The sequence below is a fragment of the Sciurus vulgaris genome, assembly GCF_902686455.1.
Source record: "Sciurus vulgaris genome assembly, chromosome: 4".
NCBI lineage: Eukaryota > Metazoa > Chordata > Mammalia > Rodentia > Sciuridae > Sciurus > Sciurus vulgaris.
Genome location: NC_136464.1, coordinates 148607781 through 148751959, shown reverse-complemented (window position 1 = coordinate 148751959; position 144179 = coordinate 148607781). Strand labels below are relative to the sequence as shown.

The following is a 144179-nucleotide window of genomic DNA, read 5'->3' as shown; positions in this document are numbered from 1 at the left end:
AGAAGTTGGAATGATCTCCCATGTTCTTGGATAGGCGGAATTAATATTGTCAAAATGACCATACTACCAAAAGCACTATACACATTCAATGCAATGCCAATAAAATCCCAATGATATAACTCATAGAAATAGAGAAAGCAATCATAAAATTCATTTATAAGAATAAGAGACCCAGAATAGCCAAAGCAATCCTCAGCAGGAAGAACGAAGCAGGTGGTATCACAATACCAGAACTTCGACTATACCACAGAGCAATAGTAACAAAAATGGCATGATATTGGCACCAAAATAGATAGGTAGACCAATGGTACAGAACAGACAACACAGAGACAAACCCACGTAAATACAGTTATCTCATACTAGACAAAGGTGCCGAAAACATACAATGAAGAAAAGATAGCCTCTTTAACAAATGTGCTAAAAAAACTGGAAATCCATATGCTGCAAAATGAAACTAAACCCCTATCTCTCATCCTGTACAAAACTCAACTCAAAATGGATCAAGGACCTAGGAATTAGACCAAAGACCCTGCACCTAATAGAAGAAAATGTAGGTCCAAATCTTCATCATGTTGGCTTAGGACCAGACTTCCTTAACATGATTTCAAAAGCATAAGAAATAAAGGCAGGAATCAATAATTGGGATAGATTCAAACTAAAAGGCTTTTTCTCAGCAAAGGAAACAACAATGTGAAGAGAGAGCCTACAGAGTGGGAGAAAATCTTTGCCACAGGTAAATGGATGGAGTTGGAGAATATCATGCAAAATGAAATAAGCCAATCCGAAAAAACCAAAGGCCAAATGATTTTTCTGATAAGTGGATGATGATACATAATGGGAGGGGGGAGCAGGTGAGGGAATAATGGAAGAAGGATGGATTTTGTAGAGGGAAATGGATGGGGAATGGGTACGGGGATGGAAAGATAATAGAATGAGACAAACATCAATACCCTATGTACATGTATGATTATGCAAATGGTGTGACTCTACTTCATGTACAGCCAGAGAAACAATAGTTATACCCCATTTGTGTACAATGAATCAAAATTTTTAAAAAAGTGAAAAAAATATATATCTTGGTAATGAAGAAAAATCCTTAAACTCCTGGGGACCAATTTTGCCATAAAATATTTCAGACTTACCTATATTTGGATACATGCCTAGAATCGATTGGAATACCTGGTGGGGTTGGTATTTGTAGGTGTGAGTCACTTCTGATTGAGAGCTCTCCTCTTCTTCCTGGATGACCCTCCCCAACAGCTGGTCAGTCCTGGAAGGTGCTCAAGAAGCCCCTGCATGTTTGCAGACATTTATTGCTTGTTTGCTGAACTAGAGATATGCCAGCAAAAGGCAGGCCAATTCCTATCTTATAATCACATTTAGAAAGAGAAATATTTTCATGTTTCTCCTATCCACACACCCAGCCTGTGATCAAGCTCAGCCCGCAAGATGGAGCTTTAGAGGCAAAGATAAGTTTCTAGCAGTAATGAGAGTGGCAAATAGCATTTCAGAAGAAACAGACCTGGCCTATGAGCATGAACTCTTTTGAGTTTTCGAAGTCAAGATTTGGGGTGTTTCATGGGGGGAAACCCCAAAACAGCATGTAGCAAAAATGAAATTGTAGTATTTTAGAAGCTATGGATATTTTAGATGTCTATCAATAAAGCCAGCATGGCAGATTAGGGGAGAATAAGTCAAGAAGTGCTGTGATCAGGGAAGATGGATTGAATTCAGGGTCTTGTGACTGAAGAACAGTTTGTTTTTATCTGGGAGCAGGGATTGAAGCTCAACTTGTTCCTATTTGTGTGTGTGTGTGTGTGTGTGTGTGTGTGTGTGTGTGTGTGTGTGTTTGGTTAATTCCCTTTAATAAAAACATAGGTTGACCTGCCTGAAGAAATGAGAGAGACTGGCACCTCATGAAACATGTGATCAGTATTTTGAGGCTATTACAATATATCATCTCTCTCTAATTCGCTCTTCTTTCTGACTCTTCTTTTTCTTATCCCCTTCCCACCGCCATTTCCCTCTCCCTCTCCGTTCAAATTTCCTCTTCAGAAACATTTGCCAGCCCCTCTCACTGCTTCCTTCTGTTCTCTGATGGGGAAGAAAGCAATCTCTCAAAAAGGTGGGCGTGGGAACCTGGGGCAGGACTGTCCCAAGAGGACACCCCACACTCTTGTCAATCTCTCCATCTTTAGCTGCCTGAAAAGCCATATTTATACTATTGTAAAAAATCTAAAATCTCATTTCTAAACACAGACTTCAAAAATTTAATTTCCCCTCTAGTAACATCAAACCACTAGATTCATGTCCTTCCTCATCAAGGAAGAGAAAATGTATATTTTTCAAAAGTATAACTTACCAATGACCCAGGGTGGTTTTAAAATGTGCTACTGGGGGCTCTGTTGTGTGGATGGAACAGTCATGGCTCCTATCCTGGTCAGCCGTGGAACCTGTGATTGATTTCTGGAAAACCCGTACCCTCTCCCCCCTATAAAAGAACGAATGAAAGAAAGTAGAAAAAGGCAGAGGAGGAAAAAGGACAGGAAGACAAAGAAAGAAAAGAGAAAGAAATTTAAAAGACTATGAAATGAAAGAAAGCAATTGAACACACATGTGCAATCATTATTCATATGAGCATTCTCTGTATTACTTCATAACACAGCTGTATACACACAAAAAACCGTTCCCTGTGCTTCTTCCCATTGGAGTCTTATTAATTTCTGTTTAATGAAACACAAATGTTTGTGAGCTTGATTTTGAGGAGCACCATCTATTCGGGGGTTTGTTGAGCAGTAGCTGGCACACTATGCCCGCCAATACAAATGTCTATAGGTCTTTCAAAGGCCCTGACAGGGCATCTTTTGAGCATGCCAGTTGCCATGGTCACCAATGTGCCCATTTGCAAGGAAAATTGGAAGCCATGCTCATTACGTCAAAAACTACATTGGGGGATAAAGAGAGCATGTTTGCTTCGAGGGTTGGCAACTGGCTGTTTGTTAGGCTCCCCACCCACACACTTCCATCAGACAATGTCTCATTCAACCACAGAAGTCAAAGTTTACAACCCCCATCTTTCCAGCTGGAATAGCAGGGGAGCAGGGAGTGTGAATGCAAAATATCCCTCACAGCATCAGAACAGGTCTTGCAAAGGGCCTGTTCTGGTGACTTTGTAAGGATAATAGAGGCGGGACGGGTGGATGATGGATTGGGAAGCAATGACAATTTGGGTTCTGTGACTGTCTGGCACTGATTAGATATTTGCCCTGGGCCATGAAATGTTGGGTCTCTCCAGCTAAAGTGAGATGGGCAGGAGAGCTCATCTGTAGGGTCCCTCTCATCTTTCAGATTCAACGATTCTAAACTGTGCTCCCTGTGATGATTCATTCATGTTTTGTGACCACCTCCCCCCCACACAGCACTTTGCTTTTTAAAATATTAATTGGTTTAAGAATGTAAATGGCATACCCCACATTTTCACATGAAGTATGTATACAGAATCAACCTCTTCCCCCACAGCTGCAGATCACATAGCTGCTGAGCTTTGAGAATTGACCTCAGAAAGCATTAACTGAATCATCTCTGATTATATTTCTTCAAAACAACAATTGTAACCCATCCTGAAACTGTTGAAATGCTACCTGTTGTGCATTCCGAGTCTTATTAGCAGTCTCCTTTTGGTCATGTTCCATAAAAATGTGCATCTGTGGGTAATTTTAGAGTTCATTTTCCACAAATAGACTTACATTAATTATTATATATTATATATTAATTATTATATAGTTATTGTATATAACATATATATATTATGCATGTATCTCCTCTGTAGTGATGCTTTCACTACTCTATGAAGTAGGTATGGTCATTACTGTTTGTAATGAGACAAAAGTCATGGTTAGGAGCTTCTAGGTAACTTGCCCAAAGTCTCAAAGCTTAATAACAGTGCTTGGATTTGAATACAGATCTTTACATGTCAAAATGCACTCCTGTGAGATCTACTAGGTGGCCTTTCTTTATCTTTCTGTCATTTTCACTTAAAAGGTCCTGGAAATCAGTGCGGAAGCAGAAAGGTTTGTTGCAGAATTTCCCTGATGAAAGGAGTACATTTGTGTATGTGAAGAATACTAAAATGTGTCAGGGACGGTGGCACACACCTGTAATCCCAGTGGTTTGGGAGGCTGAGGCAGAAGGATCACAAGGTCAAAGCCTGCCTCAGCAACCTAACAAGGTCCTAAGCAATTTAGTGAGACTCTGTCTCTAAATAAAACATAAAAATGGCTGGGGAGTTTGCCCAATGGTTAAGCACCCCTCTGTTCAATCCCCGTTACAAAAAATAATAATAATAATTAAGAATACTGAAGTGACCAATGCCTAGAGGGGGCAGTATTAATCCCAAACTGCCAAAAACTTCGTAACTTCTTTTTTATTAAGCTAATTACATGAAAATTGCTGAATTTTAAAATTCTACATATTGTATGAGGAATAAAAAATTGTTTGTTGGCTTCTGTGATACAGAATAAGGCCACAGTACAGCTGACTTGGAGGTAAAAGAAAGTAAGGCTTCAACTGAATGGTATCCTTTTTCTTTTTCTTTCTTCCTTTTTTAGAAAGCACTGTTGAAGCTATTTCCCTTTCGCTGTTGGATTGTTTAATAATCAAGAAAGTTAATGGATATGAAATTGGATTGTAAAACACAGTACCAAAACTAGTGTGAATTACTACTGAAAAAATATTTATTTGTTTGAACAAACACTCACATGAAGCTTGTAGTGTGCCAGGGACTTCTCTAAGAATTTGACTCTTCTAGGACCTAAAGGGGTGTTTACTGCTATTCTCTCCATGGTTTGAAAGGGAAACAGAAGCCCACAGATGAGTAATAATTTGACGAAGAACAACTCTCTCTGACCTGGCTATAGGAGAGAGTTATTACACATTACCGGCCTCTAGATGTGAGTTGGAGTTGGTTTCATCAGGTTTTTCAAAACATTGATTAAATTGCTTCGGTTTTATTCTACCCATGGAATTTGCCTCGCCATAACCACAATTGAAGCTGTGATTTCCTTTCCTTCATTCAAATTCTAATTATCTTCAAATACGTATTCTCTTTCCTGTGTCTGGTAGAACCAGGAAATCCTCTCCCATTCAGAGATCACCCACCAGATGTATAAATGTCCATCCCGAAGAGAATTTTTAAAAGCAGCAGGAAGATAGAGGTGACTTCTCTGCTGTCACTGAGCTGCATTTAGGAACACATAGACTTCTTCGGGCATTCTTAATGTGAGGCCTGGATGTTTGACAAGATGATGAATCTATGTTAAGAAGGGCTTTATCAGAAGAACAACCACCAATGAGTATGTGTGTTTTTTTAAATTGTGGTAAGATACACATAATATAAAATTTCCATCTGAACCATTTTTAAGTGTATGGTTTGGTGGCACTAAGTACATTTACCGTTTTGTGAAACGATTGCCATTATTCATCTCCAGAACTTCTTTTCACCTTCAAAATTGAAACTCTGTACCATTTAAATATCAATTCCCATCCCCCACTGCTGGTTTCTGGCATTCTGCTTTCTGTTTCTATGAATTTGACTTCGCTAAGTGCCTCATGGAAATGGAATCATATAGTACTTTCTTTTTGTGATTTCTTTGTTTTCATTTGGCATAATGTCCACAAGTTTGTCCATGTTGTAGCAAGTGTCAGAATTTCTTTATTTTTAAGACTGAGTAATATTCCATTGAATGGCTATACCACAGTTTGTTTATCCATTTATCTGTTGATTGATATTTGCGTTGTTTCCCTTTTTGGCTGTTGCAAATAACACTGTTATGAACATTAGTATATAAATATTTGCATGAGAACTTGCTTTTAATTCTTTTGCATATAAACCCATAAGTGGAATTATTGTTTCATATGGCAATTCCATGTTCACCTTTTTTATGAGCCCCCATACTGTTTTACACTGGCTACACCATTTTACCTTCCCACTAGCAGTGGACAAGAGTTCCAGTTTCTCCAAATCCTCTCCAACACTCGTTATTTCCTATTTTTGCATAATAACCATCTTAGCAGGTATGAAATGGTTCAAGAATGTTCTGTATTTATTGAATGATTAATGATGTTGAGCATCTTTTCATGTTTTTCAGTCTTTTATGTATATTCTTTAGAGAAATGTCTATACAAATACTTCACCTGTTATTTAATTGGGCATTTGTTTTGGTTAATGTCACTCAGCTTAGAAGTTCTTTTTATATTCTGGATATTAATCTTTCTATCAGATAAATGATTTGCAAATACATTCTCTTACTCCATGGCTTGATTTTTTTTTTCATTCTGAGTTTGTCTTTAAAATGACTTTTTATTTTCACAGTGTCATATTTTAGATAGATTTCTTTCCTTGTCCGAGGCTTTTCACTCACAAAAATATGTTTACTGAGTCTATTTGCTGTGACATGGAATTTGTATAATTCCTAATAGACCTTCATGGGTTAATCTTTAATCACATCCAAAGTCAGCATCCCAACAGAAGACAGAAACTCTACACAAATAAGTTTAACAGAGTGGATTTAACATATGGAACCATTAAGCAGGTGTTGGAGAATGGACAAAAAAAATAAATGGGAAACTTACCTAACATAGATATGGCAACTGCAGAATGTAGCTGCCATCCTGGAGCTGTTGGATTCTTAAAATTTAGAATGTGGGAAGAGGAGGTTGTGAAGTTGATGCAGACCTTTGCTGGTATTTTAGCAGGCAGTGATGAGGCCGAGTCTAGGAATGTTTACTGCAAACAAATGGCTGCTGCCAGGATGAAGAAGTCTTTGTGGTGGAGAGGTCGGCGTCATACGAAGCAAACAGGAACAAAAGCATGTACCCCTTGTCCTGCCTCCAGCCTCCAACCTGTCTCCCACTGGCATACCCACTGGCAGATCTTAATAGGAAGCAGCTGGCAAAGGAGAATGGTAGTTTTCTGGGTATCACCCCCAGCATCACCAAGCAGAGTAAGAAAGGATGGGTTTGCAGCCCCAAGGCAATAGCTTAAGAGCAATGCAGCCGCCAGACCCTTCCAACTTCCCATCCTTGGAGGCACGGCAATGCTGCCACCTTTTATGACTCTAGCAACTAGTGCGGTGCTAGGAATACTGTTGGTGTTTGAAAATGATCAATGGAACTTGAAAACTGAATGCCAGAAAGGAAATACAACACCCAAGTTTGCATGAGTTTGCTGCTCTGTTTTTCACTCTCTGAAGGCATTAATCATATTTTAATTATTGGTTGTTCTTAATATGAATTTTCTGTTCAAAATTGCTTTTATGACAGTGGTTTCCATTTATTGGGTGCTTACTGTGTGTTAAAGATTCAACATACCTTTTATTCCTTTTAGACATAGTGCGAGGTAGAGAGTATCCTTATTCACATTTTACAGATAACAAAATTAAGGCTGGGAGGTTAAATAATAGAGCCAGTTAAATAACAGAAGTTAAATAAAGGAGCCAGTATTTGAATCTTCAGTCCGTTTGCTTCCAGAGCCTGCACTCTTCACCACGAACCTTGGGTGCTCACAGTCCTCCACATAATATTGATTGCCATTGGTAAAGACCCTCACTGGGCCACACTTTAATCATCTTCTTTGTCTTGGCTGATCTGACAGCAAACCCTCTCTGGTCCCACAGACCTGTGAAGACAGGACCTGTACACTAGAATCTATCTGTATCCTTAGATAATCTAGTGTACTTTCCTATCCTTTCCTTTCCTTCCTTTCCCTTTTCATCCCTTCCCTTCCCTCTTTTTCTCCTAGCTCTCTCAGATTGCATTAATGATTTTGCCTCAGCAATATTTACAAGGAAGAAAGAATCATTCACTACAAAAAGCTTCTGAATCGGTCACCCTGTAACTCTTGAGAAATTTATTTTGCTACCATTTACAGAGTGACTCTAAGCTGCAGAGATGCATCCTGGGTACCCTGTACCTCCCCGAACAGGTTTCCTCAGTGCAGGAATTCTTGCTCACCCAGAGGATGTCCTCATCTACACTGCAGGCGGGAAGCTTCAGACAGGAGCCACCTGTTGCTGTAAGTGTTGTAAACTGTTTTCTTGGGACACGGCCTTGCTGGTCCTTTCCTGTATTGTCTGTGGCTGCTTTCACAACTAGAGTTGACTAGTTGCACAGGAACTCTCCAGACCACAAAGCCCAACATGTTCCTGTCTGACCCTTTACAGATAACTTATTGGTACCCAATCTATACCCACTAAGGACCAAATTGATCTTCCAGCCACCTCTCAGCATTTGCAACTGCTTCATCTCTATGCTTTGGGTTGGATAGTTTCTCCTTAGTCATCACCTATGTAAAGAAAATAGGCTGCAAACCACACTAAACACAAACCAAAAACCTGAAGCCCGTGCGTGGCTTCCTGTGTGAGCCTTAGAATAGTGTTCCTCTCTCCAAGAAACGTACCCCTTGGGCAAGTGAAAGGTGCTGCCTGATCATGAAAGAGCCCAAGGTGATCACTCAAGTCATTTTAAAGTTTTTTTTTTGAGCAAACAAACAAAAAACAAAACAAAACAAAAAACAAAGAAAGAGGAAAAAAGCAAGGGCCAAGTCTGATTTTAAAGAGATTCATCACACAGGAGAATGATAAACTTTTGACCACATACTCTTAAAAACACACAAAAAGCAAGTAATTTCTATTACAACGCTCTTTTATCAGTTCATTTGATTACATTTTTTCCCCCAGAGGGGGGAAAAATGTAAAAACAAATGTATCTGTACACTACTACTCTTGTTCAAAAATCTTAAAAATCCCTTGTGTCTAAACTTCCCTGCCAATCCTACAAAGAGAAGCAATTTTAAATAATATTAAGGAAAATTCTTTAACTATCTTAGGATCAATATTGCTTAAATTCGCTTAACTAAGTAAATGTTCTCATGGAATTGTATGGAAAATAAACATTACAATGTGAGATCATGTTTTCCAATGTTAGAAAAAATAATTTTGGCTCCAGTGTATAATAAAGTCACAGTAATGCACCAAAGAGCACGCTGTGTTTGAAGGTTTGCATGTACTGTACACTTGGTCATCTCATGCAAGCACTAGAGGAAAAGTCAATAAGATAGACAAAGCCCAATGGGTTACTGTATTATTGCATTCTTGTTTAATTTATGCACAATTTAAATATCTGATTATACATAATATAAATATCTGATCAATACCCACTTAATTGATTTCTCAAATGAGATGATACTATGTCTTTTATGCTATTAATTAAGAAAGTATTACTCAAATATAAAATGAAAAACATAAGGTAAGAGTAGCGATGGGAAATAGCTCTTAGGCAACTTTTAATCTTGCTGGGAAATAGCAGTAAAACAGGAAAAGCATAAATATTGACATAGCAAGATTTGCTGGGTGTTTGCTTTGAAACAATTGTCCTTAAATTTATATGTGTATAAGAACTCCCCTGGTGTGTAGGATAACTTGATGACTTTCGCATTCCTGAAACCCATCTTAAGAGACTCTGACTTTTAGTTCTGGGTAGAGCTTAATTATCTACATATTTTCCAAATACCCATGGTTAGCTGATTTAGATGGGTTCACAAGCTCTATCTTTAGAATAAATGTTCCAAATGTTTTTTTTTAAAAAAACCTGTAGATGCAAGTAAAGCTGGCATTTGAGGAGGAGTATTAGTCATCCATCTACAGGGGATAGATTAGGGGAACTAAGAAGACCCTTTCCCCTTGTTGTTCTAAATAACTTTTTAATCCTACTAATAAGAAAACAAAGTAATTCTACAACAACAAATTCACTTCTTTGGTCTGAAGTATTGTCCATAATAAAGTACAAATATATTGATAGGAGATCATTTGGAATTTAGTCATCAGATCTACCCCAGTTTGACTGACTTATTCAGTCTTACCTGAGAGAGTTTGATGACTGATCAAGAAATTGTAAGGACACAATTGCTCAGAGTACATAGAGGGGAGAAACCCAAAATGGAGAAGGCTATTTCAAGATTTTCCATGACTTCAGGCAGAATTGAGGATGTAGGGAAGATAATAGAAAGAAAAAATATGGCATCCAGAAGAATTTCCACTTACATGTAAGTAAGGTTCAAAAAAATTAGAGATGTCTATTTACCCACAAATGAAAGTAGAGAAATTCTTTAAAAGTTCTCAATAGAATTGACATATTTTTGCTCCAGTTCATTTGTTTATACCTATGAAAACTTATAAATTGATGGGCTTCTGTATTGGAGGCTATTGCTTTGTATAGTTATGTTGTAGAACCATAGATTTCAGAGATTAGCTATAAGAAACATTAGGGATATCCTTGTTCTAGTACAGCAAACAGATTTGAACTTATGTGCAATCTCCAATTGATGGGTAGTGACTTCTTGGTACTTATGCTGCACAAGTTTCTATGAGTCATATAATGTCTGTTCTGTTTGTCATGGGAGTACACGGAACTCCCTTGATCTAATATCCTAATTTTACACACACCAGGAAATTGAAATTCATTTTTAGTCACAGAGAAACCCTAGAAAAGATTGAGAGAAATAAGTCTATGTCATGCAATTCTTTGTGTGGATGTGAATTTAAAAAAACTCAATTTCCTTTATTAGGAATATTGCCCTCAGGACTCCAGATGTTGAAGAAAATGTTTACTATTACGTTACTCCGGTTTGGGGTTGTAGTACATACTGTTTTAGCTTCCATGCTTTTCTTATTGCCTATCATTAAAATAGAATGTACCAAAGGATCAATAAATGGAAGCCTAAATAGTGCAGGAAAAATGTGTGAGCACCTTTTTTGGAATTCATACACTTTCTAACTTTTTGAGTTAAATGACTGAGAGGCCTTCTCTTTTCCCATCAGGACTAAGAAAATTAAATAGAAATCAGTGAGCTAATATGCGGTCTCAGTTACAAGAGTTCACCTCTTTACCCATCTCTGTCTCCACACCACCCCATCAACCAGTTGCTGGTTCTATAAAAGTTCTAGGCCTCTAGAGTAATTTCTTAGGGAGGCTTCACATGTCTTGAGCAGTAAGTCTAATGTCACTATATATCTAAGCCTCTGGCCAAAAGGTACTAGATGGGACTGGACTATGCTAATGAGAAAGTAAAAATTCCAGGTTTGGTTGCTTTGGGATTCTGAAACATAGTGGAAAGGGAACATTCCCTAGAAACTGTAATCGGAGACATGACTGTTGAGACTTTCTGCAGACTATTCTGAGTCTCTAAAATTATGCTTCTTAGAAAACATAATTCATGTCTGGTCTGTACCAGGACAATACAAGAGTCTCTTGAGAGTTGATTTTTAAAATTTCATTCAGGATATACTCAACACTATGTCTTTTCACTTCTTCTCATTCTTCTCCCACTGGGCTTTGGATCAAGGTTTGTCCTCTCTCTGCATGGTGTTCCCTTCCATCTCCATTCTGTAGCCTGGTGTCAAGTTCCTACCCTCCACTCATTCATGGATCCATCTTCAATTCAATTCTATTTGCTCAACAAATATTTACTGAATGCCTACTGGGTTATTGTCAGAAGCAAGTCAAAGGTAGTTCCAGATTGTATAGATTATATAATCTAAACCACATTCTGAGGTTATACAAGAAATGGCATAATAACAGTTGTGTCCTGCATTTCAAAGAAGGAATAAGGGGAGGAAACACAGCCTGAAAAGTCAGAGAAGAACTTACTGAGGAAGCCACCTTTTAACTGAGCTCCTATGAGCTGCATCACTGTGTTTCTTCCAAAACACATGTTGAAATTTAATTGCCATAGCAACAGTATTAAGAGGTGGGACCTTTCAAAGGTGGTTTCGTTCAGGAGGGCTCTGCCTTCATGAATGGATTAATGATTTCATCACGGGAGTGGGTTCTAACAAAAGGACCAGCCTGCCTCGGCTTTGTTTCCCTTGCGCGTGGGCCTCCCACTGTTTCACTTTCCAACATAGGACGTTGTATTAATAAGACCCTCACCAGATGAAGGTCCTCAATCTTGGATCTCCCAGCCACCAGAACTATAAGAAATAAGCCTGCTCTTTTACAAATGATAGTCTGTGGCATTCTGTTGGAGCAAAGGAAAACAGACTCAAACAATGCCCAAGACTGGGATAGAGAAGTAGCAAGGGATCAGATCATGTAGGATCTCATAGGCCATGTTAAGAATTTTGGAGTTGAGCTTAGGAAGAATGGGAAGCCACCAAAAGGGAGTAGGTAGGGAGCTCAAGGTGCCTCAGACACCACTTCTTCCAAGAAGCTTTCCCATATTTCTCCAGTACATTATTTTAACCATCTTGTCTCAAAAACATATTAGTATGGATCTGTCTCCACTCTACTATGATCTCCTTGTAGGGAAGAATTATGTCTTTTTCATCTTTGTATAGTTTCCAGCACAGCTAGCAGGATAGTGTGGAAAGAGTATTGGCAAAGACAGAGCTTTGGAATCATGCAGATCTGGCTTTGATTCTTGTCACTATGCTTTTCCAATTCCATGACACTAACCATGTACCAAGCAAGTGTAGTAGGAGGGCCCACCCTCGGCGCAGGCAATAAGGGTGTGCATTACTATTGAGAATTCAAAAACAATCATAAATTTGACTGAAAGTGGATCTGCTTTTTATTATCACCATGTGCTAGAAATTCTAAACAAAGTCAGTGATAAAATGCTCCTCCCCCAAAGAGTCTTTGTGGGTCTAGGTTCTAAACAATTGAGTGGTTGCTATTGAGATTTTTCCAACATTTTTTAATGAAAAATTTCAGACACATAGAAAAGTTGAAATAAACTTACATTGAAAACTCACCATCTAGATTCTACCATTAATGTGCTATATTGCTTCAGTTAAATCTCTATTCATCTATCAATCCTTTTGTCCATCTATCAATCAATTTCTGAGAAACTCTGAAGTAAGATGCACTCATGAATACAAGTGTAGTTATTACATATTTATAAGCATTTAATGCTTGTTAAGGCTAATTTATTCTTTTGCATAGTGTGAAATGCATAAATCGTAAGGGTACCATTTGAAGAGTGCAAACACCTGTGTGACCCAAACCACCACAAGTTACAAAAATGACTAATATCCCAACAAGTTCTCCATGCCCTTCCCTTCTTCTCTCCAAAGGAAACCACTGTTCTGATTTTAGTCACCATAGAATAGTTGCCTATTCCAGAACTTCATATAAAAGGACTCATATAATGTGAACTCTTTTGTGTAGGGCTTTTCTCTCTCAAATAAGGTATTTCAAATTCAACCACATTGTTGCTTTTGTGAGTAGTTTCTCTTTCCTAGATTTTTGGTAGTGTTCCTTTGTGTAAAGAGACAATAGTGTGCTTATTCGCACTCCTGTTGATGGATGCCTAGGTAGTTTGCTGTGTTTGACTGTTATGAATAAAGTTGTGATCAGGTTTCCTATACAAGGTATTTTGTGAATTTATATTTCATTTCTCTTGGGAAAATGTCTATAAGTAGAATTGCTGAGTTGCTGTACAGGTGTATGTTTTGGTTTGTCAAAACCCACAAGAGTAGTTCTTTTTTACTCTCTCAGCAACATATGAGAATACTGACCATCCCATTTTTCACCAACATTTGCTGTCTTCAGTCTTTTAAAAAATTTAGTCATTTTGATGAATTTGTAGCGCTATTGCTAATTTGAATTTTCTTAGTGACTAATGGGGTCACACACTTTTCACGTGCTTATTGGCCTGGCATTTACCTTCCTGTGTGTGATGTCTGTTTGGATCCTTTCTTTGTTAGGTTTGATTTGTTTGCCTTTTCATCACCATGTTGCTGGAAGTGGAGATACATCCTGGATATTAGTTTTTTGTCAAATACACAGGTGAAAATATTTTTAGACAGTTTGTGATTTGCCTAGTTATTTTTCAAATGGTGTCTTGATGAACATAAGTTTTACTTTTGATGAAATCTGATTAATCAATTAGTTTTCTTTAATGGTTCCTGCTTTGCTTACCGTATCTGAGAAAACTTTGTCTACCTTTCCATCACGAAGGTATTCTCTTGTGTTTGTTTTAAAAAGCTTGCATTTTAGCTTTGATGTTTAAGATTATGACTACCTCAAATTAACTTATGCATATAATGTGCGTTAGGAGTGGATCTCTCCTCATGAATTTCTACTCATTCTAGCACCATTAATCCCTCCATTGATTGCTTTGGCATCTTACTTGAAAAGAAAATGGCCACAAAATTTCTCCATTTTGTTCCAATGATGTATTTATTCTTCCTTATGCCAGTTCCACAGCAACTTTTGGTAATTTTGAAGTCTGGTGGTATAAGTCCTTTAACCTTGCCCTTCTTTTTAAAGATTATTTTGGACATTCTAGGTACTTTTTATTTCCATATAAATTTTAGAATAAGTTTGTTATTTTCTAAGACAAACACTGCTAAAATTATGATTGGGATTGCATTGAATCTGTAGATAAACTGGAAAGAATTAAAAGTTAATATTAATTCCCCCAATAAATTAACATATTTTTCCATTTATTTGGACCTTATTAATTTCTCTTAGAATTATTTATAGATTTAGTGTTTGGTCTTATATCTATTTTGTCAAATTTATTCCCAAATATTTTTAACACTATTGCAAATTAAATCATTTTAATTTCATTTTCCAAATATTTGTTGCTAGTTTTGAAAAGTACAATTGATGTTTCTGCTTCTTTTGTCTTGAAACCTTACTAAATTATTAGTTGTAGAAGTCATTTTAGATTCCTTAGGATTGTCTATATAAACAACCATGTCATCTGCAAATCTAGACAATTTTACTATTGCCTTTCCAATTTCCATGGTTTATTTTCATTTTTCTTGCCTTAATCAACTGGTTAGGACCTCTAGCACAATGTTGAATGGAAGTACAAGAGTGGGCTTTTTTCCTTATGCTTAAGGAGGGAAAAAAAAAAAAAAAACACTATTACATCATTAAGTATTATGTTAGCTATGGATTTTGCAGAGTGATACTTTATTAGATTGAGGAGGTTTTCCATTATTTCTAGTTTGATGAGAATTTTTTTTTTTATCATGGATGGGTGTTGAATTTTGTGAAATATTTTTCTGAATCTATTGAATTGATCAAATGTTTTTTTTTTTTTTCTCCTTCACAGCATAGTGAATTTCACTAATTAAATTGCAAATGTTAAACTAACTTTGAATTCCTAGGATGAGCTCCATTTGGAAAAAATTTATGACCTTTTTTAATGCTTCAATGATTTTAGCTTGCTAATATTTTGTTAAATATTTTTGCTTTTGTGTGCATAAGAGATGTTGGTCTAGCAGGGTTTTGTTGTTGTTGTTGTTTTGCTTTTTTTATGGTGCTTAGGGACTGAACCCAGGGCTTGGTGCATACTAGGCAAGTCCTATACCACTGAGCTATATCTGCATCCTTTTTTTCTTATGTCTGTGTTAGTCAGCCAAATACCAAATAACAAAGTCAAAAATTTGAAAATGTTACTTATAGCAAGGAAAGGTTTATTTTGGCTCATGGTTTTAGAGGTCAGTCTGTGGTCACTTGGTTCATTACTTTTGGGCCTATGTCGAGGCAGAGCACGATGGTAGGGAGCATGTTGTAAAAAAGCTGTTCACCTTTTGGTGACTGGAAAGGTAGGGAGGGGCTGGGGTTCCCATATCCCTTTAAGGGCAAACCCCCCAGTGACCTAATTTCCTAACTTCCTTCCACTAGACCCACTTTTTAAAGAATCTACTATCTTCTAGTAGTGCCACCATGGAATCAGGCCCTTAACACACGGGCTTTGGGAGGCATTTAAGATATAAACTATAGCAATGCCTTCGACAGATTTTTGTATGAAGGTTTTAATGGCTTCACAAAATAAATTGGGAAGTAATCTTTCTCTAATCTTTGAGGTTTTATGTAAGTTAGTTTAGCTCTCCCTCCTCCTTACACTTTGTATAAATTTTTCCTGTGAGACCATCTGGGCCTACAAAGTATTTTTATGAAAATATTTTAAATAACAGCTTCAAATCTTAAACACAATATTCATATTTATACGTCAGTCTACTCATTGTGTCAGATTTGGTGAGGTATATTTTTCAAGTAATTTGTCCAACTCACCTAAGTTGCTAAAGTTTTGGCATATATTTGTTCTTATCATCTATTTACTATCTGTAGCATGTAAGTATTTGTAGGATTTAGTATTTAAAGAGATAATCCCGGGCTGGGGATATAGCTCAGTTGGTAGAGTGCTTGCCTTACAAGCATAAGGCTCTGGGTTCAAATCCCCAGCACCGCAAAAAAAATAAATAAATAAATAAAATACATAAACAAATAAATAAATAAAGTGATAATCCCTACTTCATTTTTATATTAATAATTTGTGTTCTCTGTGTCTTCCTTTCTCCTTTTTTCCTTAATTACACAATTATCAGTTTTGCTGGTATTTTCCAAGTTTTGGCTCTGTTGAAATTTTCCATTGTTTTAAAATTTTGTTGTTGTTGTTTTTATCTTTATAATTTCCTTTCTTCTATTTATTTTGGAATTCTTTTTCTCATCCATCTTTTTGAAGTAGAATCATAGGTCATCAATTTTATATTATTCTTTGATAAAATATATATTTAAAGTTATAATTTTTTCTTTAAGGATTACTTTTGCTACTTTTCACTTTATGCCTTTATTTTTATTCTTTCATATATTTTATAATTTTTGTTACAATTTCTTTTCTGGTCCATAATTTATTTTAGATACATGTTATTTTATTTCCAAATATTTGGTATTTTTTCTCATTATCTTTTTCTTGTATTTTAATTTAATTTCATCATAATTGAATATATCCTGAATGACTTTATTATTGTTTTTTGTTGATACTTGCTCTTTTGGTCAAGCATATGGTTTTTCTTGATTAATATGTATTCTTGAAAATAATGTTTATTCTGCTGTTTGATGAAATGCTTTTTAAATACCAAGGTGGTTGGTAGCGTTATTCATGTCTTTTATGTCTTTACCGATTTTTTTTTTTTTTTTTTGTCTAATTGTTCTACCAGTGTTTGAGAAAGGAGTATGATGGTGGTATTGTATGTTGCATTAATTCTGTCAATATTTGCTCTAAGTATTTCGAAGTTTTTGCTTGTAGGCACATGCACATTAATAACTAAAAATATTCCTTACAAATTGAGTATTTTGTCATTGTGAAATTCTCCTCTTTACTTGGTAATACTCTTTGTTTTGAAGTCTATCTGATAATAAACCACTCCAGCTTTCTTAGAGTTGTGGTCCTATTTACTTAGTTCTAACTCCTCCCCATTTCTTTATATTTAAAGTTTATCTCTTATATAGGAGTATAAGGGGTATAATAGTTTATATTTGTCCCAGTTAGAATTTATTAAACTTCTTTAATTTATAAAAGTATATCTTCCACCAAATTTTAGGTATTGATCCACATTATGTCTTCAAAAAATTTTCTTTTACCCCATTTTCTTCTCTCCTTTTTAGGATTCTAGTAAAATGTGTGTTAGGCCTTTCAATATTGACCAAAGGTCCCTGAGACTGTTGTTATAGTCCTCCTCCCCCTCCCCCTCCTCCTCTTCCTCCCCCTCCCCCTTCTCTTCCTCTTCCTCCCCCTCCCCCTTCTCTTCCTCTTCACTCTTTTACTCTTTTTTTTTAAAACAACTTTTCTTCTCTGTTCTAAACATTGGGTCAACTTAATCTATTTTTAAGTTTAAAGATTTTTAAAGAAACTGTTAATACTCTTTTTTTCTACATGATCATAATTTGAGTAGATTTTGCTTCCCAAAGGAAATGCAATGATGATGTTTTTATTTGGGGGATGGTGATGGTGGGATGAAATTTGCTGCAAAGAGACATAATAAAAAACTAAATCAGAAAATTGTGAAAATAATTCATTTTGTGGGTCAACTTGAGTAGAATCTGATTAGTTAGAAGATGATAAAGAGCAAAGAAGCCTTAGTGAGGATTTTTAATATATTTGGGAACTTCAAAGGTGAGAAGTAATGGTTCTTTTTTTTTTTTTTAACTACCATGTTGATTTTATTTTATTTATTTATTTTTTTATTTTTTTATAAACAAATGGGATACATGTTGTTTCTCTGTTTGTACATGGCGTAGAGGCATTCCATTTGTGTAATCATAAATTTACATAGAGTAATGTTGTTTGATTCATTCTGTTATTTTTCCCTTCCCCCACCCCTCCCACCCCACTTTACCCTCTATACAGTACTTCCTTCCTCCATACTTGCCCCCCTCCCTAACCCTAACTCTAACCCTAACACTAACCCTTCCCTCCCCCCCATTATGTGTCATCTTCCACTTATTAGCGATATCATTCGTCCCTTGTCTTTTTGAGATTGGCTTATCTCACTTAGCATGATATTCTCCAATTTCATCCATTTGCCTGCAAATGCCATAATTTTATCATTCTTTATGGCTGAGTAATATTCCATTGTATATATATACCACAGTTTCTTTATCCACTCATCAATTGAAGGGCATCTAGGTTGGTTCCACAGTCTGGCTATTGTGAATTGAGCAGCTATGAACATTGACGTGGCTGTATCTCTGTAGTATGCTAATTTTAAGTCCTTTGGGTATAGGCCAAGGAGTGGGATAGCTGGGTCAAATGGAGGGTCCATTCCAAGTTTTCTAAGGAATCTCCACACTGCTTTCCAGAGTGGCTGCACTAATTTGCAGCCCAACCAGCAATGTATGAGTGTACCTTTCTCCCCACATCCTCGCCAACACCTGTTGTTGCTCGTATTCTTGATAATCGCCATTCTAATTGGGGTGAGATGGAATCTTAGGGTGGTTTTGATTTGCATTTCTCTTATTACTAGAGATGTTGAACATTTTTCCATATGTTTGTTGATTGCTTGTAGATCTTCTTCTGTGAAGTCTATTCATTTCCTTAGCCCATTTGTCGACTGGATTATTTGAATTCTTGGAGAAGAGTTTTTTGAGTTCTTTATAGATTCTGGAGATTAGTGCTCTATCTGAAGTATGATTGGCAAAGATATTCTCCCACTCTGTAGGCTCTTTCTTCGCATTCCTGGTAGTTTCCTTTGCTGAGAGAAAGCTTTTTAGTTTGAATCTATCCCAGTGGTTGATTCTTGCTTTTATTTCTTGTGCTATGGGAGTCCTGTTAAGGAAGTCTGATCCTAGACCAACAAGGTGAACATTTGGACCTACTTTTTCTTCTATAATCTGCAGGGTCTCTGGTCTGATTCCAAGGTCCTTGATCCATTTTGAGTTTAGTTTTGTGCAGGGTGAGAGATAGGGGTTTAGTTTCATTCTGCTGCATATGGATTTCCAGTTTTCCCAGCACCATTTGTTGAAGAGGCTATCTTTTCTCCATTGCATATTTTTGGCCCCTTTGTCTAGTATGAGAAAATTGTATTTATTTGGGTTTGTGTCCGTGTCCTCTATTCTGTACCATTGATCTACCTTTCTATTTTGGTACCAATACTATGCCGTTTTTGTTACTATTGCTTTGTAGTAGAGTTGAAGATCTGGTATTCCTATACCCCCTGTTTCACTCTTCCTGCTAAGGATTGCTTTAGCTATTCTGGGTTTCTTATTCTTCCAGATGAATTTCATAATTGCTTGCTCTATTTCTGTAAGGTACGTCATTGGGATTTTAATTGGAATTGCATTGAATTTGTATAGCACTTTAGGTAGTATGGCCATTTTGACAATATTAATTCTTCCTATCCAGGAACATGGAAGATCTTTCCATCTTCTAAGGTGTTCTTTAATTTCTTTCTTTAGTGTTGTATAGTTCTCATTGTAGAGGTCTTTCACCTCTTTTGTGAGATTGATTCCCAAGTATTTTATTTTTTTCGAGGCTATTGTGAATGGGGTAGTTTTCCTAATTTCTCTTTCTGAAGATTCATCACTTATGTATAGAAATGCGTTGGATTTATGGGCATTGATCTTCTAACCTGCTACTTTACTGAATTCACTTATGAGTTCTAAGAGTTTTCTGGTGGAATTTCCAGGTTCCTCTAAATATATAATCATGTCATCAGCGAACAGGGATAGTTTGAGTTCTTCTTTTCCAATTCGTATCCCTTTAATTTCTTTGGTTTGTCTAATTACTCTGGCTAGAGTTTTAAGGATGATGTTGAATAGAAGTGGTGAAAGAGGGCATCCCTGCCTTGTTCCAGTTTTTAGGGGGAATGTTTTCAGTTTTTCACCATTTAGAATGATATTAGCCATGGGCTTAGCATAAATGGCCTTTACAATGTTAAGGAATTTTCCCACTATCCCTATTTTTTCTAGTGTTTTGAGCATGAAGGGGTGCTGTATTTTATCAAATGCTTTTTCTGCATCTATTGAAATAATCATGTGATTCTTGACTTTAAGTCTATTAATATGGTGAATTACGTTTATTGATTTCCTGATGTTGAACCAACCTTGCATCCCTGGGATGAAACCCACTTGGTCATGGTGCACTACCTTTTTAATATGTTTTTGTATGCGATTTGCTAAAATTTTGTTGAGAATTTTTGCGTCCATGTTCATTAAGGATATTGGTCTGAAATTTTCTTTCCTTGATGAGTCTCTGTCTGGTTTAGGTATCAGTGTGATATTGGCTTCATAGAATGAGTTTGGGAGGGTTCCCTCCTCTTCTATTTTATGGAATACTTTGAGAAGTATTGGAATGAGCTCTTCTTTAAAGGTTTTGTAGAACTCGGCTGAGAACCCATCTGGTCCCGGACTTTTCTTTGTTGGTAGGCTTTTGATGACTTCTTCTATTTCAGTACTTGAAATTGGTCTATTTAAATTGTTTATGTCCTCCTCGTTCAGTTTAGGCAATTCATATGTCTCTAGAAATCTGTTGATGTCTTCGAAATTTTCTATTTTGTTGGAGTATAGATTTTCAAAATAGCTTCTAATTATGTTTTGTGTTTCAATCCTGTCTGTTGTGATATTTCCTTGTTCATTCCGAATTTTAGTGATTTGGGTTTTCTCTCGTCTGCTCTTTGTTAGTGTGGCTAAAGGTTTATCAATTTTGTTTATTTTTTCAAAGAACCAACTATTTATTTTGTCAATTTTTTGTATTGTTTCTTTTGTTTCAATTTCATTGATTTCAGCTCTGAGTTTAACTATTTCCTGTCTTCTACTACTTTTGGTGCTGTTCTGTTCTTCTTTTTCTAGGGCTTTGAGCTGTAGTGTTAGGTTGTTTATTTGTTGAGTTTTACTTCTTTTATTAAATGCGCTCCATGAAGTAAATTTCCCTCTAAGTACTGCTTTCATAGTGTCCCAGAGATTTTGATAAGATGTTTCTTTGTTCTCATTTACCTCTAAGAATTTTTTAATTTCCTTCCTAATATCTTCTGTTATCCATTCATCATATAATAGCATATTGTTTAATCTCCAGATGTTGGAATAGTTTCTGTGTTTTACTCTTTCATTTATTTCTAACTTCAATCCATTATGATCTGATAGAATACATGGTAGTGTCTCTATCTTCTTGTATTCGCTAAAATTAGCTTTGTGGCATAATATATGGTCTATTTTAGAGAAGGATCCATGTGCTGCTGAGAAGAAAGTGTATTCGCTCTTGGTTGGATGGTATATTCTATAAATGTCCGTTAAGTCTAAATTATTGATTGTGTTATTGAGATCTATGGTTTCTTTGTTCAATTTTTGTCTGGAAGATCTGTCCAGTGGTGAGAGAGGCGTGTTAAAATCACCTAGTATTATTGTGTTATGGTCTATTTGGTTTCTGAAATTGAGAAACATTTGTTTGACATACATGGATGAGCCACTGTTTGGGGCATAGATGTTTATGATTGTTATATCTTGCTGATTTACGCTTCCCTTAAGCAGTATGAAATGACCTTCTTTATCCCTTCTGACTAACTTTGGCTTGAAGTCCACATTATCGGAAATGAGGATGGATACTCCAGCTTTTTTGCTGAGTCCATGTGCATGGTATGTTTTTCCCCATCTTTTCACCTTTAGTCTATGGGTATCTTTTTCTATGAGGTGAGTCTCTTGCAGGCAACATATTGTTGGGTCTTTCTTTTTAATCCAATCTGCCAGTCTATGTCTTTTGATTGATGAATTCAGGCCATTAACATTCAGGGTTATTATAGAGATATGATTTGGTTTCCCGGTCATTTGGTTCATTTTTTCAATTTTATTTATTTATTTGTTTGACACAACTTGTTTCCTCCTTTATTTGACAATTCCTTTAGGATAATTCCTCCCTTTGCTGATTTGCTTCTTTGTTTTTCATCTTTTCCTCATGGAATGTTTTGCTGAGAATGTTCTGTAATGCTGGCTTTCTTTTTGTAAATTTTTTTAGCTTTTGTTTATCATGGAAGGATTTTATTTCATCGTCAAATTTGAAGGTAAGTTTTGCTGGGTATAAGATTCTTGGTTGGCATCCATTTTCTTTCAGGGCTTGAAAAATGTTGTTCCAGGCCCTTCTAGCTTTTAGGGTCTGGATTGAAAAATCTGCTGATATCTGTATTGGTTTCCCTCTGAATGAAATTTGGTTCTTTTCTCTCACAGCCTTTAAAATCCTGTCTTTATTTTGTATGTTAGGTATTTTCATTATAATGTGCCTTGGTGTGGGTCTGTTGTAATTTTGTGTATTTGGAGTCCTATAAGCCTCTTGAACTTGATTTTCCATTTCATTCTTCAGATTTGGGAAATTTTCTGATATTATTTCATTGAATAAATTGTTCATTCCTTTGGCTTGTTTCTCTAGGCCTTCCTCAATCCCAATAATTCTTAAATTTGGCCTTTTCATGATATCCCATAGTTTTTGTAGATTCTGTTCATGATTTCTTACCATCTTCTCTGTTTGTTCAACTTTGTTTTCAAGGTTAAATATTTTGTCTTCAATGTCTGAGGTTCTGTCTTCCAGGTGTTCTATCCTATTGGATATGCTTTCTATGGAGTTCTTAATTTGGTTTATTGTTTCCTTCATGTCAAGGATTTCTGTTTGGTTTTTTTTCAATATCTCTAACTCTTTATTGAAATGATCTTTTGCTTCCTGTATTTGCTCTTTTAGTTGTCGATTGGTGCGATTATTCAATGCTTGCATTTGCTCTTTCATCTCATCATTTGCTTCTCTGATCATTTTAATTATGTACAGTCTGAACTCCTTTTCTGTCATTTCTTCTGCCATGCTGTCATTGGGTTTTATTGATGTAACATCTAGATTTGTTTGCAGCATTTTCTTTCCTTGTTTTCTCATATTGTTCAGGTTTCAGTGGACCGCTGAGATATTGCAGATTTCCTCTATTGACTAACAATGTCCCTGAAGATTTCTATATATATCCCCCCTTAGCCTTCAGTAGGCTGAAGTCTTGGAGGAAGTTGATAATGCGGTGCTCCACAAGGAAGCTGCCTCTCTAGGAGTGGTGGCCTTCAGGTGGGGTATAATACCTGCTAGTGGGCAGAGGTGCCTCACTTGTTGACCAATGGTCATCCAAAGGGGACCTAGGCTGCGGGCTGAGGCAAGGCCTGTTTGGGCCTGTGTCTCTGGTTTTACCGTCCTTGTGGGGAAACCTCACCAGGCAGGGAAGACTCACCCGGTGGGGAGGTCTCGCTGGTCAGTTCCCTCCTAGAGGTTCCCTTCAATTTACAGCTACCACCTGGGTTGGGCTGCCTTCCTCTGCAAAGTTCCCAGGGGCCCGGCCCTACCTCCTGGGCCTGGGAGCCTCACCCTTCGCAGATGAATCTCCTTAGCTGCCCACTCCTCAGAGAATCTGCCCGCAGTCCTGGAACCTTCGCTCCGCCCCTAAGCCTGTCTCTGTGCGGCTCTTCCACCAAGAAGCCTCCTAGATCCTGGGACCCTGCTCTGCACCTAATCACCTGGCTATGTGGCCCCTCCTCTGAGCAGCCACCTGGGGCCCCGTACAATCGCTCTGAGTCCCAGAGACCTGCCACACGCCTCTTCCTCCAGACAGCCACCCAGTATTCCGGTGCGGTCACTAGGAGTTGAAGCAAATCACTGCGTGCCTCCTCCTCCCACCGACCACCCGTAGCCCAGGGCAATCAATCACTCCGAGTCGGAATGACCCTCCCTGTTCCTCCTCCTCCTCCAGGTAACCCCCTGGGTGTTCAGGAGCGGTCACTCTGAGTGGCTCTGAATCCACGTGACCCGCTGCACGGGTCCTCTGGGCAGCCGCCCGGAGCTCTGGTGCGGCCACTGGAAACCAAGCGACCCATCGCGCTTCTCCTCCAGGCAGCCCCTCTGTGTTCAGGAGCAGTCGCTTTAAGTCCAAACAACTCACCAATCGCCTTCTCCTCTGAGCAGCCGCCTGGAGCTCCAATGCAGTCACTGCGAGTCCAAACGCCCCGCCGCACTCCTCCTCCTCCTCCTCCTACTCCTCCGGGCAGGCCCCGGTGTTCAGAAGTGGTCTGAGTCCAAACAGCTCGCCGCGCAGCTTCTCCTCTGGCAACTGCCTATATCTCTGGTGCAATCACTCCGAATCCAAGCGGCCACGCTCCTCCTCCTCCTCCTCAGGGCAGGCCCCGGTGTTCTGAGTCCACACAGCTCTCCTTGCCGCTCCTCCCCGAGGCAGCCTCCGGAGCCCCAGTGGTTGCTCCGAGTCCCAGCGCTGTGCTCCTAATTTCACATTAATAAATACTTTTTTTCTTTTCCTTCGGACACTTCTTTTATTATAAATAGTCATGATTTGAGTATATATTTGGTTCTCAAAGGATATAAAGCGATTGATTTTATTTCTGGCAGGAGTGGAGGAGCAGGACAGGTTACTTGATTTACAGGGCTCCATGAGGGACTCCTGGTTCAGAAAGAGAAGATGACACCAAGCGCGGCAGGCACAGAACCTTGTGTGACTGAACAAAGTGCATGTCCTCCAAGCCAGAGTGGGTGGTAGGTTGACAGCTGCCAATCAGATATATCAGAATGTGAATCCTGAACCTCCTACTTGCCCCCTGGGTGATCTTGGGGAGGTTACTTTTCCTCTTCGAACTTTTATGCCCATCTCTGCAAAATCAGTCTCTCCTAGGTTTGTTGTGAGACCTAAAAAAAAAAAAAAAAAAAAAGTCAAGTGCTCAGTACAATACAGTATGATACATAACTTGGTCAAAAAAAGAAGTTATTATTATTTTGTTATGTGGGATTTATTAGGAAAAAATGAAAAAAAAGAATGACTGTATTGTTATTAACTAAAAACTGGGAGATGGGAGATAGAGAATGCGAGTGCAGGACATCAGGGGTGGAGGTGAGACGTGTGGGGGCGGTGTGCCCTTCAGCCAGTGGGAGGCAGGGGTCGGGGAGATAAGTTCCCTGCGGCCAGTCTCAGCGGAGCGCTATCCACCCGGAGAACTTGATGAGATTCTAAATACTTAGGTCAGATGGGCGTTTTAAAGGGTAGGTCAAAGGATGGAAGCACAGAGGGGCAGAACCACGTGCCCTCAGGTAGTCTTAGAAGTAGAACTTGGAAAACCTGCAGAATGCAGCTCAGTGGCGGAGTGCTGGCCTGGCACATGCAAGGCCCTCAGTTCAGTCCACTAGGGGGCTGGGCGCGGGGGATCTAAATACTGAAAGAGTATGTTTAGTATTTTCCAACTTCCTAGTTAGGGTGGGGAATATCAAAACATTTGGTTCGTTCAGACAGAGATATGAGGACTTTTGGTTTAGGAGAAAAAACTAAAACACTGCGTCTCAGTCTGGCTATAAATTAGAATCACCTGGGGCACTTTCAAAACTATTGATGCTCCAGCTCCAGCAGAAATAAATTCTGATTTATTTCTTCTGGGGCAAGACCCGGGTGTCATCAGAGTTTTTAAAAAGCTTCTCAGATGATTCCAATGTGCAGACAAAGGCTGAGAACAGCTAACCTAAAACAATGGCATGTTGTTAAGATCTTATTCCTCTCTGAGGAAAGATGTGCGGGTGGGGGGACGGGGGAGTATGCGTGTATGTGTTTGGGAACCAAGCCATTAAGCAGTAGTAATGTACATAGGAGTGGAAACAGTCTAGCGGCCTCAGCACACCAAGGTAAGTGATGCTGTCGTCTGGTCCACAGCAGCATCTGCTCAGGAAGCTTTGTTGTGCCTAGATCACGAATCCCCAAAGACCACCAAGGAGCCACCTCCAATGCAAAAGCAAAAGGGTCTTCATTGCAAGCTCAAGCTCGGACTCACAGTGTTCACTGAAGCAGCAGGTACTGGCTGAGAGTCCCCAGTCTCGCTTCAGCAGGATTTTTATGAGCACCACAATAGAGCGGGAAATTTAAACAAAGCAAAGTACACGATTGGCTGATCTTTCAGCATGTGTGGTTTGGCACATTTCTATTGGCTTAGGGTACCCAGGTCTTAACATATTGACATATATGGTTTGGAATGTTAGGCCTTGGCTCATTAGCTCCTGATAGAAACCCAGGCCTGGAATCTTTCATGCCCTAAACGCAGCCTGTCCTGGTCGCGGTTCAGCTCCCTTTTCATTTCCCCCTTTCTCTTGTACTTAGGGGAGCCAATCATGGATCCTGTGTTGAAAATTCAGTTTCTGTCTCTTGTATTGGCCTATATTGAGTTCTAACCACTATAAGTTGAATTGTGTTTAAGTGATCCTTCATGAATACTAAGGATACAGGGACCAAAGGTAAGCAACATTAGCAAAATAATCAAGGGGCCCAGAGACAGATGACTTTCATGGCCTCCATTTCCTTGATTTGACCTGATCCCCTATTTCTACACTAACTGCCTGTCCTCAATCCTGGCTTCATTCCCCTCTCTAGTTTTAGGAACTCCTTGCTGCTCTAAGGAAAGGGGGTGACAACCATTCTGGCTGCTTTGAACTGGAAGGGGGCAGCATGGGGCAAGCAATTTGGAGTTCCCTTCTTAAAATCAGGTCAATTAGGGGGTTGGGGATATAGCTCAGTTAGTACAGTGCCTGCCTCACAAGCACAAAGCCCTGAGTTCAATCCCCCGCATTGCCAAAAAAAAAAAAAAAGAAAGAAAGGTTAATTGAGGGGTCCATGGTAGAAGTCTGGTTGGAGAAGAGCAGGTTGTAAAGTCATCTGGGAATGGGTGTTTCTATGAGAGAAGAACAAAAAGACATGAGTACTGAAATGAGATTAATACAAAATAAATGTTGCATAATCTGGAACATGTCAATGAATATCATGAAGATGACAGAAGTCAGTAATCCCTCACCAGGAGGTGGAAGAGCTGAGAAGTTGTTCCCATAATTAAGGCCTAACAAAGGCTGGAAAGGACAAGGCCTTTATTTGGGAACTTTAACATTGTCCAGGTTATCAGGAATGTAAATACAACATTTAACTCTTAATGTCATTGATATCCCCAGAAAATATATTTAAGCTACTTAATGTCATCTGATTTTTGTAAAATATCCTTTTATTGGTATAACCTGTGTTTAGTAGAGATCTCTATATTTCTGTAACTAGCAAACATAGATTAAGCCTACCTGTGTCTGTAGGCCTTAAACTGACTAAATGCCCAAGAATGTCTATATTTTGGTTTTAACGGGCATTTTGCTAAGTGTCTAAGATCAAGCTGGTCAAATTGACCTGTTCCTGTCTTGTTAAAGAGTCAGCTGAGTTCCCACAGGGGTTACTCATGGGGCACTTGAGAGCAACTTCTTAGCTCCATCAGTGCCATCTGTTAGGCAGGGTCTCCTTGATGAAGTGGCTTCCCTTGGAAGCATCAGGGATGTTTCCCTTTTCCAATGACCCTCCTCTGCAGCAGGTGCACTGATTGGCTTCTCATTCTCTAGTGGTCTCATTAACCTCCCTGATCAGGAAGTCGTGTGACCCAGAGTTGCAAAGCTCCTTAGAGAAGTCCTCTTGTTCCCTGGGTTCAGGCTGACTTTGAGGGTAAGATACTGGTTTTTCTTGGCCTCTGTATTTAATTTCAACCTCTAAATTTGATCTTAACCATCCAGCAAACCAGTCTCACCAGTCATAAAGTAAGAGTGCTGGGCTTTATCCTAAATGTCTATAACTTTACAGTTATTTACGCTTTAATTTAACTGGAGCCTGTATTAGTACTGGAAGTTATCATTATATACTATCTGTTCTATAGGTGATCATTTATTATCACAAGTTACCTAGGTTGTGTGTTCTTGAAGCAGCTACTTCTGCAAACATTAACAGGTAACAGTTCTACAAAATGAAATTAGCAAGAGTAAAAATATATGCAGCTTGTATAATAGCTATCTTGAATTTTGGTTGAACACCACATTATATCCGTTGTTTGAGAACCAATCTTTTGACTATAACTTTAAATAAGCTGAAGTCTGACTTATTTTGGAGCCACTCTAACATGCAGCAAGGTGGGAGGCAGAGCCTTATCTCAGGTAAGGAGTGGCTCTTTACAAATCTTAAGTGAAGTGTTCTAATTTTGATGTTGATCTTTGCTTCTGTCTTAAATGTAATTTTAAGAAGTTTACATATATTGATTCCTGAGCCTATGTGAACATTAGTTAACACAATTTAACATTATATCTAAAACATGAATTAAAGAAAGGCTGAGAGAGCTTTTAACTTTCCTTTTGTGTGGCAAAGTGGCAAAATGCTTTTATGTTTGATGATATTAACATTTTGTTGTTAAACAAATCAGGCTCTCAACTTTTAGAAATACATTCACATCTAAAATATTTTATCTCAGTATAAAAAGTAACAAATTTTACATATACCCTATTGATAACAGGTCCTATAATAGAACATTAAATGATAGAAATAAATCTCCAATAAAATTTACTCTTTAAATGTTTAATTACAGACAAGTTTGTAAGAATAGCCACTTGATAAATTTCCTGCTTTAAAAACTTGTATACCTGGAAAATATGAACGCATTTAATATACAAAGAATTATCAGTCCACAATTACCTTGATACTTTTATATTAACCAAATTTAGTTTTTAAAGAAAAATTTAGACTCTGTAACATAGTACAATACTCTAATAGTTGTTGTTTAACCATAATTGTATAAACCCCAATTTTTAAGACTAATTGTTCTAAAGAACAAAACTTAACAGACATAATGTTAAGAGTTAATTAGTGTTTCTAAGAAATCCTTGTCATTTGAACATATAAACTTTGGTTTATATCAGTACATTAGTATTTGACCTTAGGAAAAACTTTAAATAGCTTTAACTGATTGTCTCACATACATAAACCAACTTAGTTACATGCAAACTTGTTGAAATTTGTCCTTTACTTACACACAGACTTTCTTAGCACTTACTTTGACCCTCATGTATTTCATCACACAAGCACTTTCTTACCCAGAAACATTTTCTTTTCCCTTCTACTAAATATATCTCCATACCCAGAACCTTTTATTTTCTCTTTCCTATCTGTTGACCCCTTTTTGTTCACATTCTGAAACAACTCTTATGAAATTTCTGAATTTAGATAAATTACTCCAGTTTAATAAGATTAAATATTTTGTTATTTATAGTACTCTAATTGCAACACAGTTGAAACTTTTGGAACTCTTTATATATAGAATTGTACCTGTTAGCACGTAACTCTTAGTAACCGTATTTTTAGTTTAGTGATGACACAAAGCAATTTTAAACCCTATTTATTTACCAACCTATGAAGACACCAATAAAGTTTAAGTATGTTACCCCATGGAATTTAAGGAGTTAAGAGTAGTTGATGTTATTTAACAATTAACATTTTAACTTTGTAAATTAATCAGATGTCTCTACAAACACATTTGAGTAATCCCATACATGTTAATTCTAATGCACTTATTTTTGTAAAAACCAAGATATCAGACAAGTGTCCTGAACAGTATTTGCCATCTCTTTCCTGTTGAAGAAAAGTCCTAGAAACAATTGATATTAGACATTTTATTAACATCAACATTTTATTAGTTTGATCACCTAGAGACTTGCAAGTTATTTTTAAAGACGTTTTACTTTTATTAGTTTACCCAATTTAAATGGAACCTTTTTAAATCATGTGAATTAAACTATCTGGATCCATTTTTTAAATTTTAATTTTTGGAGTGCTCAATTTTGATATGTACATACAGACAAAATATGATGTCAGACAACACAACATACAAATAACACAAAATCAAAGGCCTTGTAACTTTATAGGTGAATCTCCATTGCAATGTAACAGAAGTTTAAAAACTCTAGTTGAATAAAAAAATAGAACTGATCAAAACAAGTCAAAAAAATATAGAATTCAAGGAAGAAACGAGAGTCCTGGAAAAATGATATGGTCATTAATTACTTCAGTAAAGCACCATAAAATTTACTTTTACTGGAGTTCAGATAAAACTCTTTTTGCTTTTTGTTTTTTTTTTTTCCTTCAGTCTCCTGCTGAGCCTTCAGGCTTCCTCTGTTTACATTTCAATGTAAGCCTTGACTGAGATCTGAAAGGAGTTGAGATAACAGGTTTTAGCAGAAACTTTATGCCTAGGGTGTTTTAGCCATTTCTATCAGGACAGGCTTGAATGTCAAAGAAAATTATGAGACCTTATTTTCCATTACTTTCGAGAATGAAGCTACTATGCTAAGCTCCTCTCTGAGATATGCCATTGTTATTGAGCTGCCTATAGATGCCTATCCAGGATTTATTTTCCCCTCAGTGACCAACAGGTTAAATCTTGCTCCATAGGTAAGCTGAGGACAGGAGCTTGAAGTAAGTCCCCTTTTTGATATTCCTGGGGCAGAGGATATTGTCCTATGGTGGCTATTTTCCTGTAGTATTGAACCTGTTGATGGCATAATCAAATTTTATTTTTTGAAATCTTATAATCCCTATTAGCTAAGAAGTTTAGGAGTTCTGCAATGGACTTTTGATATTCCTCATAGGTGGAGGACACATAAAATATGTCATTTACATACTGGAGAACAGTTACAGATACTTTATCTCTGAATTTTGTTAAGACCTTAGCTAAGATTTGTCCAGAACAGGTGAGGGCCATCTCTAAATCCTGAGGCAACACTGTCTAGGTTAGTTGAGATACATTATCTGGTTCCTCAAAGGCAAACAAATTGCAATTAAGAGCCTAGTGTATACAGGAAAAGGCATCTTTTAAATCTAACTTAGTAAACCAAGCAAAGTTGGAATCCAAGATGAGAGTGTATGGATTAAGAACTATAGGGTGGGGAAATTACTGCTTCAGTATTCTAAGGTTTTGTACTAGGCAATTTGCTTTTTAACTCCTAAAATGGGTGAATTGCATGGGCTGTTGCAAGTCATTAAAAGTTTCTGTTATTTTGAATTATCTTTAAGGTTTTGAATGGTCTTTAATAAGTTCTTTTTCTTGTCTTTATGCTCCCTTTCTTTCCTTCTGATCTCTATTAAAAAATGGAAGATGCAAGGTGGAGAAGATCATCTAAGGATTGATCAGAACCATGTGCCAATTTTTGTAATTTCCTCTAAATGTTTGGGGTTGACTGAATGATAAATTTATACTTTAAAAGTAGGTGGTCCTCTATGGATTCAGTATTCAGAGAACACAGTGAGCACATTTAAGCACAGGAACAGTAATGGGGAGACTCTAGATAGAGGAGTGAAGGCTAACTATGCGAACAGGCAACCTGGGCATTTTCATACTAATCATCCTAGGTCTTAATCCTACAGTTTGAATTCCTAATGTCTCACCGGCAAGGGAAGGGGAGCATCCAGGAGGGAGTGGATGTCGGGGAGTGTTGTGCAGCCCATACGGAGACAAAGGTAATTGGCGCTTTCCCTCAGTGCCATTCGTCTACCAATCACCCTGGATACCCCTTAGGGTGATCGGGAGGGGGTGTCCGGAGAAGGAACTTTTGGAGTCTGCCCAAAAGTAGCCCAGGCCAGAGAACCCCACAGTTATTCCAAACTTTCTTCCTCCTCCACGCATCCTTGGTAGGTCAGGACTAGGGACACTGTGTACTGACGGCAATTGCGCTCCGGGCCTGGACAGAAAAGTAGGAAACGACTTTGGCAGATTCCAACATGCAGGTGATTGGAAACTGCTAGGTCGGGAACCTCTCACCCGAGTCTTGAAGGATGGCAGCTGCACTAACTGCATTTAAGTAACTGACAGGTGCCCATTTTACCCTCCAAAAATTAAGAGACAGAAAGGTGCACCTCAAACAGCTGTGGGGTGTGTGGAGAGAGAAGCTTACTTACCTCGGTGTAGATCTCAGTGGGACCTCCAGTTATAGAGATCACTGGTAGCAAAGGGCCAATAATGGTACTGCTGGTTTCCCTCCTCATCAGCGGGGCCCCATGACCCTGAGGGGAAGGACCGTTGAATCTGCTGGTCCTTGAGCAGGGGGGAACCTGCTCGGTGTCTCCTTGCTTGGGTATCCACTGCTGGTTCTGCAACTGGTTGGGTGGCCGTGGCTGCCAGAACCCTGGGTTGATACAGGGGAAGAAAGATGATCCCTGAAAAATAGAACGGGAAGAATGCGTGGGAGCAGAAGACTTAGGTTTGTGGCGATCTTCCTCTGTGGATTGTGCCTTTAGTGCCAGAATCTTTTCTGCTGGAATTAATGGTTTTAACCAGGGAGGGGGATTTTTGACAAGATCCTCCCAGACCAAAATGTAGGGGATTTGGTCCAGGCGCCCCTCGGGTCCTCTGAGAAAGACCCTTGCTTTTACACTTCTGATCTTCCAAACATCAAAGGGTCCCTCAGGCGGCCAACCTACTCCAAAAGCGGGCCATTCGGATCTGCAAAGAATTGTTAGTTTTCCTTTCTTTATGTCCACAATGAGGTTATGAGCGCGAGTGCACGCATCCTTAAAATGATCAGTCACCAGAGTCAAGGGAGTCGTCTGAGTTAGTCCCATGTCATCAGCCACAAAAATAGCCACAAACAAAAGACTTAAGAAAACAAACAGACAAAAGAAGAACAGAAAAATGCCAGAGGTCGACCTAAAACAGAACCAAAAGTAAACCAACGGCCTCACACCGTAATGCAGGAGCAACCCACGACCGGTTTCAAATCCTACAGGAGCTTGACCAATTTCAAGTTCTTCAGGGGGACTTACATTCCCTTCAGGAGGGCCTGGAACGTCTTCCAAGGCCCTCTGTTGGCGACCCTCTAGCGCGTTCACCTAGGTCCTCTGCCAACTCTAATACAAAAGGCCTCTACAGGAACCTGACCAGTTTCAAGTTCTTCAGGGATAAAGGTGCCAAACACACAAAGACACAGATACACTTACTGGCCGGTGATTGACCCTTCGGTTCAGGATTCCCGGGAGTCTTGGGGGATCCCAGACGAGCCCCCAACTGTTGTGCCCTGATCACAAATCCCCAAAGACCACCAGGGAGCCATCTTCAATGCAAAAGCAAAAGAGTCTTCATTGCAAGCTCAAGCTCGGACTCACAGTGTTCACTGAAGCAGCAGGTACTGGCTGAGAGTCCCCAGTCCCGATTCAGTGGGACTTTTATGAGCACCACGGTAGAGCGGGAAATTTAAATAAAGCAAAGTACACGATTGGCTGATCTTTCAGCATGTGTGGTTTGGCACGTTTCCATTGGCTTAGGGTACCCAGGTCTTAACATATTGACATATATGGTTTGGAATATTAGGCATTGGCTCGTTAGCTCCTGATAGAAACCTAGGCCTGAAATCTTTCATGCTCTAAACACAGCCTGTCATGGCCGCGGTTCAGCTCCCTTTTCAGCCTCCTCTGCCACCTCTAGAAACACTCCCAGAAGCAACCCTTGCATAAACTACTGTGCACAGTGTGTTTAAATGGTGTATATCACATGATAAGGAATCAAGAAGTGTTAGTTGTTGTTTAATTACTACTATTTTGTTACCTGATAGAATTAATTTTAAATTAACAGTGTGATCATCTTTCCTTTGGAGGTTTAGCCCATCCTTTCAAATCTTGTATGTCACTGTAAATAAACTTTTTTAAAAAAAAGTAATCCAGTGAGACTGACAGAGATCACTAAAACATCATTGAAGTTTGGAAAAAGGATACCACAAAGCATGGTACTTTGACATGTTGAGCTAAAGAAGCAGCCTCAAGGTCTCTCTGACCTTCCCTTGTCTTGCAATCCTTTCTCTCCTGAAGTACAGAGAAAGAGGCCTTTCTCCAAAGTTCCCTTGTCTAACTAAAGACTGGATCCATTGATGAGGGACACAATTGTGTTTCATTTTGCTGAAACAATTTAATCCTCATTAAGAAGATAAATTTATATCACAGAGGAAGAGACAAAAATCAAATGCCACATCTAGAGCCCAGAGGAATGTTGTCCCAGGTCACAGAATCTGTCTTTTCTTCAGATGCATTCCTTTCCTAAAAATCATTTACTCCTTCTCTAAAAGTGCCCGCACATCCCCTGCCTTCTCTACTGAAGAGGTTATTTAAGCCTCAACCATCTGGCCCCTTTTTGGGTTTCATATTTTGCACAACTCCTCTGCACATACACACATTCATAGATTTGTATGCCTTTTGTCCTTTTAATCTATTTTTGTTTGTTTATTTTAGCGAACTCAATAATCAAACCTTCAGGGGGAAATTTTGACCTTCCCTGCAATATAAATGAATTATAAAAAGAAGACAGTTCTAATAAGGTAGAAATGGATATTTGTAGTCTGGGATAAAATTTTCTTTAGTAACATTATCTGGATTTTAAAGTTGCTGTGTTGTAAAACTTGGGTGGAAAGAAGATAGTGTGTTTATTTGAAATTGCTTAAAAATCAAAAAGTGTTTGATTTGGTGATGACAAAGTTGTTGACAGCCAAGATATACATGTCACATGTGAATCAAATTGTTTTATGAAATGTCAAAGTAGAATAAAGCAATATTTCCAAATGAATTGTAAATTTTCTTTTCAGTTTTATGCAATTAATATGCATATATTTAAATTAAAAACAAGGATGCCTCAAAGTTTATATGTTTGAGTTGGCAAAAAAAAAAAGTTTTATTCTTAATTTTCTGCTTCAGAAAATGGGCATTGGCTTTGTAATTAGAAGAACTTGTATTCAGATGTGTAGAGAATTGGAGAAAATGTAAGGAGACAATAAGTAGGAGGAAAAGACACACACAAAAGTACAAATAGCCTCCCTTTCCTCTATTAACAATAATCCTCTTCTTAACAATGATCATTGCAATGTTTTAGAATAAGAAAGGGCTCATAAGCCACTGAATTGTTGGCTTGCCTGGGCTTGTTCTTGGGCCAGTGAGGTTTTTAGAAGGAAGCTCACTTACTGCAGCAGCCATAGCAACTTCAACATTGCAGGTCCTACCTTGCCAGTTCTGATCTCCAACAAATTTGGGGGTGGGCAAAGGGGTACACTATCACATAAAGGATGATTTCCCACTTTTACCATTTTTAAGTACAATATTTACTGTTAGTCAATTCATAAATCTATCCACTTCCAATTTCATGTACCACCTCAGAAACACACATGACAACCTTTCATCCGTTCCATCTTCAACTGAATCCTCCCTAAGACACCAATTTTGGTTAAGAAGAGGCAGCGTTGTGTTATGTGGACTGGAAGCTTCCAATCTGCCTGCTTTGAAGTGGTAATTGTGTGAAATGCTTCTCCCTGCCTGCTTGCAGCAGAACACAGAAATTTCAGTTGTATGCCTCACTCTGAATTGAAAAAGAGAAGACTCCCCAAAGGGTGTTTGGACTGTTAAGTGGAAGGGAACTCTCACCAGGATGTAGATCTTCAGCAGAAGCTGGAGGAAAAATTGTTGTCCGAGGCCACTTGTCCTGTCTTTTTCCTGTTACCTCTTCAAACATTTGAATCTCAAAGAGAAACGCTCAGGCTGACTCAGACATGTTTAACTAAATTGGTCTGCTGGGTTTTTTCTAATTATAGGTGATAGGCAGTGAGAGAAATATGTCCCTTTCATTATTTTAAATACTCTTTCTTTCTTCTGCTGCCATCCCAACCTTTCTGCTTACATAGTAAGGGGGTGGGGGCAATGGGGCAGGAATACCTGTCAGTCTTGGTATGATCTGGTGATTATTGGATGATATGATGTTTGCATAAGAATTAGCATTTGAGAGGAATGTGTGGCATTTACGAAAAACAAACAACAAAACCAAGTCAATTGCCAGGAGTATGTTTATCATGAACAAGAAAACAAATGCTCTTCCTTGTTAAAATCTTCAGGGCCAGTAAAGGAAGAGCTGAAAAGGTAGATGAAGTTGATTTGGCCTGAGCTTACATTATTCTTTCTCAGGGAGTGTTTCATGAAAATTTAGTCCTATTAACCTCCCTGGGGGTCGGGGGGAGGCAGGATTTCCTTGGAAAATTCTTTGGGGGAATGTTGCATGCTTTATGTCCTTCTCTGAGCTATACTGCACATTAGCTTATTAAAGCCTCTGAAAAGAAATCTATTAAACTTTGTTTAACCCGGTGTTTAGAGTATAGATTCTAGAACTCATTTGAGCATAGGAATCTGCTTTGCACACGACTTCTATTAACATCCCTAGGGACTAGTATTTCCTAGAATATACCTAGGGAACTGCAATTTTAGTTTATTACATTTCTTATTTGTCTTTAAAATAACTAGTTGTTTATCTGGAATTGGAAAAGCTGCAGTCCCCCCAGCCCTCCCTCAATAGAGCCCAACCTGATGTGACTCCTTCCACGCTGAAGACTAGCTTCTTGCATTTTTTGAGGGAACCCATGGCCAGGCTGGACCAAGAGATCAACAAGATGATCCTGCCAGGGGTGACTAGCTGCAGCCTTTGGTGCACTTTGTGGTCTTGCTCTCTAAATGTCCCAGTCCCAGCCACATTTTCTCTCCTGGGAGTATGTTGGAAATGCAGAATCCCAGGCCTCCCCGCTAAAGGAAAGCCATTATTTTAACAAGATTCCCAATGATTTGCATGCAGTGCGCCGGAGTCCAGGGGTCTCAGAGCAGGGAAGATCCCTGGTCCTACAAGAGGATGAGTGTGGGGCAGCCAGCTCCCCTGACATTGACATTGATACAGTAGTCACACAAAATAACTGAAATCCAGGCTAGTGTGTGGCACTGTGCACTTTGAAGGTGTGGTGGGGGTGAGGGTAGGGTCAGAGAAAAGCCAGGAGGATAACTTTGAATCTTCTTCAAGAAAGTGAGAGGGGACTGGCCCAGGAATTGAGATCAACAGACACAGTAGCCCAGGAGGTGTCAGGGAGATCAGTCCTGAGGATGTAGCTCTTTGTAAGCATCAGACAAAAGTGATAGACCAAGAGCAGCTGCCTGTCAATGACCACACCTCCCAAATGAACAACTCAAGGCAAAAGAAAATATTGCAAATCCATGCACATGTGAAATCAGGGCTCATCTCATTTACCTTCAAATTGACTAAACAAATTAGTCGAAGCATTTGTTAATTCTTTTTTTTTTTTTTTTTTTTTTTTTTTTCCTGCTTCTGGGGATGGAACCTAGGGTTGCTAGGCAAACGCATGACCACTGAGTTACTATCCCCATCCCAGAAGCTTTTGTTAATTCTTCAGCTTTCATACACAAACTTACTAAAAGAAAGAGAAAAAAAAAACAAACAAACAAACAAACAAAAAACCACCTAGGTCTTATGCTTGTGAATAGCAGAAAATTGTTTCTCAATATCTCCATCTTCAGACAGTCACAAAGCACTCTACACTCACACATGCACGCGCACACAAAACTGTTTATTCTCTTTTGGGCTACACTTAGCACATTAACATATTAAGGACAAAAAATGCAATGCACTACAGAACACCCAGGGTCATATAGGGTTATAGTCTACAGCACAACACTTATTCTAATCATCTACTCTTCGTTCTGCCTTGTGTGTGTGTGTGTGTGTGTGTGTGTGTGTGTGTTAGAATTGAACCCAGGACCTCATACATGCCAGGCAAACGCTCCACCACTGAGCTACACCTCTAAATCCCTCTACTCTTTATTCTACATAAATTTATTTTACTGCTCTTTATTTTACTGCCTACTGTGAATTTGCCCCCCTTTGCTGGGTGCACACAGCAAATTTACAGAGTAGACAGTGCTCAAAACACTGCTTTGTGAAACATAGTTCACTGTTAGAATTTGCCTACAAAATTAAGGCATATACAGTTCTGCCTCCAGGTGGAGGAAAATGATGTACTGATAGGAAAAAGATTAATCGAACTGATATGTGTCATGCAAGAATCTCAGGAAGTCTGAGACGTGTAGTCTCCAGGCTCTTTTACGGGCTAAGCTGGCACCATCCTTATCTACTGAGACCTTGGAAGTTAGGAGCTATGCTGAAGGTCATAGCCCTAATTAGGAACTGTCACCTAGACTCTCAGCTACTCAACCCACCAGCAGGGCACACTATGACCGCCTGGAGAAATCAAAGGTACAGACAGCGGCTCTTGGGCATGCTGACATCCACACATGAAAGGGGCTCACACGTGAAGCGTGCATCTAACTGCAAATGGGAAAACCTGACGCTTGCTCTCAGAGAGCCTCTTGACCTATTTTTTCAACAATTTTGAATTTTGGCAAAAACTTTTGTGATTTGAAAATGTAATTTCTATCCTTAATTTAAACCCTTGTGTATTTTCAAGAGAAATTTAAGTGAGAAAACATGTCTTTCTGGTTAAGTGGAAGCCTGCGCTACACTCAAAGAAGGGCGGGGGGAGTCCTGAGGTCACTGCTGGCTGGTTCCCAGAAAGATTCTGGTGCAAGCTCTTGCAAAGGTTAGGGAAGCTGGTTGTCAGCAGAGGAGGGTGGGTGGGGGTGTGAGAGGAGCAGAAAAAGGGTTTTGAGTGCTGGCCTGGGAAAAGTGAAAAGAGCAAATGAAAGGAACGCTGAGCAGTGGGGAGGTGGGCTGGGGACCTCACAGTACCCAGGTCACCTACTTTTATCCCAAGCCACGGGACAGGAGCAGGGAAAGTTGCTGGGTAGTTTGTTGATTCTTCTTTCACCACTTCTCTAAGATGGTGCTGGGTCCCTTGAGTTTGCAGTCACATCGTATTGATCTTCCTATCCTTAGAGCCTAACATAATGATTAGCGCAGAGAGGATGCTGGAAAAATGCATCAAACATCCATAAGTGAGAAAAAGAAGGTATTTTCAACCCAAACCACCAAAAGCTAGCAAAATTTAGACCAAGACTTCAATGATGATGGTTACTCATTAATATTCCTAAGCTACATCCCAAACTGGTAAAATAATCCATTGGTCAGCATAGTACAAGAAAAAAAAATACATATAAAATACAAACATTTGTCAAACCCTATTCCATTCAGCCGTCCAGTCAGATCACTGCAGCAGCTGAACCAGTAGCTCTGGGAGGAGGAAGCATCCTCCTTCCCCTTTCTTCTCTCACCTTCAGACAGCTGCTTGATACCCTGCCTTCGCTTTGCTTTTAAATCTACTGGTTTCTGACAAAACACTGAATTCTGCTACATGTGTTGACTTTTCACTCCGAACCTCATGGACAGCTAAATCTTTTGTACTCACAAGGCTTGGAGGTGGGGCAGTCACTGCCTGGGCATGGGCCGAAGCACAGTATGGGCAGGTGCTCTCTGCACACAGAACCTGTCTTGGCTAAAGGAGGGAAAAATGAACCTCTGATCTGAGGTAGAGTGTAGGCTCAAACCACGCCCTCTCAGATTCTGATAAACTAGGCACAAGTGCCTATCCGTAGAGACCAAAGCAGGTTAGAAGAGGAAGAGATAGGAGGGCTTTCCTCATTTGTCAGTGAGGAAATTCAGGCCATGACCACATAAACAGCTGACTGGCTGGGTGAGGGTGGAACTCAGACTGGCTCTCCACTGGATGAGTAGGCGTCCCTTTGCATGCATTTCATCCTTGTGGGCAGGGGAGGCAGGGCAGCCTAAGGCTGGGATGAGACACAGTTAAGGATGTTGCAAATGGAGAAAGTTGGGCATTATGCTCAATGGACTTGGGCTTCTATACGTGGAGCCAGCCCAGTTCATGCCCATTATAGACATTAGTGCTATTCCGAAAATATGGTGTTCTGCCTCCTTGTTTTTGAGTTGAATGTGTGGGATCATATGAAAAGCTCTAGGCAATAGGTGATGAGCATAAATAATGTTTGTCATCTCTATACCAGAGTGTTTAATCACTGGTGTGGAACCCTACAAAGTGTCTCTTTTTGTCCTTCTGAAATGGCAACTAGCAATATTTGAAATGGTGGCTGCTCCTGTAGTTTGGTATCTTGAGCAATTTTGATAAGCACAGCCCATCTGCCCCAGTGAGATGTGTAGATAGTATGAGTGAGTGAGGAATACGCTGCTAGGATTTGGAAGATTTTTGTTACTGCAGCAACACCTAACATATCCTGGTTGACAGTATCTTCAATATCATTCCAAGGCAATCAATCAATTCTTTCTCTGCATCTGCCTTTTTTTTTACACTATATTAAGTTTCTGTCCAATGTATGTTAATCCCATTAGAGTAGTCCCTGAAAAAAATCTGTTATTGCTTTTTTGCTTTTTCCTGCCAGATTTTACTAGCAGAATAGGGAGGGGATCCGTGGTGTTGTATGCCCTTATCTACTTCTCACTTGAGTTCTTAATAATAACTGAGACTAATGGAGGATCCCATTTTGACTTGACCTTGGAACTCCAGGAATAAAATATGAAAAAATATGTGTGCATTCAGAAAAAGCAAAACTAATTTTGCAATACAAATTAATAAATAGGACATTGGTGAAAAAAAATTAAAGTTTTTTTAAAATTTGTGTTTCAGTTACTAATGGACCTTTATTTTACTCATTTATTTATATGTGGTGCTGAGAATCAAACCCAGTGCCTCACACATGTGAGGCAAGTGCTCTTCCACTGAGCCAAAACCCCAGCCCAAGATTAAAGTTTTGATAATTATTTTGAGAAAGAATATGTGGAGAGTGGTAGCAACTATCATTGTGTACAGTAAAATTTTTTTATTAGTCTTATATTAGTCTGTTTGAATGTATGTATAGTTTAAAGCTGTTTTCTCAATTAGTGATGGGCTCTGTGCTATTCTAACCTTGCTATTAAACATATCAACCAGTTATATTTCATACATTAAAGCATTCTTCTCTTAAAAATTTAACAGTTTGTAAACACATGTATAGCATATGCTCAGTGAATAAAACTTGGGAAAAGAAACAAAAAGAAAATATTTTTTTATTTTTAATTATTTTTTTTTTTACAGACTGCATTTTGATTCATTGTACACAAATGGGGTATAACTTTTCATTTCTATGGTTGTGCACGATGTAGATTTATACCATTTGTGTAATTATACATGTACATAGGATAATGATGTCTGTCTCATTCCACCATCTTTCATACCCCCGCACTACTGTGGTCTTTAGCCTGGATTATTGGAATAGTCTTCAAATTTGTCTCTCTGTTCTTTTCTTGCACCCCAAAGGCCATGCCTCACATAGGAGTCAGTGACCTTTGTCAAATATATCAGATTCCATTATTTCCATCCTCAATACAAAGTGTTTCTGTCTCAGAGTAAAAGTCAAGGTCTCCATCATGGTCCGAAAACTGCCCATGACCTGGGTCTTGGTTGCCTCTGGTTTTATCTCCTACCCCATCTCTCATATGCTGGTGGCTCCAGGGACATGGGCATGCTTGCTGTTCTTAGGTAAACCAAGCCTTCTCCCTTCTGAGTCTTTGTACCTGACATTTCTTCTGTCTGGAGTGCTCTGGTCTCAGATTGCTGGAGGCTAAGCTCTTCCTTCCTTGGGTTTTTCCTGCTCAGTGGAAGAGACTTTCCATGATCCCAGCACAGGAAACAGGAATATCCTCTGTTGTTGTTCGTATCCTCCAAAGGCTCACGTGATGAAGGTTTGGTACTGAGTGCAGCATGTTCAGAGGTGGGGCTGTAGAAAAGTGATTGGATCACAAGCCTCCACCCACATCAGTGAATTGACTCACTGATGGATTATTAATTTGGTGTCCTTGATACTTTAGGAGGTGGACTCTACTTGGAAGAAATAGGTCTCTGGAGACATGCCCTAGAAAGGTATTTCTTGTCCCTAGTCCCTTTCTCTCTCCTCTCCTCTCCTCTCCTCTCCTCTCCTCTCCTCTCCTCTCCTCTCCTCTCCTCTCCTCTCCTCTCCTCTCCTCTCTCCCTCTCTCCCTCTCTCTCATTCTTTCTGCTTCCTACCTGTTATGGGGTAAGCTGCTTTCCTACTTGAGAGCCACACTGATAGCCCTCTGCAGGTTAATGGCGCCCTCACACACATGATTGAACCTTATCCCAATCAGGCATTATCACAGTCCCTGAGGTGTTGATCAGCTGGAGGCAAAGCACCGGACCTAACTGACTTAAAGAATCATTCCAGCCCAATCTTTCTGACTTAGTCATTAGGTTCACAAAAGTTCTATTTTAAATAATTTTACCAAGTTTGGCTGATGCATGAAGAAGGTACTATGGGTTGGATATGTTTTTTGTTTGCTTGTTTGTTTTCCCACAGGTTCATGTGCTGGAAGCTTGGTTCCCAGCATGGTAATTAATGGTGGTGGTAGAACATTTTAGAGTTAGGACCTAAGGGCAAAATGTTTAGGACATGGGGGCTCCTCCCTCATGAATGAATTAATACTATCTTGTGGGAGTAGATCAGGTCTCATAGGAGTGAATTAATTCCCTTTGGAACCAATTAGAAGTAATTCACTGATATAAAACAGTGAACCTCACCCCTCCCTAGTCCCTTACTTCCTGTGTTGTGGGGTGCAATTTTAAGAACAGACCGATCACCACTGAGAAGTCCAAATTTGAGAATCTTTATGAGCTAGCCGGATGACTGTCTCACACAGTGCCCCCAAAATGGCTATTGGGAGAACAGTCCAGATCATAGGGTTGTAGGGGTTTTTATGCCATAAATCAGTACATTAATCATAAGTGTCTGTTGCTATGATTCAGAATTACAAACTAACATCATGAGATCTAAAATCATCAGCAGAAGGGGGAAGTGGGTCAAAATGACCTTACTTAGGTACGAATTAAAGAATGGTTATTAATGGCTAATTAATGGTTATTACTATCTAGACAATCACTGTTGACATGGTACATTGTTTAGGAAAATAGGAATCAAAAAGAGAACAATTTTTCATTGTACAAGCATTGCCATTTTGTGTTGCCAAACGTCATGCTAAGTAACTGATGATGGGAACAGGGGTGGGGTGTTTCCCCAGGAGAAGCACTTTCTACATAACATGGAGTCTCAGGGTAAAATGGAGTCTGTTTAATCATTGCCCATATAGACTGCCCTATAACATTTCCATGGCGTCAAATTTGTGAACTCGTCACACCTGTCTTGTTATGTGACATCTTTCTCAATCTCTCTTAATCTTTCTCTCTCCCTCTCACCCCCATCTCATGTTCTGCCATGTAACACCTTCCAGTGTGTTGTGATGTAGCCAGAAGGTCTTCACCAGGGGTCAAACTGATGGGTTCGCCTGATCTTGAACTTTCAGACTCCATAACTGAGCTAAATAAATCTCTTTTCTTTATACATGGCTCAGCATCTAGTATTTTGTTATAGCAACAAAAAACAGACTAAGAAGGGAAGAAAGGCAAAAAAGAAAACTGAAAGATATTTGAGGCTAGTACTTTGAATTGTGCCTACTGTACAAAGTGAGAAATAGAAGAATGTAATTTTCCGGTCTACTTGTTCTAACATGCTTCTCTAGGTTTGTCATCAGCTCTGAGGGAACACAGAGAATATAAAAAGATATTTTAATTGAAGTGACTGTATTCAATTCATTCCATTCTCCTTATAAAACTGTCGGCTGTAAAGTCATTCTAATGTGAAACAGTTCTAACTTGCTCACTAAACCACATATTAATTCCTATTAACATTGAATCACAGTAGCATATTCACCCAGTTGTGGTAACACATGAAAATCTACAGGCATCACTCAAACCCAAGATGGCTACTCCTAGACCCTCATAGAGATTCAAAGAGTCATTCTCTGCCTATTCAAGCTGGGACCCAGATAATCATTCCCACCTAACAGCTGCCACACCAGTCTCCAGAGTTGCCACTCTTTTATGTAGTTTCTACACCTAAAAATGTTACTCTATTGAGTTTCTCACTTTTTCATTAGTTGAAAACGTTAGTAAATCATTGTAGTTAAAATGCCTGAGAAGAATTTCCACCCTCAACTGTAAATTACTGAAGGAGTTAAAACTTTGGTTCCACATAAGTAAATTTCCACTTGCAGAAATGTCATCTGTTGTAACAGAATTCCTTAAATCACCAAAAATGTAGCATAAAGCTGTCTGGAGTCCTGATAGTCTGACATATTATATAGGCACTTTCCAAGAGAAATTTTTTGTTGTAATGAATTTTAACCTGAACCCCCTACAATAAGAATGATGAGGACCTTCCACATTAGAAGTGATAGTTCAGATTTTTTTTCATTATTTTATTATTGCCAAGATTCAAAATAGTCACCAGCTGATTGCTGATGTCTCCTGTTTCTCTGGTTTGTTTCCTAGTGGGAGATGTCTGAGCATTCCCAGCTGTGGATACTCATTCCTCTTTTTCCTTAAACTGAATTGAGTTCTTCAATGGGAGGCACTCGGGAGAAACATTAACAAACTCTTCTTGATTTTTCCCTCTTTGTCTTCAGTTCTTCTTCTCATCTGGCAGCTCTGGGAATTTTCACCCACATTAGCACTGGATTCTTGTTCATGTTCACACTAAGGGTAAATCCCTGAGTTATTTTCTAACCAAAATCATATATGGGAAATGTTATGCATCAACTAAATGGTCAAGTTTCCTCACTTTTATCTGAGATTATAACAACCCCAGTGATTACACACATTATCTTATATCAATCACAAGCACTTTAATGCACAAAAATGAGAAAATAAAAGTATAATGCATGAAATGGACAGTGTTTGACAGATGAAGTCTTTTAAATCAGGGGACAACATGGGTGGGGTAGAAAGCAGAAAAAGCAACTCTTGGTGTCAAATGGAATCAGTGATTGAGAAATCACACAATCCCATGAAGAAACTTCTAGGACTTAAACGTCCTAGATTGTAAACAAGAGTCTCTATTTCATTGGCACCTCCTAATAAGAAGATGCCCTTCTTCAGCTTTTACCTTTGTTCTCCTAGTCACCAGAATGAGAAACCTTCAGGGTTCGCTGGATTCTACATTCAATTAGCTGCCAAGAGTTAGAGTCTCCATCTTTGAGCTGCTTCTTCTTCTAGGACCTTCTTTCAAGTCCTGAGGCCCTTAAATGGTTTTATTGCCTCGAAGTCTTTTTTTTTTATTATTATTATTTTCTTTTTGGCAGGGAAGAAAAAAGAATTTCCATGATATATTTTTGGCTGAAGTTATTTACTAATTATTCTCAAGAACAATCCGAAATTGACCGTTTCTTGTTATCTGGTAAAATGCATGCCTCCTTTTCATCAGTATCTTTCTGCCTTTACATTAAATCACCCCTTCTAAAAATTTGATGTTCATAGGAATCACCCAGGGGACTCACAAAAGTAAATTCTGATTCTGGAGGTCTAAAGGGAAGGCCTGAGATTCTGCACTGGGAACAAGTTCCAGGTGATACTGAGGATGCTGGTTGGGGAACCACACTTTGAGTAGCAAGATTCTAAATGGACCCACAACTGTCTCAGCAATGTCAGCAGTGTCTTAGTGTTGATGGTGATTTCTGCATGGGGTGGCTCTTTCCAGTTATGATTCTGTTTTCATTTTTCCCATTTTGTAAGCGTCTTCTAGGTGCTTACTTTATAACGGAATAGCCAAACTGATGAAACTACATTAAAACCAAAAGGGAGACATGGTGTCTGGCTGCCTTGGGCATTCCTGTTAGCATGAACTGCAGTCTTTCTGGGGTCTTAATTTTTAATAGCTATGCTATCAGATTCTCAGTCTTGGCATTAGGGCTAGGTGTTACAGCTTCCCATAAAGTGTTCTGATTTATGGACTCACTGCTCCTCACCATAAAATGAGGAGAAATCATAAATTTGAAAAAAAAAAAAAAAGTTCCACAGTCTAGCTAATGAGATTTCAAGTTATTTGTTATTTAATAAGCATTTAATAGCATGAAGATCAGAATAACTCCAACTCGCAAAATGCACTTAACATTCTGGAAACATCAGCAACTGAAAAGTGGATTACATGATATAATGAGTGTAGTTGCCTTTCTCCAGACCTGTTGTTTCCTTGCCCTCTCTGGCTTGTTTCTGGCTCCACTCACCTTTTCCACTAGCTTACCACATGATTCATCAACCTTCTGGCATATCCTACTTACCATCTGTGTTCAACATCCCATAAAACCCAATAAACTTTCTAATATCCAGCATCCCATTAGCTCTATCCTTGTATATAGCTCACTCAGTGGGAGTTGATAGTTATAATGATGACCTCAAAGCCAAGGGCACTACCACTTTCTGAACACCTACTGTGTGCCAAGTTATGTGCTAGTTGCATCAACCAAATCATCTCATTTAACCCTGAAGCAATAAAGATCCTAAAATGTCCCTTTACAGAAAGATTAGATTATGTTTAAATATGTTACTAAGAACAAATATATCTTCTTCAACTTCTCAAATGGTTATTAAATTTTATTGGTTTGAATGTATACACATGGTTTTAACTCGAAAGATACAAAAGGCTTCTAGTAAAAAATAAGTCTTTCTTTTGCTCATAACTCTCATCAAATCTCTGCCTCGAGGCACCTGTTGTCACCGTTTTGAATATATCACCTTCCAGAAGGAGTCCATTAGGCATGGTGTCCTAGATTTCTTTAAAAACGTATAAACTGTTTTAGCTATATATCAAAGCTCACTTACTAATTAAACCTTATTGTATATTCTGGTTATGATTTAGAAATACATTTTCATGACCATCATGCCATTTGATTCTCCCTACAATACTATGAAATAGGCAGGGCAGAAGTTCTGTTGTCATTTCACACAGGAAGAAACCGAGGCGCAAGGAGATGAATGACCTTCCCATGTGCATGGAGTTATGGGACACCCAGTTCTAGAACAGCTAGTCTGATGCTCTTTCCATGAGATCACAGAAAATGTAGTCCAAAGATCACACATCAAAAAATCGCGCTGTCCTTGGCCAGTCAAAATATTTTTTCTACACAGCACCAGTTATCCAAGAATTCACTGTGTTCAATATGGTAATGAGAGGGCATTATTTTACATAAATAGTATCTCACATAAAAACTTAATATTTTGGTTTTGCAAATGCAACTGTTGATCTGTAATCAATCCTTTTAACTTAACAAGGTCTGAGTTCTCTAATGGAGATGTGAGGCCCTTCCCTGAGACAGCCATTGGTAATCAGAGCTCAGGAGCTGCTAGAGAAGAGTGGGGTCATTTAGACATCTAATATAATAAACGAAAAAAAGCAAGCAGAAAACAACTTTATTCATTCTCACAACTGCCTGGTAAACTTGATTCCCCATTTGGAGATTAAATCCTAGTTAGATCCATAACCTTCATGCCACTTTCTGGTATTGACAAACACTTTGTGTTTTGAGATCTTGCAAGTCCAGTTCAGTCTACTATCAAAGCTTCAGTTGCTCACTCAACTCAAAGTTTCCTCCACCCACCCTCTCAGATGGCTCCAGCTGGAGAAAGGGACAGGGAAGAAGAGTCGAGTGGGCTCATCACTCCAACCCTGCTTTTCTACCACTCTTTTTGATTCATCTGCTGCCTTTGAATATTCTAGCATCAGATCAGCATTAGCCATGAAATGCACAGTTGCAATTTTCTGGGTGCAGAAGTTACCTGCAGGCTGATGCTTGTCATGGGGCATTTTTAGAGTTCCTCAGGAACAACCATGAAGGAACTCCTACTGCAGTTTCCTCAGAACAGATGTCTCCTCCAGCAGGCTGCTTATGATTTCCCCTCAGTTCCTAACTTCATATGTCCCACCTCTAACTTCTTTTTGGCTTTGCTTCCTGGTGGTCCTCTTGAGTGCACCCCCAATCCAGGCTGAGAACAGCTCCCTTCCCCAGAGTCCCCAGAGATATCAGCCTTTTTATCACAGGATTGGTAGAAGTGCAACTTCTCCAGCTACAGCCCCCCCTTCTTGCTCAGTGGCCTCCCTCTGACTTTTTCAGGTACCAATCTCAATGTGGTAGGCTAAAGAATGTCCCCTCAAAACTTTGCCCTAATCCCTGGAATTTGTGAAGTTTACATTCACAGCAAAAGGGACTTTGCAGATATGATTAAGGTAACAGATTTTGAGATGGAGGGATTATCCTGGATTATAGGTGGGTCCAATATAATTACCTTTAAACGTAGAAAACATTTCCCAACTGAAGTCAGAGAGAAATGGCAGTGTGAGAAGGCTTCACACACTCTTGCTGGCTCAGACGCTGAGGCCTTCGTGCAAGAATCAGAGAGAGGCTATAAGGAGCCAATGGCGGCCCTAGCTGACAACCCATATGGAAAGAGGGGCCTCAGTCCAACAGCGGAATGGAACTGAATTCTGCCAACAACATGCAGGAGCCTGGAAATGGATTCTCCCTTAGAGCCCCCAGAAGGGAAGGCAGCTCTGCCAACACCTTAACTTCAGCCCTGTAGGGCTCCAAGGAGAGAAACCAGCTGAGCCCACTGGACTTCCGGCCTACAAAACTGTGAGATAGTAATTTTGTTTTTTTTAACCTGCCAAATTTGAGCTCATTTATTTCAGCTGGAATAGAAATTAATACACCCCTATGTTCCCCAAAGTCCAGGAATCAGCTCTGTAGTAATTCTCTGAAGTTCCCCGCAACACCATGTTGCTTAAGATGAGGGGGAAACAGAGGAAGAGGAAGTATTGCAGCAACTTAAATGTTCTCTCTAATGAAATTCTTACCCTCCTCGTCAATCCACAAACCTCCTCTCATATCCCTAAGATTGTGAAGGGTTCAGGGCTTCTGGATCATTTTGGGGTCATCCTTTAGCGAGTATCATCTCTGTAGAAAAGATGGGCACTTAACCTTTGTTCTCAGCTCAGGCCTCCGTGAACACTGATCCAACAGGAAAGTCTCATTTTAATATCCCATTCCACACATGTATGAACACAGTTGCTGTTCATTTTAGATTTTGCTTTCTTAAAACATGTTAAATAGATTGGAGTTGGTCTGACAAAAGTTGGGTAGGAGGAGAGGGGATTGAGGTCCCAGAGAGAGAGAAATCACCACCAAGGTAGAAAGAGATCAGAAAACACACAGCTATTCAAGACACTTCCAGCCCTATACATTGGCCATGGTGGGACCCAGGGCAGTGAGGGATAAGGGAGCTTGTGTTCCATGGTTCTGGGTGAGGACCAGCTCATAGGGGAGCAGGATTCTTCTGTCTTCCCGAAGTAGTCCTTGCAATAATGACGTGAACTGGAACTGTGGAGCTGGAGTAAGTGTAGTCAACCCCTTCCTCTCTGGGTTTTGTGATTTCACAGTTTGGATTTCCCACAGAGCATAGCAATGAAGTGAAGAGGTGATGGAGTGGCAATTCTGTGACAGAACCACGGTGAGGGTGGAGGCAGGACCAGCAGATCCTCCTGCCCAGTACTAGAGGTTTACAGCTGGGCAGAATCTGGGTCATTTGCACATCTGCTGAATGATGGGGGAGCTGAGAAGGCAGGCAGATGGGAGGCCACTCCCTCCCACTTCCCTTCCTGTGTTGCTGCCCTGAAAGAGCCTCCTGTAGGTATGAAGTTGTAGCCTTTAACAATTTCATCCAGCTGACTCTGTTTGGTTAGTCAATATCCATTAATTGAAGACCTACTATGTGAAGGGCTATGACTTTTGCTCCAAGAACTAATGTATTCACAATGCTGTTGCTCTTCAGGGATTGTGAAATCCTGGATAGAGTCATCTCCCTGCCAAGAGCTCACTTATTCCATAGAGTGAAGGGCAGCTATGAGATTATTTCTATAATTCTGCTTTCTTTCCGTTCTCATTTCAGGAAGAAAACAAATGAATACAAAGTATAAAAAGACTAATACAAAGCATAAATATGTCTAGCTACAGAAAAGATTTCTTTATGGATTCTTTGAGCTGAAACACCTCAAAATAGGACCATTTATGCCTATTTTATGTTTCTCATTTAATTATCTATAATAGACAGCCAAGAAATGCATGTGACCCCACAGCCTCAGCACCAAATTCCATTCCTAACATTCAATATAGTGCTCAATAAATGTTGAATCAATCAATAGGGAAAACTGCAAACCAAGCATTTGAAATATTATGATACATTTCTTTCTGCTTCAACTCCTGGCTAATGAATGAGGAAGGTCACTGAAAGCGTGTAAGGGCCATCAGGAGCTTCATATTTCAACAGCCGGTGCCAAATTCTTAGTGCCAGATGGGACAAGATGGGATGTTAAACCGCTTCTTATTACCACGTCGTTGGCTTCCAGTGCCTTGGATTCTCCAATTGCTTGGTCTCTGTGGATCTCCGACTCCTTTTTACCTTCAATTGGAATGCCTCACCAATCATCCTGCTGTCTTTATCTTCTCTCACCTTAAAGTAATTCTGTCATCTTATTCCAATTTTAGCCACTTCCATTCAGAAGATCATGGAGAATTCTCTCCCTACCTACCCCCATTTGCCCTTCAGGAACATTATCTTCTGGGAAAGCGGATGTTACGGACACTTTTCAGAATATTTTTAGTTTGAATTTCTCCTGTCTTCCAACTTCCTTCTAAACCGATTACCTTTGCTTTGGATTTGACTTAAATTCAAAGAGATAGAGGTTCTAAATTTTTTCCTGTGAGCAGATGGAAATCGTTACATCAGAATGCTGATGACTGCGAAATCTTGGACACATTGTTTTCACAATTAGGAAATGGCAAACACAAAGTTCTTCAGCGCAAAGCCAGCGTGCAAGTTCAGCTTCCATTTGCTGCTATAAATTCTGTTCTTGTTGCTGCCAGTAAACACCAACTGTTCAAGTGAAATAGTAAATCCAAATGTGCCTGTTGGATGAGAGAAAAAAAATTATTTGCTGCATAAATGCTGATGCAAAAGGATTTTTTTTTTTTAACACAGTATATGGGGGTAAGAGAAGGAAGCAAGGGAGAAAGTTGAACTGAATACAGCTCTCACTGCGAACTTCTTAGTTGAAAGCTCTAAAAAGGCTCTTGATGGAAAGTTGATTCAACATACTGTCTGAACATCAAGGAAAAATAAATGCAGAATTGGAATATCAGCTTTGGGAATATCCGCTCTGAGTGCTCATAGGAATTACTAGAGAGAGCACACACCATTTGTACAAATCAAAGAAGAGAAAAATCCCAAAGTTCACTCAAAACTGTTGGAGGCACATGGCCGGATGTTATTTGCTGATGATCAATCTGAGAGTTAAAGGCCAAAGTCAGTGGTTGGTACCATCTGTAATGACAGGACTCAGTGACTTTCTGCCTCACAGATTTACTTTGAGGCTAATCACCAGATGTTTGTACTCAACTCTTTCTACAGTTTAATGTGGAACTGGAATTATGATCCAAGAAGATAGTTTCCTAATTGGTTTCCTGAATTTCACTTCGGATTACCTAAGTTTATAATAATTTCTCTTCTTTGTCCCATCATTTTCATTATGCTGTAGAAAATATATGAAACTTGGAGCCAACTGCCCTTTGTCCTATTCATCAATCTGATACTAGACTTCAGAGCCCACTCCTCATGTGGGTAGCAATGCCCACCCCATTGAGTAGATGGGAGGATTAAATGAGATAGTACATGTTAAATGCCTAATGAAAGCCTTGCATATGAAAAGTCCTGATACTAACGTTAGTTCCACTGACAGATTAGACTTTGCAAACCAGCAATTGAATAAAAGAACATTCAAATAAATTTTTTAGTGTGATTGCAGCTTCCAGCCAAGAACCAAGAAGTACAGAGTTTCCAGACCAGAATATTTCAGCATCTGAGAATAGCTGGGGCTTATCTTCATGGCTAAAAGAAGCAGTTTAATGTAAAGCAGTCTTTTCCTTCACTTTCTTATGGAAGGGAAATCATTCTCAGAATAATGGTTAAAATCTGCCTTCCAAGATCTGAAGATGTGGGCAACTTTCATATTAAAGTCAAAATCTACTGAAAGTGTTAGATGGATATATGAGGACCAGACACTACAGTCAAAAATAAAACAGATGTTAATGTCTTTAATGCTTTCATATGAAGCCAAAGTTAAGTGTTTGACTTATTATTGTCATTGAATTAATTGATACATCTGGTTTAATTGACCAAATTATTTATGCCTAAATAGTCACATTTCAGTGTTATACTGCTAGTTTTCATGGGGACAGAAAAACACCAGTAGTAGCAAATATATGAATTCAGAGAAAGATAAACTCTTCATTTCCAGATCCCAGATTTATAGTAATTTTTAAGTATATAATGAAGTGTTGGTTCTCCTTATGGTCAATTCTGAACATGTGTAAATTATCAGAGTCTCTGTGCATTTATTTTCACAGAAAATATTACCAGCAGAGGCAAAGCTAAGCCACGCTGATCCTTGCTGGGTGGGGTTGGAACACAGACCAATACAGGGCAAGGCCAAATGCAGAGATAGGAAGTATAAAATAGCAATAAACAGCCTTAGGAACATTGTCCTTTGGAAAAGACATCCCAGTAACATCTTATTAACAGACCAGAAGAGACACACATGTGTTCCATGCGTGACATGGTAAGTGAAACCAAACACCTCACGTTGAACACCCAACCCACTGTGAACTGAAACCTTAATGAAGGAAACATTTTTTTTAATTTATTTTTATTGTAAACAAATGGGATACATGTTGTTTCTGTTTGTACATGGAGTAACAGCATACTATTTGCGTAATCATACATTTACATAGGGTAATGATGTTTGATTCATTCTGTTATATTTTTCCTTCCCCCCCCCCACCGCTCCCACCACTCTTTTTCCTCTATACAATCCCTCCTTCCTCCATTCTTGCCCCCCTCCCACCCCCCATTATGGTCATCATCCGCTTATCAGCGAGATCATTCATCCTTTGGTTTTTTGAGATTGGCTTATCTCACTTAGCATGATATCCTCCAATTCCATCCATTTGCCTGCAAATGCCATAATTTTGTTGTTCTTTATAGCTGAGTAATATTCCATTGTATATATGTACCACAGTTTCTTTATCCATTCATCAATTGAAGGACATCTAGGTTGGTTCCACAATCTGGCAATTGTGAATTGAGCAGCTATGAACATTGATGTGGCTGTATCTCTGTAGTATGCTGATTTTAAGTCCTTTGGATATAGGCCAAGGAGTGGGATAGCTGGGTCAAATGGTGGGTCCATTCCAAGCTTTCTGAGGAATCTCCACACTGCTTTCCAGAGTGGCTGCACTAATTTGTAGCCCCACCAGCAATGTGAGTGTACCTTCCTCCCCACATCCTCTCCAACACCTATTGTTGCTTGTATTCTTGATAATTGCCATTCTAATTGGGGTGAGATGGAATCTTAGGGTGGTTTTGATTTGCATTTCTCTTATTATTAAAGATGGTGAACATTTTTTTCATATGTTTGTTGATTGCTTGTAGATCTTCTTCTGTGAAGTGTCTGTTAATTTCCTTAGCCCATTTGTTGATTGGATTATTTGTATTCTTGGTGTAGAGTTTTTTGAGTTCTTTATATATTCTGGAAATTAGTGCTCTATCTGAAGTATGAGTGACGAAGATTTTCTCCCACTCTATAGGCTCCCTCTTTGCATTTCTGATAGTTTCCTTTGCTGAGAGAAAGCTTTTTAGTTTGAATCTATCCCAGTTATTGATTCTTGCTTTTATTTCTTGTGCTATGGGAGTCCTGTTAAGGAAGTCTGATCCTAAGCCAACAAGTTGAAGATTTGGACCTAATTTTTCTTCTAGAAGATGCAGGGTCTCTGGTCTGATTTCAAGGTCCTTGATCCATTGTGAGTTGAGTTTTGTGCAGGGTGAGAGATAGGGGTTTAGTTTCATTCTGTTGCATATGGATTTCCAGTTTTCCCAGCACCCTTTGTTGAAGAGGCAATCTTTTCTCCATTGCATATTTTTGGCACCTTTGTCTAGTATGAGAAAATTGTATTTATTTGGGTTTGTGTCCGTGTCCTCTATTCCATTGATCTACCTGTCTATTTTGGTACCAATACCATGCCGTTTTTGTTACTATTGCTTTGTAGTAGAGTTGAAGATCTGGTATTGTGATACCCACTGCTTCGCTCTTCTGCTCAGAGGATTGCTTTAGCTATTCTGGGTTTCTTATTCTTCCAGATGAATGTCATGATTGCTTGCTCTATTTCTGTAAGGTACATCATTGGGATTTTAATTGGAATTGCATTGAATCTGTATAGCACTTTTGGTAGTATGGCCATTTTGACAATATTAATTCTGCCTATCCAAGAACATGGGAGATCTTTCCATCTTCTAAGGTCTTCCCCAATTTCTTTCTTCAATGTTTTGTAGTTTTCATTGTAGAGATTTTTTTACCTCTTTTGTTAGATTGATTCCCAAGTATTTTTTTTTTTGAGGCTATTGCAAATGGAGTTGTTTTCCTCATTTCCCTTTCAGCTGTTTCATCGCTTGCATATAAAAATGCTTTAGATTTATGCGTGTTGATTTTATAGCCTGCTATTTTGCTGAATTCATTGATGAGGTCTAGAAGTTTTCTGGAGGAGGTTTTTGGATCCTCTAAATATAGAATCATGTCATCAGCAAATAGTGACAGCTTAAGTTCCTCTTTTCCTATTCCTATCCCTTTAATTTCTTTAGACTGTCCAATTGCTCTGGCTAGAGTTTCAAGGACAATGTTGAATAGAAGTGGTGAAAGAGGACATCCCTGTCTTGTTCCCGTTTTTAAAGGGAATGGTTTCAGTTTTTCTCCATTAAGAATGATGTTGGCCATCGGCTTAGCATAAATAGCCTTTACAGTGTTCAGGTATGTTCCTACTATCCCTATTTTTTCTAGTGTTTTGAGCATGAAGGGGTGTTGTATTTTGTCGAACGCTTTTTCTGCATCAGTTGAAATAATCATATGATTCTTATCCTTAAGTCTATTGACATGATGGATTACATTTATTGATTTATGGATGTTAAACCATCCTTGCATTCCAGGGATGAAACCCACTTGATCGTGGTACATGATTTTCTTAATATTTTTGGATACGGTTTGACAATATTTTATTAAGGATCTTTGCATCTATATTCATCAAGGATATTGGTCTAAAATTTTCTCTCCTTGATGTGTTTTTCCTGGTTTGAGTATGAGGGTGATATTAGCTTCATAGAATGAGTTTGGTAGGGTACCCTCCTTTCCTATTTCCTGGAATACTTTGAGAAGTATTGGAATGAGTTCTTCTTTGAAGGTCTTGTAGAACTCGGCTGAGAATCCGTCTGGTTCTGGACTTTACTTGGATGGTAGGTGTTTAATGGCTTCTTCTATTTCATTGCTTGATATTGATCTGTTTAAGTTGTGTATGTCCTCCTGGTTCAGTTTGGGAGAAGCATATGTCTCTAGAAATTTGTCAATGTCTTCGGTAGTTTCTATTTTGTTGGAATACAGATTTTCAAAGTAGCTTCTCATTATGTTATGTATCTCATTGCTGTCTGTCGTGATATTTCCTTTTTCATCACGAATTTTTGTAATTTGAGTTTTCTCTCTCCTTCTCTTTGTTAGTGTGGCTAAGGGTTTGTCTATTTTGTTCACTTTCTCAAAGAACCAACTTTTTGTTTTGTCAATTTTTTGAATTGTTTCTTTGTTTCAATTTCATTGATTTCAGCTCTGATTTTAATTATTTCCTGTCTTCTACTACTTTTGCTATTATTCTGTTCTTCTTTTTCTAGGACTTTGAGCTGTACTGTTAGGTCATTTAGTTGTTGACTTTTCATTCTTTTCTGGAGTGCACTCCATGCAATGAATTTTCCTCTTAGTACCGCTTTCATAGTGTCCCAGAGATTTTGATATGTTGTATCATCATTCTCACTGACCTCTAAGAATTTTTTTATCTCCTCCCTGATGTTTTGTGTTATCCATGTTTCATTCAATAGCATATTATTTAGTCTCCAGGTGTTGGAGTAATTTCTGTTTTTTATTTTGTCATTGATTTCTACTCTCAGTCCATTATGATCTGATAGAACACAAGGCAGTATCTCTATTTTTTTGCATTTCCTAAGGGCTGCTTTGTGGCATAACATATGGTCTATTTTCGAGACGCTTCCATATGCTGCTGTGAAGAAAGTGAATCCGCTCGTTGATGGATGGACTATTCTATATATGTCTATTAAGTCTAGGTTATTGATTGTGTTATTGAGTGCTATGGTTTCTTTGGTTGGTTTTTGTTCGGAAGATCTATCCAATGGTGACAGCGGTGTGTTACAGTCACCCAGAATTATTGTGTTGTGGTGTATTTGATTCCTGAAATTGAGAAGGATTTGTTTGATGTACAGGGATGCACCATTGTTTGGGGCATAAATATCTACTATCATTATGTCTTCCTGATTTATGGTTCCCTTAAGCAGTATGAAATGTCCTTCTTTATCCCTTCTGACTAACTTTGGCTTGAAGTCCACTTTATCTGATATAAGGATGGAAACCCACGCTTTTTTACTGAGTCCATGTGCGTGGTAGGTTTTTTCCCATCCTTTCACCTTTAGTCTGAGGATGTCTTTTTCTATGAGATGAGTCTCTTGCAGGCAGCATATTGTTGGGTCTTTCTTTTTAATCCATTCTGCCAGTCCATGTCTTTTGATTGATGAGTTTAGGCCATTAATGTTCAGGGTTATTATTGAGATATAATTTGTATTCCCAGTCATTTTGGCTTATTTTTGGTTTTTAAGTTGGCTTGGTTTCTCCTTTGAGTGGCTTTTCTCTAAGGTAGTTCCTCCCTTTGCTGACCTCCATTGTTGTTTTTCATTTCCTCCTCATGGAATATTTTGTTGAGAACATTCTATAGTGCAGGCTTTCTATTTGTAAATTCTTTTACCTTTGGTTCATCATGGAAGGATTTTATTTCATCTTCAAATATGAAGGTTAGTTTTGCTGGGTATAGGATTCTTGGTTGGCAACCACGTTCTTTCAGAGCTTGAAATATGTTGGTCCAGGCCCTTCTAGCTTTTAGAGTCTGGGTTGAGAAGTTGGCTGCTCTCTGTATTGGTTTCCCCCTATGTGTAATCTGATGCTTTTCTCTTGCAGCCTTCAAAATCCTATCTTTATTTTGAATGTTAGGCATTTTCATTGTAATGTGCCTTGGTGCAGATCTGTTGTGATTTTGTGCATTTGGTGTTCTGTAAGCCTCTTGTATTTGATTTTCCTTTTCATTCTTCAGGTTTGGGAATTTTCTGATATTATTTCACTGAATAGGTTGTTCATTCCTTTGGTTTGTATCTCTATGCCTTCCTCAATCTCAATAATTCTTAAATTTGGTCTTTTCATGATGTCCCATAGTTCTTGGAGATTCTGTTCATGATTTCTTACCATTCTTACCATCTTCTCTGTTTGGGCAACTTCATTTTCAAGATTAAATATTTTGTCTTCATTGTCTGAAGTTCTGTCTTCCAAGTGGTCTAGTCTTTTGGTGATGTTTTCCATTGAATTTTTTATTTGGTTTATTGTTTCCCTCTTTTCAAGGATTGCCATTTGGGTTTTTTTTTGTTGTTTGTTTGTTTGTTTGTTTGTTTTTTAGAATCTCTATCTCTTTGTTGAAATGATCTTTTGCTTCCTGCAGTTGCTCTTTCAGCTTATTGGTATTATTATTCATTGCCTGTATTTGCTGTCTTATCTCATCCTTTGCTTTGTGAATCATCTTAATCATGTATAATCTGAAGTCCTTTTCTGACATTTCTTCTAACATACTGTTATTGGAATCAATTAATATATGATTTGTTTGGATCATTTTCTTCCCTTGTTTTTTCGTGTTGTTCATGTATCTTCCCCTCTAGCAGTGCAGATCTGGAGTATGACATATTTCCCCCTATAGGTTTATAGTGGCCCTATAGGTTTCCAAAACCTTTTCTTTAAGGGGAGATAAATATTAGCAGTGCCCAATTCAGACACTATGCAATCCTAGACCAAATAGTCCCTATGAGGACAATAACAAAATTGTTGTAATAAACAGAATGAGTTCAAAAATTGTCTTCAGTAAAACAAACAGATTTGCAATAAAGTCTGCAGTTTCTAAGTGAGGACAAAGAAGATGCACAGGGATGTAGAATGTAGCTGTTAATGGGATAAGAAAAGAATATACAGAAGTTCTAGAAAATAGAAAGGGTGAGAGTGTAATCAAAAGAAATTGGATGTTAGTATGCAAAAAAGGGAGAAAGAAACTGTGAGGGAACAGGTAAACAAAGGGAAAAGAGAGCAAGAACAGTAAAAAAAATAAAAACTTAAAATTTTTCAATAAAGAGAAAAAAGAATATCTACAGTACAATAGTCATATAGTAATGAAACCTCCCAGTCTTCAATAGCCTGATGCATGAGAGGTATACCTGACAATGAGTTTCAAGTCTCCAGCAGGCATCTCAGGATGGGTTTTGCCCCACCTAAAGATCGGAGCTACTGCTTCCAGGATTATCCAAGATGGCCGCTCTGGCTTCCAAATGTATTGGAAGGGGCTATTTGGCAAATGGGGAGCTGCAGCTCAGGGTGTGGACGTGGTCAGCTGGAGGTCCTGGAGGCACGGTGTGGTTGGTCAGGCAGGGATCCTGGAGGTTGGGTGTGTTTGGTGTGGTTGCAGGATCATGGAGGCCAGGTGCAATCAGTCGGTCTGGGGTCCCGGTGATAGGTGCAGTCAGTTGGTCTGGGGGTCCTGGTGGTAGGGAGTAGTCAGTCGATGTGAGGGCCCCAGAGGCAGGGAGTGATCGGTCGGGCTGAGGGATCCTGGAGACGGGGCTCAGTCAGTCTGGCCAGGAGTCCGATGGGGCCTGGCTGTTGTCTCAAATTTTCCAATACAATGGTTTTTGACCTGAAGAAGTTCTGGGTACCAAGAGAGCTATGGAGCCTGATAGTCTATCTATCAGTTACCTGGACCTCCTTACACTGTTCTGGCAGAGAAATCATGTAGCTGACACTTGGGCATCTCCAGAAACTCACCCCTCTACCTTCTATTTTGGAGCAACATTATTAGAAAATACATTCTTTTTTTGGATCTAAGCCTATTTCTCTGTGATTTACATGTATTGATCCTATTTCTATTGCTCAGGGGTCACATCCACGCAGAATTCCACAACCAGTGGTAGCAATTAGTCTTAAAAGTATTAAGGCAAAAGTTACAAATGAACCCACGTTGTGTTTTCAGTAATTGTGAATTAGCTGCTGACTTTTAAATATTGAACAATTACCCATAAACCCATACTTTTAACTCTCTTGAAATTTTGGAAGCCCCGGAGGCAATGGTCCCACATTCTTGAATGTAATAATTTGCTGAATTGAGTAGCAGCTTCTGCTCTTGGAGAGAGAAGATGCTAGTCCATTTACCACAGTCTTCTTGCAGAAAACATGGCTGACAGAGACAGAGTAATCTGGGGTTACTCTTAGTGCTCCATCATGTAAGTGATATTTAACTTTGTAAGAAACTGTCAAACGTTTTTAAAATAGTTGTACCATTGGTCCTCTCCACAGCAGTATATGAGAGCTCCATTTTTTTTTCTGCACCCTCCTCAGCTCTTGACCTTGTGGTTTTAAAATCTTAGCTGTCGGGCTGAGTTCGTGGCTCAGTGGTAGAGCACTAACCTAGCATGTGTGAAGCACTGGGTTCAATCTTTGCCACATAAAAATAAGTAAATAAAATAAAGGTCTACAAAAAAAATTTAGCATCAATAAGATGTGTTGTATTATTTTATTGTTAATATTTTGCATTTCCTTATAAATAATAATGTAATATCTTTCCATCTATTTATTTGCTTTCCATATATTTTCTTTGGTGAAATGTCCAGTACTATTGCCCATTTTTTATTGGGATTCTGATTTTTTTTATTTGCCAGAGTTCTTAACATATTCTGGATATAAGGCTTTTTTTTTACAGTATATGTGTTCTGAAAATATTTTCTCCCAGTCTGTGATTTGTCCACTCATTTTTCTTTTCTTAACCATAACTATTAAAGAGCTGTGTTTTCATTTTGATGAAGTCCTGATTATTTTCCCTTCATGATTCATTATTTTGTGTCCTAGTTAAGAAAGTAGAACTTCTCAATGGTTGCAAATATTATTTTTCCTCTAGAAAGTATTTTATTGTTAGGTTTTCATGAAGGTCTGTTTCATTTTGAACCAATTTTGTATACAAGGTGAGGAAAGAGTTGAGGATCATGTTTTTCCATATGAATGTCTGTTTTGGCACTGTCTGTTTTTAAAAAAAAACTACCCTCCTTCATTGCATTTTCTGGGTTCCTTAGTAGTCAATGAATTATCCTTATATTTGCTGATCTATTTTAGATTCAGTTATTCCATTGACTTATGTGTCTACCCTTTTATCAACATTCACATTCTTGATTACTAGAACTTGATAGATAGGTCTTTAAACCAAGTTTGTTCTTCTTTTTCAAGAAGAAATTTTTTTTTTTTTGCTTTTCCATATAAATTACAGAAACAGTATGTTGATTTCTAAAAAATGACTTGCCAGGACTCGTTGATTGGGATTACATTATAGATCAATTTTGATTGGGATTACATTATAGATGGATTTTGGAAGATTGCCATCTTGACATAGTCTTTCTGGCCACCTTTTAACATCAAATCATTTCTTCTGCCTTGGATTGATTATGAGACCTGCCACCAGGTGAGGACTTTCCTTGCACAACTCAGCAACAGGGTAGGCTATGCAGTGGATATTGGCTCTTGGTAAATGATTCATACTGATTTTAGCCCACAGGAATCATATCACCTACTGTGACAGTGAAATCATGGTCCTAGGTCTGCCCCCCCCCCTTTAACTACACCTTTGCCATGTGACTTCGTGGTGTCCTCCCACTGTGGATAAGGTAACCTGTTCCTCCACTTAAAACTAGATTCAATCATGTGACTAGCATTGTCCCATAGTATTTAGCAGAAGTGACACAAAGACTTGAAATGGTCCGTGCCTTTTCCATTGCTTGAGAAAACGCCTGCTAGAGAAAAAGAGAGGTAGAGCAGAATCAAGTTGCCCCAATCATCACAGACAAGAGCAACTTAGCTCAGATGACAATCAGTTGACCCCAGATGTGTTGACATGTGTGGCCAAGGGCAGCATGGCCAACTGCATAGCCAACCACAGCAAATGTAGGAGCTAGAAATATTTATTGCATGTGACTGAAAGTTTGTATTTGCTTGTTATATAGCATTACTGTGGCAATAGATAACTGATACACTTGGATAATAACAAGCTCTTTAAATTTGTTACAAACAGCATTATAGAATAACTTACCAGATCTGGGACATTCTTTAGTCAAATAAAGCTAGTGTCATGAATCAATTATGTCTCTTGATTCTTTTCATCCTTCTCAGTATTGAGTATTAATGAAAGAAAGTGATCATAAGAGAAACCTTTCTGAGACCCAATCTCTGAATCAAGTAAAACAAAAAACTATGAGGAATTTCTCTATTCCACTTTATTTTTATTTTTAATCACAAAATTATATTGCCTTAACTCTTTTAATAAATGGCTCGGCATCTAGGCTATCATTGGAATACTTTTTATAGAAAAAGGTCAAAATAAAGGTCAAAATAAAAAAATGATTTACCAGGTTATTTTTTTTCCTGTTCAAGTTCTTAGAATTGTTTGATTAAATGAAATTTTTAATTTTAAAAAAATTCAAAATTGTAAAAATGCGATTCTTTGGGGATAGGAATGCCATAACATAAAGATAAGAGTCAAGACATTTAAGACATGTGCATGAAGTTTAAACCACAGAATTGAATGCAACTGAAAAACATCCAGCTCTTTCCAGTTGCACCCAGAACCCTCCCAGAGGCTGGACTGGCTAAGGCTGCTGCTACTACTGCCCTTTCTTTGGTTTTCACCAAGGGTCTGAGCAAAAGGTGCTTAGCTCACATTAAAAATGCACGTAGAGCTAGACGTGGTGGCGCACACCTGTTATCCTAGTGGCTTGTGAGGTTGATACAGGAGGATCGTGAGTTCAAAGCCAGCATCAACAACTCAGCAAGGCCCTAAGTAACTCAGTGAGACCTGTCTCTAAAAAAAAAAAAAAGGGCTGGGGATGTGACTTGGTGGTTAAGACCCCTGGGTTCAATCGTCGGTACCAAAAAAAAAAAAAAAAGTGCATGCAGAAGTATGAGATTTTGTGTTTCTCAGGGCTTTAACATGGGACACATTCCTTATTAATGGAGTGTGCTTGGATCAGAGGCCCTTAATAACAGGATGATTTCGCATGGCTTGAACTCCAGGGTGTGTACTGGAGCCAAAGAGAAGACAGACCGGTGTCTCCACCACGCTGTTATCAATGGTAGTATCTGCTTGACGATGGGCCTCTGGGGCCAGGGACAGAACCTTGCCACCCCCACACAAGGAGGCCTAGTATACTGGAGACCTTGACCCAAGTGATTGTTGCATTTGGTTTATTTTCTTCACTCACCTCTACCCAGTCTCCTTGATGAGTTTGTCACTTACTTATAAATGACATTGTATTTGATGAATAAAAATAGATTGGGAAAACCAAATGTGGTTTAGATGAGGTTCTTAGGGGGAAAATAGAACGCACTGTTTCTGAGACCCGTCTTGGGGTGATAGTCATAATTCAAAGGGGGTGGTCAAAAAAAAGTCAGAGCTTGTAAAATCTTCCAAAAAAATCAAGACAAGCCTAAGCTGATAATATCTACTAGTTTGTTTAAATGAAATGAATAAATCACAACATAATCAAATAAAATGATAGAAAACAGACAGTACAATGGAATCATATTCCCTTGGGTTCAAATCCCTTCTTTACCCCTTCCCAGCTGTGTTCTGGAGTCTCAGTCTCCCTAACTCTAAAATGGGGATAAAAATAACACTTCCTTCAAAAGATTTTCATTAATTAAAAGAAAAAAAAAAAACAATGTATGTAGTCTGTGACTGTTAAGAACTCAATAAAGAGTAGTTGATATTGTTAGCATTAAAGCCATTATTTACAGTGAAAATGCTCATGATGTGACCTTATGTTGAAAGCAATCAGTATACCAAGCTGGATTGCAAGTATAATCAAAACTATGCTAAAAAGAACAATAGGGGAAAGCCTGGAAATACATCAAAATGTTATTGTGTAAGTTAAGCCTGTGAGTTATTGGTGACTTCCCTTTCTTTTTTTTATTTTCTGCTATAGTACTGTATTACATTTATGATTAAAATAATTAAAAAATAAATGAAAATTATGCACAGTATTCTTATGAAATAGTTTAATTTGAATCCAATCATGAGGAAACAATCATATAAAAACCAAGACAGTGATACATTTTGAAAGACAATTTACCTGAGCTTACTAGAAAATAAATTTCCTTTAAAAACAAAATGCAAAGGCAGGAGAACTGAGAACTGTACTATAGTAAAAGAGACCAAATCAAATAACAGTCAGAAACAATGTGTGAACAGACTGCAGTTTTAAAAACATTGTAAGTCAATTTTGGGAAAATTAAGAAATTTAAATATAGTCTGTATATTAGATGATATATTAATTTTCTTGGCTGGGATAATGAAAAATGCTTATGGTCCTTATGCTTAGGAAATGCATCCTGAAGTAGCTGTGAGTGATGTCATGATATTGGCTATGTATCTATCTATCTAGAGAGAAAGTAGGAGAGAAGTAAAATATAATGTTTCAAAGATGCAAGAAACCTTAGAGGCCTTCTAACCCAAGTGACCTACAGAGAAATCAAGTGAGTTAAAGATTGAAGTAGACAGAGAGGCCAAAGAGACCTACTACGGTTAGTGAAGTTATATTTTTTTTCCAAATACTGTTTTCTGAAGCAACAGAAAGTTCTACTACTAAAACCCCTAAGGCTTTCTGGTGCCTGAGATCTCCTGTCTCCGAAAAAAAGAGGATGAGGTTTTAAAAAGGCACATTATTGTATTAATAGCATAATAATATCTGTGGATAAATGGCACTACAGTTTAACATGATTTTATATGCGTTAAGTTCTTTGGGTCTTACAAGAAGCCAATTGAAAATGATCATGTTGTCTTTTGACAAACCTTCACGGTGGTTTATTTTACACAGACTCATATTTTACTTCACAAATAATTTCAAAGGGACTGAAGTCATGTTATTAAAGCCTATATATGTATCTATGCACACATACACACCCATACAGACTTATATATAGATATATACTTATATATTTTAGTCCCTTATTCCTGAAATGCTTAGCACTGCATTTTTATTTTGGTCACTTCCCACTACTGTTTATTTTATTCTGCTTCTAATACTGATGGTACGATCCCTGCCCTAAGAAATTTATAGTGTCTTGGAACACCTATGGGTTAAACAAGCAATTCGAGAGATTTCTTAGAATGGAAATCAGCAGAGTTCTGCAGGAGAAGAGGAGAAATGTGTAAACCCAGGTTGGCCTGGGGTTAGGCCTCAGGGACAGTAGACTGTGTGGCTGACCTCTGCCACTTCTGTGTCAGGTGACATGGGTGGGGAAGTGCCCAGTGCTCCTTAGCTGGTGGTGTTCCAGTGAGGAGATCATGTGGAAATTGGTAACCATCAGACTCTGGGTCCCCTTGATTTTCCTGTCAGCCACAAGGTCATTTGTGCAGACAGGAAGGGTGTGCCAATATGTGTGTCTCTGTCTCTGTCTCTGAGTAGTAATTAATGTTTTAGAAGGACAGGAAAGTTCTTGGGCTACAAGAGAGAAAGGCTGGGGAGATTTCCTCCACATCCGCCCACCCCCAACAGCTGGATGGGGCAAAAAATCAGAATAAAACTTTTCAAATATCCTGCCAGTCATCTTGGACCTCATAGCAGGCAGAAGAATTTCAAAGGCTCAATGTGGTATTCCAAACAATTCATTGATTTTATCATTTCAAAGCAAAGTGCCCATTTTGAATAAACTTTGCATGAATTGTTTATAGACTGTTTCCAGCAATTGTCCTTCAGTGGGCTCTCAGCTCTGCAGCCTAAGTGCATCATAAACAGTCCAGCCTGTCCCCAACCGTTGGAGTTACAACTCCGAGCTTCAACAAAATGAACATAGCTGACCCACCGCTTCTTTGTTTGGGTCCTTTACAAGAGACAGAGTCATTATAAGCTCTCCCAGACTGAAAAATGCCACTTGTAAGAATTCTGATGTTTGAACCTTAAGAACAAAAACAGTGATGTATAGGGACAAGTACCATTTAATTGTTGGAATTCACACTGAGAATGAAAGTCAAAGTGATTCCTCGCAACCCACATTTGTTCACATATTTTATAATTCCCTGAAACTAATCCCAGCTACAGACATTGCTGTACTGTTTGCAGGGCAAGAAGAGACCAAGCACAAAGAAGCCTGTGTCGTGTGTGTGTGTGTGTCAGAGGGACGAGAACACACCATCTGCTTTGCCAGCCACAGAGAGGCTTCCCTCCCCATCTCGGCCTGCACACTGGAGATGTCTCCCATCCGAGGAAGGATATGGCGGTGAATGAACTCGGGCAGTATTTGGAACAAAGAAAAAAAATTACTGAACATGTACCTGTGTCCTCTGGAACTGCGAAATGCAAAGACAAGCACAGTCTGTCAAATCTCTTGAACAGATGGCAAATCCTTGAGTCACTCTTTAGAATAACATTTTGGTAAACAAGAAAGTATTGTAGGGGAGCAGATTGATTAAGGAAATCATTAAAAGTCATTTTGCAGACAAAGTTGGTGAATAAGGTTAAAATTAACACTGGCAGTGGGGATATTCTGGGTCAGAACTCAGATGTACTGGGAAGCGTGTGTGTGTGTGTGTGTGTGTGTGTGTGTGTGTTTGTGAGAGAGAGAGACAGACAGATGAGATAAAGGAGAACATGAAAGCGTTACATGGAATGAGAGTTAGCCCAGTATACAACCTGTATTGCCACCACGTTCCATGTTCATAAAAAGTGCCCAAGAGATTTTGAGACACAATGAATGGTGTCATTGGAATGTATTTTCATTCTCTAAAGAGACCACTTGAAGAGGATAGCACTATTTGCATGAATTGTTTCTGGGATGTTTGTTTAAATAAGGAATCTTCATATATCCATTATAGGTTCAGATCTTGTAGCAGAGAAATTGGTCCCATCACTTATGTTTGTCAGAGACTCACAGACAGGTGGAGAAGTGGACAAGCACAACACTGGTGTGCAGTGGTAGGTCATTAGCCTGGGGCACCTGGACATGGGCTAACTAGAAGCATCGCATCTTTTGTGATTGGTCTGGGAATTGCACTTGACCTAGAAGTGGAAGACAAATATTAGAGAAGCTGGTAGTCAGTGACCAAGTCCTGATTTCTCTGGACCTGATGCGGCAGAGATTGCTGGTCAGGGCTCTATAGGCACATATAGTGTTATGGTTTGGGTGTTGTTTTTCCCCCAAAGATCCATGTTTTGGAAGCTTGGTCCCCAGTCAGTGGGAAAGGTGGAGCGCTGGGGGTGCTGCCATTAGAAGGGACTGCAAGATCTCCTGGAATAAGCATTCATGAGAACGAATTCTTGAAGAGCAAATCTGACCCTGGAATTACCTCCAGCCTCCTTTTGGCAAGATGATCTCTTCCACACACATCCTCCTGCCAGAATGTGCAACCAAAAGACCCTCACTAGAACTGAGATAATGCCCTTGAACCTCCGAAACTATGAGCTCAACAAACTTGTTTCTTTATAAAGGTGTTTTGTTATTGTAATGAGAAATGGACTAATACTGATATGGGTTGGCAATTGTCCATTTGCTTGTTCCCCCCAGGCAGGGGCAGATCCCCAATATCAGTATTGGGTATTTCAAGGTGTCTGGTACCCAGTGAATCTCACCATCGTGTACACCCATAAGACTGGGATCCTAATTAGAATAAGATATAGTCCAAGCTTTTATAAGTACATTAAAGGATTCTATTGTCATGTGTAACTAAAAAGACCAAATACAATTTTTTTTTAAAAATGATGCCTGGTACCCTTGGCTTCTTTCTCAATTTACTCATTCAGGTTCTAGACAATGGGCAACCCATTAGAATCCTATGCAAGGATGTACCATGGTCCCGAGAGTTTCTCCAGGTCTCTGCTTGGACTTCCACTCTGACCATTCGCCTCATACTTTGACTTCATGATTCCCCATTCTGAGATGGTTCTCATGGAACCATTTGGGCTTTGATTCTGATAGTGGAACCTCCTAGGAAACCACATGTGTTAGATCCTTCTTCCCCACCCCTATGCTCTGCCCTCCAGGACCTCAGCAACTAAACTTCCCAATGCGTCTGTCCAGAGGAATATCAGGTAGGACTAATTTACAAAGCTAAGGAAAAGCAGAAGTCCCTCTGGGCTATTATATAAGGCATGGTACATGCTTAAAAATTAACCCTTGAAGTACAGAACCCCTGGAGATGAAAACCAGGAGACCCACTCTCCAAGACAGAAAGAAAATAAGCCAAAGGCTGACGGACATATGAGGCCTCCAGAGAATTGCTCTCTGGCCTTGACATAATCAGAAATACCACATCCATCCTTGGTTCTGTAAGAGGAAAATAATAATCTCTATAAATTCTTAATTGGAACAGACCCCTGTTACAAAAGATAGATTAACAAAAGAAAACCAAATAGAAGAGCAGAAACATCTCTATTTCACACATACATGAGAGACACCCAGAGAATAAATCATTCTCAAAGAGGTGGTTGTGGATCTCTATTTATATAGCATCTTCAACAAAGAACTGCAGATTTTTCAAGACATGATATGACAAAAGAAAAAGACTTTGAGCCTCTGCAGAGCAGCAACCTGGGGGAAGAGGATTAACTGGCAGCAGATAAAGTTCTGTTGGTAAAACCTGTTAATGTAAATTCCTCTCCAGGAGGCTAAAGGTCCAAAATTGTCTTCAGTGCTTGCTTTGTTCTGAATGCGTCCCCCAAATTTTATATGTTGGAGACTTAATCCCCAAGGCCATATATTAATGGTATTTGAGAGGTGAGATCTTTGGAAGGTGATTGGTCATGGAGCTCTGCCCTCTTGAAGAGATTAATACACTTGTGGATTAATGGATTACCCCAGGAGTGGTTTAGTTATTAAAACAGTGAGTCTCTCTGGTATGTTGCTCCATCTTGCCTTCCAATGTCCCCCACCACATTAGGATGCAATAAGAAAACCCTCACCTGACTCTGGTGCCATGAGTTTGGATTTCTCAGCCTCTGGGACCATGAGCTAAGTAAACCTCTGGTTTTTATAAATTACTCAGTCTGTGGTGTTCCATTATAGCAACAGAAAATGGACTCTAAGACAGTGGTTAACGTTTGTTCTCCCTCGTAGGGGAGATAGGGGGAAGGAATGCATTTTTATCTTTGTCATCTATATTCTAGAAGCAGAGAGTTTTCCTGCATCTGCTTTTTCTTAACTGCCTTCAGTTTGACACTCCTTTATATTTGGGGGAGGCACATTCTGGGCTCACACAGTCCCTCTTCTCTAACAGCAGCAAATTCAGACCCGTAAAGCAACCGGACTCTTCTTTAAGTTCTATATACATTTCCTCATCTAAAGCCAGACTGTCAAATCCAGGAGGAGGGGTCCCCAAGCTTGGTCTGAACAAGAAGGAATGTAGTGAGTGAGGCTCCTCCATATGGGGGCCTAGCAGGTCCTCTCTCCACTGTGCTCTGGGATGTTATATTGCTTTCCTGGGGAGTTTCATATTGGTTTTTAAAATGGGATCACTTACAGGCAAGTCCCCATGCAATCTAGAGCTCAGCTACTCTCAAGACTTGCTGACATCTTATTCCTGATGATAAACTCTCCACTGTGCATGGGAAAGTATTTTTGCTTTTTCTTCTAAAAGGAATAAACAGGACATGGGAGAAGAAAAGAAAGATGGGGCTTATAGGAATCTCCTTGCAGAGTGGTAATCATCAGATGTCCAGGACCCAATGACTCCATTTCAGGAGCCAAATTCCTGGTCTGCTCTGGAGTCATTTTACAACTGAATCCTACCTTTCTCTTCTTTGTAAAAATCTTAGCACTGGTTGGTTATTCGACTACCAGTGACATTAACATGTGTCAGGCTCACCTGGAAGATTTCAGAGAGGATGGATAGTCAGGTGAGGCTGGCAAATTTCTCCCTTCAGGAGTGACTGAAGGGAGCTGAGCCCAGACTCTTGATCAGCCAGGCCATGAACAGACAAGTCACATCGGGACAAGTTGGAGGAAACCACTGAAATTGGTTAGTGCTTTTTTTTGTGTTTTTGTGTTTTTTTTTTTGCTTTGTTTTGTTTTGTTTTAACTTACATAGAATTAGAATCCTATTGTCCAGGAATGAAAGGAGAAATAGAAGCAAAAATAGGGAAGTGGGGAAATAAAGCTGAGCTAATATAACTCACAAACTCCACCGTAAGATCGTAGGCTGCTATCCACACAGGGGTGGGGGGACCCCTGGGCCATATGTCCTGTGTCACGAACCCTGTCCTGCAAAAGCTTTGGGGCCCTGGGTTTGTGGCTCTGGTGTATTTGTGGGGGAGTGAAGTTAAAGTAAATATGAAGAAGAAGGCACCTCTTCCTGCATCCTTTTCCTCTTAAGGCTCCTGATGAAGCAGATAAAGACAGTAGGATAATTTAAAAATTATATATAATTATATATATATACATATGTGTGTGTGTGTATGTGTGTGTGTATATACATATATATATGTATGTATATATGATTGGTGAGATACCTGTGGGTTGATAATTTAGCCTTACTCAGGGTTCCCCACCCATTTCTCTCCTCATCCATTGATGATCTGTGCTGGAATCAATTATTTCCCTAGGGATTGTAAACTAGCAATTCTCTAACCCTATCATGCCTTCAATATTTACAGACGACATTCTTCTGTAAAGAAGCCTTTTCCTTTTTTGAAAAATAATCAATCTATGAAGTGTGTTCCTTTGGGACTAGTAAGTCATCTGGGCTGAGTCTTTAGCATTTGCCACAAGTCAGTAGAATAATATGTTGAACTTGCCTTGTGTTCAAGTCAGTGGCTCTCTCACTTCTTCCTTCCAAAGGCCCAGAGCTGATGGTGGCAATGATGTGAAGGAGGAAAGGGAGATTGAGGGGAGAGTTTGCAAATTTTTAATAGGATTGATAGGGTCCCCGAGAAGGGGATATTTGAGCAAAGACCCTCAGAATTAAGGATTTAAACCATGTAGACATTTGGGGAAGAGTAGTGGAAACTGCATGTGTCAAGGCCCTGGGGCAGGTGAGAACCTGGCTGTTTGAACATAAATGAGGAACAGAGCATGATTAGAGAGAAGTTTCTATTAAACTTTATGAAAAAGGGTTATGGTACCACATTCTGTGAGGTCTTTCTTGTGACCTCTGTCAGGATTTTAGCTTTTACTCCGAGTGACATGGGCATCCGTTGAAGGGTTCCAAGTAAAAGAGTGAAATTTGGTGACTTTCATTTTCACAGGGACTCTTTAGCCCTAGATTATCCTAGCTCTCAAAGAAAAGCCTCTTACTACTTCCTTTTTACATAAGAAGGACCCTAGACTTGCAGAAGTTAGTAAGTGATGTGTTCCAGGTCATCATCTATTGCGGAGTAAAAGCATGATTCAATCCAGGCCATTAGATAGCAATTTATAAAGCAGAGCAGACTAACTGGCCTTGTTATTAAAAGATAAAGTGGGGTTGGAGGTTATCTGTGTTGACAGATGGCACGGCGCCCCAACCCCTGGTCTTCATTCTCTTCTGTTTAGCAACAAATACAAAGACGCTTAGCCCTGGGAGAAGCTACCCTATTAATCTTGTCTTTTCTCATTGAGGTATCTCATCTTTCCAAAAGATGCCATTTCTGAAATCAAGCGTGCAATAAACTTAAGGTCATAGAGCGTGGCTCTTAAAAAGACAGTTTCATGAGCTGTAAAAAGCAATCATGGTTTGTCAAGTCAGCAAATCTCTCCTCTTCGGCCTTCTAACAGGCACTAATGCCTTTTTTGGAGAGAGCTCACTTTTGTTCTTTTGCTTCTCAAAACTGTTGATGGGTGGGTTGTGGGGGAGGGCGACTATTTCTTTACACAGAGGACACTGTAGGGCTGCCTTAGGTGCTTGGGGCTAAAAAGATAATTTTTCTCAAAAGGTGTTTGTTTGTTTGACTTCTTTGTTGGGAGACAGGCCACTAACCAAAGAATTGCAATCTGCAAATTCCACAGAATAATATAAAGGAAGTCCAATTTTTCTAATAATCAAATGGTAAGTTAAAAAAAATCCTATGATCTTTTTAACATTGCATTGGTCTATTCGAGAGAAGCCCGGGTAGTATAATTCAAACAGAAATAATCATGTTTCCTTTAAAAAAAAGAATGACATGATATGCAATGCCATATTTCACAATGTACTGGGAATATAAACATATTTTTATCCTCATATTATAGAAATTTGAGCCTTATTTGTATCTATTATTGAATTTTCAATGTTGAGTGTTCTGGCAGGAGCAAGAATTCTTTATATGTAAGACAAGGGCCACATCCTGCCATTTAAGTATAATAAGATGATGTAGATCCAGGCCCCTGCATTGCTAAAATACCCAATTGGATGAGAGGTGTGACTGGGTGGCCCGTGGCAGTGTGGCCTGCTTCATATAGTCAGAGCTAAGGTCACATACGTGATCTCACCCGAGCTTCAGATTCAGAGAGGTAAATTATTCATGTGTGGGCATGCTCGGCAAACGGGGGTGATATTTAGGCATCTGAGCCTAAAACCCAAGAACTCTGAGCACCCCACACTATTGGCACAGTGTTGCCTCAGCTCTGATGTAACAAAGCAAAGCCCTGTGATCCTTGCTAGGTGTCTTCTGATGGCTAAGGATGACTGAGCACCAGCTGTGCTCTGGATTGCCCAACAATTTCATATGCCTGGAACAGAGTCCAGGGCTCAGCCCTATCCCGGAGAGACTAGCAGTGAATTCAGAGTATCAGATGGACTCTATCTAAGGAATGTAATAGGTCTCAGTCTTAATGGCTGAGCTCATCATCCAGCTATAAAGATTTCCCACCAGCCTCCCCGATCTTACCGACAGAGCTTTAGTCATTTTCCTGAAGGATTCTGTGGGGAAGGGGGGTAAAACAGTGTTCAGTGATCAAGCTGAAAATATATATAATTGTTTTTATTTATTTACCACTATTATATGCTAGTCTTGACATTTTAAAAATTCTGAAGACCCTGTAGCAATAAGCAGCAAACAAACAAATACAATTTTAATTTTGTTTAACTATTTTCTAATCTTAGGTGAGTAGTCTAGGTTTGCCTGTGTAATTTCTGTTAACATCTCAGGAAACTCCAGTTGCGTGAAACATACTTCCAACAAAATAGAAGCTCCTTTTGGAAGAGATCTTTTTGTTTCTTTTGTTTTTTGTCTTCCAGAATGATAGAAGGCAACTATTAAAAAAAATCATTGAATGAATAGACAGATTCTTCTTAATTTTAGCCTTGGTTTTTCTAATGTTCTAGGTAAAGTCCCCAGATGAAGTATTGCATAATTGGTCATATAATGTCAACTGAACAAAGGCCACACTGGTAAATACATTTATACCAAAACCTCCAATTCAAATGACTAAAAGAAATTATTTTTCTGCATAATAGTGAAGAGTTAAAGCCACAGTTTCATCACATAAGATCAAACTCAAATACTGAATTAAATATTTATCACATGGCAAATCTATAAGACACCCGAACTTTTGGAAGAAACATGAAAACTTTGATCATTCTGATACCCTGCACACAGATGCCAAAGATCTTCAGATTAAAAACAGCTGCTTGACTGGTAATCTTTCATACATCTTCCAAATGCTGGGTGAAGGGACTCCATCACAGCAAACCTTTCATGGGAAGGAAAATGGTAGTACGTGTCCCTTTCCTTGAATGAGTGCTGTGAGAATTCAGAATATTTTCAAAGAAAACATCACGGACTACACAATACCCCAATCTGGTGGATTCCACCTCATTTGAGATTGATATTTTTTTAAAAAAAATTAGTAACATTTTAGAATTATAGAGGGTTAGACTCAATGTGACAAATGAGCAAACATACAAAGTCATGGAGCAAATTTCCTGAGCTTTCACCTGGGGCACTGGGGTTGAATTCAAGTCCTTTCAGTTCCAAGATGTTTTTTCCCCAGCACAGTCACCTTTCTTGGCACAGGGCCCCAGTGTCCTCCTGCGCATGTTCCCATGCAGGCATCAGGAGAGTGCTTGGGAGGGACCCTGAAGTCTATGTGGTCCCTCCTCCTTATTTCCCAGGTAAGAAAAATGCAGAAAGATGCTTGGATAAAATATGTGGAGACTTTAGAACAGTACTTTTCAACAGAACTTTCTACAGTGATGGAAATGTCTAATATGGTAGCTATTAAGCACTTGAAATGTGGCTAGTGCAACTGAAGAATTGAGTTTTCAACTTTAACTTAAATTTAAATAATCACAGGGGCCTAGGGGCTACTGTATTGGATACTGCGGCTTTAGAGAGCACATCTAGACAAAAGCCATCCTTAATTGGGAGTCTGTCAATCAAACTACCAAAATGTACCACTTGTTACAGCTTTACATTAAACACATTCTAGAAATATCACAAGATCAGTGTAAGAGGTGAAGGGGAAACAAACCATCTATCTGCCTTTGTGACCATATCAGTGATACAAATCCAACATGAGAGTCAAGTTATCACAAAGATCCATTTTGCTTCTAATAAAATAACAATTTTTGTACCATTGTAAGTATGTGTAGTCATTCTACATAAGTCTCCTACATTTTTTTTATTTTTTAACTCCTCAGATGATCTATAAAATGAAATTTTACTGATTATTTATTTCCAAATATAACTTGTTAATCATTTGCAAAGGCCAATCATTTACCCCCTTTCCACTGAAAATAACTCCCTGCAGAGCCGTATGTTAATGACACTCTGTTAAGGAAACAGGCCAGCAGCTTTGTTCTCCTCAAACACCGGCTCAGAAGCTCACTGAAACATCCCAACTGGCCCACTAGCAAGCGATAGCCTGTATTCAATTAGTTTCAGCAAATTATTAGAAAAAAAGGAGCATTGTTAACCAAACACTGTATGTCATATTTAGATTTACAAACTAACATAGCATCAGTTTTCCAAAGAAGCTTGCATGAATCTGTCTTAAAGATGGTCTCCTTCAAACGATACCACTGATTGCGACATCAGACAGTCTGCCACAGGGAAGACAGGCGGTGGACGCTGGGGGAAGTGATTCAGAGTGTGGGGTGGCGGGGGTGGGTAACAGCTCTATGGCATGTCACAGCCCCGTGGGCTCTAAATGCCAATGCTCTTGTCTCTTCACATGCTCTCTCTAACAATAAGACTTTCTCATCTGGGTAAAGTCTGGCTCAGAAGGCTTGTTTATCAATGTCTACCTTCCAAGACAAAACAGAAGTTTAATTAGACAAAATTTTCCAGAGAGTATTTTCCCCCATCTTCTAGTAGCTGAATTGCCTCTTCTGAAAATATCTTTGGTGTCCTTTTGCTAAGCCAAGAATGATCTACCCACAGGACACTCAATGTCCCAAACTTGCAACAGCAGAAAGTGCATGCAGTTTGCATTAGGATGTCAAGATTTGGCCCATTATCTCATTTTGTCTAAGACTCTCCACTTCATCATGGGGAGGGCTGAAGGCTGGGAATCTGCTGGGAAGCTGCAGACTTTATCTCTAGGGAATTTGTGGTAAAAACTGTCTCAGAGAGTACTCTGACCGCAGAGAGGATGAGGAGGCCAGACGGGTCCCCTGGGCCCAAGAACACAGAAAGCTGCTTACGGATCTTCTTTTGGATACACATGAAAGAAGTCAAAGTAAATTGTAACAAAGCTACTAAAACCGAGACACTCTTTGATGTGAGTCATTAATTCATGGAAAGGGGAAAACCATACAGAAATTATTAGAAAAAAACTTTGTGGATATTTTTTATCAAAATCAATATTACTAATATTAAAGAAAATAGTAAAGTTTGTTTTGGTATGTAGGCTGTATTTTAAATCAGTAGATGAATACAAGTATCTCAAAACCGGCATGTCAAATCACTCAGTCCAAACCTCAAGGTATTCAAGTAGGGAGTATTATTTTTCTCAATCAAGCAACAGAGAAGATATATATTTGAGTATTTTACTGACTTGTGAATACAGATTGTTACATCTAACAATCAGGCAGAAAATAGTATCTTGGTTCAATGTAATGCCAAGTGGTATATAATGACAGGCTTCTTTGAGATGTAATTACTTTTATAGAAATATAATCCTTTCACATTTTGTTTTGTTGACAAATAGACCAGGCAGCTGCCAAAGAAGAGTCGATGGAAGGGCCTTTCTCAGGAGCATATGCTTCACTTTAGCCAAGAAAGAAGAAAAACTTGATCAATGTCTGTGTATCATGAAACACTTAATCAGAAAGATATACAGATCTTTCTTTTCCATAATCATGAGACCTGAGATTTTCTCGAGGGAAGTGTTCCAACACAAGAAAGAAAATACATAGTTCAAAAATCCCATGTTTTCAATTTGCTGCCACATGGTTTAAATTATCTATGTAATTATTAAGGGCGCTAAATAGGCAGCTTAATTTAGGGAGAGGGGTCATTCAAGTTGAGAAAAATCATGTTTAATCCCTTAGCTCTACACAGGTTGATTGTGCTTTTTAAATGCATATAGACTCAGCTAACAAAATTCCCCATGATAAGAAGGTCCCCTGTCTGCTTCTAAATTTGTCAGCTGCCAATAACAATGGAAACTTGTTAAGCTCCTGGCTCCAGGCCCAGGCTCTCTGGGCATCTTCCAGAATGAGGGATTTGTCAGTTACTTTCTTTTTGTGTTTCCAATGTGCTTGTCTCCAATTTAGGGGTCACCCTCTCGGTTCCTAGCACAACACGTGTTCTATTACTACAGAGTGGAAACCAAATGGCCAGGGTGTGCAGAGTCCCTCTCCTAGCATGGGAAGTCTGCCTTGGTTCCCTCTAGACGGAGGGCAGAGTAGGCTTAAGGAGTCCACAGGGAAGTCTTACGTGTAAAGTGTTTGAAAGTTGAGCAGTTACTGAATATTTGATGACACTATAGAATTCTAATTTTTAGGCAACATAGTAGAAGAGTTGTTTTTATAAAGAGTTTTTATCCTTTAGAAATATGACATAAAATAGTTTAGATGAAATCATGTAAAGGTCTATACGGTGGGATTAAGAAAATAGATAAGGGTGATCCAAGATGGTGGACTAGAGGGTGACTGCATCTCCAGTCGCTCCAGAACCCAGGATTCAAGAAGGGGAGGCATTGAGAGACTCAGACTAAGATAGAACCACGGGGTGAGTCTCCCTCCCCGGGTGAAGCTCGGCCCGGGCGGCAGGCCCAGATTCGGGCGGCTTATTAGAGTAGGGCAGGGCAGCTAGAGTCTTCCCCAGGCAGCACTGAGCACTCTGGCGGTTGGCTCCTCCCACAGGGCCAGATACTCCAGCTTCTCGGAGCAGGCCCCCCAGTGAGAGCCTTTCCACACAGAGCCAGCTCCAAGCCCTGGAACCAGTAGAGGGCTAGGGACAGCTTTCTTCAGAAGTACTGCATTATCAAGTTACTCCAAGACTTCAGGCTACTGAAGCTGGGAGGTGATACACTGGAAATCTAGAGGGACACTATAAGCAAATAGAGGAAATCTGCAATATCACAGAGTCCCACTGACATCTGACCAATATGAGAAAACAAGGGAAGAAAATGTCCCAAACAAACCTAGATATTATATCAATAAAACTCAATGACGGCACAGCAGAAGATATGTCAGAAAGGGAGTTCAGAATGTACATAATTAAAGCAATCAGGGAAGCAAACGAGGACATGAAAGAGCAAATGCAGGCATTGAAGGAGGAGATGAAAGAGCAAATGCAGACATTAAATGATTGCACCAATGAACAGTTAAAAGAGCAAATACGGGAAGCAAGAGATCATTTCAATAAAGAGTTAGAGATACTGAAAAAAAAAAAACCAGAAATCCTTGAAATGAAGGAAACAATAAACCAAGTTAAAAACGCCATAGAAAGCATAACCAATAGGATAGAACACCTGGAAGACAGAACCTCAGATATTGAAGACAAAATATTTAATCTTGAAAACAAAGTTGACCAAACAGAAAAAATGGTAAGAAATCATGAACAGAATCTACAAGAATTATGGGATATCATGAAAAGGCCAAATTTAAGAATTATTGTGATTGAGGAAGGCTTAGACAAACAAACCAAAGGAATGAACAATCCATTCAATGAAATAATATCAGAAAATATCCCAAATCTGAAGAATGAAATGGAAAACCAAGTACAAGAGGCTTATAGGACTCCAAATATACAAAATTACAACAGACCCACACCAAGGCACATTATTATGAAAATACCTAACATACAAAATAAAGACAGAATTTTAAAGGCCGCGAGAGAAAAGAATCAAATTACATTCAGGGGGAAACCAATAAGAATATCAGCAGATTTTTCAATCCAGAACCTAAAAGCTAAAAGGGCCTAGAATAACATTTACCAAGCCCTGAAAGAAAACGGATGGCAACCAAGAATCTTATACCCAGCAAAACTTACTTTCAGATTTGACGATGAAATAAGATCCTTCCATGATAAACAAAAGCTAAAGGAATTTACAAAAAGAAAGCCGGCATTACACAACATTCTCAGCAAAATATTCCATGAGGAAGAGATGAAAAACAACGATGCAAATCAGCAACGGAAGGAACTATCCTAAAGGAATAGCCAAATAAAGGAGAAACCAAATCATGTCAAAAAAACAAAAATGAGTCAAATGACTGGGAATACAATGTTAATGGCCTGAACTCATCAACCAAAAGACATAGACTGGTAGATTGGATTAAAAAGAAAAATCCAACAATATGCTGCCTGCAAGAGACCCATGTCATAAAAAGAGATACCCATAGACTAAAGGTGAAAGGATGGGAAAAAATATACCATGCACACGGACACAGCAAAAAAGCTGGAGTATCCATCCTCATTTCAGATAATGTGGACTTCAAGCCAAAACTAGTCAGAAGGGATAAAGAAGGACATTACATACTGCTTAAGGGAAGCATAAATCAGCAAGACATAACAATCATAAATATCTATGCCCCGAACATTGGCTCATCTATGTACATCAAACAAATCCTTGTCAATTCCAGAAATCAAATAGACCACAACACAATAATACTAGGTGATTTTAACACACCTCTCTCACCGCTGGATAGATCGTCCAAACAAAAATTGAATAAAGAAACCATAGATCTCAATAACACAATCAACAATTTAGACTTAACCGACTTATATAGAATATACCATCCAACAAAGAACGAATACACCTTCTTCTCAGCAGCACATGGATCCTTCTCTAAAATAGACCATGTCTTATGCCACAAAGCTACTGTTAGCAAATACAAGAAGATAGAGATACTACCTTGTACTCTATCAGATCATAATGGATTGAAATTAGAAATAAATGACAGAATAAAAAACAGAAACTTCTCTAATACTTGGAGATTAAATAATACACTATTATATGATGAATGGATAACAGAAGACATCAGGAGGGAAATTAAAAAATTCTTAGAAGTAAACAAGAACAAAGACATATCATATCAAAATCTCTGGGACACTATGAAAGCAGTACTTAGAGGAAGATTTATTTCATGGGTGCATTCAACAAAAGAAGTAGAAATCAACAAATAAACAACTTAACACTACAGCTCAAAGCCCTAGAAAAAAAAGAGCAGACCAACACCAAAAGTAGTAGAAGACAGGAAATAGTTAAAATCAGAGCCGAAATCAACAAAATTGAAACAAAAGAAACAATTGGAAAAATTAACAAAATAAATAGTTGGTTCTTTAAAAAAATAAACAAAATTGATAAGCCCTTAGCCACACTAACAAAGAGAAAGAGGGAGAAAACTCAAATTACTAAAATTTGGAATGAACAAGGAAATATCACAACAGACACGAGTGAAATACAAAACATAATTAGAAGCTATTTTGAAAATCTATACTCCAACAAAACAGAAAACCTCGAAGACATCAACAAGTTTCTAGAGACATATGAATTACCTAAACTGAACGAGGAGGACATACACAACTTAAATAAATCAATTTCAAGCAATGAAATAGAAGAGGTCATCAAAAGCCTACCAACAAAGAAAAGTCCGGGACCAGATGGGTTCTCAGCCGAGTTCTACAAAACCTTTAAAGAAGAGCTCATTCCAATACTTCTCAAAGTATTCCATAAAATAGAAGAGGAGGGAACCCTCCCAAAATCATTCTATGAAGCCAATATCACACTGACACCTAAACCAGACAGAGACACATCGAGGAAAGAAAATTTCAGACCAATATCCTTAATGAACATGGACGCAAAAATTCTCAACAAAATTTTAGCAAATTGCATACAAAAACATATTAAAAAGGTAGTGCACCATGACCAAGTGGGTTTTATCCCAGGGATGCAAGGTTGGTTCAACATCAGGAAATCAATAAATGTCATTCACCACATCAACAGACTAAAAGTTAAGAATCACATGATTATTTTAATAGATGCAGAAAAAGCATTCGATAAAATACAGCATCCCTTCATGCTCAAAACACTAGAAAAAATCAGGGTAGTGGGAACATTCCTTAACATTGTAAAGCCATCTACGCTAAGCCTATGGCCAATATCATTCTAAATGGTGAAAAACTGAAAGCATTCCCCCTAAAAACTGGAACAAGGCAGGGATGCCCTCTTTCACCACTTCTATTCAACATTGTTCTTGAGACTCTAGCCAGAGCAATTAGACAAACCAAAGAAATTAAAGGGATACGAATTGGAAAAGAAGAACTCAAACTATCCCTGTTCGCTGATGACATGATTATATATTTAGAGGAACCTGGAAATTCCACCAGAAAACTCTTAGAACTCATAAGTGAATTCAGTAAAGTAGCATGTTACAAGATCAATGCTCATAAATCCAACACATTTTTATACATAAGTGCTGAATCTTCAGAAAGAGAAATTAGAAAAACTACCCCAGTCACAATAGCATCAAAAAAAATAAAATACTTGGGAATCAATCTCACAAAAGAGGTGAAAGACCTCTATAATGAGAACTACAGAACACTAAAGAAAGAAATTAAAGAAAACCTTAGAAGATGAAAAGATCTCCCATGTTCTTGGATAGGCAGAATTAATATTGTCAAAATGGCCATACTACCAAAAGTGCTATACAGATTCAATGCAATTCCAATTAAAATCCCAATGATGTACCTTACAGAAATAGAGCATGCAATTATTCATCTGGAAGAATAAGAAACCCAGAATAGCTAAAGCAATCCTCAGTAGAAAGAGCAAAGCAGTGGGTATCGCAATACCAGATCTTCAACTCTATTACAAAGCAATAGTAACAAAAACGGCATGGTATTGGTACCAAAATAGATAGGTAGATCAATGGTACAGAATAGAGGACATGGACACAAACCCAAATAAATACAATTTTCTCATACTAGACAAAGGGGCCAAAAATATGCAATGGAGAAAAGATAGCCTCTTCAACAAATGGTGCTGGGAAAACTGGAAAACCATATGCAACAGAATGAAATTAAACCCTTATCTCTCACCCTGCACAAAACTCAACTCAAAATGGATCACTGACCTCGGAATCAGACCAGAGACCTTGAATCTTATAGAAGAAAAAGTAGGTCCAAACCTTCAACTTGTTGGCTTAGGATCAGACTTCCTTAACAGGACTCCCATAGCACAAGAAATAAAAGCTAGAATCAACCACTGGGATAGATTCAAACTAAAAAGCTTTCTCTCAGCAAAGGAAAACTATCAGCAATGTGAAGAGAGAGCCTACAGAGTGGGAGAATATCTTTGCCACTCATACTTCAGATAGAGCGCTAATTTCCAGAATCTATAAAGAACTCAAAAAACTCTACACCAAGAATACAAATAATCCAATCAACAAATGGGCTAAGGAAATGAACAGACACTTCACAGAAGAAGATGTACAAGCAATCAACAGATATATGAAAAAATGTTCAACATCTCTAGTAATAAGAGAAATGCAAATCAAAACTACCCTAAGATTCCATATCACCCCAATTAGAATGGCGATTATCAAGAACACAAGCAACAGTAGGTGTTGGCGAGGTTGTGGGGAAAAAGGTACACTCATACATTGCTGGTGGGGCTGCAAATTAGTGCAGCCACTCTGGAAAGCAGTATGGAGATTCCTCAGAAAGCTTGGAATGGAACCACCATTTGACCCAGCTATCCCACTCCTTGGCCTATACCCAAGGGACTTAAAATCAGCATAGTACAGAGATACAGCCACATCAATGTTCATAGCTGCTCAATTCACCATAGCCAGATTGTGGAACCAACCTAGATGCCCTTCGTTGATGAATGGATAAAGAAACTGTGGCATATATATACAATGGAATATTACTCTGCCATGAAGAATGACAAAATTATGGCATTTGCAGGCAAATGGATGAAATTGGAGGATATCATGCCAAGTGAGATAAGCCAATCTCAAAAAACTAAAGGACGAATGATCTTGCTGATAAGCGGATGAGGACATATAATGGGGGTAGGAGGGGTTAGCGTTAGGGTTAGTGTTAGGTTTAGGGTTAGGGATAAGGAGGGTGGTAAGAATGGATGAAGGAAGGACTGTATTGAGGGAAAAGAGGGGTGGGAGGGGTTGGGGGGAAAGGGGAAAAAATAACAGAATGAATCAAACAACATTGCCCTATGTAAATTTATGATTTTTAATAAAAAAAAAAAAAGCTAAAAAAAAAGAACATAATCATATAAACTGCTTTGGAAATTGTGTATTGACATGTTCATAATTTCTTACCTCTATATATTTAAATTAAGACTTCAATAAATAAACCAGTAAATGCAAAATAGAAAAAGAAAGAAAAAAGAAAAGAAAGAAAGAAAAGAAAATAGACAGGGCATGGATGGAACAAGATTGGCCCTGAGCTGACCATTGTTGAAGTTGGTTGATAGTTACACAGGGATTTCTTAGATTATCATATTTATTTTTTATCTATAGCTGAAATTCTCTGTGATACATTTTTTTTTAAACTCAAGGGGGAAAAGTATCTGAGAAAAACACATTGTCTGTAAACAGCCTTCTATGGACTGCTAACAAATTTTAGGGAAATAGGTTGAGAGTTTCAGAATCCTTCAGAACCCCAGCTTGCACACTCCTTCAGCATTTATGAAAAAAGACTTGCCAGGGCTCCTTGCTTGACTCTGTGTTTTATGTCCTACCTTAGTATTTTGGGTTGTATGGTCAAAAATTGCTGGGTTGGATCCCTGGATTAAGATACTCTTCTCCTGGTACCTTAGAGAGTGGTTATGGTTCCAATATCCTTTCTCCCTGGTCTCTGACTTGGGCAGGACTGCAGGAGTCCCATTTTTCACTGGGCCAGAGTCATTTCTCCAAGGTCTCCAAACACAGGACCAATGGATTCTCTGCAAGTGTCTGGTTTGAAATGTACACATGTGTGTTTTCTCTTATCTTCTATTTTTATTTTCAACCGAGCCCCATGGCCAGACAATAACAGGGAGTTCTTCTCCTGGAGACCCCACAGTGGTCTACCTTCCTCTTAGGCCCATTGCTATGACTTCTGTTGTCTTGTTCCCTCTGTGTGCTAAAAGTAGCCCTTTTCAGAACCTTCCAGAACTCTACCCTGTGTCTTCTCCCTGCCCTGGATGATTACTTTGACTCCTGGAACATGGACCTTGTCTTGAAGCAGGCTTAGCAGTCAGACATAGCAATCTGAGTGACAGACCTAGGCTTAGGCCTCTTGTGCCTATTTCAGAGGTGTGAAATGCTCTACCTTGCATAGGGAAGCTCCTGGGCATCTCATCTTGGAAAGGTATTGGCCCTCATCTGAGATAGTGGACCTTGAGACTGTTGGAATTGAACTTCTAGAAAGTGCTCTGGGTCCCCATACAGTATTCTTGATTTGGACTGAGACATCTCTGCCTAGCAGAGCTTTTTGAGGAAGAAGGAAGAGAAGTATATTATGAGAATAAATCTTTATTAAAAACCAAAAGACTGAAAAAGCAGAACAATTCCAACAGAGGTCAAGGCAGTAATGAAACCACTCCTCTCTAGCACCAGAATCTCAAATTACATTTGTTATAAGTCTTTACCCTTGTTCTCAAGGGGAGGTCTTACATGGAAAGAACTGATCTGAAAGTAAAGTGACCTGGGTTCTTGCCCAGTTGTGCAGCTAAGTAGCCATCTGATGTTGCGTGCATTTTTGTTTCATTTATTTATTCAATATCAAGGCCTACTATGAATCAATTGTAGAACTAGACATTGCAAGGAAAACATAGGTAAGTAAGACATAGACTCTTTTTAAGACGGTCACAGGGAAGCAGACCCATAAGGAAGATACAAGCCCCCCAATTTTGTGTGATCTAAAGCAGAGGATGCTAGAACCTGTGGTATAGGATAGTCCCAGAAAGGAATGGTCTATTCTGTCAGGTTCATGGAAGGGAAGATTCCAGCAAAGACTCCTGCATCCCAGTCTTCCTGGGTCATCAAAACAAAAGCAGACTAGAGAATCTATAATCATTCTTTTTCTAGAACTGTAAGCATCTTGAAATTGATGTCACCAAGGGTTCATAGCACAGAAATGTTGGCTATTTGCCCAGAGTCCTACGAAGAGTTTGTGGCAAGGCCAAGACTGGGAAAGAATGTTCATGATCCCGATCTGGAGCTCCTTACATCAGACACAGTTGCAGGGCTGAGTTGCCTTACAGAGTTAATGAACTCAAATATGCCTGCTTTTTTCACCCAAAACAGGACTTGAAAAATCACCAGCAGTTCTCAGCTTGAACCTAATTTTTGAGCAAAGGGAAAGAACTATTCTGCAAACACTCTTCATTCTCCTCACAGCACATGATGAGCGCCAGGGCTCTCTGCAGAAGTCCCTTATGGTAAAAGCAAAACAAAACGTAGTGCTCATTCCAATAAACTTGCAGTCAACCCTAGCCCAGAAGCAAAATCCCATGCAGAGAATACAATCCCTTGTTCCTCACAAATCTAAAAGGGAAAGAGATTTGTGAGTAGAGCTTTCAGCTATGCGAATAGACCATTGTTCATTAGGCATCTGGCTGTAAATTCTACTTTAAAACTTGTTTTTTTTTCCCACTAAAACCTTGAATTTTTTTTTTCTTGTGTACCTATTAATAGTAAAAAGGAGAGTTCCAAAAACAGAAAGGAAATGTATAGGAGGAGGGAGAGAGAAGGAGAAGGAGAACAGGAGGGGAAATGCACAGTGGAACTCCAGTGAACCTGTAGCTAATGACATCTGCACTTGGCCAACTCCAGTTTGGCCATACCCTATAAAAATGCCACATTTAAGAGTTTAATGAACCTTGATTCCTTGTCAGATTAGCAAACTTTTCACTATCTGACTGTAAAAGTTCTAATACTTACATCTCAAAGGCTCAAAGTTGAGCCAGATGGGCATCGTAGAAACAGGGGCAATTACACAATACCTCATCTGCTTACCTTCTGGATTCCAGAACTGCAGTTGGGAGCTGGGGTAGATGGCTAGTTGTGTCCCCAGATCTCTTCTCCCAGTTACAGCTGAGCACATGACTGTCCAGGTAGTTACTTTGATTTCTATCTTCTCTTGTAGCTAGGTTAAAGCAGTGACTAGGTTCTGACCAATGAGACGTGATCTGAAATGACACGCGGCCACTCTTGGATTTTGCCTTTAAAGAAGTTGGGTGTGCATTCCCCAGATCATTTCCCTCTTTCCAGTGCCTACAAAATGATGAGAACTGGAATAGTCACTTTGGATCCAGAAATGGAAGCCAGGTGTAGAGAATGTCAATGCCTTCCTGCCAAACTTTGAGTCATTCACATCTGACAAATAAAAGGGAAAAATAAATTTCCATCTGATTAAACCACCACATCATGGACTTTCTTTGTTACAGCAGCTTACCTCTACCTAAATTAACTATCCTATGAATTGGTGTCAGGGTCTCGTCTGAAGACTCACACAGAGACTCAATCTTGACCATTGGCCTTGGGAATGGAGAAAGAACTATGTCAGCTTTCAGAGAAGTTATAACATGAAGTATTCATTTCTGATGTCTGTACTAAAGTAATGCTGAAAAAAAATCAACATGTTATTCTTTATGAAACAAAATATTGAACTTAATCAACTTGGACAACAGCAAGATAATTCATTAAAATATGGGCTATCTTCTTATGTTCTTATTCCAGAAAGGATTTAAAGTGAGACCACAGGGGTGAGAATCATGCTTCTATACAATGTGTGTGTGTGTGTGTGTGTGTGTGTGTGTGTGTGTGTGGGCACATGCATGTGCCCCACTGACTTTAGTCTGTAGCCAAGTGATCCTTTTATTTAAAAGTAGTTTGTCCTTTGCTGTTTAATACCAGGTAGGAGCCATTATTAAATGAAGCACATTTGAAACTACGACTCTCCTTTAATTAATCATAAACGTCAGTAAGATGATAGAAACAAGTGACACTCTCCAAGTTATTACATGAATACAGTTGAAATCTACAATCGTAATTCCTATAGTTAATTTTTCCTGGAAAACCCTAATAAAACTTTTAATTTGCTAGTTTTCTAAGTATTTTAAAAATAGTTCCAGACCCTAACCACATGATGCTTAGAATAATTTATTCTGTTGCCTCCCTATTTTTACACTGATATTTTCTCTTTTATTTTGAAAAATTTAAAACTTACTAACAACCTAGATGCCCTTCAACAGATGAATGGATAAAGAAACTGTGGTATATATACACAATGGAATATTATTCAGCCATAAAGAGAATAATATTATGGCATTTGCAAATAAATGGATGGAATTAGAGAATATCATGCTAAGTGAAATAAGCCAATCCCCCCCCAAAAAAACAAAGGCTGAATGTTTTCCCTGATAAGTAGAGAATGATATATAATGGGGGCAGGGGAGGTGGGGAGTGAGAGAAGAGTGGGAGAACTTTAGATCATGTAGAAGGAAATGAGGGGGGGTATGAAAAATGACATCATTACCTTATATACATGTATGATTACACAAATGTTTTATGAATCTACATCATGCACAACCATAGAAACAAAACAGTGTACCCCATTTGTGTACAATGAATCAAATGCAGTCTGTAAAAAATTTAAAAATAAAAAATAATTTTTAAAATAAATAAATAAAACAAGTTGAAAGAATAATATAATGCAGACTCTTTGCCTAGCTTCACCAATCATTAAAATTATTGCAAAGTTGCTTCTTTCATTCACTCTTTCCCTGCTGAGACATTTGAAATTAATTGTAAGGCTTCATTTTTAACAAAACAAATAAATAATGGCCACAAAATAACATCAATTGAGAAAAAGTGATTCTTTGAAAATTCTGATTATGGCTATTTCTGAATGGTAAGACTATGTTGATTTTTTTCCCTCAATGTTTTCCAAAATTTCTAGAAAAGCAGACTTGAAAATTTATACTTCCTTGAACTAAAAATTATACCTGGAAGTTTGATTTAAATTTATTACCACTATATGTTTTGCACCTATTTCCATTTTGTTAAAGTGGACAGTACCAGAGTACACAGGGTATTCAGTTATATCAAGAGGATGGCAAAAGGTTTATACCAACCAAAATGTGACACAGTATTTGTCTTGTTTCCAACTGAATAGACACCCCCACTATCTTTCAAACCTTTGACAGACCCTTTGGGGAGCTGTAGCTTATAGTGGCCTCTTTTGAAAGGACTCACCCACCTTTTCTCTATCATCATCTGTCTTAGTCTGTTTTCTGTTGCTATAGAAGAGTAATGGACCCTGGATAGTTTATAAAGAATATAGGTTTCTTTGGGCTCACAGTTCTAGAGACTGGAAAGTCCAAGTGTATGGTACTGGCATCTATGTGGCTTCTGGTGGGGACCCTGTACGGCTTCAGCTCATGGAGGAAAGCAGAAGGGCAAGCCGGTGCATGCAGAAGAGACAAAAGATGAGGATGGCCTTGCTTCGTAAGGAACCACCCTCAAGGTTTTGTTTAAGACCAATATTATTTGCAAAGAACTATGACTGGTTTTGCTCAAGGCAAAGTCATGTGCTACAAATTTTAAAATTTAAAATTATAAAAATGTCTTTCCCTATAAAAGTCTGTCCATTTGGTGTTTTGATTCATAGAGAGTTTCTCTAATAAAGCGTTTCCTCAGTGCTGACTGGGTATCAGAGTCACTGTTACAAACATTTAGTGGCCTGATGCCCATCCCAGACCTGTGGAGGCATTGCGTGTGTGTGTGTGTGTGTGTGTGTGTGTGTGTGTGTGTGTGTGTGTGTAGAGACTCTTCTTATCAAGTTACACATGGTATTATGCAAGTTTGAGACTCATAACCCTTGGCCCATGTTTCTGTTCCAAAGTTAAGGAAGAGGCCTCTGTAGATGCCATGCTTGCCTTCTCAGTCCACAACTAAATAGCAGACTTATTCAATAAAGTCTTGCTGAACAACTGAGTATAGGAATGCCAGTTCTTTGAAAAACAAAACCAAATAGAGATGGTGCTGTAGATTGAATATGGTTTGTCTCCTCTGAAACTTTTTTTTTTTTTTTTTTTTTTTTTGTACCAGCGTTTGAACCCAGGGGCACTTAACCACTGAGCCATATCTCCAGCCCTATTTGTGTGTTTGATTTTGAGACAGGATCTAGTTAAGTTATTGAGGTTAGCTTTGAACTTATGATCCTCCTGCCTCAGCCTCCCGAGTCACTGGGATTACAGGTGTGCACCACCACATCTGGCCCCTCTGAAACTCTAGTTGAAGTTTGATTGCCACTGTGGTGGTTTTGGGAGGTGGGGTCTCTAAGAGATGATCAAGTTACTAAGAGTAACTTGCCTTTTTCACCAAACTGTTAATTCTCCTGAACCTTCCCCATGACTAATGCTGGTCATGCAGAATTGTAAGAATATCGCTCAAATCACCCTAATTGTGAACTGGTGGTTTATCCAAGAAACATCAATAAGGATTAAGAAAGACAAAAAAAAAAAAAAAAGACAAAAAAAAAAACATAACCTGAGCTCAACTCCAGGGGGTCTTATTCAGACCAGGCATCTGCATTTTAACTACTCTTCTGGGTGATTCTCCTGCAGGGTCATTCTTTAAGAAATGCAGCATCCAATTCATGAGTATGAGATGTGACATAATTAGTTTGAAGGGAGCTTAACTATCAATCAAAATGTATCACTGGCATTGTTAGATGTGGCCACATTACTAATTAAAATGTTACCAAAAATTTTACTGGAAGGCTGGCTCAGGTGATGTTACAACTATTTCTTTGAAGGTTCCAGTGGATACTTAAGCCTTCCTCATTTACCATCTAGCCTCTGTCACTGGGACTATCTTCAAGACAGGGGACATAAAAAAATTAGTAAGTCAAATCAGGCAGCTCTATTCAGAATGTTTTAGTGAGAATATCTAGTTGCAAGACAATTTTTCTTTTTACAAAGTACATGTGTATCCCAGTCTTACGCAAAAGCAGGATGAAGATAGGAAAATGTTAATGCAATGCGTTATGTGATTATTCTGTGTCAAACATGACTAATGCTGGATCAAAAGTTAGAAATGAAGAAAAACAAGATTTTAAAAATGAGTGACTCAAAAATCATGAAAAATGAAAATAGGAATTAGTGGCACAAGTAATAAAGAGATTGAGTATTGAGGCTTACCATTGTCACTGTGTTCTGGTTTTCTTTGCACCTACTTGATGATTTCTATAAACTTCTCAGGCAGAATCATTCTTTTAATTTTGTTTCTTGCTATCTGCTTGCAAGAATAATGAGGTTTTTTAAATCATATTAGAGAAAAGTAAGCTACTGAACCCGACTTCAGGTCTTGTCTGACATAATGTCAAAGACCACGTGCAAGGGGTTAGTGGTATCTGCACTCTGCAGACAGCCCCTCATGGTGTCCCTGAGTGTCAGTCAAAAGGGTTACTCTGTAGGAGTTCGGAGAAGCTTGGCAACCTCTGAATACCAGGGTGGGAACAAGGACCCCAAGGGCAGCATAGCTATGACCAAATGTGCCCTGAGCACCTCACATTTGCAAGAGGTCCCCTTTAAAGTGCTAAGGAACTTCTCAATAAGGATTCAAGCAGTGATGTTCCCGAAAGACACTCAGAATTTTCAGTTCATGCTGACCCTCCCATTTTATTTTACATGCTTGATGACTTTAGCCTCAAAGCTGAGGTGACATCATGGGAAAGAATACTGCTCAACTAAAATTGCTGAGACTGATATCATGATTTGTAATTGGAAGGAGAAAGCCAGAGTCCCTTCTCATTGTCTCCTTCATGTGGCATCCTGCCTGCATACTGTCTCCCTTTCCTTTGCATGCTGCCACCTTCCATGCCACAACAACTCATGGGCCCACTTGTCACCCTGTGGTAGGCAGCCTGAAGGGGGCTGGACTCTATCACTTTCTCTACTTTCCTCTCAGAACACTAAGCTATCTTCCCACACACTCCCCAAAACCAAAGGAATGAAATGAAAGCAAACGATGCAGGAATCAAGAGGAATGCAAGACCACCTCAGGTTTTGGAACTAGACAGCTTTGGGTTCCAATTCCAAAGGTCACTACCAGTGTGCGAACTCCTTCAGCTCACATCAACTACTTGAGCCTCAGCTTCCTCATCTACCTTGAGATTTAAATAAAGCAATGCATTCAAGACCTTGAGCAGAATTCTAGCAAGCTCTCAACACTAGCTCTCAGTGAAATGGAGATAGCAATGATCATCTGAGTCGTGGTGACTATGGAGGCTGATAAGAAGTTTTATCATGTACTTTCTTGGGTTTTCCACAAAGAAAAAAAAAAAAAAAAAAAGAACAGAAAATTCTTATTACCTGGAGGTGAACCTTAAACCAATAGTTGGCTCGCAGGATTCTAGATATTGGTAGACCTGATGGGCTTATAGAACAAATCCTTGATTTATTTGTAGTACCTTGTTCTCTTCCAAACTCTTCCATTTCAATGATGCTTCTCTGAAGAAAAAATCATCACTTGGTTTGTAACAATGTCTATACAGTCACTTGCTAGAGGAACCAAAGACAGGCCAGCAATCCTGGATTCTCTTGCAAGGCTGAGAAGTCACCAATGACATCATCTAGATGGCCGCCACCCCTCACAACCCCCAGGCTGCTAGAGTTGAAAGGGTCCTCGGTTTCTCTTCCTTGGCTGTAGATGGAAAATTCAGTTTCCATGGGGTTGGGGAGCGCAGGGGGAGGATGTTGCCAAGAAAGGGAGTCAGCAGAGAGAGGAGGCAGGCACGCCAGCTATTCATGCTGCTGTGACTTGCCACGTACAGTGTGGGCATTGTTTGCAATCACGTAGGAATTGTCCTGCCCAGCCTTCAATCATATTAGCTGCCCGGCCATTTTTCCACATTAATCATTCAAACTGACATGAGTAAATAATACCACATGTGGTTGTGATGACAGTTGTCTCCATAATGTATTCGTCTCAAGGTACTCGTGGTTTTACTGGAAAAAAAAAAAGTGTGAGTGAATGACTTTAGAAAAATCTGCAGGCAGGATAGCTGGCTGTCTATGAGGAGCACCAGAAAACCAGTGAACAGGCTGGGAGGCTTTGGGGACAGGCCAGAGTCATGCATTATGCTCTCAGCACAGTGAGGTCTTATGGGTTGGAGGCTTTGATAAGACACAGGGGGAAAAAAATTATCGGAATCCCTGTCCCCTGCCTGTTTGACATGAGTACATACAGATGCACTCCCTATCCTGTCTGTCCTTTGCATTTTTTTTTGCACAAAATTCAAGCAATCTTTGTTGAAACTGTACATAATCCTCTAGACAAATATAGCTTTCCTTCCCTTCCTTCCTTCTTCAAATATTGAGCACATGGTTTGTACCTAGTTCTGTCCTAGATACAGAAGAAAGACATATCCTTGTCCTTGAGGAGACAGAGGATGACCCGACTGGACTGGGGGAAGGGGGAAATACAAGCCTGCTGGGATTCTCACTCATACTATGAACCATGTACTTCAGAATCAAATCCCATCCCAGGTGAATGTTATATATGAAGAATTGAAAAAAATTTTAGACATCCTTATGGGAGGGGCATAGTGCATGTTCAAATAAGTTGCCTAAATGTTCAATATATTGATCAAGGTCAAAATAATCTTTTCCAGTGGCTCACTGGAGATTTGGTTGAGGCAGAGCTTTGGAAAGTGTTTCTGAACCTGACCATCTGCATCACCTAGAAGCATGTTTATAACCTTCCCCCAGAACTGTCAAATCTGTATTGATCAGAGACCTGGGGAATCTGTTTGGTAAGCTGTGCAGAGCTGGTCTTAAGCTGGCATGCAGGGTAACCACACTGGCTTTGCTAAGCCTGTCCACTAATCTGTAAGAATTGACTGGGAAGCAAGGAGGCTGAAGTTAAGCTTAGCCACGTCCTCCAGTCAGTGCCACCGTCATGGGAGAAAACCTGAGGCATTAACGCTCTGCAAAGAACCATTAGTGTTTGCTCCCTCGAGAGTATTTTTTGAGGGGTGGTATTGGGTATTGAACCCAGGGACAGTCTTTCACTGACCTACACCCCCAGTCCTTTTTTTTTTTTTCATTGTGAGTCAGGGTCTCACTAAGTTGCCCAGCTGGTCTTAGACTCCTGCCCCACCCCCTGCCACAGTAATTTGAGAGAGGGAGAGAGGCCAGCCCTGTGCAGTGGTGGGCTTCCAGCATGAGGCACAGGGGTCAAGAGCTATCAGCTTTCTATCTCGCAGCTAGAAGAGGCCATCTATTCTTAGCCTCCACCCAGTGAGAACAATATGCCTGCTGGACAGCCATCAGACCATGCAGGAATACATGCAGACAGAAAGCTCAGGACCTCCAGAGGGAGCCTAGTCCATGTCTTACAGTTCTTGCCCATTAAAAGAAAATGGAATGAAACTTCTCATGTAAGTTCTTGTAACTTCTCCCTTGCTTTTCCTGCTGATGTTTTGGAGAACACACCTAATTTTTCCTTCAAATATTTGAAGTCCCTTATTGATGCTCCAAATATTTTATCTTCAGTCAAACTTTTAGGCCTTTCCATGAATTCTTCTATGTCAAGGATTGAGATGTTTTTCAAAATTTCTGTATGTTATGGTTCCTTTTACTAATAGTACACACACACACACACACACACACACACACACACACACACGTCTTCTCTTGGCCATAAGTATAATTGACTCATGGTTGTTTTAAAAGGAAGTCTCCTGTAATAGTCCAGGCAGTGGTCTCTGAGGAGGTGGAGAAACTGGGGTCCCAGCCGCTGTCGTCAGCGTCAGGGTACACTGGGGAAGGAGGCCAAGGTTCTCCATGCCTCTTTTCATAAGTCTAGTAGTCACATGGCATTACCTCTCTTTCTCTGCAGAAGGGCTGGCAGTCTTTGTTACAAGAATGTTACAGGGCTTAGACCTTATTTCTAGATTCTGGATTCTGGCCATTCAGAAAAAGGAGCTGAATAGATCAATCAAGTGGTTACTTTCCTACCCAGGCTCTGCAATGAGCATTAGCATTTGGGGGCCCTCTGATAGTAACCTCTCATCTGCACACAGCCTATTCCCTGGTGGCTCCTTGTCCTCTGAGCTGGGACAAGATGGGGACCAGAAGCAAGGTGGGGTGAACAGTCACACCGTGAGCCACAGCCCACATTTCTGACATGGTTGCTCCTAGAAAAAGGAATAGGACAGATGCACTCTCTCCTTGCCTTCCCTCGCTTCCCCGCCACATCACAGTGTTGGCCATATTTGAATGCAAGGACACGAGGCAGCTCACACAGCCGGGGGCAGAGCCAGCATCTGTTTTCTGTGTAGCTCGTGAGGCAGGGAATCTGAAAATGGGTGACCCCATTTGACTGCTCACAGGTATTACCTCACTCCTCTACATCAAAACTTTTGCCTTGGGTTTAGAACTAAGGGGACCCCCGCTCAGAGGATTGGGTACCAGAATCATCTGGGGAGGTATTTGAAAATATTCCTGGCTTGGGGAAAGGGAGTGGGCTCGCCTGGAGATTCTCTGTGCTCTATATATGGCGTTGTGGTGAGGGCGAGTGGAGGTTGCCAAATCTCCCAGCTGACTCTTCCTTGCTGAGAACCACCGTTTAGACGGTACAATGAGCCAAGTCTAAACTTAGCTGTCGCTCATTTATGTCAAGCCACACAATAAAAGTCTTGTCATCACCAGGGCTAGAAAGCCTTGCAGTGAAGCAAAAACAAGAAGGCACCTGGGATTATCTCCCTCCATCAAATGTGCCTCTTTCTTTCTCTACATTTTCGTTATTCCCTCAGCTCAGTATGTTTCCCATGCTGCTAGAAACATGGCTGCCAAAGTTTCTTTCTTTTTTTTTTTTTAATTAGAGCATCCTAGTTATACATAGAAATTGGGTTCATCCTAACGGAATCATACATGCATGGAATTTGATTACATATTCCTACCCCTTTTCCTTCCCCATCTCCCTCTCTCCATTCTCCTCCTTCTACTGATCTTCCTTTTGCTCGTTTATTTATTTATTTATTGGCTCTTTCTATCTATACATAAAGGTGAGATTCCCTTTGGTATACCTACATATGCACATAGCATGATTTAACAAAAAATCATTCTACATTTTCTCTCCTTTCCTGTCCCCGCTCCCTCCCTTCTGTTCTACTGATCTGCCCTATATCTTTATGATATCCTATCCTCCCCTCCTTCTTTATTTTTCTCTAGCTTTCACCTATGAAGGAAAACATTTGACCCTTGATTTCCTGAGACTGGCTTATTTCACTTAGCATGATGTTCTCTAGTTCCATTCATTTACCAGCAAATGCCATTATTTCATTCTTCTTTATGGCTGAGTAAAATTCCTTTGGATATATATATATATATATATATATATATATATATATATATATATATATATATAAACACACACACACACACACACACATATGTTCATTCACCTATTGACCGGCATCTGGGTTGATTCCACTATTTGGCTATTGTGAATTGTGCGGCTATAAACATTGAGGTGGCTGTACTGCAACAGTATGCTGATTTTAGTTCTTTGGGGATAGCTGGGTCATATGGTGGCTCCTCCTAACTTTTTGAGTAATCTCTGTACTGCTTTCCAGAGTGGTTGTACTGGTCTGCAGTCCTACCAACAATGTATGAGTGTACCTTTTCCTCCATGTCTTCACCAGCGCTTATTATTTGTGTCCTTAATAATTGTCTTTCTAACTGGAGTGAGATGAAATCTTAAGGTAGTTTTCATTTGCATTTCCCTGATTGCTGGGGATGTTGAACATTTTTTTCATACATTTGCTGGTCATTTGTGTTTCTTCTTTTGAGAAATGTCTGTTTAGTTCTATTGCCCATTTGTTGACTGGGTAATTTGGCTGTTTTGGTGTTAAGTGTTTTGAGTATTTCATATATTATGGGTAGTAATTCTCTGTTGGAGGAGTACCTGGCAAAGATTTTCTCCCAATCTGTAGGCTCTGTCTTCATATTCTTGATCATTTCTTTTGTTGTGCAAAAGCTTTTTAAATTGATGGCATCACACTTATTGATTCTTGCTTTTGTTTCTTGAACTTTAGGGGTCTTGTTTAGGAAATGGGTGTCAGCACCTACATGACAGTGTTAATTCTATGTTTTCTTCTAGCAGCTGAAAGATTCCTGGTATAATTCCTAAGTCTTTGATCCATTTTGATTTGACTTTTATGCAGGGTGAGAGATAGGGATCTAATTTCATTCTTCTACATATGGGTATCCAGTTTTCCCAGCACCATTTGTTAAAAAGGCTGCCTTCTCTCCAAAATATATTTTTGGCACCTTTGTCAAATATCAGATGTCTGTAAGTATGTGGGTTTGTCTCTGTATCTTCTGTTCCATTGATCTTCATGTCTATTTTAATTCAAATACCATGCTGTTTTTATTGCTATAACTCTGTACAATAATTTGAGATCATGTATTGTGATGGCCCCTGTATTCTCTTCTTGTAAAGAATTGCTTTGACTATTCTGGGTCTCTTATTCTTCCAAATGAATTTAAAGATTTTTTTTTCGATTCTGTGAAGAATGTCGTAAGTATTTTGATGGGAATTGTACTGAATCTGATGATATCGCTTTTGGTAGGATGGCCATTTCACCCCACTGTTTTACGTGTCTGATTGTGTAGCTCCTCTTCCACTGAAGGACTGAAGATTTTCTCCAGCAACAGTTTGAGCTAAGACTTCACTGTATGTCTCCTCTTGATTTAGGGTCTCAGCAGTTCCTCCCTATCCAGGCTAGACAGGGAAAGATAATGAGTTGCAGTGGTGAAGCAGCCATTTTTTTTCATGAGATGAAAGGCTTGTTAATGAAGCCCTTTGGGCTATGCATGGTAATGTGGAAAAATGGAAAGAGACTGAGTCCCTGATGGTATTGTTATAGAGCCCTAGACTGCCTAATCTGGAACTCCTAATTGTGTTATATTTTTATTCTCTGTTTAAATGACTGTGGTCAGGGTTTTGTTTATGTTTTTGCATTGTTTGGGTTTTTTGTTGTTTTTTTTTCACCTCGGTCATTCATTCAACAAAACTTTTATTATTTACTTTGTGCTAGGCATTATTCTAGACAACATGTTTCTTCTGGAACTTACATTCTAGTTAGGAAGGAAAATAAAACAGCAAGTTACTCATATAATGTATCAGATAATCGTTAATGCTAACAAGAAAAAGGAACCCAAACAAGAGTTATAAAAAGTATAAAAGTCAGGGTTTGGAGTGAAGAGGAGGTTATGATCTTAGAAAGGGTGGCCAGGAAAGTCATGATCAAAAAAATAACATTTTGAATCAAAATGCAGTTTATAAAAAATTAAAAGCTAAATAAAAAAATAATAATAATAAATGAATTTTTAAAAAATAATATTTGAATACTGACCTAAAGGAGAAGAGAAAGGCAGTGTTGCAGCTATCAGGGGGAAGAACATTCCAGGACAGAGATCCAAAGTGCAAAGTCTAGGACAGGAGGATGTCTGGTATGTTTGAAGAGCAGTATAGAGTCCAGGAAAGAGTGAAAAAAGAGTGCTAAGGAAAATGAGGAGCTACAATATGGAAGATCTTGTTGATCATCTGAAGGACTTGGGCTCCTGATCCAGGGAATGTGGAAGAGCCATTGAAGGGTTTTGAATGGAGAAGTGACTTGACCTGATTTACCCTTTGAAAGGATCCCTCTGATTGCCATGTTGAAAATAAGCTGAAGGTTGCTGAGGGCGGAAGCAAGGAGGTCCATTCTAAGGGTATGGAAGTAATCTATGGAGAAATGATGGCAAGTTGGACTGGCAGGGAGGAGCCCCGGGATTCTCAGTGTGATGTGAAGGTAAGGCCTGAGGACTTGCTGATGGAGTGAAAGTGGGGGGTGTGGAGAGGAGCCAACAGGGACTTCAGAGGCTTTGACTGCAGCCAACGGGGCAGTGGGTTCCCATGTACTGATTCTGAGAGGACTGCAAGAGGCAGGTCTGGAGGGAACAAGGTCAGGCACTGTAGAGACACGCTTACAGCTGTTTGAGGAGTAGCTCTAAGATGGCAGCTGGCGTTGGGCCAAGAGGTGGCACATAATTAGTGTTAACATGGCGTGATCTTTCCTGACCTTTTGCCTGATTGGTTGATATCTCTTCCACGCTCATGGTCAACACATGTTCCTCATTCTTTCTTAATTGATACCGTGGCACGTGCTCCTATCGTGCTACTTAATCCTAAGCTGATTGGCTGCCTTAGTGTATATAAGACATTCTCTTCCTCCGGGAGAAGCAAGCACCTCTGAAAGAAAGCACCTTCCTCTAAAAAGCACCTCTGAGAAGAAGCACCTCAGAGAAAAATACAGAAGTTGTTTATTTGCAGTCCACCTCTGATTCTTTCCCGCCATCTCCTTGCTGCGGGCGGCAACAAGGCACTCAGCTCAGTGCCAGAGGAGTGAGCCTGGAGGATTTGCCCTGCCCTCTCCGAATCCAATTTATTCTCTCTTACGTTTCCAGTGAAATCTCCTCTTCCACCTTTGTTTCCAGTGCTGATCAGAGTGTTGCTGCACGCCTGGGAGCGCTGAAATGAAGACCCGTCTAGCCTTTCATATTCTACTGAACTAAAGCAAGAAAACTGCCAAAAATAATTTAGCAGTGTTTCAATTAAACGGCAAAAAGGCTTCTTTTTGTTCAAGAGTTCCCAATGAAGTCATTTTCATAGAACATTTTAAAACCAATATAAAGACTCCCTGATTTTCCACAGTCTCTGAGGAGTGGACAGCTACAAGGTGGGCATCGAAGATGACCTTCCTCGTGTGATCTGTTCTTACAGATGGGACATCCTCACTGTGCTTTTCCCTAGCATTGTTTGATTCTAACTAAATCCAGCAAACTCTCATTTATGGATGAGGAAACTGAGGCTTGGAATGTTGAGGTCCCTCGAGAAAGTCATCGAGTTAGAAATCAATAGAAGCAGAGTTTTAATTCTTATACAGACTCCAGTTCGATGTCTCATTCTATTATATATTATACTCTTTATCCCTGAATGAGGTTGAATTTGTGAAGTCGCAATAAGACTTTTAAGAAGAAACTTATAAGACTCATTTCTAGGGGGATGGTGTGGAAGGATTGTTGCATTAGTCAGTCTTTTGGTGCAGTGACAAAAATATCTGACAAGAACAACAAAGAGGAGAAAAGGTTTTATTTTGGCTCATGGTTTCAGAGGCTTCAGTCCTTGCTTGGCTCACTACATTTCTTTGGGCCTGAGGTAAGGTAGAGCATTTTGGTGGAAGAGTGTGGTGAAGAAAAACTTCTCAGCTCATGGCAGCCAGGAAGCAGAGGAGAGCTGGGAACCAGATCTAGTCCCCAGGAGCACACCCCCAGGGACCTGCTTCCTCCACTAGGGTTCCCACCACCTCCCAGTAGCCTGTTTAGTTATAAATGGATTAATCCACTGATGAGGTTAGAGCCCTCATGACACAACCCTTTCCCAAAGACCCACCTCTGAATACATGGGACCTTGGGGGACATTCCAGATCCAAACCATAACAGTTGCTTATGTCAGCTGTACTTCAAGTCCTATTTCTCTGTGACCCAGTTAGCACAAAAACCTTATTGTTATTATTATTTTTTGTACCAGGTATTGAACCCAGGGGCCGCTTAACCCCTGAGCCTCATCCCCAGCCCTTTTTATGTTTTATTTAGAGACAGGATCTCACTGAGTCGCTTAGGGCCTTATTACATTGCTGAGGCTCGTTTTGACCTGGCAATCCTCCTGATTCAGCTTCCTGAAAAGCTGGGATTACAGGTGTGCACCACCGCATCCAACCACTAAAACTTGTTTCAAAGGAATGTGGATTGATTTGAGTGAATAAAACATAAAGCAGAATGAAGCCCAAAAAATGTCCTTCACACAAGAGCTGCTGGGTTATATATTACAAAGTTTCTCCAGGGTCTTCGTGAGGAAAACTTTGAGCCCTCCTTCTTAACTCCTGAGTCTCCTTCCATTTGACCAAAGCAAAGCAAATCCTCTCTTACCTCCTTCTTCTTCCTCCTTGGCTCCTGCTCTCATTGCAGCAGTGGTTGGGGGAGAGATTATTCCAGATCAACTTTGAAGGACTTCAGTTTAGCTTGTCCATTTTGGCCTGGCTCAAAGCACCCTAACCTATTGTATATAGGACACTGGGAGATAAGGTTAACAGTTGGCACCATGTGGAAAGGAAAGAAGCAAGAATCTTGCTTTTGTCCCCACTGAATCATATAAGATCACCCCTGCCCCATTGCAAATTGCCTGCCTCACTTGTTTTCATCATTCCCAGAAATCTTGAAATCTCACCTCTGGGCAAACTCTGCATTGAGCCTTAGGGATTGTCCTGTCCTCTGCTCGTTTACAAACCCATGGATGTGTTTTAACAAGGAAGAGGGGGAGGCTGTGAGCTTTGCACCAAGGGTACAACAATGCCCGGGCTGTGCCAGTTTTTTGTAAAGGGAGTTTTACTCAAAATGTACTATGAATGTTTCAAAAACAATGAGAGTTAGAAATAACAAAAGGCAGATGTTGGCTTGTTTTGTGAGAAATGGAATTAGAAAATGAGATGCTCGAGGACCCTGCAAATGTAACCTGAGGCAAAAATACTCAGCATTGGCTTTCTGCCCTCTTGGTGCCCACGGCACGCCCTGGAATTAGGTTAGGAGCCCTGCCATGAGAAACACTGAACCATCCAATCCTTTCCAGGGCACTGGAGGGAGCAAATTAATATTTCTCAAATTTTACTCTAAAATAGTCACAACTACATGAATCCCAGGCAACAGGGATCATTTTGAAGATGTGCCAGCATAACCTTTGTTTTGGGTATTGTCTTATGGACACATTACTCCTGCAGGAAAAATTCCAGGTGTCCTTTTCACACCCAGTCACAGTCTCCCTCTGGGCAGGGTAATGTAACACAGCATGTACTGGACATGGAGTCAGAAGGCTTAGGTTGGAGACCCTGCTCTGCCTGATCCTGCTCTGCCTGTCCCTGCCCAGCTGCTGATCCTGGGGTCATCTTGGGCAACCATTCTGGGCCATTGTGGGCCTCTCGTCTTTATTTGTGAAATGAGGGAACTGGGCCATGATCACTAAAAACACATCTCCACCAGCTCCAAGGCTCTCCCTTCTTCATTAGTCACTGTATCTGCTTTTATTTTTCTAGTTCAGATTTTCTCTCCTTTTTTATGAGGGGAATAGATGAGAGGAAATGGAAGTAAAAACCTTTAATTGTTGATTTTTTTAATTTCTTATATCAAGAATTTGGATTTTTCAGGACATTTTAAATTAAGAACTCCCTATAGCACATCATCATGGTGTCTTTGCATTCAGCAAAAAAATTATTAAAAAATATTTTATTGAACTGCCAGTTTGTACATTTATTGACATACACATATATATATAAACTGACATATACATATATATACACACACACACATATATATATAGTTTAGCTAGGATTACCATTGGAAATTACTTAAATTGGTACCAAATATACATCTTCTCTTGATTATCTGGGATTTGTAGATAATCTCAGCAAAGGAACATCACAGTTTTCCTAACTATATTGGGATCTGCCTCATATCATGTCTCTCTAGCAAATGGCATTTCCAGGCTCAGTCTTCCCCTGTCGCTGAATGGACAATCCTAGGAAAGAACCACTTTCCTAGTGAAATTGGAAATGAACTTCCTTTGGCAAGAGCACCAGGGCAGGTGGGCTCCACCTCCTTTTACTTCATCTTCACCCCAAGGGGAAACGGGAAAATTCACGAGCTACACTGTTTACTTACCTAAGAACTTCCCTTTTACCATCCCTCCATCTGGTTTACGTTCGCCTTCTGAATTGCTGCTTTTACAGCACAAGACTGCCTTTGTGGAGAAGCAGCCACAGGTGTGTTATGAGAGAGTGGAAGAAAAGGCACATCTGTGTGTAAAAACGCGACAGGGCAGAGTGTGAATTTGGCGTGCACAGGTGTCCCTGTAGTGGAAGGCATGAAGACCCCGTGTGCTCGGTGGATTCCTCAGGAGAATATATTCACATCGTATTTAAGAGCCCTTGGCTGAGAAATCTAGGCACCATCTGTGAACACATTCCTTCCAACAGAGATGCAGTGTGACCGCTTTGATTCCTAAGATAGACAGAGAAAGTGCATTTCAGAAAAGGCACTTGGAGGAAATTTGAGACCTGCAGATGACGCTGCCTTAGCAATAGTCACCTTGTTATGTTCTCTCCCTAAATAGTGTGTTAGACAAAGTCTGAACTTCAGACCAGCCAGACTGGATTGGAAATTCAGCAAGGTCTTCCTCACTGCGAGGACAGCGTGTGATTCACTAAACTTCTCCAAGTCCCTATTTCTTTATCCACAGATGCTGACTAACGATGCCCAACTCACAGGGAGATGGAGAGAACTCATTGTGGAGTTGTTTCGCCTGGTGCCTAATGCCTGGCGCCTGGTAGGCACCCAGCGAATGCTAGTTCCTGTCCCATAAATGCAATTCTCAGATCAGATTAAATGGAGAAGGGAAAAATTCTTTCCATATGTTCAGGTAAATAATTGACAAGGTTCAAATTGCCTTCTAATTTGCCAACAGAGGCTTTGACCTTGTGTCCTTTGGCATGGTGAAGTTGCTTAAGATGTTGCAGCTGCACGTGTTGGCTTTGAGCGGGCCTTCCCCAAGAACACTGGAAGGACTGTGCACCGCTTCTAGGACACAGAGACACTTTCCTGCCCTGCTTCCAGCAGGCCCTGAACTCCAAGCTGTTTACTTAGGAATGGTGTTAAAGCTGGGCAGCTTCCCAAGTCTATCTGGACTGATCCCTGTTGAGTGCAGTGGCACTTGAGATGGACTGCTGACCAGGGTGTGCTCCAGGGCAGGGAGAATATAAGATAGAAGCATCTTTGTGGGAAATAGAAAACCAGGACCTTTGTTTCATCAGCCCCAATAGAACAATCAGCTCAACTAGACTCTGGTAGAGGAGGAAGATTTGCTCTCTGCTTTTCCAAGACATCACAGTATTGTTGAAAGAGAATGAGCTTAGAAGTCAGAAGTGAGTTCAAATTCCACAGCTGTCACTGTGATGTAGGAGGAGGGAGAGGAGGGAAGGAAAAAGAGGAGAAGGTGGCTAACTCCTGAGTCTGTTTCTATTTTTCTCAATAGTGATACCAAAACCTAGTCATTGTGAGAATTCATCAGGAAGTCATTCCACACCATGCCAGGCAAAGAGGAAATAATCAATAAATGTGTTTCACAAAGCCCTAAGTACTCAGGATAGGGACTCATCTGAGGCATGTTTTTGAACAATGTGCTACTTGGCCTGTTGGCCATGATTGGCAGACTTCAAAGGAGAAATTGCTGGACTACTTAGCCTGTTGGCCATGATTAGCAGATTTGAAAGGAGAAATCACTCCGTGCTGACATTTGGAGGGAGAAGGTCATTGAGGTAGAGGCACGCACCCCCCCACTGCAAGAAACAGTAATTAACAGCTAGTATTTCCTGATGTAAAAGGCAGATCAGCCCCCCTAGATGGCTTCTTAGATGCATCTCTATGGGCTTCCTTGGTGGGTACTCTGGCTTGACTCCCTTGCATACCATCTACACTCATTCTGGCATTTTCTTCCTGTAATTCACAGTTCACAAGACTAAATACTATATTTCCCAGACCCCTTATGGTTAGCAGTCATATGCAATGTAGATTGCAGTAATCATACACACTACTTGAAACTTAGATCTAAAATTTAATTACATGGTGTCTTAGGTTAGTTCCCTGGAAACAAATTCTGAGGCAAAGATTTACATATGAAAGGTTTATAAGGGTCTGACCTCAGGAAAAATACCCAGAAGGAAATGAAAGAAACAAGATTGGGTGGAAGGAAAAGTTGAACTTCCATGTGTGTATAAGAAACCTCAGTCAATCCCCATATGGAGCTTTGGAACTGGGAATGCCATTCAGGGTTGTCTCCAGTCAAGGCAAGTGGTACCATTGTATCATATCCTCTATCTAGTAGTCATTGAATGTGGGTGACCCCCAGCTGTAGAACAGACTTTGGATAAGGCAGCTCCTATTGGTCAAGGGCAAATTCTAGATAAGGGTAAAATTGTTAGCATCAGCCTCCCAGCAGCTGAGAGAATGGGTGCCTGGGCCCTGAAGGATGAATGTGGGTCCCCAAAGTCCATTAACTGACTGTGTTGCTTGGACCCTCCTGCTCAGACTATATTGACCCATCTGCAAGTAACTTTCTAGGGTTCTGGAAGATCTCTTTTCCTGAGAAAAATTGCAAAAGAAAAGTTAGTAAATGAACCTCAGCCTCCACAAATGCAGCTGATTTTAAGCCTGCAGACAACACGCCTGGTCTTCCTTCCCTACTGCCCATTCTGGGTTCCCTTCACTTTTAGGTAACAGCTCTGCTGCTCTGGGTAACTCACTAGTGTGGTGACCAAACCTTCACCTCTGAAGGCTAACTCCTTGGTCAGCAGGATCTTTTCAGGTTGTGCTACTGTGTTTGTCCATTTAGTGTTAAAAGAAGCACAGATTCTTCCTAAAGGATGCCAACCCCAGGGATCACCACTAGAATAGACCTGTATCTGGTTGCATCTTTTATGTAACAGGTCCCTACCTCCTCCTGGTGATCAGGGCCAATTGTTCCTACCTGTATGGTGACTCCTTTCCTTGAAAGCTGGTCTTTTGGCATGATGAGCCTAGAGACTAAAATTGCCAGGATAGGAAACACAAATTCCACCAAGTGAGCCATTGGGAATGATGGAAGTTGAGCTACTTTTACTTCTAACCCTGATTTCCTAGGTACCTGTGCTCTATTTACTAGTATCAGAATACAATATAATGTTGATTGGTTTCTGATAAATTGTGTCCTAGAAAAAATAAATCCCATTGGTGAATGAAGCTTAGACTTTTTCCTCCTCTATCAGCTGATAGTAAGGAACTCACCATGTGGCCACAGGTGGACAGGAGAAATATGAGAGTGGTATGAGGTTGGATTAGGGTCACCTATTTGTGTAACTCCTTTGTACCCATCCCAGATGCACCCCTTCCAGCTGACAATAGATTGCTGCTGGGCCATCCAACCACATGACTTGATGGATTTGACAGATGGACAGTTCAGAATAGGTGGTCACTTGATGCCCTATGGTCAGGGCCCAGCGGCATATAGGAACTGTGTTTCAAATGAAACACACAGGATAAATTCCATCCATTTTCCAACAAAATGGTAGCATTTTATAAAACCCATATAACATTTATAATGGTGTTCTCCAAATTTCCCTCTGGATGAGGTTGAAAAGTTTTCTGAAATTCTTGTTAAAGATCTCCCCAGTTCCATTCAATCACAATATCTAGGGGGACAGGCTGGGGCAGCTGTATGCTTCGCAAGTGCTTGAGATGATTCTCATCAGAGAAGTTAGGAAATCAAGCCCTTTGCTATAGTATTCTCTCTCTCTCTCTCTCTCTCTCCCCCCCCCCACCACCCCATACTTATTATAAGATAACAAGTCTTAAAAATGCCCTGAATCAATGGCCCAGATAGATTCCCTACATGGGTTAGCAGGTTGAATGGGCAACAAGTACTAGTTAAACTCAATAAAGACTCAATATTCAAACTAAAGAAGGAAACTGATGTTAGCAGAATCTTATTAAACAGAGTGAATGATAAAGCTATGTGAGCAGATTAAAAGCAAGGGTGCTGCAAGGTTATGAAATTCACACACACACACACACACACACACACACCAGTGCTAATCCATGACTTTTCTCTTTAGTCTAGACTCTTAGCAATCTCTGATTTTTCCCCATTGAGAAATTATTCTATGGAAATGCACTTTGCTGGGCTGTTTTCTTTGTTGTAAAGGCACAAGTGTGGCTCAACAGAAATGAATGACTATGTTACACAATTACTTAAATATAAGTCTTTAGCAAAAATGAAATGACTTCAGGCTTTTCATCAAATACCAGCTCACAGCTCAGTAAATAATGGCTTGTGTCAAATTTGTTTATTAGCATGGGTAATTTGTTCTTAACTAGACATATTTTATACTTGAAGTAATGTTTTACTAGAACTACATAAAGCAACTGTGCAATTGATAATAAATATGTCACTACTGGTAAGTAATTAATTCCTATGAAGTTAATTAAAACCATACTAGCACCGCCTAGAGTGTAGGAAAAGAATATATAAATAAGTAAAGTGAACATAGTCAAATTGCAGATGGTGTGAAAAAGGCAACAATGAGAGAATTAATGACCTGGACACAGTGTGTTTGTGTGTGTAATCACATTCATCAAGCACCTGTATGATACACCTGACATTGTTTCAGGTCCTTTCTTCAGAACTCTTGAGGTATTGAATTCAGTTGTTCAGTTACCTTTCAACAGGAACTGAAAGGCCAAGGAGCTTATGCAATGCACATCCTTCATTAGTGATGGAACTGAGATCTGAAGCCAGGTAAAGTCAGGCTTTTCTTACCAGTGTTTAGTATAGTGTCATGCAAGCACAGGTTTTAGGATCAGATGTACCTTAGCCTGCGTTCTGCATTAGACACACACCAGATATATTATCTTGGTAAAGCAACTGAATATCTCTTAGCTTTAATAATAACTGCATCTACTATATAGGATTGTTTTAAGAATTGAATATGTGGTAAGTGCCTAGCATATTGCCTGGCACACATTAAGGACTAAGTTAGCTAACATTATGTTATCTCTGGGACAGCAGTGCACAGTGAATAATCGATACATTAAGAAATGAGCATTATTTTCACATATGGTTTAAAAGAAGATATTTTCCTCTGTACTAGTTTAGGTACATATGGACTGAATCTAACTAATACTTCACTTACATACAGACTACAGAGATTCTGGGACTGTCTTATTTTCATGAGATTTTATTATTTTTGCAAAATATGTTTTATTTAATTCAACTCAACACCATCATTTAAGCACCTGTGTGAGTTCTTTGCATTAAGAAGCTTATTGCCTTAATGACTGGGTGTAGAGTAGTGGTGGAGGACAGAAGAGGAAGAAATGGGAAGTCTCCTGAAGGAAAATAAATAGTGCTTCGGGCTGAAAGAACATTCCAGAGGGCCTCACCTCACCTTTACAGCACCAAACAGCTCTAGTCAGCTAGGAATCCTGCTTCACGAACTAGTGGAAAGATGCATGACATTGAGTATAGGAAATGGAAAGGTGACATTTAAGAAGGAAACAGAGGAGATGAGGAAGAGTGGACCAGGCAGAGAAGTGTGATAGACATCAGAGGTGAAGATGAGGAAGAGCCTGTGGCCTGGCACTTCAGAAATGGGAAGTAATTCCAGAAGGCTGGAAGGTGTGCGGACTTGGGGGTTAGCATATAGAGAAAAAGCTGTGCTAAATATATGATGCTACATAGGTCTGGAAAGAGTCTTGAAGACTCTTGTACACTCTTTTTTTTTTTAAAATGAAAAATTAGAATTTTTATTCTATGTAATATAAAATAATATGCATAGATTTCATACATAATTTCTTAGTTTTTACTTTAGTTAAAAGAAAGACAATGAGGAAAAAGGTTTATAAATCTCAGTCCCTTTTATAAAAAGTTACTATTGAAACCAACTGTTATGTACATGTACAACCATCAACTCTGAATAAAATATGAATTATACCCAAGGAATAGGAATTAACCTAGATGAGCTCTGGCTGCTTTTTTAAAAATGCATAATTACATCATAGAACACTGTGTCATCTAAAATATGCCACAAATTTGAAAAGAAACTCCTGCTTCCATAAGAAAACAATTCTCTTTCCATAATTGTCTTCCAATATAAAAAAAAACTTCACAGACTGGTTTACCTTTATCAAAGGTAAAATGATTCACTGCTCCATTTGTATGGATTATCTTGATCCTCAGTAGTTCTTAAACACAAAATAAAATTTTGCATGAACTTTCAACTGTTTAGGTTGTCAAAATACTAATACAAAGTGTATTCAACTAGCAGAAGTTCATGGGCTAAAGAAAAAGGAATTGAATATAAAATGTTCACCAACTTTATCCTTTCTAATTTTACACAGCTTCAGGTTACTGAGACCTAATTGGTTTGTTGTGCCTAATCATCACGAACACAGCTCCATCTTTTATCTTAACACTCCTCCTCAAAGCCATCTTTTGTTTGGCTCTTCATTTTGCGACGTATAAGATCACTTCGTCCAACTTCAATCATTTGTTCTTCCCAAGATTTCATTTCATTATCATAACGGATTTTATCATCTTTAGCAAGTTGAATATATACTTGCTTTTGAGAACTAGACAGATTTTTCCAAGTTTCATTCACAGATTTCAGCTTTGCCATGGCAGATTTTAGGGCATTCATCCTCAGGAGAGTAAAACAGAATTACTCTGTGAAAACCAGGTACAGTTGTGTACAATGGTACTATGCAAAAACCAGAGAGTTTGAGCAGGTGGTACAGCTCAGTGGTAAAGTGCTTTTCTAGCATGTGTGAGGCCTTGGGTTCAATACTCTGTGATGAACCATCCTTAACTTCTTGGAAGCTTTCAGATACAAAAATGTTATAAGCTGAGAGAGGTCTTTTTGGTTTTCCAAGCATTGTTAACTCTCTCTTTTTTATTAAAGCTTTCTTTCTTAAACGTTTTTGCATGATTTCTTTTTCCAAAGATATCATTTGACTTGGAGTTAGCTGTTCCTGAATTCTGTTTATCTCTTCTTTGTATGCCTGCCAGTCTGCCTTATAAGCATCTTCATATATTTTTTTCTGTGACTCAGGAAGTTCCCTCCATAGCTCCGCAATTCTTCTAATTAGTTCTGATACTTTCAGATCTGGGTTCTGAGCTTTAAATATGGGTAGCTGTTCTTTAGAAAATCGAAGGTATGAACTCATAGGTTTCTTTGGATAACTACCCAAGGTGGATGAAAACCACTTCGGAAAATACACGAAACTTCCCCCGGCCTAGGTGAAGGCGAGAGATTCTGGGGGCTACTTATCAGAGGACCGCGAACTGGTGCTTTAAGGTTGGCCGGCAGGAAGGGGGCGGGAGTGGAGGGTGGCAGGAAGCAAGGTGCGAGGTACTAAAGATATAAGGCCTGGTCTTAAATCCACAGATTTGGCAAGACCAAGATCTGAATCACAGGGCCAGCTTGGCTCTGACCTCCTGAAGGGTGAGCGCAGACGATTTCCACAGCCGGAGCACAGCTCTACTCCAGACTTTCCCAAGTCCCTCAGCACGCCCCACACTCCCCGGAGGAGCGCCATGGCAGCGGTGATGGCCGACGAGGCAGTGGCCGGGCCCAAATCCCCCAGGACCCTCCTTGCAAACCATAACGGCCTCAACAATGACAACTCGCTGCGTACGACCCGCCTGTCTTGTACACTCTTTAGACTGTATGTCCATGGTTTGTTGCTTCAGCTTCCCATTAGAATCACCTGGGAAGTTTCTTTTTTTTTTTAGACATACTGATGGAATAGTGCATCTGGAAATAACTCTTTGGGCTATTTTGGGTTCACCTTCCTACCCAGAAAATAGAAAATTGGTCAAAATGTATTTTAAAAATATCTGAAGGAATCTGAAAGCTGCCAAAAACATGAGAATTTGGAAGGCCAATATCCCAAAGAGGGGGACGGTCAAGAGCAATGAGCTAACATTTGGGGAAATCTTTTCACTCAAGAGGTTCAACCGCCAGTTTCAAAGTCAGTGCCTGAATGATTGACAAGTGAAAGAGTTTTCAGTAATTTCATGTGGCTGAGTACAAGGAAGTGGTGAAAACAAAGTGTAAAGCCCACCAACGTGGAGTGAAATCTGGTAACTACCCACTATCTTTCATTCAGGGACCCCAGGATTCACATGCCAGGAATAAGGAGGAAACAAACTAGTCCTCGTACAAACCATATCTTAGATTTGATCATCTCATTCCCTGGTTGGACTAAGGTGTTATTCTAACCTCTTTGCCTCTCAGAAGCAAAATCAAATTCTCCCTGGTGAATGGGAACACTATAACATCAGCCAGAGATTTTAATTTCAATAATGTTCCAACACAATATCCAGCACTCAATCAATACTAATGAGGCATATAAATAAGTACAAATCTTGACTGACACAGGAAAAAAAAATCAAAACAATATAAAGAGACAAATAGAATAGTTAATATAAAGTCCATGTCTGGAATTATCAAACATGGGCTTTGAATAACGACTTTAGTATATTTGCTGAATTAAATGACAAGAAGTAGGATTTCAGAAGGAGTAGAAATATTATGAGTAAGCAAATGAAAATTCCTGAATGAAAAATACAATAACTGTAAGAAATTTATAACTGTAAGTCAAAAAATAACTGTAAGTCAATAACAATAGAAATAACTGTAAATCAAAAACAATAGAAATGTCTACATGGAAGTATAGAGAGACAGAAGAAGATAAGGTGAAGAAAAGAACTTAATAGGAAAGATTGACAGGTCTAAATTTCACACAATTAGTGTTCCAGTATAGAGAAGAAAGTCTGGGAAAAAGTAGTATTTGAAGAGATAATGACTAATTTTTTTTAAAAAATGAAAGATACAAAAACATTGATAAGAATAAATGCAAAGAACCATAAACAGGACAGATATACATAATATTACATGTAATAACATAACAGCGAAAATTCCAAATTAAAAAAAATAACAAGGTTAGATGGATGGAAAAAAATGATGTATTACCCTCAAAGGAGTAATAATATAAGGCTGACAGTTGACTTCTTAACAGAGAAGTTAAAAGCCAAAAATAACTTAGTGAGGCCCTAAGCAACTCAGTGAGACTCTGTGCTATAATCAGTTTTTTCACTGCCATAACTAAAAGACCTGACAAGAACAATTAAAGGAGGAAAAGTTTATTTTGAGGGCTCATCATTTCAGAGGTCTCAATCCATAGAGAGCTGGATCTATCCCTCGGGGCCTGGAATGAGGCAGAATGTCATGACAGAAGTGTGTGGCAGAGTAAAGCATCTGAATACGCGGCACCAGGAAGCAGAGAGAGTTCTGCTCAACAAGGACAAAATACAGAACCCAAAGGTACACTCCCAGGGAGCCACTTCCACCAGCCACATCCTAACTGCCTACAGAAACCACTCAGTTACTCCCTACAGGGGATTATCACATTGATTAGGTTAATGATCTCATAATCCAATTATTTCACCTCTAAACCTTATACTGTCTCATACATAAGCTTTTGGGGGACACCTCATATCTAAACCATAACAACTTTTCTCAAAATAAAAAATAAAAGTTTGGGGTTGTGGTTCAGTAGTTAAGCCTCCTTGGGTTCAATAACCCAAGTAACCCCCCCCCCCACCAAAAAAAATCTAGACACAAAATATGCATCTATCCTTGGACCCACCAATGTTAATTCTAGAAAGCTATCCTATTATATTCAAATATGTCCATCGTTAATTTTAATAATAAAATAAGCAATAAGCTGATATCCACAAATAGGAGAATGAACAAATAAATTGTTGCACATCCATGCACTAGAATATTACTTGGTAATTACAAAGACAAAGGTACGGAAAATGGTTGCTTCCAGAAGGGTGACTGAGAGATAAAGATTAAGAGAGGCTTACTTTTCACACATACCCTGTGAAATTTTACACATGCCTGAATTCCTTGTTCAAAAGATAAGGTAAACCTAAATAGATTTTAATAAAATGAAGACAATTTCAAAAAGTAAACAAAAGCTCCTGAGATAATTTATGGTCAGCACGTCTTCAATAATATTTAAATGCCTTCAGGTGCTGTCTCCTAAATTGCTCACCATTCTATGAATGAGAGAACAAAGCCCAGAAACACTCCATGACCAAAGGCACACAGCAATGATGTGCAGCTCTGGGATTTGAAAATGCATTCTCTAAATAGCTTTGCTAGACTGTTTTCAGGAAAGTTTAGTGAGGTCCAGGAAACCTTAGCCAACCTGTGATAACTGAAACCAAGGTGTGTTAGCTAGCTTTTCATTGCTGTGACCAAAAGACTTGATGATAACAACTTAAAGAAGGAGAGATTCAGTTTGGCTCATGGTTTCACAGGGTTTAGTATATAGTAGGCCAGCTCCATCGCTTAGGGCCTGCGCTGAGGAGAGCATCACAGATGAGAGGCATGGAGAAGGAAGTCTGCTCAGTTCATGGCAGCCAGGAAGCAGAGAGAGAGAAAGGAGCCACAGACAAGATAGAGTCCCTAAGGGCATGCCCACAGTGGCCCACTTTCTCCAACCATGCCCTCCCTGCCTACAGTTTCCACCACCTCCCTGTAGTCCATTCAAATTATTAATTCATCAAATGGATCAATCCACTGATAAGGTTTGAACCCTCATGATCCAATCATTTCCTAACTCAGAGGTTCGGCCCCACCTCTGAACACATGTGAGGTTGGGTGACTTTTCAGATCCAAACCATGACACAAGGTCAGATGGAATATCCCTGAGAGGGGATTTTTAAAAGCAGAAGACAGAATAGAACTCTAGAAATATGGATATGTGAGGTAGGAAAAGAAAGAGGAGTCTGGTAAGAAAACTAGAAAGGAATAACAGAGAGAAACTATATGACTTAGTGTGATCTGTTGCTTAAAACGTTGGGGAAAAAATACATTCATGGGGAAAATAACTTTATTCTCTGCTATTTGAATTGCTGTTCAGACTTCATCCTGATTAATAAAACAAAACCCAAAACATCTGGTTGCCACATGTATGTTGGAGCACACAGGGTCTAATATCACACCTAGGAGTCTAGCTTTCCTGCATCTTCTAGTCAGCAATTGGAAAGGGGGTGCTCTCCACTGGCATATCAGTGAGCAGTATGTCTTCATCAATTAAACAACTCTGTCCTGTAAGGACCTAATTCCCCAGGACATGTTCAAATGGAGTTGTGAAGAAACAAGTTTAACTCACTGCTCCTTCTTTGTTTATGCATTTGGTTGTGGGAAAAAAAGAAGAATAGTAGCCCCTTCTTGCCCCACAAAGAAAATGAAATAGGAAATAAGCTGTGCAGAAGAAAACTGGAACAGGGAACTAAGGAAAGGCAAATCTGAACAGCCAAGAGAAAGGCCACACATGAACTTCTCAAACTCTGAACTCAGAGCTGGAGAAGGAGACTGTGCTGGAGAGTCACTTGAGGGTATTGAGTTGTCCAAGTAAGCAGCAAAGCCATGCTAATGAGGTCTTTAACACCTGTGCTCTAACCAGCAGCTAAGTCTAAGCAGAAGCAGGTGGAGAAAGCCAGCCTTTTGGAGATGGCCAGAAGGAGCTCAGAAACTGCAAGAGAAATCACTCACCCCGATTGGGAGGATACAGATAATATTTGTTTCTCTATTTATGCTGTTCTCTATTTTGTACATTTCCTATATAGCAGTGCATATTTTCTGATCTGGACAAAACAATGTTAGTTGGAAACACAAAAGATTGTGTTATGGTTTGAATATGGTTTGTCCCCTCTGAAACTCATGTTGAAATTTGATTGCCATGTGGCCGTGTTGGCAGATGGGGCCTTTAAGAGATGATTAGGTCATTAAGAGGGCTGAAGGCCTTTCTCATGGGACTAGATTAGTTTCCACTAGAGCAATTTGTACGAAGTGGGGCTGCCCCTTGTGTTTTCTCTCTCTCTTGTGCCCACTTGCCCCGCTACTCTCTGTCATGTTGGGATTCAGCAACTCAGGCCCTGACCAGAAGTTGAGTATGTGTGGGTGTCAGGACTTCCAGTTTCTCAAACTGTCAGACAAATATACTTCTTTCCATTATAAATTACTCAGTCTTGCACATTCTATTTTATACAACATAAAATGGACTAAGATATCTTGCATTCAATTTGTTTTTCCTAGATATTCATTCCTTGGTCACTTATTTTTGTCTCTGAGCATAATGTCATGGTTCAGGCACTAAACACAGCTCTGAGTCTGTGAATTGTCACCTCCACAAAGAGTTTTCCCATAGCCAGTTGTGATGGTTAGAGCAGAGGAGATGGAACGAGGGAAGAGGAGATACCCTTCTTGTTGCTCTCCTCAGAAGGTCTCGGTGTTGTTCTCTAGGTTTTCTTTACTATGGGAATTAATGTGGACTTTTTTTTTTTTTTTTTTTTAAGAACCTCTGTTTCCTTTCTCCTTGCAAATATTCCCTAGCTTCTTACCCTCTTCCAGACCCAGGTTCTGCCAGAACACATAGTGATCACTAGACAAAAGAAATATCAGCTTATTTAGGTTTACAGTTTTATAAAAAGGCAAGATTAGGTGTATATATAGGTGAGACTTTAGGCAAACCGAGCAGAACTTGCCTCAGAACCAAGGCAAATATGAGGCTTCCCACCTGGAATTTAAATCTTGGACCCTGTAGAAAGAAGGAGAAAGAGGACCTATGTCCACAGACATGCAGGACAGACATGGAGGCCAAGAACTCACCTGGGCACAGGTAGAACAGCAGGATGGTGACCCATTAGCAAATACCCTGCCCCCTGCAATTGTGCTCTGATTAATGTCAAACTCTAACCAATCAGATTGGTGACCTACCTGTCTTGGAGAGAATTAAAGGAGTTCTCAAGTGGGAAGAGAGTCCCTTTATGGAATGGGAAGGAGTGAGGCACACGAAAAGCCATCTCTTTTTCCCACAAAAAAATTGAGCTCATCTTAGACTCCTTTATGGTTGGATTCCTCAGCCTAAGTGGTTAAGATTTTTCCCTGAACCAAATCCTTACTTCAATAAAAACATGAATGTCACAGAATCTATTTTTATAACAAGCATGTATTTGTAATTTATCTTAGCCCCAGCAACTCCCAATTAGACTTCTACAGAAACCTGCTGTAAACTGTTCTACCTACTAATTTTCAAAAATAAGAAAGGTAGATCATGCTATGATTGCATTTGGAATTGACCTTTATGAGAAAGACAAAAAATCTTCAAATTAAAGTGGTCAAAAACTGAGTGCAATTGGTTATGATGCTTTAGATTGTTGGAATTTTAGTCAGGACTCCCAGATGGTAAATTAATAACTCATGATTAAGTTACTGTTGGCAATTAATGCCAGCTTTTAAGTTAGTGTTTGCTATATACATCTCATTACACTTACATTTATTAAGTAATCAAATATTTATTATATATATTGCAAAATGTTCTTGTGAATGTTCACAAGCACCCTAATTAATTATAAAGCACTGATGCACTGATATGAATATTTCTTATGAGACTATTTAGATACATATTTCCATAGCACAGGTTTGCAATGCCTGTCTTGTCTAATATTTGCACATTGGTCTGCAGAAAACCAGGTGCACATAAAGACAGAGGCCCATGTCCTTCAAGTGAACAGAGACTCTTTTCACCTTCAAGTGAATTGATGAACTCACAGGAAACACTGATTAGTTGAAGCAGTGGGAGACTTCTTCCTAATTATTCTTGGGATTTGGTTCATGAAAATATATTTTTTTTGAACTGACAAGAAAACAAATCAATATACAAATAGATGCACTTTCTTTAACCAACTAGGAAGGTTTTTTAATGCATGGCATTAAAAAAATGAAATGCAAACAGAAAGATCCCATTTCACTCTGAACAACTTAATTTCAGTTGTATTTTGAGAAGGGCCATTAAGGCCACTATGATACTGAGATAACCACAGTGAAATTTCTTCTCTTGAGGACAAATTGAAGTTGGGGTGTTTGGATGAACTCTTTGATGTTTGTGTTGCTTTAAGTCTTTTAAAAAATGTCCTTTCATGTCCTACGATATACTTTTTTCTTGTTTATTACTAAGAAACTGATAGAGAGCAACAGAGCATCCCAAGGCAAATTGTGGCAGAACCCAGGCTAGAGCGGGGTTCCTTATCCTCAGACTACATACAGCTTTCTTGCACTAGACCAGTGGCTCATAAATTCTTTGGGATCATAAAAATCTTTTTTTCAATGAAATCTCATGAGGAAGCCTAAGATTTAAAACAGAGTGGAGTTTCTTGACAATTCCAGGTCAATTTCAATGCCTCCATGAATTTTAAAAATACTTGCCAGATGGCAAGAGTTTCCAAGAAAACCGATTCTTCTTACCTCAACCCCAAAAACAAAACTCAACTCAAGGGCCTTCTTCTACTAAAAAGCTCCATCCCTGTTGATGAACAGAGTCATCATCCAAAATGATAAACACTCAGAGACCTGACATATTTCAGAAGTGAAAGATGAAGAGCCCAGATGGTTGTTGGTGAACAGGAGAAATTTGGAGCAACTCCATGAAGTACCCATCATCAGTATTCCACCTGGAGATGCCAAAATAGTCTCTGGGTACTGGCCTTGTGTTCTGGACCATGCAGAAAAGTATTAAAAAGGAGATGTAGCCAAGTCCCTCAGAAATCTTTTCCTTCACCTCTGATAACACATTCTTTCGGGAACCACCTGTAAGAAGAGAAGGAAAGAACATATGTGAGTGTCTGCTGTAGGCAAGGCATTTTTATCCTTGATGGTTTCCATATTTCCTTTGAAATTGAGAAATGGGGAGTTTTGTTCTCATTTTCCAAATGAGGAAAACAAAGCTCAAAGTGGTTTCATAACTTGCCCTACTAACTCTGTTAAGGGTTGAGAATTGAATCTGGGTTTGGCAAATTCCAAAATCAATGTTCTTTCTGTGTCTCATGTCCTTGCCTCTTATGGCTGATTCCTTTATAATCACCAAAAATAATGGGCTGTTGAGCTTAGGTTTTGTATCACAGAATCCTTCTCTGAAACTATTCTTCTAAGATCCAGATCTTACTTAGTATACTGTATGTACTTTGAAGAGTTCAGACCGTGGTAGACTTTGCTTTGTACACTGTCTAGCCAAAAGAAGGGAAGATTCTTAGTTTAATTTTCTCTTTTCTATAGCCCAGTTTTGAATGTCATTGCAATCTGTATTTATGATCATGTGCCATAGTGTTTATACTGGAAAGACATTAGCAGGCATCATAAACAATCAAGCTTTCAGAAACATCTTTTTCCATTCTATTATAGGATAATCTACAAACAGCATAAGACATAGAGGTCTGTTAGCCTGACTTGTGCTTGATTGGAAGAAGGAGTTACTCAAATCAAGGACACAGCTGCCATTCATTTTCAAGGGCATTCTTGGGCAGGAGAGGAGTACACATTTCTAAATGTACTCATTGACTTCTCTGTTCTTGAGTTTTCATGACTATGGATGATCCTTTGCATCTGGCCATCCAAAAAACCATACCAGAACTATGAATGTGCTAATGATGAATTTCCCCTCTCTGAGTACCTCTTGATGGGAGAGTTCCTAGAGGTGCATATCATTTGATCTCACAATAGCAAGTGAAAAAAAAAAAAAGGAAGATTTTTTTTTTTTTTTCCATTATGGATTCCCTCGCTGCAGTAACAATAATATCAGGAGACAGGAGAATGGTCCCTTTGCCAATTTCTTAGAAATATAATCATTTTTCCTCAAAATTTAAAATTGCATTTGGCATTAAACGACAATGCTCAGAGCCTTGATATTGAATAATGAGCCTGGAGAATGTCAATACACATATGCAGAGTTGCTTGAATAAAAGGAGATAATTGCCCTTCTGGAAGCAGAGCCTCTCTGGCTGGAGGAACAACCATGAACTTGCCCCGTGCAGCCTTTCTCCACTCCACCTTTTTCCTTTCTTCCTCTGCTCCTCTTCTTAGCCTCAAAGGGGCTTTGTAAAGCCAGGTTTGAAACCCCCTGTTTCAGACCTACCTGCAACCCTTCTTCCCTGAAGGCACTTCTTAGATAATGATGCCGTTCTCCTTTACCTTTTTATCCACCAGACATGACTCCTCTCTATCACAGGGACCCTCACCCCAGGATCCAGAACAGCTCCCAGGAGTTGGAGGGTAGAAATTTGGGAATATCAGCACATTTTTCATTTTTTAAAGACTCCTCTTTGAGGCTAAAATATTTTCCTTTCCTTTTCCTAGGAAAGAAAGAAGGTAGGAAAGAAAACAGTTCAGTGAATATCTTTAACAAATTTCAAATTTTTTCAATATTATCAACAAATTTGTGCTCATTGTTACTTGACACAAATGAATTAAAGATGTCTCCAAATTAAACTTCAGGTTTTAAAAATCTGCAAAAGTCTAGCCGTTTTGGACCACAGAACAAATTGCAACTCCTCATGGGCAAAGGAGGATATGTGATTGTTTTGGAAAGTTCTTTGCTTTAACGAAAATTTGGCAACAAAATAAGTAGAATAAGAAGGGAAGGAAGGAAGGGAGGGAGGGAGGGAGGGAGGGAGGGAAGGAAAGAGAAAGAAAGAGAAAAAGAAAGAGAGAAAGAAAGAAAGAAAGAAAAGAGAAAAAAAAGGAAAGAAAAAAAGAAAAGAGAGAAAGAAAGAAAGAAAGAAAAGAAAAGAAAAAGAAGGAAGGAAAGAAAGAAAGAAAGAAAGAAAGAAAGAAAGAAAGAAAAAGAAAGAAAAGAGAGAAAGAGAAATAGAGGAAGGAAGGAAGGAAGGAAGGAAGGAAGGAAGGAAGGAAGGAAGGAAGGAAGGAGAGAGGGAGGGAGGGAGGGAAGGAAGGAAGGAGGAAGGATGGAAGGAAGGGAGGGAGGAAACCTGGTAGAGTCAGAATGATGGGCATCGATCTGTCTGAGACAAGCTAAAGCTAGAGATTTTAGTTCAGAAAACATGCAAGCTAAGATCCTGTCCCAAGATCCTGTGACAGTCTTCCCCTCAGGCTCCTCCTGCTACTCATCACTTGTAGACACCTAGCAGACCCTGGAATTGTCCAGAGAGAAGGCAGTTCCTGCTTACTTGAGTTCTGGGCGGTGCCTCCCAGGGCCCCGCCCCATGCTCTCACAGTGGCAGGTTAAGCAGGTCTCAGGAAGGGAAGGTGTGTACCCAGCAAGTTGTTACTAATAACAGAGGATGCCAAGACGTCAAGGTAATAGATTTTAAAGCAATATGAGTACACTGCGGTACTACTACACCCCTACACTCACATCTCCTTTGTTCTGAGGAGCTTTCCTGAGCAGGAGGGTAGTGGCAAGGTGTCTGCCAGCATCTGCAGAATCGCGCCACACCCATGTTCTATTTCATCCCTGTGGCAGCCTGCGATCTATGCCACCCCGAGGGCGTCACCCATCACACTAGGCCAAGAACTGCGAGGTGACAGGACTGTCAGATGCCAGCCCTCTGTGCACAAAGGGAGTTTGCAGTCTGAGATTTCTGTTCTTCCTGCTTCCAGAGGCCAAAACGTGCAGTAAGAAGTAGCTAAAAACCTGAGGAAAGTTTCCCCCAGCTCCATCACTGGATCCTCCAGGGGAGTTTTGTGGAAATTTAATAAGATGAGGCTGAGGTTCCAAAGGAAAGCATAGGTGGCCCCACTCCCACATGAAACTTTATACACCTGTTTGGGGCAATCTTCTGGCTCTCTTACTGACCTATTTCTTCTACTATTTTTGTTATAGGAATAGCTCACCTTATTTGAATCAAGAAACGGTAGTACATTATTATTCCACAAGAACATAGACATAGAAAGTCTCTTATGACCACTCTTTTTGTAAAGCAGGTGATAGTATACTGTCTTAACCTTATTTAGTTATAAATATGGGAATTCATGTGTTTTATCGGTTTAAAGCAGAATGTCTACATTGTAAACCGGCCCACGAAATCTGTAGTCTTTTGAACATTTCATGAGAAATAAAATGTTTTGCATATTTTATTCAGCATGTATCAGTGTCTTAAATTAACAGGCAAGGATGTTCCTTAAATTAACAGGAAAGGATGAGGCTAAATAATAGGGACCTGAACCCCTGCCCCGTGGGAGTGCTTAGGAGGGACCTTTGTGGGGTGGAGTCTGAGGGTTTTAAGGTCTGCAGCAGCACGCCTGTAACTCAGAGGCAGATCCATTTTTCAAGGGTCCAATCCTGCTCCAACTCCACCAAGGCAGCCCTCTCTGTGCACCAAAGCAGCCAGCAGGTTCTCTATGGTGATCAGGGAAGCCTCCAGAAACACCCCTGGAAGTCACCAGCTAAAGTTGCTTCCTTCAGGGTCTAGATCGCTAAATGCACGCAGGGCCGCTGAGGCCCGGGCTGCATTCCTCAGCAGAAGGATCCATCATGAGGCAGTTTATTTAGTCAGAGGATCGGAGACGAGGAAACTGCAGAAAGAGAAGTCAGCAGCGATTGCGTGCCGAAGAGGAAACCAGCCGCACCTGGCAGTCGGCTACCAAACCAGGAGGGCTGTAATGGAAAACGGATGCGTTTACAGCAAATCCACCTCCCGGTCCAGAGCGGCTGCCCTCGTCACAGGGAGTCAACGTATTAAGTTTGGCAGCTCTCGTAGAGCTCGCCATGCCAGGGAGGTTATTAAAACTGAACCGAAATGGTTTCATAACTCAAACTGGAAACGAGAGTGAAGAAAATGCTAAGGCCGAAGTGACAGGGCAGAACGAAAGCGAGCGAGATGCGGAGGCCCCCGGGCTCAGGTTTCAGAAGGTTCCATGTGTTAAAACAGGCTGAAAAGTTAGCTCAACAAAACCAAGTGCCAAGCCAGACATTTAACACCCTTGAAAGGGGGCTGACCAACCAGAGGACTTCGGGATTCGCCCTGTTGACCAGGCTTCATTTTCAGGAGGCTGCAGGCAAGATTAATTCTCACTACCTCTTCTAGAACATCTGTCCCTTACAAGGGATCCCTCTCCCTTGCCTCGCAGGACCTCCAGGGTATTTCCTGATTCCTGAGGCTGATTCTCAGGTGGAGCCCTGGTAGAAAGAACCAGAGTCGGCAGAAGCAGATGAGTGCTGCTTTTCAGAGTCAGTGTTTAAGGGTGTAGGCCAAATTGGTTTTGGAAAGCCACACTTATTTCACAATTTAAAAACACTACGGTGCTTGCTAAAACGTTGGAGGGTCTGACACTGGCAGAATAGTTCAAGAGAGCAACCGATGGACTGATTCTTTGAAGTGATTCTTGCTGTCCCTAAATAAAGCATCATTGAAAAAAAATCATGCTGACATTTAAGGGAGGCCCTCTGTTGAGAAGCAGCAAGTGGATTTCATCTTCAAAGCCAAAAATGAAAGTTTCGAGGTAGTCCCAGACCAGTGTAGTGGTGCACAACTGTAACCCCAGAGGTTTGGGAGGCTGAGGCAGGAGAATTGCAAGTTAGAGGCCAGCCTCAGAAATTTAGCAAGGGCCTAAGCCACTTAGTGACACCCTGTCTCGAAATATAAAATAAAAAGGGCTGGCTCAGGGGTTAAGTGCTCCTGGGTTCAATCCCTGGTACCAAAAAGAAAAGATTAAAAAAAGAAAAATAGGTACCCCTAATCTTCCCCCGTGAAAAAAACAGACCAAATTCTGCCAATGCAGCTCAGCAGAGAGAAAGGGCTGAGTCTGCAATACCAGTGGCCCTGGCCAAAAATAACTGTTAGAAGCATCCTCGTAAAAAAAAGTCCGGGAAAATCAGAAGCAATAGTCAAACATTAATGCACTTTGTGGCTTCTTGGGACATTTTACAGATTTTTTTTTTTTTTTTTTCATTTCAAAATAGACATTTTCTATATTCACTTTTTAAAATGTTTTTGTAAATGTCTGCTTCTCATTCAGCAGCAAAATCCTAGCATCTCTGCCTTCAAAAATATATCCAGAGAAGCAGGAGGCAAGGTGTGTGAGAGACAGGAGGCCTGGGAAGGAATTGTGCTTGGGGGAGGAGGAGCACAGGAAGACTAAGTCATCTGCAGTCCAACCAGTGATGTTGGGCAGGACCCAGGTCCCGCCTAGGCCCCACCCCAGACCAACCCGAGCCCAATTAGTGGAGGTAGGGCACAAGCGTGCATATCATCTAAAGGTCCCTAGATGGCTTTGATGTCCAGTTGGAGTTGAGAGTCACTGATATGGGTCCTTGTTGGCTTTTACTCTGGGTGAGATGGAAAACCATCTGTAGTCCCTCAGCCCTTGCCCTCGGTACTGGGGATTGAATCCAGAGCTGCTTAACCACTGAGCTGCTCCTTAGCGCCCCCCCCCCTCTTTTTTTTGACGGGGTCTGCTGCTGTGACTAAAAGGATCTGACCAACACAATTGTAGAGGAGAAAAGGTTTATTTGAAGTCTCATGGTTTCAGAGGTCTTAACTCGGAGAAGGCTGGCTCCGTTCATCCAGGCTCATGGAAAAGCTGAACATCATGGCAGAAGAGAGTGGTGAAGGGAAGCAGCTCACATCATGGTGATCAGAAAGCAGAGAGAGACTCCACTCTACAGATACAAAATATATACCCCAAAGCCACGCCCCAGTTCCCACCTCCTCCAGCCACAACCTAGCACTTCAGTTAATTCCATCTGGGATTAATTCACTGATTGGGTTAAGACTCTTATCACCCAATCATTTCTCATCTGAACCTTCCTGCATTGTCTCACATGTGAGTTTTTGGGGGACACCTCACATCCAAACCATAAATGGGTCTCATTAAGTTGCTTAGAGCCTCACTCAGTGTCTGAGGCTGACTCTGAACTTGTGATCCTCCTGCCTCAGCCTTCCTAGCTGCTGGGTTGTACACCACCACACTGGCCCCATCAATCATTTTTGAACAGAGCTCTTCTATGGCTACATATCACTCTGGACCTATGTTGAGAATTGATCCCAGAAAGGCAAGGTTTGGCACAGAGGCACCTAACATGAGGTTATTCCATGAATCCAGGAAAGACCTGGGACATGCCACCCTCCCGTCCGGGGCTGCAGGTGCATTGGTCTCCCCTGCTCCTCTTCTCCCCAAGCTTCTGTCTTTCCCAGACTTCCCTCTGTCTCTCACCCCTTGCCCCTTGCTTCTCTCCTCCTTGAGCTCACACTCAACAAATACCTGTTAAATGAATGAATTATTCTAAAGAATACAATATGGGGACAGAGCATGATTGATTTTGTAGTTCTAACCCAATGAAATAGTGACTTTTACATTTTTAATTTTTCACTCCTTTACAGAAACTTAGCCACTGCCTAAACTGGGCAGCAGAGGCAGGTGCACCTGGTGTGAACGCCATCCTGGAGGGGACCTGGTAAAATGTTTCCACTCAGGGCGTTTTAGTAAGTGTGATGAGAGGGAAAAGCAAGCACCACAATGACCCACCAGGGCAGGGGACTTTCTTTGAGGTCCCATGTTTTAGTGTTCTCCATATAGATTTTTCACTGCATACCGTAATATGAATGTTTAAATATTTTTAAAGATTTAAAGCACATATCATAGAAACATTCTCCCTGTTTTTATAGCCCAGAGAACACAGCTGCAGCTCGCCACAGGGGCAGAGGCTCCCGAGGTTAACAGACTTTATCTTACCCGACTCCTAATAGACTGGGAAAGAATTTAGGATTTAAAAAGGCAAATGTCCAAGATGAACCAAGATCACATAATTAATTGGACACAAAATTGGATTTTATTCTGGAGTGCTTTTGCAGAGTCGTGACTTAATGCGACTTGCATTTTTAAAAGATTACTTTGGTTATAGTGTGAAGGATATATTATAGAGGAATAAAAATGAAAGAAGGCAGACTGGTGAGAAAGCGCTCACTTTCATTAAGGCAGGAGACAATGGTGACAAATTAGGTGATGGGAATGAAGAAGGGGAGAAGTTGTCAGATACAGGGCATGCATTTTTTCTCTGCCTCCACAAACTCCCTTGATATCATCACTTTCTAATATATATTCACTTATTTATTTGGTGCATAATCTGACACTGTCCACTAGAATGTAGTTCCAGGAGGACAATGTTCTTTGGCTCCATTACTCATTGCTATTTATCCCAGTGCCCAGAACATCTGGCAGGTAGTAGGTGTTCAATAAATAGTTGCTTAGTAAATTGGTGGTGCCACTATGTGGAATATCACTCTAGCTCACAGGATATGTTTTGAAAGGAGAATTGACACAATATACTAGCAGACTGGATTTGTGCTGTGAGAAAATGAAAACTCGGAACAAGAACGACGTCTAGGTTTAGGGCCAGAGCAATTGGGTGCAACTTACCAACTGAGGTAGGTGCAGGATTTGAGGGAAAGAGTTTAGGTTTGAGCAGGATAAGTTTGCATCTGTCTCCCAGAAATTCAAGAGCAGATACTGATAGGCACAAATGTGTGTGGCTGGAGCTCAGTGGAGAGACAATGATTAGAAATATAAACTATGGAGTTCTCAGAATTGAATAGCTTATAAGCCATGAAACTGGAGACAGAAGGCTAGTAGGGAAGAGAAGGATGAGCGCTGATTCTTGGGGTGCTAAAACTTTTAGAGGCTATGAAATGGAGAAAGAGCCAGTGGTTGAGACTGAGAAGGAGGGAACTGTGAGTTAGGAGGGAAGCCAGTCTGGAGTTTCAGGACATGAGTAAGAAGGCTTGTAGAGGAGGCAGTGAGCAAGCCCTATTGACTGCTGCTCAGAGGTCCTGTAAGGTGAGGAATTCGAGACAATCGTGAAGATCCTTGATAACCTAGATATGCCCAGTACATTCGTTCTTCAGGGCGGTCATAACAAATTGCCACGTATGAATGACTTCAAACAGCAGAAATCTGGTCCCTCAGTCTGGGAGGCCAGAAGTCAAGGGGTCTACCAGGCCACGCCCTCTCTGAAGGATTTAGAGAAGAATCTTTCCTTGCTTCTTCCTAGTTTCCGGTGTTGGCTGGCAACCCTTGGTGTTTTTTGGTTTGCAGACATGTCACTCCAATTTCTGCCTCTATTGTCACATGACTTTCCCCTTTCCACGTGGTTACCATCTAGGAGTGTGGGGTAACACTGTGGAGAGGAGCAAAGAATTGAAGAACAGGACACAGAGATAGCAAGCAAGAAAAGAGACAGAGATACAGAAATAGACTTCTCCAAGGAGAAGGGGCCCCAGAGCTGGGAATCCCGCGGAGGAGTTTCGGCCTGTTCTTTTAATGGTCTCTGGAATTTCCTCCTTTCCTCTCTCCTCCCCTGTCCACATGCTCCTCCCTGTTATTGATCGGTCCCTCTGTCCACCCATCTGTTTTTGTATTTCTATTGGATCCCCTGCTTAGGAGTAGGAGTACAGAAGTGTCTGTCTGGTTGGCTCCCCCATTTGTGTCCATGAACACTTTTGTGAAGCAGGAAGTTGACCTCATGAGAAGACCCTCGCCCTGCTCCTTTGTTCTGGCCCTGCCTCTACCTCCTCACTCGCCATTTTGCCCTGGCTGCCTGAGCCCTTCTACGTCTCCCTCAGCATGTTTCTCTCGTTTCATAAAGAGATTGGGTGTATTAGGTTAATGGCCCACCTTGTTCCAGTATGACCTCATCTTAACTGTTCTATCCGCAACAACCACAATCCAACATATCTTTTCAGGGGACATGATTTGACCCATAACACACAGTTTCAGGGGACTAGTCCACAAGGGCAAAATTTGAGATGAAGACAGCAAAGGGAGGTGACTCTTGAAAATGTTGGCGCTAAGAAGGCCATGACAATGGGGCAGTTGTGGGCAGAGGGAAGCACAACGTCTAAGACAGATTTTATTTCCTGCTTTTAAGATGAAAGATGTTACACCAGGATTTGAGACTCATGGGAATAATTCAGCCTAAAGGAAGAATTATGATGCAAAGAAAAAGGCAAATTTTCAGAAGCAAATCTATGGGAAGCCGTCCTTATTTAGCAGAATCAGACCAGGTTGAGCCATGGGACGTAGAGGCCTGGCTTCTAGAAACTGCCGAGAAGCATGTGGCACTGCGTGGGAGTGGTTCCCTGTCTCCTTCTGGAATTTTCCCCTAAGAGGATGGCTCCCCTAAATCCACCCTATCCTGTCCATCACAGAAGAAGCTCCTCCTGGTCCTTGCCCCCTTTACCTGTATATTATAAATGAAGGAGAGTTTGGTGACTCTGTATTGTTGTAAGAGGCCAGAGCTGGTATGACCAGACCCGTCACACCCCCTCTCAAATGAAAAGAGTATTGGCTCTTGTGTGTTTATTGAGTAGATAAGTTTTTTGGGTAATAGAAAAAGCGCCAACATCCTCCTCTGGCAGTTAACCCTTTTCTCCTCCACACGGGATGTGGCAGAGAGGACCCCACAGAAATCCTTGCCTAGGACAGGGGCTGTGGAATCCAGTGCACAAGTGGAACTGTCTAGAAACAGGAGCTGGAGCAGTTCATACATTTGAGGAGGAAAAAGGCAGAAAACAGGAGAAGGGAGTTGGGAGATAAACTCAAAGGAAACAAGATCATTTTCTTTTGCTCATTCTGTTCCATTTTGTTTTGTTTTCAGTAAAATATGAAAATAAGGAGTGGTGAGGGAGTTTTGGAAATATGAGTAGATAGGAGAAGGGTAATAAAGTCTTTTCAGAATGTGGGAGAAATAACCGACCAGGTTGCTTCTTGAATTCTCTTTAGGAAGGAAAAAGGTCCAGGAGTGAAAATAGGGGATTGAAGATGGAACTAGGGGAGAGACCAAAGACCAAAGAAACAGATCTACTGTCAGGAAGACAGGGATAGTGGGAACACAGAAAAGGAATGCAAGGAGAATCAAGAGGGAAACTGATCATAGGAGAAGAGACAGCTTCTCTGCCCTCTCCCCTCTTTCCATTCCCTCTGCTACAGTTGACTCTATCAGTGGCCCATCTGTCACTCCAGTCCAAGATTGCAGGAACTGAACTAAGGTGCAAACCTAGCCTGGAAGGCAGCTGGTCTGAGCATCTCAAGCAGGCAGCAGGGCTGGAGCTGCTGAACCACAGGCCTGGTCCAGTCTCACCAACTGGGTCCCTGCAACCCTCTTTCTGAAGATCCTTCAGGAGAAGTAAAAGAATTTCAAGTTTTCAACAAAGTATTTATTATTTGGTGTGTGTGTGTGTGTGTGTGTGTGTGTGTGTGTGTGTGTTGGCGTGTGTGTGTTAAACTCCTCACTTAACAAATGTGTACTGAACATCAAGAATGTAACAGGAAATAAGACAGACATGGTCTCTTCGCCTTTACAGAATATAAATGAGTAGGGTGAGAGGCAGGTAATTAAATAACAGATTATATTAAAGCCTGGTAAGTTCCACAGTGAGGATCAGTAGGTAGTTATTCTTGGGTTTAGAGGCACTCACATCCATTGATATCTCTAGCAGTTCCTTTCTAATCCACCTGGAGGTTCATTCTACCTGCACTGCTAGCCCAGGCTGACCTTGTCCCCTTACCCTTCATTTTGATTTCCCAAGTGGAGCCAGCTGCCCAGAATCAATTTTGTTGGGTTCCATGCTTCTGTGATTGTGGTGGCCCCCCAAACTGGAATTTTCTACCGGGGATACTGCCCAATTGCGGGAACTAGTCCCAACACCACTTTCCAGATGAACAATCAAGGATGTGGAAACTCAATCTGCAGTTTTTTAGCTCAGAATCTCCCCTTTCCTACTTGGAGAAGTCCAACCTATAAAGGAGATGGGGCTCCTTAGACAAGGGAGGGTCCTGAATCCCAGAGAGATTATTTTACAGAATGCAAGATAATGTTACTATCCCTCATCCCACCCAAAGATCCCCCTGTGAACACACACACACACACACACACACACACACGCACGCACACAAACACCGCAGGTATTTAGGCTTTGTAAAGACCTCCCTCTCCAGGTCTTTTCACAAAGTGTTGCTAATAATCATTGAACAGATAGCCTTTCAATTTTGATCTTGATTTCTGTTACCTCATAGGAATAAGGGGATCAGAGAACACAGGTTAGTTGGGAAGTCGAAAGATCTTGGTGAAGTCTGGGTTCTCTAATTGACCAACTGTGTGACTTTGGACCATTTAGTAAGCTGCTTTGAGCTCCATGTTTCTTGTTGGGAAAATTACACAGTTAGTCTAAAATCGATCATCTCCAAATTATTTTAATAGTGAAATTTTAGTTTAAAAAAAAGAAGCAATTAGGTATTAGAGGAAGGGAGACCCACATTGAAAGGAGGAGACAAAGCCACAGCAGTCCTGTGGAATTAAGGGGAACTGATTAAACAACGGTTTTTCTCTCCATACAGCCTCGGTTTCCTCCAAAGAGACTTGTAGTTTGAAAGGCAGCCGGAAGACCACTGGCCTAGTAGTTCCCATGTTCCTTTCAGCTTTGAAAGTTGTGATTCCATCCAAACTACAAGACAAGAGCTTGGACAAGAATTTACCAATGAAATGAAATGAAATTAGACCTCAAAGCTCTACCTAGGTACTAGGAGGTTTGGAAAGAAAAGCAACCACAATGATTAAAAAGGAAAATGTTGAAGAGAAGGAGTTTTAATTTCAACAGAAAAAAATTAACTTTGGGGAAAAGAAAAAAGTATCAGGAAAGGGGGACGTGATTTGAGGACACAAGGAGGTAGAAAAAAATTTTAAAAAGTAAACAGAAGCTAGCAGCAATTACTAATAAATTGTAGGGCCAAGTCATGGTAGATTTCTTCTGCCAAAGAGTGACATCATGGTTAACCAAGGCTATGGGTCCTTGTAATGGTTGTGACTTCAGGACTGCCCAAGTGCCAAGGCAGTGATCAACAGACCAAGAGAAACTTCCAGGAGGGCTGAGGGAAGAAGAACATGATCTCTGCCTTCTGACTGCTCTTCTCTCACTCAGCCTCTAGGAAACTACGAAGCAAGATTCCATATTCAAGGTATTCTTAAGCAACAACAGACAGGCTTCCTAAAAGCTATATCTTCATTTGAAAACAAAAGAAAATTTAATTTATACAAAATAGTGTAAAGGAAGCACTTGAGACCCTGTGAGATGAAGCAATCCTGTCAGCCCAAGACATCTGTCTCCTCATGAAGGAATATTAAACTATGGGTCATAAGGGACCAAAAACCACACAGAAAAGTATGTTCCAGCTTCCTATAGTACCAATACTTGTGATGGTATTTATTTTGAAAGTCATTTTTATCTGTACCTAATATACTTATTATATTATGCAGAATGCAATATTTACTTTTTAAAAATAGATTAAAACCTGAGATTTAAGTGATATCTAGCACATATCATAGGTTTTAACTGCTGTGTAGACTCATGTGCACTCTTCCCCATTAGGAATATATCTTTTGACTAATGACATGGACACTCCACTGGTTCAAGGAGTCTGGCATGTCTTCTGATAAAAAAACAAACCTCTCTCATGTAAAGCAATTGGCGATCCATCAGGGCAATATCGTGTCCACAAAGAGAAATTATCAACTGGATCTTTGCATCCATCAGATGTTTACCATGCCTTCTCAGAACAGGAAGAACTTCCTAGCACGTAATCCTCCTTTTGGGTGTTCTTGGACTTTTGGATATCTTAGGATGTAAATATTTTACCTTCTACTTCTTAAGGCATATTATAAATATGTCACAGAAAGCAATCCCTAAACATAAAAAATAAAATAGAGCCAATGAACTTAAATGTGCATTCAGTTGATGACTTGAGCACAAAAAGAACATTTTCAAGTGATTTTAACATTCAAAAACTGAGATACACCCTGTGGCCAAAACAATGGCAAAAAATAAAAAAGAAATAAAAATATTAAATTGCTTCCAGCAATCACGGTGTTGGTGCAGTTTTGGTATTATTATTTTAAAACTGTGTAGGTAATAGATAGGATAGGGTTAATGAGTCATTACGTGATATTCCAATTCCATCAAACCGATTGTGATGGAGAACCTGGACTCTGAACATTGAGAAAGAAGAGCCAGCTGGAAGATCAAAAAGATTAAACTCTACAGAAAAAAATTGACGTGGAATCAGTAAAAATACTTGGTATATTTCATGTTAAAAAATAAATAAATAAAAGCAACAAGAAACAGTGAAAAACCTAGCAACAATGAATTCTCCTGTTTCCCAGACCATGAGCTCCAGATACTGGGTTTTCAGTAAAAGAAACCAGGATTTTTTAGAGAAGTGATGATTCTAGGTCTGAAATATCAAGATGAACCAAAAGAGTCCACTCAGATAAGCTTTCTCTGTCCAAAGACATGAAAATGTATGTGTTTGAAAGGAAAAAAAAAAAAAAAACTGCAATTATTTAAAAGATACCAAAATCATTTAAATTTATTATTTCATGATTTTTTTAAAAATCTCATTAGTCATCTTTACAGATTTGTCTTCTTTTGTGTATGTGTGTGGTGCTGGGGATTGAACCCATGGCCTTGTTCATTCGAGGCAAGCACTCTACCAACTGAGAAACATCCCCAGCCCTAGATCTGTCATTTTTAACAACAATAAATTAAGGGAAAGAATAAGGCATGCCTCCTTTCTTTCCAGTAAGAAATGTAACTCTAGATAAGAAAATAATTGACGAAGGGAAATTTCTCTTTATAAACATCATTCTGGCTAGATAAATGAAAAAGTAACAATGCAGTTAGACTATCACCATTTTAAACTGCCAAACTAATTAGTAAACATGTAAATTGATGCTATAAGTATACAATCAGCAAAACCCAAACTATGGGAAACTACAGGACAAACTTGGTTCATTCAGTAGGTAAATTGAAAGGAGTAGAAAAGAAGAGATGTAAATAGAGATTATACAATAAGAAAAACCTAAGAAGCATACTTCTAATCACAAGTGTGGACCTCATTTGAATTCCAGAGCAAACAAACCAAATCTAAAAATTACATCAAGAAGAGCATTGAAAATAAATTCTCTAATCATCAGAAACAGGTCTAATCAACAAGAATGGCTGTCAGAGATTACTGTGTGACTATAAACCCATTAAGAATTTGCAGAAATTCTTGGGATGGCATGGGACTGTCTACGATCAGTGGGAGGGACACTGTAGTTTCAAAATCTTTTATCCAGGTCTTTCCACCCCACAAACCCTAACACATGCATCAATCATCTGTCATTGCCCTAAGTGACCACATAGATGATTTGATGAAACAGGGTCTCTGCACCCAAGAGGGTCAGACTATACTCCTGACCCCGTCATTACTCATTATGTGACTTGTAACCAGCACTCAATTTATTTGGTCCTCAGTTCCCAGACTGGTAAAAAGAGTATAGCTTCTGGTTTTGAGTAGACAATGAATCAATTCTAACTCATAAGTTTTGAATTGGGGTTGGGAGGCCAGCAGTGAGCAGGTCAAAACTCACAGATGAGTCTGCAAACAATGTGTCCTCTCTTGCCTTGGCATCACCCGAGAGGCAGACTATAGCCAGAGCAGATAGATGCACTGAAGGGTTGGTGATCTGAGGGAAACATCTTACTTCCTATTCTCCATTTTTAGAGTTGAGTGTCTCTCTTAATCAGTGCCCTCCAGTATGAACGCAGAGGTGTTCTGGTTGAATCAATATTTGGGGCTCAGCTGCAAATTGTCTGAGCTTGGGTTCTAGCTGTTTATGGACTCTCTAGGAAATGGCAGTGACCTAGCCTCTGAAGGTCTTGGGGTCTTGGGAAGTTAAGTTTAGGCCACCCTCTCTCCTGGGGAAAGGTATGTCTTTGAACCTATGGGAGTTTGTAACCCCTCCTTCCAGGAGAGGTGGGCTGTCAGTCTATCTTGTTGCCAGGCAACCCTGAGAGAACTCCTAGGCTAGTGCCACTTACATATTCATTCTGCTTGTCTTCACATTAGGTACCTATGTGGGTAATACTTAGAGTTGTCTATTTGTTCACAATACAGCATGTTTTTAATCTCTAGCACAAGAGAGCAGCCAGAGATGCAGCAACAGAAAAGGCCAGACGGTACACACAATTGTCCTTAGACTATGGCATTTCCAAAGCTTCTATAGTATTCTACTCTTTCCCCTAAGTTTCCCTTAATGGATTGCCTTAAAGATAATCCCATTTTCTCTTCTCTTTCTCTCTACATAACATTTCTACTTCTCCAAAGTGAACAGTTGGAATTGATAGATTCTTGGGATCTTTCAAAAGCAGAAGTCTTGTTACATGAATGCTATGATCATTGCATGAGAAGACAGCTGGAAAAGCTTTTCCTGTGATAAACTAGACCCAGAAGGAGAGCCCTCGGTAGAGGACAAAAGGCAATTTCTTCACCCTGGTCCAGTACCTTCTAGTGGTTTCTAAAGTAATTCCTGAAGGGGTGGTGTTAACCTGACGCTCCCAAGTCACAAACACACAAAAACTAGGAAGTAGAACAGGTGAGATGCTGCAGGATACAGGATACAGGCTAGGATACAAGTGTTTCAATACAATGTGACTTCCGAAAGATGATAAGGCCTTTAAGTGGGAGCACCTGGTAAAATAGGATTAGAAGTCATTTCTGGACATTAGACCCTTCCTTATATCTCTGTTTTCCCCTACTGGCTTTCCTTCAGCGTCGTGTTCTGAAAGTGCTCTCAGTCTATTGCAGCTGTGCTAAAGAGAACCAGTGATATTATTTCTACTCATATTAACTGTGAAATAAAAACATGCTCCTCACACATGGCATCCCAAAGGGGTCAGCTCTCAACATCCTGTTAGAGTTTATTCTAAAACCTCCCCACACTCTTTCCTTCTAGAATGTACAACAATCTCTGTGACAACTCCGCTCTGCCCAGACAGGTTTCCCAAACTTCAATCTTAGAGAATGACTGGGGGTCTAGAATCTTTTCCCTCCTAAGACTTCAAAACTCCGTAGACCTCTCCACTCCCTCCCGGGAAGAGCTTTGCATACTAATGTAGACCGAGACAGGTACTTGCTGGAAAACAGCAAGTAGTACATGCTCATTAAGTGGGTCTGGCCCAGGCACTCCATAATGTACCAAAGATAAAGAATGTGAAGTGACATTTTGACTTTTCCTAGAGAAGCACCTAGCAACTTCTCTAGCTAAAACGGGAACTGGGCAAACTCTGGCCGCATCCTGTCACATACTCTGGGGCCCTACTGAAACCGGTTGAGTAGAAGTGGCTTGGGAACAGAGAAAAGACACAGAGAAGGCAGAGAGGACTGACAGCAGGCTGCAGAGCTGTGAGATTTCTTGAATTCTTGTTGTGGAGGATCAGAGTCTAATTTTATTAAGAAACTGTTTCCTTACAACCTGCAAATCCTCTTTAGAAACTGGAAAGGGACATTAATTTGTTCTCCATACTCTCTCCTGCTCATCTGAGAGTTTACTTTATAATTAATGGACTGCAAAGTAATCACATAGACCAGATAAGGAGTTGAAGATATGAAGGAATTCTTTAGCAAATAGAGGTGTTCCTCAAATGGTGGTAGGCTTATGTCCCAAGAAATCCATTGTAATCGACAAGATCCTAAGTAGAAATGAATTTAAGACACCTAACCAATGGAACCAAACACCATAGCTCAGCCCAGCCTGCTTTCAACACATTCAGAATGTTTACATTAACCAATAGTGGGGTAAAATCACCTAAAAAGCCAATTATATGAAAAAAAAACCTTGAATATCTCATGTAATTTCTTTAATACTGCACTGAAAGTCAAAAAGCAAAATGAATGATTTCATAAGTATGCTTTCACACCACCATAAAGTCCCAAAATTCTAAATTAATTATAGATAGGCAATTGTCCATCATTTTTGCAACATGAGTAATTTTCTATAAATTCCTCTGATTCTAAATCCCAATTTTCCAGTATATCTATAATTGGGCTGTTCTAATCAGGCAATGGAGACCCACTGTAGGTGTCTGACCTAGGAAGTAGGGATCTATCTCCTTTAAAGCCACAGATTTATTATGTTACATCTTTGAGGTTAATGACTCAGAAGTGAAATCTGATGATAGAGAGACCTCTGAACTGGGAATGTGGGCCTTAAACCCAGTCAGGTAACCTTGAAGAAATATTTCAAGTTCTTCCACATATCCTTCTCTAAATTGGGATGGGACCTATCCTACTGATTGCCCAGAGATAGCTATATTTTCCTGGCCAAATCAAGGTGGCTCCCCAGTCAGTGAGAGGTAGAAGGCACAGAAGAGGGACTTGCTGAAATTTCAGAGAAATGAACAAGAGTGTGGAAAGCATTGAAGGGAAAAGATGAAGATGCTAGACACATCATGGTGGGAAAGCAAGACAGAAATGCATGGGGCACCAAGAGGTTTATTAAAAAGACAGAACCTGCTTCTTCTGGGTCCTTGCTGGCCGGTGGGATCAATGCTAGCTTATGGAGAATCAAAAGCAAAATGTCTCCTTTCATGTGAGTCCATGTCCCTCCCCAAAAGCAACCACTGGTATCTCCTTGGGGCTATCCTTCAAGAACATTCCTACACAGTTGTATAGGTAGATGGATTCCTAAATTAAAATTTAAAACTTCATTGCAGGAAACAAATGACTTTTATTTTGCTCATTGATTACTTTTACTTATCATATATCATAGACTTTTGCCAGTGTGAGCTCTGTCCTGCATCTTTTACTTTACCTCTACAAAATCCAGTTTTCCTGTGTCAAAACTTGCCAAGGTTTTGTTTTTCCTGTTCTTCCTTGGCATTGATAAGTCTCACTTTGCAGTTTTAGCATTTGTCCATTTGATTCTCTGTTGATCATTTCCATTAGCAGGGTTTGTTATGACTGACCATGTGCGTTTGACTCTCAGATAATCCATGAGAAAAGTATGAGCAATTCCTCCCTCCCTCCTCATGTTTCAGGATTGCTCTGTTGCTGGAATTATTCTGTTGTATTGCTCATTCTATCCTTCTTCTTGCTTTTACCTCTTTGAAACTATTGTAGAACACAGAGTACACCGAGGGGTTCAAAAGATATTTGGCATGTTATTGCTGTTACAAGCAATAAGAAGCAAGATGACATGAATATGTGTCTGCAAAACAGAAATAGTTTGGCATCTCTGATGCCAGCTGGCTGGCATATGATGCTGCAGTGAGTTCGGAACAGTGCCCATCTAGCGCCCTTCCTGTTGGAGGTGTTCATTTGACATTGAGGCTCAGGCTGGAACCTGGGGCCAACTCATACGCAAGGTACTGCAGGCACAGTGCTAGGGCCACAGTATTTTAGGGGCCCATAAAAATGTTCTGATTTTTTTAAAGTCAGATAGAAAAAAAATACATTTTTTAGGTCACAGAAAAAGATATATATATATAATTAATATTAGTTATATTAAAATATCTTTATACAAATGTCATAAATATAATTTTTAATATTTTGAAAATGTGACTTTCAACTTTTCAGAAAGGGGTCTACAAAGGTAAAAGTTTCATGAAAATCTCTTGACCTGAGAGCATCAAACCGATACAGCAGTACATACCACATACCTAAAAAATATAGAACTCTTGAGGACAAGCGTTGCAACATAAAACAAAGCTTACTTATTTAAAAAACTTCAATATTATCATGACCAGTATTTTCTCATTTTTCTTCCAGGAGGAAAAAACAAAACAAAATGAAACAGAACAAAAACTCAAGTGCTAGACTGTCTTATTCAAGGCTCTGGCCTAGGTTGGCCCCAAGCATGTAGTCACCATACCCTCAGCGGCTGGTTCTGGCCTTGAACAGATGAAGCCCTGCTGGACACACCTCTGGCCAGCTTGAACATGCTTAGAGAAGCTCCATTTTTCAGTGTACTAACTGCAGGTTCCTCTGGGATGTCACTTTTCATCTTTGTGCCTCAGCACCTCACACAGGGGCACTCGGTAAATACTGAATAAATTGCCCTCTACTATTCTGGTAAGAGTGGAAGCTGATGTGGAATGACTTATTATTAGAAGTTGCATAGGGCTGGGGAGAGCTCAGTGGGAAATGTTTACCTACATGTGCAAAGTCCTGGGTTCGATTCCTAGCCCCATGAAAAACAAAAAACAAAAAAATCCAAAAATTGTATATATTGTCTCACAAATATTTTTTTCTCACAAGATTTCTATGAGAACTGGAAGAACACAATTTCTTTAGAAGACATTGTATAAATATTAAGTCTAAATATAAATTTCTTCAACAGAAACATAAGGTGTTTCTCCCCCAGGGTTTTCGTTCACTGTTCACTACCTAGTGTTTTCTCCTGTTTCCTCTTTGTCACTTCTTCTCTCCTCGCATGAAGTCAGCCATCTGAAAAAATTCTTTAGGGCACCAGAGCCAGTGGAAATATGTTCTTTGCCTTCTGGATTAGGTCACTTCAGCTTCTTATAATTTCTCTCCTAAAACAATGGCTCAGAACTGGGTCATCTCTACCCACATTTTCCAGGAACAACATATCCATTCTTCTTCCTCCCACCCTCTTTTCTTTTTCTTCTTTTGAAGGGCACAGGATCTGAGTTCCCACCAGTTTGAGGCCTCTTTGTTCTCTCTGAGGTGACGGCCAGGAGCAGTCCCTATGCAGAGGACTTCGCCAATGCACTCACATTCTTTCCACTTCAATGTCATTAAAGGCATTCGAGCTACTTAACACTCCACTGTTCTTCCAAATAGTTCTATACCATTGACGTGACCTCAAAGTTATTTACCGTTAGCCCTTTGATTACATCATGGCTTGGCAATTTGACCTTTTCTCCCACTAGTTGGAAGCAGAGTTTTGTTTTATTCAATAAAATAAATACGTAGCTTCCCTTACAGGCAGGCAATAGGGAGACAGGGTGAGAGGCGGGTTATGCTATGATTAATGAACTGTTTGCTTTTGAGTCAAGATAAACTGGCCAATTTGGATGTACTGTCGATCTGCAACCTGATGCTGAGCAACCCATGGAAGCCCTCTGGAGCTGTGACATCTTGCGCTTCTCACCAGACGGGACTGCTGAAACTCCTGGGAGCCAAACAATATTTCAAAAATAAGACAGGACAGAGTGTAAGTGCAGTCTTTCCTCCAGTGCTTTAGCATATTAGGAAATGGCTTAGTCCCACTGGCAAATTCTACAAAAACCTCCTCGTATGGCTGAGCCACTTTAAAAAGATAGGCACACTGCTTTGCAAAGTTCTCTTCCTACTGAATGATCCCACAGGAAAGACCGGGCTTTTGTCATTTAACAACATGAAGATGTTCCATGTTATCACCTAAAGAACTTCTATGTCTTTTTTTAAAAAATATATTTTATTTCTTAGAGTAGTTTTAGGCTCATAGAACAATTGAGCCAAACGTGGAGAAGGTTCTCATGTATCCTCAGCCCCACATAAGAACAACCCTCCATAAACATCCCCCACCAGAGTGATACATTTGTTACAACTGATGAACCTACACTGACATTTTATATTTACTCAAGTGAACATTGGGATTCGCTCTTGGTGTTGGGCACTATGGATCTGGTCAGATATATCATGAGGCGTATTCACCATTGTAGTACCATGCAGAATAGTTTCACTGCCAGCTTGGATCTGAAATGCCCCCACAGGCTAAAGGCTCAGCCCCTAGCCCATAGCACCACTGGCAAGTAGGTGGTGAAGCCTTTGAGAGTGGAGCCTACCTGGAGGAAGTTAAGTCATCAGGGTGTACTCTTGAAGAGAATATGGGAATCCCAAACCCCTTCTCTCTCTCTCTTTGTTGCCCAGCCACCATGAGGTAAACAGGCCTCCTCAGCCACGTACTCCCACCATGACATACTGTGCTGCCACAGGCCCAAAGCAACTGGGCCAGGTGATCAGGGACTGAAACCTTCAAATCCATGAGCCAAAATAAACCTTTCCTCCTTTTAAGTTGATTAGATTAGGTCAGCTATTTTGTTAAAAAGATGGAAAGCTAACACTGTCTTAAAAATCCTCTGAGGAGTACCCATTTTCTACCTAATGGAGTAAATACAATGAACCAGAAAAGTATTGGAAGAAGGTAAACCAGGAACCCAAAGGATGGATAAAAGCTATGCTGAAGGGGAAGAGGTGGACTTGGGGTTCAGAGAAAACTTATCCTGAGTAGGTCCCTGATGACCCAGAAATGCTCCTCCTAGAATGATGGATCCATAGGAATATGATGACCTTTTACTTTTATTTTAATTTGCTTTTAATCTGCTGGTAATATCTGTAACTAGTACATATAAGTGTAATCATTCTTCTTGTCCTTTTGAAATAAAATGCCTATTGAAGAAACATCATGCAAATTCAATTTTTTAAAAATCCTCTGTGTTATCACTATGCATCCCTTCCTATTCCTTAACCCCTGGCAACCATTGATTTTTTTTTTTTTTTAACAGAGATTTATTTAAGAAAGTAGATACAAATTCAAGGGAGAATGAGATCAATCTCAAGAGAAAGACACCTCTGGGCTAAAGCAAGGAACATGCATTCAAGGGAGAATGTGAGCCATCTCCAGAGAGAGAGACAGCCAACCACTGATTTTTATATCATCTCCATACTTTGCCTTTCCAGATTGTCACACAGTTGGAATCATATAGCAAGTAACCTTTTCCGATTGGCCTCTTTCCCTTAAGAATTGCATTTAAGGATTCTCCCTATCTTTTCTTGGTTCCATCACTCATTTCTTTTAGCTTTGAATAATATTCCATCATACGGATGTGCCATAGTTTAATTATTCATTCACTTACCGAAAGGCATCCTGGCTCATCTAAGCTTAGGCAATTATTAATAAAGCATCTATAAACATCCACATATAAGTTTTTGTGTAGACAGCTTCATACTTTTTCACAGCTGTATAATTTCATGTTATGAGGATACACCATAAATTCTTCTGAGTAATGCACATTTAGATTGTTCCCAGGCTTTGCCACTACCCATAGTGCTGTGATGCATAACCTTGTACACAGAGCATTTCTAATGTGTGCAAGTCATTCTTAAGATAAATTCCTGAGTGGAACTTCTGGGTCAAAGGGCAGGAACATGTTATAATTTTGATATATATTTCCAAATTAACCTCCAGGGAGGTTGTAAAAATGTACCCTCCCAGTGTGTGGTAGTGCTTGTTCCCCCATAGCTTCTGTTGTTCTTTCTCAACTGGAACCCTTCTTCATCCATCCTTTCCCAGGGCCCTTGTTGGAAGTGCAGATCAAATGCCCATTAACCCTACATAGTATCAGTCATTATGTTTCTTCCTTTGTGCACTGATGGTCTTAGTCACAGATTAAAAGACATCTAAGGGCAGAAGAAGTGTTCTTTTCAAAACAACACTTTTCGTGTTCTTTATCTTATAGGAAAGATATTTCAAGAAGACTGAAAAGTTTAAAGACAAAATCTTGATCATTTACTAAGAAATTTCCAATGAATGCAGAGGTGGTTGACCATAAGGTGGAGTTTGAATATTAACCATGATAGCAACTTCTTAGAGATATCCAGAAAATGCAGAAGAAAATTCTCTAAGGATACTCTTCCCTCTTCTCTTTTAGGAAGAAGCTGTTTTCTAAGTATAAATTTATGAAAACTCAGCACCGTTTGCTGAAAGACTGGTGGGCCTAAGCAAGCCACGACTTCTCTGACCACAGACATAAGTAGAGTCCCCGTTTCAAACTGCCATGTTTATTATCTTTGCTAAATTTTCCATAGCAACGTGGTGTTAGGTCTACTTCTTCCATGGTTAAATTCTCACTTTGAAATCTGTGTTTGTCATATGGCACTGTTCATGTAGCCAGGAAACTCTCCAAGCAACCTAGTCACTGATGGAGAATTTCAGGCCCAGCATCTCTCTGCCCAGGGAATTTGAGCATATCCATGTATGGTAGGCAGTCTCCAAGATGATCCCCCAAAGATTTCACCCACCAGGATTCACACCTTGTGCCATTCCTCTTGAGTAGAACTGGATTTCATGACAGCCTTTGAACAAAAATGACATGGCAGACGTGATGAGAGGTTAGGTTATAAATGACTGCAGTTTTGTTCTGGGTCACTCTCTCTCTCTCTCTTGTATCACTCCATCTGGGGAAAGCCAGCTTCCACGTCTGAAGCCTTGACCAACATCTTAACTGTGACTTTTTCAGAGACCCTGAGTGAAAGTCACTCAGCTAAATGCCTCTTGAATTCCTGACCCTTGGAAATTGCGAGTCTACTGGGGGTTTATTATTCTGAACTGCAAAATTTGAGTACAATTTGATATGCAGCAATACATTACTAACATCCCTCACCACTAGAAACCGTCCTGCCCCCTAGAGAGAACACTACAGAGGTGGTCAGGATATTCAGATGGTCACCAACTCTCTGATAATTTTCAACAAATCATGTAATTTCTTTTTTTCTTTTCTCAATTTAAGAAGCAATAAATTACCTGCTTCAAGAGATTACAAAAATTTGAGAGGAGAATAAGAGGCTCTTTCTTTTTTTCTCTATCCTAAGAATGTTCATAACTTCAAAAAAGGACCTTTTTGCCACTGAGTTTCCTAGTACTAGAGGAAATAAAAAGCAACTTCTTAATAATTGCTTAATGATGACCACTAAATCTTTTAATGATTCCTGAATATAGTGAAAGTATTTTCGTGCCACAGATGATACCACATAGTAGCAATAAACTAAAGAGTAAATCAATAATAGTCAATCGACAAGAAATTTTGAATGTATTGGACTGCTACTTATTGTGCTGCAGGCCAGTGGTAAGAAGTTTATATACTTTATTTCATTAAGTCCTCCAAATTTTATAAGGTAGATTTTTATAGATCCTGGAAGATGCATACTAGATTACCTAAGTAACGGAGACTTGACACAAAAAATATATGAAAACACGAGATAGTGTGGGGGTTAACTCCATCAGCCACAGGATTATTTCTATATCCCCAAATTCTCATGCTGCAAAAGACAGTGAGATTACAGTTGCCATAAAGTTGCTCAGCATTCTTTGGGATGCTTACCTGAGCTCAAAGGAACTGCCTTCTCTTTGTTCCTCTGGAAACTATCCATCATAAAGGGAAGGATTTGATTGAGTCCATTTGTATCCATCCAGTAGAAAGCACTTCGATTGGCCAAATATCTTTCCCACCCTGCTCAGGGGCAGTCAGCTTACCTCATGCTCAGTTCCTAAGTGGTAACTTGTGTCCAATAAATTGCTCCTTGATCTAATCAGCCATAACTACACCAGGAGGCTTAGTTTCACTAAAAAATAAAATGGCATAAGTCATAGCAACTTATATTGGAAAAAACCAGTTGAAACCACTTTCCTTCAATAGTAGCTATGTGAGCAAAAACATTCCAGGTTTTATGGACTTCTGCTGCATCCCATCCAGTACAATTACTATCCCCACATGGTATGAGAACATTTTAATGTATCAACAGCTAGTCTTTTTCATGTATTTGCTATTAACCCATGACCCTCTCCTATTTAGTCAGCTAGATATGGAAAATCTATTGCCTGGAGGGAGGTGGATGCTGATGGTAGAGAACAAAAATAAAACACTAATTCTTGGCATTTGAGCTCTAAAATCTGAGGTCCAGATGTGAGACAAAAGATTGGGAAGACTATGTGATCAAACAAAGTGAAGTTTTGTCCAGTGAATACTACATAAAAATTCCTTGGGCTTGAGAAGAAGAGAGGAAAAAGTAAGAGATACTAAGGACGTCTGAGAAGGGGTTTGTACTCCTTCTTCTCCTGGTATCCCAAATCACAAGGAAGAACAACAACTTTGGTGAGAATGGGGAAGAACTGGGTGGAGCCTGGAAAAGTCATAAGAGGCAGATCTCTTCCCCACTCCGGATGAATGAAACAGTACGAGACCACACTGGGCATCCCAATGGTCCTGAGCAGCTGAGCCTGAGACAGCTGCAGATATGAAAAGAGGTATTGAAGACAGCTGTGCTTTCTCAGAAGGCAGTGGACCTAAAGGATCCTCACCATTAGACCAAGAGGGATGCAGGATGATCCAACTGACTTTTCATCAGAGAACAGATGGGGAAGCAGAGTTCTGACATGAGAGTATCATCCACTGTCTGGGCACCAACATAGCTAGGGATACCACATCAGATGCTCCAGGCACAGATGGAAATGACTAGACAAGTTTCCCAACCCTTCCCTTAACATTCTCCTTTTCAATGGCGGTCATCTACATTGCACAATGAAACATTTAAAATTTTAGTCTCTCTTGTCTCTCTAAATTCCCTCTCCCTCTCTTTCCCTCTCTCTCTCTTTCCCTCTCTCTCTCTCTCTCTCTCTCTCTCTCTCTTTCTCTCTCTCTTTCTCTCTCTCTGTCTCTCAAGTTTTAAAATGTACAAGAACAGATTCAAAGTATGGAATCTCCACTAACCTATCACCCAACTTCAACAGTTATTAGCCAGTATTGTTTCATTGTTTCATTTATATTGCAAACCACTTCCCACATCTTATATTATTTTGAAGCACATCCCAGATAACATATCAGATAATTTTATTCATAGCATTTTAGTATGTTTCTTTAAAACATAAGAATTCTTTTAAAACAAATACAACACTATTTTCACACTTAAAAATGAAACAAAGTATTTAATAGCATCTAGTATGCGATACAGACTTAAATTTACAACTATGTCAAGTTTTTAAATTTTCTTATAGTTTGGTTGAATCAATGTCTGCTCACTGGAATTGGTTTATATATCTATTAAATATCTTTTCATCTATACATTCTGCTTCCACCTTTTTTTTTCCCCTCATGTAATTATTGCCTGAAGAAAACTGATCATTTGTCCTGTAGAACTTCCTATGGTCTGTATTTTTCTGATCACATCCCTTGATGTTTAGTAGTTTCCTCTGTTCTCTGAATTTCCTGTATTTAGATCTAGAGGCTTGATCACACACAGATACAAGATTTTTTTTGGGGGGGGGGCAAAAGAATCATTCACAAATTAAAGGGTGTTAGTTTTTCCAACAGGTAGTACTTAATATTTGGTTTTTCCTCTTTCAGTGTTATTAACAGCTATTTATGCTCAATTCCTAGATTCATGTATTAGTCAACACACTTTTTTTTTAGATGTTAATGGACTTTTAAAATTCATTTATTTATTTGTGGTGCTGAGAATCAAACCCAGTGCCTCACACATGCTAGGCAAGCACTCTACCACTGAGCCACAACCCCAGTCCCAACACACTTTTATAAAAAGAAATTTTCCCTCATCTACAGATACCCAATAGTTCTATTTAGGAAAAGTTAGATGAATAGTTGGTTTTCAAAATAATGAATTAGTTCCCTTCAATGATAACCATGGAGTTGTGTTTTTGTTTTGTTTTTTAGTATCATTATGAACTCAGAGAGTTACATGTGTTTGATGTATTTGAATCCATTGCAGTGCTTTATGATTGAAGTATCCTATTTTTGTCCCATGGAACCTATTGAAGTTGGTTCCTGCATCCTTTTAACATGACCTTATTATTATGCAACATTACACCTGTCCCAGTTTGCTTGGAAGGAGGAGGTTCCTGTGATATGAAACAGGCAAGTGCTGAGCAATCCTGGATGAGTAGCTCACCCTGCTCACCTGTCTTCGCTGGTTCCATTGCCATCTGGTAAGATGGAGCATTCTAAGCTCATCGTGTACATTTCCTGTTCAGACCATTTCTCTATCACTTGGTTCCTTTCAGTGTGAAAGGGATTTGAAGAACCCAATCGTCCAACCTCTTTTAAGAATCAATTTCTGCTTTTGTTCAGTGATGGTAATAATAGCCCTCCTACACTTGGTTGTCATGATCATGCTTGCAAAGCGCAGGGCCTGGAACACAGAAACTGCTTGCTGGAGGTTAGCTGCTATCAAAAGACTCACATAGGTAAAATGGGCAGTGCCAGGGCTCATTCACCCAGCCAAACTCTCCATCATCTCAAGGAAATATTCATACATTAAGGGGTGATCCATGTTAAAGAAACACAGATGGGAGCAGGGACTCTTTAGAGGCTTGCTGTCCAGTGTCTGTAGACTGCAAGATGTTCTGTGTAATTCATTATTTTCAAACTTCAAATTCAAACCATCAGAGCTGTCCAACCTTTCAACAAAACAAGGCTGTGCAGCTGGATTGAGAGTGTTTCTAAAAATGTCTTAAAATGTTTGGGTTTGACACCTGAGAAGCCCATGTTTATGGTAAGTTTCTTGTCTTATTGCATATGTGTAAGGCGAGGGAAAGACATTTCAGACTATAGTGGAAAAATCGGTGAAAATTCATGCATTAAAAGGGATTCTCAAAAAAAAAATAGTTATTGGAAGCAGATGCAGAAAAGAACTATTAGCAGTTCCCTAAGAAAACAATGTGACCTGTTCTAGAATTCATTAAGGAGCAAACCATAGAAAGCAGCCACGTTAGCCCTCTCAACCTGCATATTCTTCCGAGTTCTCTGAGGCTGATGGCTACAGGGAGCCTCTGTGTTTGGGATGTACATAAAGGAGAAACAGATCAAAGAATTCTTGTTCTATGAACCCTTGCAAACAACTACAAAGGAATGGATGAGTTCAGTCCTGTCATGAGCGCTTTTGAAAAGCATCAGCTAATGCTTGACATATGTGAACCAATTTGCTCTAATGCTGCCCCTGATGTGCTAAGAAAAATTCAAGATCCATCGCCTTTTAAAGAAATGAACACACGTAACATTGCACCACAATGATCACCTATAACATTGCATCAAGATGCTTTTATTGCTAAGAGCTTCTCCCAAATACTGAAGCAGGCTTAAATATTGTGGTGTACACAGTAAATTTTATCAGAGTATGTGTTTCGATCAACTCTCCAACTCTACTTTTTAATAAAGGGGTTGGGAACAAGAACATGATACAAAAATAAAAATTTAAATGGTCACAGACTGCCTTGATTTCTTTTTTCTCTATCAAATGTTATTTTCTTCACAACTATTTACCTGTACATAAAAATGAAAAATAATTAATATAAAAACTGAGTGGCACCTACACATATTGGACTGCATGAGGAAAGGATAATTATTAATCATGAGATGAAGGTCCCTGGTAAAGAGAACCTGAACAACGTCTCTGGGTCATAGTTAAGCTTTATATCTGCCAGCAACTTACGAGAACCCCTTCCAGGGAAGTGAGTGGGCAAGGCTTTGAGTGAATCAGGAAAGCACCAACTCATCATGGCCGAAACATCTGGGTGTAGTGTGGCCAGGGGATAGACAACCCAGCACAAAAATGTCTGTGCAGTAATCCCCAACCCCCCTACCCCAGGAAATACTGTATGTTCCAAGATACCCAGTGGATGCCTGAAACCAGAACATGGAAACCCCTACATACCGTATTTTCTTCTAAATGCCCCACAGCATGGCCATGTTGCACCAGAGTCAGTGTGTCCTTCCATGTTTTATGCTCTGCCGCCTTCTTTGCATCACTACTCTTGTCCTTTGGGGCCATTATCAAGTGAAATAAGGGTCACTGGGACCTGAGCCCTGCAATGGAGACCATTGGTCTAATTCTCAGGATGGCTACTAAGTGATAAAAGGGGAGATAGCATATACAGTGTGGACATGGGACAAAGGAATGAATCATGTCCCAGGTGAGGACAGAGAAAGACAACTTGAGATTTCATCATTTTACTCAAAAGAGTAAACAATTTAAAACTTATGAATTGTTTGTTTCTGGAATCTATTTTCAGTGGTTGACTGTAGTTAATTGAAACCATAGAAAGCAAAACCACAGATAAGGGGAGACGACTGTATTTTCTAAGCTACTAAGGTCTTCGGATCTCAAGAGTAGGCAAAGCAGAATGTACCTTGGAGGTGAAAAGAACGTCTTTGCAATGCTGGGTGCGGAGGGAGGAGAGGGCAGACGTCTCATCAACACAGAGCTGAGGCAGCAAAGTGTGGACAGGAGTGTAGGTGGGTTCCTCCAGGAAGGCTGTCCCTGGGTTCCAAAGGCAGTGAGAGGGCAGAGCCTGCATCCTCTGTCTCTCAAGTCTAGACAATTCTTTGTGGTATATGAATAGGTGAGGAAACAAGTCTGTTTGTTTGAAACCAAGGCAGATATTCAAATAAGGAATTTTAAAGTTATTATTTTATGATAATGGCAAATGTAATTAAATCCTAAATAAGCTTAACACATCAATGAATTG

At 39.7% G+C, this 144179-nt stretch overlaps 1 long non-coding RNA gene and 1 pseudogene across 3 annotated transcripts; both read right to left on the bottom strand.

Moving 5' to 3' along the window:
• Window positions 1-45953: 45953 nt before the first annotated feature.
• Window positions 45954-90313, bottom strand: LOC306660497. 2 transcript variants are annotated; one of them, XR_013763650.1, is made up of 3 exons: window positions 89856-90313; window positions 84493-84852; window positions 45954-50817 (listed from the first exon to the last, which is right to left on the bottom strand). It is a non-coding gene; the product is annotated as an uncharacterized lncRNA (long non-coding RNA). The 2 variants fall into 2 exon arrangements; XR_013763651.1 differs by having other exon boundaries at window positions 84493-84665.
• Window positions 90314-106016: 15703 nt separating this feature from the next.
• On the bottom strand, window positions 106017-107474 carry LOC306659477 (transcription factor A, mitochondrial-like; annotated as a pseudogene). Its single transcript has one exon. The product of its transcript is annotated as a transcription factor A, mitochondrial-like (transcript).
• Between the last annotated feature and the right edge of the window lie 36705 nt (window positions 107475-144179).